We start from the raw sequence: 144179 nt of genomic DNA, 5'->3' as shown, positions 1-144179 counted from the left end.
AGCCTGGCGCTAAGGAGACACGAGGGGACGACTAGGGCATGCGCGTGTGCTCCACTCTGAGGAAGGAGTTGGGGCAGAAGGCAGGCCTGTTCTGTGATTCTGGGCCCAAGGGGCAGCAGCTCCTTGGCCACCTGTCCATAGGGCAGTAGTGGGCTTGCCACCAGACGCCCGGTCCTGAACTCGCAGAAACAGCTCCTGGAGGAACGGGCAGTCAGATGCCGCCTTCCTCCCGGATGTGGCAGCATTGGCGGAGGCAGCGGGTGTCCCGGGGAAGGAGGGACAGTTACCAATTACTCCCCATCCCAGGGCGCGGGCGGTGTTCAGGGATCCTGTCCCGTCTCCCCTCAGCTGGAGAAGGCACTGGCCTAGTCCCCTGTCCACCTGAACGCCAGAGCAAAAGGGCAGGCCTTGCCTACGCCGGGAGATGGCATTGTGAGCAGAGTGCCATCCTAGGCCACGCACGCTGCTGCAGAGTCAAGGCTGTGTCTGTTTATTTCGAATAGACGGGTTGAACCCCGGACGCGAACATGGGGCCCGGGAAAGCAAGGCCCAAGAGGCACCAGCTCTCCCGCAGCACTTCTCCCTGACGCGACTTAAGCTTTGCTGAGGAAGCAGCGGCGAAGTGCGGCTCTCTCCGAGCCCAAATCCGCTAGGAAAGTAGAGCATTCGCTGAGAAATAAGAGTCGGATCTGTGGGCTGCTGCTGCTGCTTTCCTGAGCCCAGTCTCACATTGGGAGATACCCGCATACATCGAAAGCCTCTTTTCCCCAGGCATCTCCTCTGGGAAAGCACAGAATTCGTTGGGAAATCAGAGTCATGTTTGTGGGATGCTGCTGCTGCTTACTTGAGCTAGTTTCCACAGCACGGTGGAAGAAACCTGCATGGTGTGAAATTCTCCTTGCCCTAGCATCCCCCGGCATTAGAGAGAAGCGTGGTTGCACATCTGGAAAGGGCCTTAACGAAAGGGACACGTCTGTCACTGTGCTCCCCAGGAGCAAGTCTGGGGAAGGCTCAGCACGACGCCCCGGAAGAAGAGAAGGAGCTCTTGGCGATGTTGTTGGGAAACAGTCGCGAAGCAGGAGAGCCTGCCCTGGCAGGAACAGGGGGCTGGTGGCAAGACAAGTGTCACCCGCTCCCTGTGCGGAGAGAATGAAGCCTGGCTGCTAAGGAGACACGAGGGGACAACTAGGGCAGGCGCGCGTGCTCCACTCTGAGGAAGAAGTCTGGTCAGAAGGCAGGCCTGTCCTGTGCCTCTGGGCCCAAGGGGACAAGAGCTCATGGGCCACTTGTCCATAGGGCAGACGTGGGCTTGCCACCAGGCACCCTGCCCTGAACTCGCAGAAACAGCTCCTGGAGGCACGGGCTGTCAGATGCCGTCTTCCTCCAGGATGTGGCCGCGTTGGTGGAAGCATGGGGTGTCCCGGGGAAGGAGGGACGGTTACCCATTATCCCCATCCCAGGGCGCGGGAGGTGTGCACTGATCCAGTCGCGTCTCCTCTCGGCTGCGGAAGGCACTGGCCTAGTCCCTTGTCCACCTGAACGCCAGAGCAAAAGGGCAGGCCTTGCCTACGCCGGGAGATGGCATTGTAAGCAGAGTGCCTTCCTAGGCCACGCACGCTGCAGCAGGGTCGAGGCTGTGTCTGCTTATTTCGGCATGGCAGGGTGAACCCAGGACATGAACATGGAGCCCCGGAAAGCAAGGCCCAAGAGGTCCCAGCTCTTCCGCAGATCTTCTTCCCTGACGCGACTGAAGCCATGTTGAGGAAGAAGTGGTGTGTGCGGTTCACTCCAAACCCAAAGCCTCTGTGAAAGCACAGCATTTTCTGAGAAATCAGAGTCGGTTCTGTGGGCTACTGCTGCTGCTTGCGTGAGCCGAGGCTCACGGTGGGAGAAACCCGCATACAGCGAAAGCCTCTTTGCCCGGGCATCCCCTCTGGGAAAGCACAACATTCTTTGGGAAATCAGAGTCCAGTACTTGGGATGCTGCTGCTGCTTGCCTGAGCTAGTCTCCATATCACGGAGTAATAAACCCGCATAGAGCGAAATCCGCTGTAATCCGGGCATCCTCTCTGGGAAAGCACAGCGTTCTTTGGAAAATCAGTGTCGGGTCTGTGGGATGCTGCTGCTGCTTGCCTGAGCTAGTCTTCCCAGCACGGCGTAATAAACCCACGTGGAGCGAAATCCTCTTTGCCAGGGATCGCCTCTGCCTGAGAGAGATGCTTGGTTGTGTCTGTGGAAACAGCCTTAAGGAAAGGGACACGTCTGTCCCTGCCCTCCCCAGGAGCATGTCTGGGGAAGGTGCAGCACGCTCCCAGGGAGAAGAGAAGGAGCATTTAGCCTTGTTGTCGTGAAACGGTCGCAAAGCAGGAGAAGCGGCCCTGTCAGGAACAGCCGGCCGGTGTCAAGACAAGTGTCACCCACTCCCTGTGCTGAGAGACAGAAGCCTGGCTGCTAAGGAGACAGAAGGGGACCACTAGGGCAGGCGCGCATGCTCCACTCTGAGGAAGGAGTCTGGGCTGAAGGCAGGCCTGTCTTGGGCCCCTGGCCCAAGGGGACAGCAGCTCCTTGGCCACCTGTCCCTGGTGCAGACATGTACTTGCCACCAGGCGCCTAAATTGAGCTCGCAGATGTAGGTCCCTGAGAGAACAGGCAGTCAGATGTTGTCTTCCTCCAGGATGTGGAAGCGTTTGAGGAGGCACGGGGTGTCCGGGGAAGGAGTGGGGACAGTCACTCTCCATCCCAGTGCATGGGCGGTATGCAGGGATCCGGTCCCCTCTACTCTCCTGTGGGGAAGGCACTGCCTAGTCTCCGAGTCCGCTGAGCACCACAGCAAAAGGCCAAGCGTTGCCTACACCGGGAGATGGTAGTGTGCATAGAGTGCAAACCTAGGCCACGCACTCTGCTGCAGGCTTGTGGCTGTGTCTGCTTAGTTGGCCTGGCAGGATGAACTCAGGGTGCGAACATGGAACCCCGGAAAGCAAGGCCCAAGAGGCACCAGCTCTCCCGCAGCTCTTCTTCCCTGATGCTACAGAGCGAACACCCAAAGCCTTGCTGAGGAAGCAGCGGCGAAGTGCGGTTCGCGCCAAGCTGAAAACCTCTGCGAAAGCATAGCAGTTGCTGGGAAATCAGAGTCGGTTCTGTGGGCTGCTCTTGCTGCTTGCCTTAGCCTAGTATTCGCAGCACGGTGGGAGAAACCCGCATAGAGCGAAAGCCTCTTTGCCCGGGCATCCCCTCTGGGAAAGCACACCATTCTTTGGGAAATCAGAGTCGGGTCTGTGGGATGCTGCTGCTGGTTGCCTGAGCTAGTATCCCAGGATGGAGTAATAAACCCGCATGGAGTGAAATCCTCCGCCATCCCTCTGGGAAGGCACAGCATTTTTGGAATGTGGGATGTGGGTCTGTGGGATGTTGCTGCTGCTTGCCTGAGCTGGTCTCCACAGCATGGTGTAATAAACCAGCATGGAGCAAAATCCTCTTCGCCCGGGCATCCCCTCTGCCTTAGAGAGAATCGTGGTTGCGCCTGTGGAAATAGCCTTTAGGAAAGGGACACGTCTGTCACTGTGCTCCCCAGGAGCATGTCTGGGGAAGGTGCAGCATGTTGTCCTGGGAGAAGAGAAGGAGCCCTTAGCCTTGTTGTCGTGAAACGGTCGCGAAGCAGGAGAGGCAGCCCTGTCAGCAACCGCGGGCCAGTGGCAGGACAAGTGTCACCCGCTCCCTGTGCTGAGAGATGGACGCCTGGCTGCTAAGGAGACACGAGGGGACGACTAGGGCAGGGGCGCATTCTCCACTCTGAGGAAGGAGTCTTGGCAGAAGGCATGCCTGTCCTGGGCCCCTGAGCCCAGGGAGACAGCAGCTCCATGGCCACATGTCCCTGGTGCAGACATGTGCTTGCCACCAGACGCCTACCCTGAACTCGCAGAAGTAGCTCCCTGAAAGAACGGGCAATCAGATGCCGTCTTCCTCCAGGATGTGGAAGCGTTCACAGAGGCACAGGGTGTCCGGGGAAGGAGTGGGGACAGTCCCCCACAGCTCCCCATCCCAGTGCATGGGCGGTGTGCAGGGATCCTGTCGCCTCTCCTCTCCTGTGGGGAAGGCACTGGCCTAGTCTCCGAGTCCGCTGAGCGCCACAGCAAAAGGCCAAGCGTTGCCTACACCGAGAGATGGTAGTGTGCATAGAGAGCAAACCTAGGCCACGCACGCTGCTGCAGGGTTGTGGCTGTGTCTGCTTAGTTGGCCTGGCAGGATGATCTCAGGGCGCGAACATGGAACCCGGGAAAGCAAGGCCCAAGAGGCACCAGCTCTCCCGCAGCTCTTCTTCCCTGACGCGACTGAAGCCATGTTGAAGAAGCAGTGGCGTGTGCGGTTCACTCCAAGCCCAAAGCCTCTGCAAAAGCACAGCATTTGCTGAGAAATCAGAGTCGGTTCTGTGGGCTACTGCTGTTGCTTGCCTGAGCCCAGGCTCACGGTGGGAGAAACCCGCATACAGCGAAAGCCTCTTTGCCCGGGCATCCCCTCTGGGAAAGCACAACATTCTTTGGGAAATCAGAGTCCAGTACTTGGGATGCTGCTGCTGCTTGCCTGAGCTAGTCTCCATATCACGGAGTAATAAACCCGCATAGAGCGAAATCCGCTGTAATCCGGGCATCCTCTCTGGGAAAGCACAGCGTTCTTTGGAAAATCAGTGTCGGGTCTGTGGGATGCTGCTGCTGCTTTTCTGAGCTAGTCTCCACAGCACAGTGTAATAAACCAGCATGGAGCGAAATCCTCTTTGCCGGGCATTGTCTCTGCCTGAGAGAGATGCTTAGTTGTGCCTGTGGAAACAGCCTTAAGGAAAGGGACACGTCTGTCCCTGCGCTCCCCAGGAGCATGTCTGGGGAAGGTGCAGCACGCTGCCCCGGTAGAAGAGAAGGAGCATTTAGCCTTGTTGTCGTGAAACGGTCGCGAAGCAGGAGAGGCAGCCCTGTCAGCAGCAGCGGGCCAGTGGCAAGACAAGTGTCACCCGCTCCCTGTGCGAAGAGATGGAAGCCTGGCTCCTAAGGAGACAGGAGGGGACCACTAGGGCAGGTGCGCATGCTCCACTCTGAGGAAGGAGTCTGGGCTGAAGGCAGGCCTGTCTTGGGCCCCTGGGCCCAAGGGGACAGCAGCTCCTTGGCCACCTGTCCCTGGTGCAGACATGTGCTTGCCACCAGGCGCCTAACTTGAGCTCGCAGATGTAGGTCCCTGAAAGAACAGGCAGTCAGATGTTGTCTTCCTCCAGGATGTGGAAGTGTTCGCGGAGGCACAGGGTGTCCGGGGAAGGAGTGGGGACAGTCCCCCAAAGTTCCCCATCCCAGTGCATGGGTGGTGTGCCGGGATCCTGTCGCCTCTCCTCTCCTGTGGGGAAGGCACTGGCCTAGTCCCTGAGTCCCCCTGAGCCCCAGAGCAAAAGGTCAAGCATTGCCTCTGCGGGGAGATGGTAGTGTGCATAGAGTGCCATCTTAGGCCACGCACGCAGCTGCAGGGTTGTGACTTTATCTGCTTAGTTCGGCCTGGCAGGTTGAACCCTGGGCACGAACATGGAGTCCTGGAAAGCAAGGCCCAAGAGGCACCAGCTTTCCCGCAGCTCTTCTTCCCTGACACTACTGAAGCGTTGCTGAGGAAGCAGCGGCGAAGTGCGGTTCACTCCAAGCCTAAAACCTCTGCGAAAGCACAGCATTTGCTGAGAAATCAGAGTCGTTCTGCGGGATGCGGTTGCTGCTTGCCTGAGCCCAGTCTCACGGTGAGAGAAACTCGCATACAGCGAGAGCCTCTTTGCCCGGGCATCTCCTCTGGGAAAGCACAGCATTCTTTGGGAAATCAGAGTCGGGTTTGTGGGATGCTGCTGCTGCTTGCCTGAGCTAGTCTCCCAGCACGGAGGAAGAAACCCGCATGGAGCGAAATTCTCTTTGCCCCAGCATCCCGTCTGCCTGAGCGAGAAGCGTGGTTGCACATATGCAAAGGGCCTTAAGGAAAGGGACACGTCTGTCACCGTGCTCCCCACGAGCAAGTCTGGGGAGGGCGCAGCACGCCGCCACGGGAGGAGAGAAGGAGCCCTTGGTCTTGTTGTCGGGAAACAGTCGCGAAGCAGGAGAGACTGCCCTGGTAGGAACAGCAGGCAGGTGGCAAGAAAAGTGTCACCCGCTCCCTGTGAGGAGAGACAGAAGCCTGGCGCTAAGGAGACACGAGGGGACGACTAGGGCATGCGCGTGTGCTCCACTCTGAGGAAGGAGTTGGGGCAGAAGGCAGGCCTGTTCTGTGATTCTGGGCCCAAGGGGCAGCAGCTCCTTGGCCACCTGTCCATAGGGCAGTAGTGGGCTTGCCACCAGACGCCCGGTCCTGAACTCGCAGAAACAGCTCCTGGAGGAACGGGCAGTCAGATGCCGCCTTCCTCCCGGATGTGGCAGCATTGGCGGAGGCAGCGGGTGTCCCGGGGAAGGAGGGACAGTTACCAATTACTCCCCATCCCAGGGCGCGGGCGGTGTTCAGGGATCCTGTCCCGTCTCCCCTCAGCTGGAGAAGGCACTGGCCTAGTCCCCTGTCCACCTGAACGCCAGAGCAAAAGGGCAGGCCTTGCCTACGCCGGGAGATGGCATTGTGAGCAGAGTGCCATCCTAGGCCACGCACGCTGCTGCAGAGTCAAGGCTGTGTCTGTTTATTTCGAATAGACGGGTTGAACCCCGGACGCGAACATGGGGCCCGGGAAAGCAAGGCCCAAGAGGCACCAGCTCTCCCGCAGCACTTCTCCCTGACGCGACTTAAGCTTTGCTGAGGAAGCAGCGGCGAAGTGCGGCTCTCTCCGAGCCCAAATCCGCTAGGAAAGTAGAGCATTCGCTGAGAAATAAGAGTCGGATCTGTGGGCTGCTGCTGCTGCTTTCCTGAGCCCAGTCTCACATTGGGAGATACCCGCATACATCGAAAGCCTCTTTTCCCCAGGCATCTCCTCTGGGAAAGCACAGAATTCGTTGGGAAATCAGAGTCATGTTTGTGGGATGCTGCTGCTGCTTACTTGAGCTAGTTTCCACAGCACGGTGGAAGAAACCTGCATGGTGTGAAATTCTCCTTGCCCTAGCATCCCCCGGCATTAGAGAGAAGCGTGGTTGCACATCTGGAAAGGGCCTTAACGAAAGGGACACGTCTGTCACTGTGCTCCCCAGGAGCAAGTCTGGGGAAGGCTCAGCACGACGCCCCGGAAGAAGAGAAGGAGCTCTTGGCGATGTTGTTGGGAAACAGTCGCGAAGCAGGAGAGCCTGCCCTGGCAGGAACAGGGGGCTGGTGGCAAGACAAGTGTCACCCGCTCCCTGTGCGGAGAGAATGAAGCCTGGCTGCTAAGGAGACACGAGGGGACAACTAGGGCAGGCGCGCGTGCTCCACTCTGAGGAAGAAGTCTGGTCAGAAGGCAGGCCTGTCCTGTGCCTCTGGGCCCAAGGGGACAAGAGCTCATGGGCCACTTGTCCATAGGGCAGACGTGGGCTTGCCACCAGGCACCCTGCCCTGAACTCGCAGAAACAGCTCCTGGAGGCACGGGCTGTCAGATGCCGTCTTCCTCCAGGATGTGGCCGCGTTGGTGGAAGCATGGGGTGTCCCGGGGAAGGAGGGACGGTTACCCATTATCCCCATCCCAGGGCGCGGGAGGTGTGCACTGATCCAGTCGCGTCTCCTCTCGGCTGCGGAAGGCACTGGCCTAGTCCCTTGTCCACCTGAACGCCAGAGCAAAAGGGCAGGCCTTGCCTACGCCCGGAGATGGCATTGTGGACAGAGTGCCATCCTAGGTCACGCACGCTGCTGCATTGTCGAGGCTGTTTCTGCTTATTTCAGCTTGGCAGGGTGAACCCAGGATGCGAACTTGGATCCCGGGAAAGCAAGGCCCAAGAGGCATCAGCTCTCCCGCAGCTCTTCTTCCCTGACGCGACTGAAGCCTTGCGAAGTGCGGTTCGCTCCAAGCCCAAAGCCTCTGCGAAAGCACAGCATTTGCTGAGAAATCAGAGTCAGTTCTGCTGCCTGCTGCTGCTGCATGCCTGAGCCCAGTCTCACAGTTGGAGAAACCCGCATACAGCGAAAGCCTCTTTGCCCAGACATCTCCTCTGGGAAAGCACAGCATTTGTTGGGAAATCAGAATCATGTTTGTGGGATGTTGCTGCTGCTTGCCTGAGCTAGTCTCCACAGCATGGTGGATAAAACCCGCATGGAGCAAAATTCTCCTTGCCCTAGCATCCCCTCTGCCTGAGAGAGAAGCGTGGTTGCACATCTGGAAAGGGCCGAAGGAAAGGGACATGCCTGTCACCGTGCTCCCCAGGAGCAAGTCTGGGGAAGGCAAAGCATGCCGCCCCGGGAGAAGAGAAGGAGCCGGTGGCCTTATTGTCGGGAAACCTTATTGTCTCTCAAAGCAGGAGAGCCTGTCCTGGTAGGAACAGCGGGGTGGTGGCAATAAAAGTGTCACCGACTCCCTATGGCTGCTAAGGAGACACAAGGGGACGACTAGGGCAGGCACGCATGCTTCACTTGGAGGAAGGAGTCTGGGCAGAAGGCAGACCTGTACTGTGCCTCTGGTCCCAAGGGGACAGCATCTCCTTGACCACCTGCCCCAGGTTCAGACATGTGCTTGCCACCAGACGCCTACCCTGAACTCGCAGAAGTAGCTCCCTGAAAGAACGGGCAGTCACATGTCGTCTTCCTCCAGGATGTGGAAGCATTCGCAGAGGCACGGGGTGTCCGGGGAAGGAGTGGGGACAGTCCCCCACAGCTCCCCATCCCAGTGCACGGGCGGTGTGCAGGGATCCGGTCCCCTCTACTCTCCTGTGGGGAAGGCACTGCCTAGTCTCCGAGTCCGCTGAGCACCACAGCAAAAGGCCAAGTGTTGCCTGCACCGGGAGATGGTAGTGTGCATAGAGTGCAAACCTAGGCCATGCACGCTGCTGCAGGGTTGTGGCTGTGTCTGCTTAGTTGGCCTGGCAGGATGAACTCAGGGTGCGAACATGGAACCCCGGAAAGCAAGGCCCAAGAGGCACCAGCTCTCCCGCAGCTCTTCTACCCTGATGCGACAGAACGAACATCCAAAGCCATGCTGAGGAAGCAGCAGTGAAGTGCGGTTCGCGCCAAGCTGAAAACCTCTGCGAAAGCATAGCAGTTGCTGGGAAATCAGAGTCGGTTCTGTGGGCTGCCGTTGCTGCTTGCCTGAGCTAGTCGCCACCGCTGGGTGTCATAGACCCGCATGGAGCAAAATCCTTTTTGCCCGGGCATCCCCTTTGCCTGAGAGAGATGCTTGGTTGTGCCTGTGGAGAGAGCCCTAAGGAAACGGACACATCTGTCACTGCGCTCCCCTGGAGCCTGTCTGGGGAAGATGCAGCCCGCTGCTCTGGAGAAGAGAAGGAGCCCTTGGCCTTATTGTCGGGAAACGGTCGCGAAGTAGGAGAGCTGGCACTGTCAGTAAGAGCTGGCCAGTGGCAAGACAAGTGTTCCCTGCTCGCTGTGCAGAGAGATGGAAGCCTGGCTGCTAAGGAGACACGAAGGGACGACTACAGCAAAGGCGCGTGCTCCACTCTGAGGAAGGAGTCTGGGCAGAAGGCAGGCCTGTCCTGAGCCTCTGGGCCCAAGGGGACAGCTGCTCTTTGACCCCCTGTCCATAGGGCAGACGTGGGCTTGCCACCAGGCTCCCGGCCCTAAACTCACAGAAACAGCTCCTAGAGGAATGGGCAGTCATATGCCCTCTTCCTCCAGAATGTGGCAGCATTGGCGGAGGCAGGGAGTGCCCCGGGGAAGGAGGAACAGCTACCCCTTACTCCCCATCCCAGGGTGCGGGCAGTGAGCAATGATCCTGTTGCATCTCCTCTCGGCTGGGGAAGGCACTAGCCTACTCCCCAGTCCACCTGAACGCCAGAGCAAAAGGGCAGGCCTTGCCTACGCCGGGAGATGGCATTGTAAGCAGAGTGCCTTCCTAGGCCACGCACGCTGCAGCAGGGTCGAGGCTGTGTCTGCTTATTTCGGCATGGCAGGGTGAACCCAGGACATGAACATGGAGCCCCGGAAAGCAAGGCCCAAGAGGTCCCAGCTCTTCCGCAGATCTTCTTCCCTGACGCGACTGAAGCCATGTTGAGGAAGAAGTGGTGTGTGCGGTTCACTCCAAACCCAAAGCCTCTGTGAAAGCACAGCATTTTCTGAGAAATCAGAGTCGGTTCTGTGGGCTACTGCTGCTGCTTGCGTGAGCCGAGGCTCACGGTGGGAGAAACCCGCATACAGCGAAAGCCTCTTTGCCCGGGCATCCCCTCTGGGAAAGCACAACATTCTTTGGGAAATCAGAGTCCAGTACTTGGGATGCTGCTGCTGCTTGCCTGAGCTAGTCTCCATATCACGGAGTAATAAACCCGCATAGAGCGAAATCCGCTGTAATCCGGGCATCCTCTCTGGGAAAGCACAGCGTTCTTTGGAAAATCAGTGTCGGGTCTGTGGGATGCTGCTGCTGCTTGCCTGAGCTAGTCTTCCCAGCACGGCGTAATAAACCCACGTGGAGCGAAATCCTCTTTGCCAGGGATCGCCTCTGCCTGAGAGAGATGCTTGGTTGTGTCTGTGGAAACAGCCTTAAGGAAAGGGACACGTCTGTCCCTGCCCTCCCCAGGAGCATGTCTGGGGAAGGTGCAGCACGCTCCCAGGGAGAAGAGAAGGAGCATTTAGCCTTGTTGTCGTGAAACGGTCGCAAAGCAGGAGAAGCGGCCCTGTCAGGAACAGCCGGCCGGTGTCAAGACAAGTGTCACCCACTCCCTGTGCTGAGAGACAGAAGCCTGGCTGCTAAGGAGACAGAAGGGGACCACTAGGGCAGGCGCGCATGCTCCACTCTGAGGAAGGAGTCTGGGCTGAAGGCAGGCCTGTCTTGGGCCCCTGGCCCAAGGGGACAGCAGCTCCTTGGCCACCTGTCCCTGGTGCAGACATGTACTTGCCACCAGGCGCCTAAATTGAGCTCGCAGATGTAGGTCCCTGAGAGAACAGGCAGTCAGATGTTGTCTTCCTCCAGGATGTGGAAGCGTTTGAGGAGGCACGGGGTGTCCGGGGAAGGAGTGGGGACAGTCACTCTCCATCCCAGTGCATGGGCGGTATGCAGGGATCCGGTCCCCTCTACTCTCCTGTGGGGAAGGCACTGCCTAGTCTCCGAGTCCGCTGAGCACCACAGCAAAAGGCCAAGCGTTGCCTACACCGGGAGATGGTAGTGTGCATAGAGTGCAAACCTAGGCCACGCACTCTGCTGCAGGCTTGTGGCTGTGTCTGCTTAGTTGGCCTGGCAGGATGAACTCAGGGTGCGAACATGGAACCCCGGAAAGCAAGGCCCAAGAGGCACCAGCTCTCCCGCAGCTCTTCTTCCCTGATGCTACAGAGCGAACACCCAAAGCCTTGCTGAGGAAGCAGCGGCGAAGTGCGGTTCGCGCCAAGCTGAAAACCTCTGCGAAAGCATAGCAGTTGCTGGGAAATCAGAGTCGGTTCTGTGGGCTGCTCTTGCTGCTTGCCTTAGCCTAGTATTCGCAGCACGGTGGGAGAAACCCGCATAGAGCGAAAGCCTCTTTGCCCGGGCATCCCCTCTGGGAAAGCACACCATTCTTTGGGAAATCAGAGTCGGGTCTGTGGGATGCTGCTGCTGGTTGCCTGAGCTAGTATCCCAGGATGGAGTAATAAACCCGCATGGAGTGAAATCCTCCGCCATCCCTCTGGGAAGGCACAGCATTTTTGGAATGTGGGATGTGGGTCTGTGGGATGTTGCTGCTGCTTGCCTGAGCTGGTCTCCACAGCATGGTGTAATAAACCAGCATGGAGCAAAATCCTCTTCGCCCGGGCATCCCCTCTGCCTTAGAGAGAATCGTGGTTGCGCCTGTGGAAATAGCCTTTAGGAAAGGGACACGTCTGTCACTGTGCTCCCCAGGAGCATGTCTGGGGAAGGTGCAGCATGTTGTCCTGGGAGAAGAGAAGGAGCCCTTAGCCTTGTTGTCGTGAAACGGTCGCGAAGCAGGAGAGGCAGCCCTGTCAGCAACCGCGGGCCAGTGGCAGGACAAGTGTCACCCGCTCCCTGTGCTGAGAGATGGACGCCTGGCTGCTAAGGAGACACGAGGGGACGACTAGGGCAGGGGCGCATTCTCCACTCTGAGGAAGGAGTCTTGGCAGAAGGCATGCCTGTCCTGGGCCCCTGAGCCCAGGGAGACAGCAGCTCCATGGCCACATGTCCCTGGTGCAGACATGTGCTTGCCACCAGACGCCTACCCTGAACTCGCAGAAGTAGCTCCCTGAAAGAACGGGCAATCAGATGCCGTCTTCCTCCAGGATGTGGAAGCGTTCACAGAGGCACAGGGTGTCCGGGGAAGGAGTGGGGACAGTCCCCCACAGCTCCCCATCCCAGTGCATGGGCGGTGTGCAGGGATCCTGTCGCCTCTCCTCTCCTGTGGGGAAGGCACTGGCCTAGTCTCCGAGTCCGCTGAGCGCCACAGCAAAAGGCCAAGCGTTGCCTACACCGAGAGATGGTAGTGTGCATAGAGAGCAAACCTAGGCCACGCACGCTGCTGCAGGGTTGTGGCTGTGTCTGCTTAGTTGGCCTGGCAGGATGATCTCAGGGCGCGAACATGGAACCCGGGAAAGCAAGGCCCAAGAGGCACCAGCTCTCCCGCAGCTCTTCTTCCCTGACGCGACTGAAGCCATGTTGAAGAAGCAGTGGCGTGTGCGGTTCACTCCAAGCCCAAAGCCTCTGCAAAAGCACAGCATTTGCTGAGAAATCAGAGTCGGTTCTGTGGGCTACTGCTGTTGCTTGCCTGAGCCCAGGCTCACGGTGGGAGAAACCCGCATACAGCGAAAGCCTCTTTGCCCGGGCATCCCCTCTGGGAAAGCACAACATTCTTTGGGAAATCAGAGTCCAGTACTTGGGATGCTGCTGCTGCTTGCCTGAGCTAGTCTCCATATCACGGAGTAATAAACCCGCATAGAGCGAAATCCGCTGTAATCCGGGCATCCTCTCTGGGAAAGCACAGCGTTCTTTGGAAAATCAGTGTCGGGTCTGTGGGATGCTGCTGCTGCTTTTCTGAGCTAGTCTCCACAGCACAGTGTAATAAACCAGCATGGAGCGAAATCCTCTTTGCCGGGCATTGTCTCTGCCTGAGAGAGATGCTTAGTTGTGCCTGTGGAAACAGCCTTAAGGAAAGGGACACGTCTGTCCCTGCGCTCCCCAGGAGCATGTCTGGGGAAGGTGCAGCACGCTGCCCCGGTAGAAGAGAAGGAGCATTTAGCCTTGTTGTCGTGAAACGGTCGCGAAGCAGGAGAGGCAGCCCTGTCAGCAGCAGCGGGCCAGTGGCAAGACAAGTGTCACCCGCTCCCTGTGCGAAGAGATGGAAGCCTGGCTCCTAAGGAGACAGGAGGGGACCACTAGGGCAGGTGCGCATGCTCCACTCTGAGGAAGGAGTCTGGGCTGAAGGCAGGCCTGTCTTGGGCCCCTGGGCCCAAGGGGACAGCAGCTCCTTGGCCACCTGTCCCTGGTGCAGACATGTGCTTGCCACCAGGCGCCTAACTTGAGCTCGCAGATGTAGGTCCCTGAAAGAACAGGCAGTCAGATGTTGTCTTCCTCCAGGATGTGGAAGTGTTCGCGGAGGCACAGGGTGTCCGGGGAAGGAGTGGGGACAGTCCCCCAAAGTTCCCCATCCCAGTGCATGGGTGGTGTGCCGGGATCCTGTCGCCTCTCCTCTCCTGTGGGGAAGGCACTGGCCTAGTCCCTGAGTCCCCCTGAGCCCCAGAGCAAAAGGTCAAGCATTGCCTCTGCGGGGAGATGGTAGTGTGCATAGAGTGCCATCTTAGGCCACGCACGCAGCTGCAGGGTTGTGACTTTATCTGCTTAGTTCGGCCTGGCAGGTTGAACCCTGGGCACGAACATGGAGTCCTGGAAAGCAAGGCCCAAGAGGCACCAGCTTTCCCGCAGCTCTTCTTCCCTGACACTACTGAAGCGTTGCTGAGGAAGCAGCGGCGAAGTGCGGTTCACTCCAAGCCTAAAACCTCTGCGAAAGCACAGCATTTGCTGAGAAATCAGAGTCGTTCTGCGGGATGCGGTTGCTGCTTGCCTGAGCCCAGTCTCACGGTGAGAGAAACTCGCATACAGCGAGAGCCTCTTTGCCCGGGCATCTCCTCTGGGAAAGCACAGCATTCTTTGGGAAATCAGAGTCGGGTTTGTGGGATGCTGCTGCTGCTTGCCTGAGCTAGTCTCCCAGCACGGAGGAAGAAACCCGCATGGAGCGAAATTCTCTTTGCCCCAGCATCCCGTCTGCCTGAGCGAGAAGCGTGGTTGCACATATGCAAAGGGCCTTAAGGAAAGGGACACGTCTGTCACCGTGCTCCCCACGAGCAAGTCTGGGGAGGGCGCAGCACGCCGCCACGGGAGGAGAGAAGGAGCCCTTGGTCTTGTTGTCGGGAAACAGTCGCGAAGCAGGAGAGACTGCCCTGGTAGGAACAGCAGGCAGGTGGCAAGAAAAGTGTCACCCGCTCCCTGTGAGGAGAGACAGAAGCCTGGCGCTAAGGAGACACGAGGGGACGACTAGGGCATGCGCGTGTGCTCCACTCTGAGGAAGGAGTCTGGGCAGAAGGCAGGCCTGTCCTGTACCTCTGGTCCCAAGGGGACAGCATCTCCTTGGCCACCTGTCCTAGGTCTGACTTGGGCTTGCCACCAGGCGCCATACCCAGAACTCGCAGAAACAGCTCCCTAGAAGAACGGGCAGTCAGATGCCGTCTTCCTCCAAGATGTGGCAGCATTGTCAATGGCAGGCTGTGTGCCAGGAAAGGAGTAGGGACAGTCCCCCACAGCTCCCCATCCCAGTGCACGGGCGGTGTGCAGGGATCCTGTCACTTCTCCACTCCTGTGGGGAATCACTGGCCTAGACCCCGAGTCTGCCTGGGCGCCAGAGCAAAAAGCCAAGCCTTGCCTATGCCAGGAGATGGTAGTGGGCATAGAGTGCCTTCCTAGGACACGCACGCTGCTGCAGCGTTCTGACTGTGATTGCTTAGTTCGGCTTGGCAGTGTGAACCCAGGGTGCAAACATGGAGTCCGGGAAAGCAAGGCCCAAGAGGCACCAGCTCTCCCACAGCTCTTCTTCCCTGAAGCGACAGAGTAAACACCCAAAGCCATGGTGAGGAAGCAGCAGCAAAGTGTGGTTCGCGCCAAGCTGAAAACCTCTGCGAAAGCATAGCAGTTGCTGGGAAATCAGAGTCGGTTCTGTGGGCTGCTCTTGCTACTTGCCTTAGCCTAGTATTCGCAGCATGGTGGGAGAAACCCACATAGAGCAAAAGCCTCTTTGTACATGCATCCCCTCTGAGAAAGCACAGCATTCGCTGGGAAATCAGTGTCGGTTCTGTGGGATGCTGATGCTGCTTGCCTGAACATAGTCTCCAAAGCAAGGTGGGAGAAACCCGTATGGAGCGAAATCCTCTTAGCCCCAGTATCCCCTCTGCCTGCGAGAGAGGCATGGTTGCGCCTGTGGAAACAGCCTTAAGGAAAGGGACACGTATGTCACTACGCTCCCCAGGAACATGTCTGTGGAAGGCACAGCACGCCGCCCCGGTAGAAGAGAAGGAGCCACTGACCTTGCTGTTGGGAAACGGTCATGAAGCAGGAGAGCCTGCCATGGCAGGAACAGCGGGCGGGTGGCAAGACAAGTGTCACCAGTCTATGATGACACTTTTGAGTCAAGGCTTATCTACTCTACAGATGAGACTACTGTGTAAATTTTTTAAAGGCAACATGTTTAAAGGCAACATCATGAAAGAATGGTGGATTGCTTTGGTTTTCTATTCATGGTATCAGATATGTTTAAGGGAGCATAATCCAATAAAAAATTTTAAATTAATTTTAAAAAATAAGAAAAAAAACTTTTTAATGTCTTTGCCTTTTTGGTTCCTGCAAATGAAACTACAAGAAAGGTCTGAGAACATTTTCTTTTTTCTGTTTGCTTTTAGTCAATTTGGACCTCCTCCTTAGGTCTCCGATCAAAGAATGCTTACACAGACTCTGTAATGTAGAATGGACAAAATATCATATTAAAAAATATTCCATTCCTATCCTTTTGTATACCCAGAACAATAAGATAATATATGTGTTGCCAAAGGAGCACACCAGAGCAATAAGTTAAATAAAGATTGTACTGGGAAGATAAAACAATTATTCCATAAAATGAGTGGGTTTTGAATGGGACATGAAGGGCGGACTTGTGAGTTAGGAAAAAAAATATATATAAAGACTTAATGAAGGCTTAATTAAAGCATAACAACTATGCTGTATTACTGAAATATATTAAAATGCTGATATGGAAAAACCTCGCCTCTTACTTAATATCTCACAGAGTAACATCAAATCACCTATTAATCCTTTCTACTAACAGCTGTTCCTCTTTGTTTCACTTTACATAACATGTGATGGATTGACATTTGTAGAAATAAGGGGGAAACATGGAAGAAAGTGAACAATTAGGATCAAAATACAGTAATAAACCAGGTAAATAACCAGTGAATATTTACTATAATGTAAATATATGCTGTTTCAATGCACGCACATTTATAAACTGAGAATTTTCAGGAGTGACAGCCAATGTAGAAAATCTAGATGGTGTTATAGAAAATTCCATAAAACCCTTTGCATTAGTTTAACAGCCTGGTATAATATTTAGAAACCAGACTGTGTCATTTCTTTGAGCAGTTAAGCATAGAAAAACATGGCTGAAATAATGATAAACACTTAACATTTACTTAAATTTTTGTTTATTTTTTCCTTTAATGCCCATATGGTGTTCATAATGTCCTAAGTATTTGTGGTTGTTAGAGCAAAGTAAATTTGAAAATTTCCATGGGGAGGGGAAATGGTATCTGTTTGTAAAACAAAACAAAACAAAACAAAACAAAAACACAGGGCACCTTTCCTATGGTTGTGAGCTGCCCTTCCCTTACTGCTCAATGCATTTTCATTAACACCCACCTCACAGTCCATAGGCAGCCATCTGTGTTCCCGTCTTTACGAAATTTTATCCTACAAGTCTTTCCTCATGACACTGTTGCCTATTACATAAACCAAACAGACATTCAACATCTTGAAATGGAATCAGAAACCCACAAAGCTGACTGCTATCAGGACTCATAAGGAAGGCAATTAATAAATTTATTATTTAGGAGAGGAGTTGTTTGCTTTCCAAAAATCCATGCAAAATTGGAATGTTATCCAGAGTGTATATCAAACTAACTAAGCTAAAAGTGTCTTTTTATCTCAGGTTCACCCATTTGACAATCATTATATTTTCTCCTTTATCTCTGGTTTGGTCAGCTATGCTAGTGTCAGAACACTTAATTCATTCAGTCAATCAACAAAGACCTATTTAGTACTAATCTTTTGTGGGTGTGATGCCACAATGGAGCATATGATCTAGAATTTAAAATTCATATTTGAATTACTTACATACCACCACATACATGGATTACATACTTACCACCACAAATGTAAACAACACTTATAAAATTGAAAAAGAAATAGATGATAATGATGTTAAGGAGAAGACCTTAATGTTAAAAGCAATAAAATTGATATGTCTATTAGTAGAAATAAAAAATAGTCATATATAAACTAAAGTAAAATTTAGGGGTCCCTGGGTGACTCAATCGGTTAAGCAGCTGCCTTTGGCCCATGTCATGATCCCAGGGTCCTGGGATTAAGACCTGCATCGGGCTCACTGCTGGGTAATAAGCCTGCCTCTCGATCTTTCTCTGCCTGCCACTCTGCCAACTTGAGCGCTCTCTCTCTCTGCCAAAGAAATAAAATCTTAAAAAAAAAGATAAATATAAAGTAACACTTACTGAAGATTTGGGGATGGTGATGTCATCAAGATGGCAACATGGATGCATGGATGGCTCCTTATTTATTGTGAAAGGTAAATGTATAGTCAAAACCAGATTCTCTAATATTGTAATGGTGATATATAAATCATTTACTAGTCTAGTCTAAAAGTTAAAAAAACAAGCTTATTAAAAATAACTATAACTGCAATCATTTGTTATTGAAAGTACAATATAAAAATGATCTAAAATGTAAAAACATCAATAACCTGTTGTTATAGGAGAAGTATAAATTTTCTGTACATTATTGAAGTTCAGTTGTTTTCAACATAAAATGGAATGTTATAACTAATGTATTTTATATAAGCTTAATGGTAAATATAAAAAAAATATGTAGTAGATACACAAAAGATTTTGATAAAGAAGTTAAAACATACTGCCACAAAAAGTCATCAGATTACAAACAAAGAGAACAAGACAGGAAATAAAGAGCAGAGCATCTACAAAAGAGCAAACAATTAACAGAGAAACAAAACAGATAAACACTGGGGAAAGAAAAAAATTTTTTAAAAAAAGGGAGGGGAAGGCAAACCATAATACACTTAACTATGAGTAACAAACTGTTTCTGGAGGGGAGATGAGCAGGGGAATGGGCTAAGTCAGTAATAATTATTAGGAGGTCACTTGTGATGAGCATTGAATGTTATATGTAAATGGCAAATTACTAAATTCTACTCCTGAAACTAATATTACACTATATATTAACTAAAATTTTAAATAAATCATGAAATATAAAAAGAATGAAAGGCAAAAGTTAAGTCCTTACCTATCAATAATTACTTTAACTGTAAGTGAATGGAATCTTCCAGTTGGAATACATAGGCTAGAACAGATTAAAAAAACAAACAAAAAACACAAGATCCAACAATATGTTGCATATAAAAGAATCACTTTAGCTTTAAGGACACACATGGGCAGAGAGTAAAGGGATGGAAAAAGATATTCCAAGCTAATGATAACAAAAGAAAACAAGGGTAGCAATAACTATAACAGACAAAATAGGGTTTATATAAGCTAAAAATCACCACAGGAGTCAAAGAAGGTCATTATACAATAAGAAAAGTGTCATCAATTCATCAATACAGTAATTGTAAATATCATGTACCTAATATTGAGCCACATAAATATATAAAACAAATACTAACAAAACAGAAAGGAGAAATAAATAGCAATACAATAGTATCTGGGGACAATAATACCCCACTCTTACATATGGATAGATCATCCAGACAGAAAATCAATAAGAAAATAGTGAATTTAAACACTATGCCTGGACAACTGGATGGCTCAGTCAGTTAAGCCTTTGCCTTTGGCTCAGGTCGTGATCCCAGGGTCCTGAGATAGAGTCCCACATTCGGCTCCCTGCTCAGGAGGGGGTCTTCTCACTCTGTCTCTGCCCTTACCCCTTGCTCATTCTCTCTGCCCTGCTCTCTCAAACAAACAAACAAACAAACAAGAATTATGTCAAATGAACCTAACATATTTACAGGATATTCCATCCAATAGTATCATAATAAATATTCTTCTCAAACACACGTGGAAAATTTTCTAGGATAGATCACATTTTAAACCACAAAACAAGAGTCCCCCCAAAATCAATAATATAGAAAGCATATCGAGTATATTTCCAGCCAAAATAATATGAAACTAGACATCAATACAGAAGGAAATTTGGAAAATTTACAAATGCACAGACATACACATTTTTAAACAAGAAAAAAATCAAAAAAAGAAGACAAAGTGGGAATAAAAATACATCTTGAGGAAAATAAAAAAATATATAACAAAAAATTATGAGACGCAGCAAAGCAGTTATAAAAGGAAATTTTATAGCTATAAATGTATATATAAAAAAGATTTCAAATGAAGAACTTAATATAACAGCTCAAAAAAACTACAAAAAGAACAAAGTAAACTTAAAAGTAGCAAAAGGAAGGAAAAAAATAAAAATTAGGGCAGAAATAAATGAAATATAGAATTAAAAAACTAGAAAGTTTTTTTAATGGTAAATAAAAATAGACTTGGTAATGGTAAATAAAAAAAGACAGCTAGACCTACTCAGAAAAAAGAGAGAAGACTCAATAAAATCAGAAATGGAAAAGGAGACATTATAACAGATACCACAGAAATATAAAGGATAAAAGACAGTTAAACGCCAGCGAATCAAAAGCCTAGAGGAAATGTACAAATTCCTAGGCACATACAACCTATCAAGACTGAATCATAAGGACATAAAAAATGTGAACAGACCAATAAGGGGTAAGGAGATTGAATCTGTAATATAAACCTTCTAACAAATAAACGTCCAGAATCAGATGATTTCTACAGTGAATTCTACCAAACATTTTAAGAAGAAATAATACAAATACTTTTAAAACCCTTCCCAAAAAGTTGAAGAGGCACATTTTACAAAGCCAGATTTATCTTGATTCAAAACCAGACAGGAGCACTACAAAAACCAAAATAAAACAAAAACAAATCAGCAACAAAAAGAACTACTGGATAATATCCCTGATAAATAAAAATGTAAAAATTCTCTACAAAATGCTACAAAACTGAATTCACCAGCACATATCAGTAAATGCGATGCATTATATTAATAGAATGATCAATAAAAACTCATATGATCAACTCAATATATGCAGAAAAAGCATTTGACAAAATTGAACACCCTTTCATAATAAAAATACTCACCAAACTGGGTACAGAAAGAATACACATCAACATAATCAAAACCACATATTCCATGGAAGGATTCAAGATGGCGGAGAAGTAGCAGGCTGAAACGACATCAGGTAGCAAGAGATCAGCTAGATAGCTTATCTAACCATTGCAAACACCTACAAATCCAATGGGCGATCAAAGAGAAGGAGAGCAACAATTCTAGAAACAGAAAATTGATCACTTTCTGAAAGGTAGAACCGGCAGAAAAGTGAACCCAAAGAATGGGAAGGTAGACCGTGGGGGAGGGGCCAGCTCCCGGCAAGCTGTGGAGCAACGGAGCACAGAATCAGGACTTTTTAAAAGTTTGATCCAATGAGGGATATCACCCCAGAGGCTAAACCAGAGTGAAGCCCAAGTGGGGTCAGCATAGCCCCAGGTCCCTCAGGGTCACAGAAGGACCAGGGGTATCTGAGTGTCACAGAACTCACAGGTATTAGAGTGGGGAAGCTGGCTACAGAGACAAAGCTGAGGAGTGAGCTCTCAACCCAGGGTTACTTTGAACCAGGCATAGGCAGGGTGAGCTTGGAGCATGGCCAAGGGCCAGGGAGACAGGAGTAATTGAGCTCTTTTATCCAAGCACAGCCAGAGGCCAGGGAGATGAGAATGACCAAGGACTTTTCTCCAAGTGCGAGTGACAGAGCACTTTTCTACAAGCATGGCCAGAGGCCGGGAAGATGGGAGTGATTAAGCACGTTTCTCTGAGGGTGCACTGAGGAGCTCTGGTAAGGGCAGGACAAATCTATCTCGGGCAAAGACACTTGAGAATCAATACAACAGGCCCCTTCCCCAGAAGACCAACAAGAAACCCAGCCAAGATGAACTTCACTTACTAAGGAGAACAGTGGAATTCCGGAGGAGAAGAAACCAAAACAAGGAATTCATGGCTTTCTCCCAATGATTCTTTAGTCTTGCAGTTATATTTTTTTCTTTTTTCTTCTAATTTTTTTTAACTTTTACCCTTTCCTCTTTTAATGATTTTTTTAAACTAGTTTATTTTTAAAATACCTATAAAAAATAATATTCCATTTTGAACCTTCATTATTATAGTCATATTTTATCCTCCATTGTATCTAACTATATATTTTTTTACACATAGGGTTTTTTCTTCTAAAAAATTTGGGGTATAACTTCTACTAATAAATCAAAATATACCCTAAATCTAGCTCCAAGATTGTTCTAGTGTCCAGCCTGAGCAAATTCTCTCCAGTTTATCTTTCTTTATTGTCCCAACTAACTTCCTCTATCAACTTATTTTTTAGAAATTAAATTTTTCTTCCTCATTTTTATAGGTTTATTCCATCCCTTCATTGTGCCTACCCTTATATGTTTTTCATCCTTTAAAATCTTGGTAAGTAGTTTCTTCTATGAGACCAAAATACTCCCAAAATTAAGTGAGTGACCCTGTTCTAGTCACAAGTCTAGTATATATATATATTTTTTTTTCTTTTTTAATATTTTTTCCTTGTTTTCTTTTTTTAAACCTTTTTTTCCCCCTTGAACTTCTTTTTTATCACCTTTCGTTCTCCCAGAACTTGGGGGTCTCTTCTGATTTGGTTAAAGCACATTTTCCTGGGGTCTTTACCACCTTTTTAGCATTTTATTTGCTCCTTTATATATTCTTATCTGCTAAAAATGACAAGGTGGAAAAACTCACGACAAGAGAAAGAACGAGAGGCAGTACCAAAGGCTAGGGACCTAATGAAAACAGACATTGGTAATATGACAGAACTAGAGTTCAGAATGACAACTCTCAAGGTTCTAGCTTGGCTCGAAAAAGGCATGGAAGATATTAGAGAAACCCTCTCCAGAGAGATAAAAGCCCTTTCTGGAGAAATAAAAGAACTAAAATCTAACCAAGTTGAAATCAAAAGAGCTATTAATGAGGTGCAATAAAAAATGGAAGTTCTTACTGCTAGGATAAATGAGGCAAAAGAATTAGTGATATAGAAGACCAAATGATGGAGAATAAAGAAGCTGAGCAAAAGAGAGACAAACAAATACTGGACCATGAGGAGAGAATTTGAGAGATAAGTGAAACCATAGATGACACAACATTAGAATAATTGGGATCCCAGAAGAAGAAGAAAGAGAGAGGGGAGCAGAGGTATATTGGAGAGAATTTTTGTAGAGAATTTCCCTAATATGGCAAAGGGAACAGACATCAAAATCCAGGAGATGCAAAGAATGACCCTCAAAACCAATAAAAATAGGTCCACACCCCGTAACCTGATAGTAAAATTTACAACTGTTAACGACAAAGAGAAAATCCTGAAAGTAGCCTGGGAAAAGAAGTCTGTATTGTACAACAGTAAACCATTTGATTGGCAGCAGAGACCTGGCAGGCCAGAAAGAACTGGCATGATATATTCAGAGTGTTAAATGAGAAAAACATGAAGCCAAGAATACTATATCCAGCTAGGCTATCATTGAAAATAGGAGAGATTAAAAAGCTACCAGGACAAACAAAAGCTGAAAGAATTGGAAAACACTAAACCAACTCCCCAGGAAATATTGAAAGGGGTCCTCTAAGCAAAGAGAGAGCCTAAAAGTACTAGATCAGAAAGGAACAGAAACAATATACAGTAACAGTTACATTATAGGCAATACAATGCCACTAATATCATATCTCTCAATAGTTACCCTGAATGCAAATGGCCTAAATGCACCAATCAAAAGACAATGGGTATCAGAATGGATAAAAAGCAAAACCCATCAATATGCTGCCCAAGAAACTCATCATAGACCCTAAGACACCCCCAGATTTAAAGAGAGGGGGTGGAAAACAAATTACCATGCTAATGGACATCAGAAGAAAGCTGGGGTGGCAATCCTTATATCAGATCAATTAGATTTTAAGCCAAAGACTATAATAAGAGATGAGGAAGGACACTATATCATACTCAAAGGGTCTGTCCAACAAGAAGACCCCAAAATTTTAAATATCTATGTCTTTAACCTGGGAGCAGCCAACTATATAAACCAATTAATAACAAAATCAAAGAAACACATCGACAATAATAAAATAATAGTAGGGGAATGTAACACTCCCCTCATTGAAATGGACAGATCATCCAAGCAACAGATCCACAAGGGAAAAGGCCTTAAATGACACACTGGACAAGATGGACATCACAGGTTATTCAACACATTCCATCCCAAAATAACAGAATACACATTCTTCTCTAGTGCACATGGAACATTCTCCAGAATAGACCACATCCTGGGTCATAAATCTGATCTCAAGCATTATCAAAAGATTGGGATCATCCCCTGCATATTCTCAGACCACAATGCTCTGAAACTAGAACTCAACCACAAGAGGAAATTTGGAAAGAACACAAATACATGGAGAGTAAACAGCATCCTTCTAAAAAATGAATTGGTCAACCAGGAAATTAAAGAAGAATTGAAAAAATTCATGGATACAAATGATAATGAAAACAAAAGTGTTCAAAATCTGTGGGATACAGCAAAGTCAGTCCTGAGAGGAAAATATAAAGCTGTACAAGCTTTTCTCAAGAAACAAGAAAGATCTCAAATACACAACATAGCCCTACACCTAAAGGAGTTGGAAAAAGAACAACAAAGAAAGCCTATACCCAGCAGGAGATGAGGAATAATAAAGATCAGAGCAGTAATCAATGAAATAGAAACCAAAAAAAAAAAAAAATCCAACAACAACAACAAAAAAACAATAGAACAAATCAATGAAACTAGGAGCTGGTTCTTTGAAAGAATTAATAAGATTCATAAACCCCTTTCTAGACTTATCAAAAAGGAAAGAGAAAGGACCCAAATAAATAAAATCAAGAATGAAAGAGGAGAGATCACAACCAACACCAAAGAAATACAAACAATTATAAGAACATACTATGAGCAACTCTATGCCAACAAATTCAACAATCTGGAAGAAATGGATACATTCCTAGAGACATATAAACTACCACAACTGAACCAGGAAGAAATAGAAAACCTGAACAGACCCATAACCAGTAAGGAGATTGAAACAGTCATCAAAAATCTCCAAACAAAAGCCCCGGGCCAGATGGCTTCCCAGGTGAATTCTACCAAACATTTAAAGAAGAATTAATTCCTATTCTCCTGAAACTGTTCCCAAAAAATAGAAATGGAAGGAAAAATTCCAAACTCTTTTTTTCTGAGGCCAACATCACCTTGATCCCCAAACCAGACAAGGATCCCATCAAAAAAGAGAACTACAGACCAATATCCTTGATGAACACAGATTTGAAAATTCTCACCAAAATACTAGCCAATAGGATTCAACAGTACATTCAAAGGATTATTCACCACGACCAAGTGGGATTTATTCCAAGGCTACAAAGTTAGTTCAACATCTGCAAATCAGTCAATGTGATACAACACATTAATAAAAGAAAGAACAAGAACCATATGATACTCTCCATAGATGCTGAAAAAGCATTTGACAAAGTGCAGTATCCCTTCCTGATTAAAACTCTTCAAAGTGTAGGAATAGAGGGCACATATTACCAATATTATGAAAGCCATCTATGAAAAACCCACTGCAAATACCATTCTTAATGGACAAAAACTGAATACTTTTCCGCTGAGGTCAGAAACACGGCAGGGATGTCCGTTATCACCACTGCTATTCAACATCGTACTAGAAGTCCTAGCCTCAGCAATCAGACAACAAAAAGAAATTAAAGGCATCCAAATTTTGCCAAATTGGCAAAAGAGAAGTCAAACTATCACTGTTTTCAGATGATATGATACTGTATGTGGAAAACTTAAAGGACTCCACTCCAAATCTGCTCTAACTTGTATAGGAATTCTGTAAAGTGTCAGGATATAAAATCAATGCACAGAAATTGGTTGCATTTTTTTATACCAACAAGACAGAAGAAATAGAAATTAAGGAGTGAATCCCATTTACAATTGCACCCCAAACCCTAAGATACCTAGAAATAAACCTAACCAAAGAGACAAAGAATGTATACTCAGAAAATTCTAAAGTACTCATGAAAGAAATTGAAGAAGACACAAAGAAATGGAAAAATGTTCCATGCTCCTGTATTGGAAGAACAAATATTGTGAAAATGTCTATGCTACCTAAAGCAATCTAAACATTTAATGCAATCCCTATCAAAATCACATCCATTTTTTTCAAAGAAATGGGACAGATAATCCTAAAATTTATATGGAACCAGAAAATACCTCGAATAGCCAGAGGAATATTGAAAAAGAAAGCCAAAGTTGTTGGCACCACAATTCCAGACTTCAAGCTCTATTACAAAGTTGTCATCATCAAGATAGTAGAGAACTGTCCCCAAAACAGACATAGATCAATGGAACAGAATAGAGAGCCCAGAAATACACCCTCAACTCTATGGTCAACTAATCTTCAACAAAGCATGAAAGAATGTCCAATGGAAAAAAGGCAGCCTCTTCAACAAATGGTGTTGGGAAAATTGGACAGCCACATGCAGAAAAATGAAATTGGACCATTTCCTCACACCATACATGAAAATAGACTGGAAATGGATGAAGAAGCATAATGTGAGAAAGGAATCCATCAAAATCCTTGAGGAGAGAACAGGTAGCAACCTCTTTGACCTCAGCAGCAGCAACTTCTTCCTAGGAACATCGCCAAAGGCAAGGGAAGCAAGAGCAAAAATCAACTATTGGGATTTCATCAGATCAAAAAGCTTTTGCACAGCAAAGGAAACAGTTAACAAAGCCAAAAGATAACTGTCAGAATGGGAGAAGATATTTGCAAATGACATACCAGATAAAGGGCCAGTATCCAAAATCTATAAAGACCTTATCAAACTCAACACCCTAAGAACAAATAATCCAATGAAGAAATGGGCAGAGGACATGAACAGACATTTCTGCAAAGAACACATCCAAATGGCCAACAGACACATTAAAAAATGCTCCACATCACTCGGCATCAGGGAAATACAAATCAAAACCAGAATGAGATACCACCTCACACCTTTCAGAATGGCTAAAATGAATAAGTCAATCAATGACAGATGCTGGCGAGGATGTGGAGAAAGGGCAACCCTCCTACATTGTTGGTGGGAATGCAAGCTGGGGCAACCACTCTGGAAAACAGCGTGGAGGTTCCTCAAAAAGCTGAAAATAGAACTACCCTATGACCCAGTGATTGTATTACTGGGTATATACCCTAAAGATACAAATGTGGCATTCTGAAGGGGCACCTGCACCCAAATGTTTATAGCAGCAATGTCCACCACAGTTAAACTATGGAAAGAACCTAAATGTTCTTCAACAGATGAATCAAAAAATAAGATGTGGTATATATGTACAATGGAATATTAAGCAGCCATCAAAAGAAATGAAATCCTGCTATTTGTGATGACGTGGATGGAACTAGAGGGTATTATGCTTGGCAAAATAAATCAATCTGAAAAAGACAACTATCATATGATCTCCCTGATATGATGAAGTGGAGATGCAACATAGGCGGTTTGGGGGGTACGAAAAGAAAAATAAAAGAAGATGGGATTGGGAGGGAGACAAACCATAAAAGACTGAATCTCACAAAACAGACTGAGGGTTGTGGGGAGGTGTGTTGGGAGAGGATGGTGGGGGTATGGACATTGGCGAGGGTATGTGCTATGGTGATTGCTGTGAAATGTGTAAACCTGGTGATTCACAGACCTATACCCCTAGGGATAGAAACACATTATATGTTTATAAAATAATTTTTAAAAATAATTTAAAAATGCATTAAAAAAAAACACATATTGCAAGCCCAGAGCTAATCTCATATTCAATCAAAAAAGTTTGAAAGTTTTCCCCTTAAAGATCCGAAACAAGACAAGTGTGTCCACTTTCACTACTCTCATTTGACATAGTACTGGATGTCCTAGCCAGAGCAACAAGGAGCACAAAGAAATAAGACTCAAAAAAAAAAAAAAAAAAAAAAAAAAGAAAGAAAAAGAAAGGGAAGAAGTAAAATTTTCTTTTTTTGGATAATATGAACTTACATGTAAAAAAAATCCTAAATCTTCACACAAAAAATTTTGAATAAACAAATTTAGTAAAGCTGCCAAATACAAGATCAATATATAAGAGACAACAATTTTGTTTTGTTTCTTTTTTTTTAATACCCATTTTTTTAGGTATTTTTTTTATTTTTTTATTTTTATAAACATATTTTTATCCCCAGGGGTACAGGTCTGTGAATCACCAGGTTTACACACTTCACAGCACTCACCAAAGCACATACCCTCCCCAATGTTCATAATCCCACCCCCTTCTCCCAAACCCCCTCCCCCCAGCAACCCTCAGTTTGTTTTGTGAGATTAAGAGTCACTTATGGTTTGTCTCCCTCCCAATCCCATCTTGTTTCATTTATTCTTCTCCTACCCACTTAAGCCCCCATGTTGCATCACCACTGCCTCATATCAGGGTGATCATATGATAGTTGTCTTTCTCTGCTTGACTTATTTCGCTAAGCATGATACGCTCTAGTTCCATCCATGTTGTCACAAATGGCAAGATTTCATTTCTTTTGATGGCTGCATAGTATTCCATTGTGTATATATACCACTTCTTCGTGATCCATTCATCTGTTGATGGACATCTAGGTTCTTTCCATAGTTTGGCTATTGTGGACATTGCTGCTATAAACATTCGGGTGCACGTGCCCCTTTGGATCACTACGTTTGTATCTTTAGGGTAAATACCCAATAGTGCAATTGCTGGGTCATAGGGCAGTTCTATTTTCAACATTTTGAGGAACCTCCATGCTGTTTTCCAGAGTGGCTGCACCAGCTTGCATTCCCACCAACAGTGTAGGAGGGTTCCCCTTTCTCCGCATCCTCGCCAGCATCTGTCATTTCCTGACTTGTTTATCAGGAAATGACAGATGCGGGCCAGGATTCGTTTTTTTTAATATGGAATGCTTCCCAGTTTTTCATGTCATCCTTGTTCAGTAATCACGCTGATCTTCTATGCATCATTCCAATTTTAGTATATGTGCTGCCAAAGTAAGCACAAGACAGGAGCATTTTAACACTCTAATGATAAACTATCTGAAAAAATAAAGAAAACAATCTAATTCAAAATAGCATCCAAAATAATAAAATATTTAGGAAAAGATTTAACTAAGATTTAACTAAGATTTAACTCTCTCAGGCAGAGGGGATGCCCGGGCAAAGAGGATTTAGCTCCATGCGGGTTTATTACAACGTGCTGTGGAGACCAGCTCAGGCAAGCAGCAGCAATGTTATGTGTGTACAGTGTGATGATTTCATATATATTGTGAAATGATTACTATAAGATTAGTTAACACATCCATCACTCCCTGCACTTGTGATTGTGTGTGTGTGTGAATGTGTGCGTGTGTGTTAAGAACTTTGAAGATTTGCTCTCCTGGCAACTTTCTAATGTATGATACAATATGGTTACCTAGACTTATTGTATAATACATTAGATCCCCAGACCTTTCCAAAATCTTATAAATTGAAATGTATAGCCTCCACCCCTGGCAATCAGCAATCAACATACTGTTCTCTTTTCTATAATATCTGTTGTTTCACATTCCACGTATAAGTGAAATTATATAGGATTTGCTTTTTCTCTCTGACTTAGGTCACTTCATATAATGCCCTCAAGGTTTATGCATGTTGCTGTAAGTGGTAGAATGTTTTTCTTTTTGGTGGCTGAATATTCCATCCCATATATTTTTTAATATAGTTTACTAACTAGTTAATGACTTTACTGATTGTATCAGGCCTGATTCTCTGGTCGGGCTTACTGGTTAGGAGGGACTAGAAGCAGGGCTGCAGATCTGCTTTCCTGCCCTGCTGCAGCCGGTTAGATTAGCCGGCTGGGGATCCAAGCTGGACTGTCAGCTGAACTTCCTGCCAGATAGGGCCACATCTGCAGAGCCACTCGCTGGGATCTCTGCTCACGCACGCTGCCAGGAAGAAGGCAATCCACCCAGACCTAAGTGCTGGGGCTCTCAGGAAGAAGACAATCCACTCAGACCTGGCTGTGGTGAGTCCCGCCTCCTTCTCCCTATCTCCCATCTGAGTGTCTCCAGGAGGCAAGATCTAAGGGGACCACTTGGGAAGCATCCCCTAATGCCAGGGGAGCTTGTTGTTCACCTAGATTCTCTCCCACTGGAGAAACTGTAGGCCCAGGGGGATCTTGATGTGGCTCAGTGTTGGCCTGGGGGAGGGAAAACACCATCGGAGTGTAGCAGCTCCCCTTCCACACCTAATGCTCTCTTCTTAGTCTCTGTTGTCAGCCTTCCCCTTGGATTTGAGGATTTTCTCAATGGGGTTATGTCCATGAAGTGTCTAGGGTCTTCTTGTGAGGGGGACTGAAGTTAGGAACAACAGATGATGCCATCTTGATGGTGTCATCATCTTTATTTATTTATTTATTTATTTATTTTTGAGATTTGTTCATTTATTTTAGAGTTAGTGAAAGGGGCAGAGGGAGAGGGAGAGAGTCCCAAGCAGACCCTGCTCTGAGCACAGAGCCCCACTCAGGGCTCATCCCACAACCCCAATATCATGACCCTAGCCAAAACCAAGAGTCAGAATCTCAACTGACTATGCCACTCAGGTGCCCCTTCACTCCCTTGCTATAATCTATTGGTCTGTGACTTGCCTTAATGCCCAGCTAGATCTGATCCTCTCTGTGTACAAAATTATCAAAAATAAATAAAAGTGAGATGATTCTTCCCTCCTCTCAGACAGAGAAGGCAAGCTGGGCTCTAGCACCACAAAAGGACAAAATCACACCTTCTCTAAACACTTGGACTCAAGGCAAGGTACAGCCTCAGGCCCCACCCCAGAGCCTATGAGAAGGCAGGCATTTGGAAAGGCCAAAAGTCAGGCAAGCCAGGAAGGAAAGCAGGATTAAGACCACTTTCAGGGGAATAGAAAGTTGGTAATGAGACACACCTTAGAGCATTTTTCTTTTACTACAGACACATACCTCGCCTTCTGACATCAGCCACATGACTTCATTCCTCTTAACACTTCTGAACATACCACACATATAGAGTGCAGCTAGGGGAACAGAACATAGTTCTTATGAGTCTATGCTATTTTGAATAATCAGCAAGTTACCTTATATTTATTTTTAAAGATTTTATTTATTTATTTGAGAGAGAAAGAGAGAGCACTAGAGAGAGAGAGAACAAGCACGAGTGGGGGTCAGAGGGAGAGAGAGAAGCTGAATCTCCACTGAGCAGGAAGCTTGATGAAGGGCTTGATCCTGGGACCCCAGGATCATGACCTGAGCTGAAGGCAGACGTTTGACTGACTGAGTCACCCAGGTGTCCCTATATTTATTACTTTTAAAGTGAATTTAGCATTGAAATTCTGGACAGATTAAGAAAAACAGCTTTGATCGTTTCATGGTTTTGGATATTAACTTGAATTATTTGAATACATAATAGGTATTCAATAAGTTTATTACTTCCTTAGTTTAAATACAACAGGTAAAATCATATATCTAGATATCTATTAACAGTAAATAACCAATATAAAATGGTTTATAAAGTAGGAGGTTTTCTAATCTCTCAAAGCAAACATTATGTCTATTGCATTAAATGATCTCCATTATTTTTATCAGAAGAAATTAAAAAATATATTTGTAAGATAGATGCTTTCTACATTTGGTTTTATTAGAAAATCTGGCTCATAGAGCTCGGTGTCATAGACCACCATCCAGCTCAGTTAAATGTTTAAGAAATAAAGCCTCAGTCTAGTCACTCTGAACCTGGCAGCGCTCAGATTCTTCACGGAACAATTTTATTGTTTCTCATTAACATCATGGAACAATTTTACTACCTGGTACATAATGTGTTTTTCCTCAAAATTCTAAACATGTGTATAATCATGTTGGTCTTTGCCCTATAAGATTTCTGACATGAATCTAGCCAAAATTTTATGGCTAACACATATTGCTAAGCCAGCATCTAATTAGTATTATGTAAGCTATGGCACAACCAAACTCAAACTAGAGTATTTTAAACTAAAATACGTATCTTCCTAAAGTCTTATCTGTTAGGAAAACCAATGTGTACTTTCAGTTGAATCATTCTTCACACCAGATGTATATTTATTTCAAAGTCCATGTATTTTTATTTGTTATAAGATGTTATTGTTTTATTTGTTAGGATGTTATTGAAATGATACTCCATTACTAACTTTGTGGGCACAAGAGGATTCCAGAAGAAAATAGAATCTTTCAAAATTAAAGGTATTTAGAATTGACCATGATCAGCACTTTACAAAAATTTAATTACACACACTACACAAGAAAAACAATTACCCACACTTCCCATTTTCTCCCCTAATAAAATAGATAAACAATGAATCTATTCATCACTAAGCAAATGGGAAGAGACAAAATAGCTCCTTATGCTTCTCAGGAAAGCCATAGATTATGTAACATTGTCATTCTCTCTCTCTCTCTCTCTCTCTCTCTCTCTCTGTTAAGGAGATGGATTTTTTTTTAAGATTTTATTTATTTGGGAGTGAGCATGATAGAAAGCATGAGTGGGGGTGGGGGTGGGGTAGGCAGAAGAGAGGGGGAAGCAGGCCTCCTGCTGAGCAGGAAGCCCAATGCTGGGATGGATCCCAGGATCTTGGGATCATGACCTTAGCCAAAGGCAGACACGTAACAGACTGAGCCACCCAGGCAACACTCTCTTTCCCTCTTTTTAACCACAAGTTCTTATCATTTGAGTAGTTCTCCAAAGGCTAGAAAAGTGGAAAAGATGAGGCATTTTTATAGTTTATATTTTTATTTCTTAAGACAGTAGGTATATTTGTCCCACTGTGGAGCAACTAAAGTAAAACCAAGAGAAATAATGATGCCTGGCAGTTACTGAGGATCTATTATATGCCAGACACTATCCTAGACTCTATACATCTGCTTCATTTGACTCTACCCACAACCTCACAAGATAAATGGCAGCTTCTATTTTTATGGAAAATCAAACTGAGTGTCTGAAGTTAAGGAAATGTTGGAGGTGGACTGTTAACTGGGGCCACCTGTCTGACTTCAAAGACCATACTTCCTCTTTACTTTGTAATCTTGACTGTAATCTCTGCACTTCCCTTTAAAATATGAAACACTAGGAATAGCTTTGTAGCATACCACAATTTTGGGTCCAGTATATTTTCATATCCTCTTAAGACACTGAAACAACAAAAACCAAGAGAATTCCTATCCTGTTCCTGTTTTCAGAGTATTCCAAGCTTCTGTTCTTCACAGTCCCAAGCCTCACCCCCTCATTAATACAGGACTAGCATTATCACATTCTCTTGAATTCAAGATTCCTGACAATCATTCTCATACCTGGTACTCACTCCTGAGAACATTTTCCTTGATCCTTCATTTCTGGGGTAGACATCTACACATTTTTGCTACTTTTTATTATTTTTTTTATTTTTATTTTTTTACTATCTTCTTAGTTAAGGATCTCCTTACCTGTGTCCCCGCCATTACAAGATGGTGCTTGGCTCACTGCCAGCAAAATACACTGCAAGTAAACAACAAACGTTCTGGCGAAGCCCGCCTAGAGGAAGACATAGTCATTGGCTGTTTCAAATTTAATCAGCAGAGTAACAGGACTCTCATTGGCTCTTCCCATTGCTTGGTCCCTTATTGGTCACCCTGCTGCATATAAGCTAAGGAAGTTGACAAAATAAACGAATGAAGCATTAACACCATACCAGGCTCATTGTCCTTCTTGCGGGCTGAGGGCAACAAATGGTGCCGAGACCCAGGAATCGTTAACGAGTAGTAAACCTTGCAAGGAGAAAAACCGCAGGTAAGCGGTGAAGGGACCACAATCAAAGTGGTGGGAATCTTTTACAAGACCGCAACAAGAAGCGGGGCGGCCATAGAGCCGGGATTTTCTTATCGCTTGTGAAATTAGCCTAAGCGGCCAGATGGGTTCTGAATTATCAAAATCTAGATTGGAGGGTTCTTTAAAGGACCTTCTCAAAGCCAACGGTGCACCTCTGAAATCAAAAACCGCCAGAGCATTTCTAACTACGGTGGAAACCGTTGCACCTTGGTTTTTGGACAAGGGTTTGTTAAATATTCTGCAATGGGACCATTTAGGAGAGGATCTTAAGAAAAGAAATAAAAGCAAACCATTGCCGCCCGGAATATTAGCTATATGGACTCTGGTCAGAGGATGCCTTGGGGGACATAAGCCGAGATGTGAGTCAGTTATTCAGGAGGGAGCTGAGGCCCTTGAGAGTTACACATAGCACCAGAAAAAATCCAAAAAACATTTATCAAGGACTATCTGGGCACTAGACTTGATGATACTAAAGTTAAACCTTTAAAGGTAACCCTACAAACAGATAATTTAAAAACATTAAATGACTTCCAAAAGCTAGTGGAGACATTAATTGGATTAGGCCTTATTTAAAGCTTACAAACCAAGAATTACATCCTTTATTTGAAACGCTCAAAGGAAATGCTGATCTCAATTCACCCCATCATATGTCCAGACAAGCCCAAGCAGCTATCGAGTTAATTCAGAAAAGACTGGAAGCTGCTCAGGTTGACAGAATTGATTATTCAAAAACACTATATTATTGTATTCTCGCTGTGGAACGAGCCCCCACTGCAGTCTTCTGGCAGGAAGGACCCATATCATGGGTCAACCTAGCCTACTCCCCAGGAAAAATTCTGCCATGGTATCCAAACACCATTGCAAAAATTATACTGAAGGGTGTAAAACTCAGTGTCACGGCATTTGGCAGACAACCTGACATCATCGTCACTCCCTATACACAAGACCAATTAACCTGCTTAGCAGCATGTGATGACGATTGGGCTATAACCATGACCATTAGCAAAGTTCGACAATCATTATCCTACAAGCCCATGGCTCCAATTTAGCTTAACCCATCCACTCATTTACCCTACGACAACTCGCCACAAACCACTCAGTGGTGCTAAATTGTTTTTCACTGATGGATCCAAACATGGGGTGGGTGCTATAGTCACAAAGGAAAAAAAAAATTGGACCTTCTGTTTCAGAGCTCTTCCCCACAGGTCACAGAGCTACTTACCGTTACAAAAGCATTTCAAATGTTTCATCAAGAACCCTTCAACCTTTTATAAGATAGTAGATATGTGGTGCAAGCTGTCTCTATCATTGAAAATGTGGGTTCTATTAATGCCAGGTCTACTATGTCTAAGGCATTACAAGAAATCCAAACATTAGTTTGGGACAGGAAGGCTCCATTTTATATTGGCCACATATGGGCTCATACAACCTTACCAGGCCCCCTGACAAAAGGTAATCGGTTAGCAGACTCCTTAACAGAGGAGAATTTGTCTTTGCCATTGAGGACCCTGGTGCAACAGGCGAGACATTATCATAAGCTGTTCCATGTGAATGCTTTAACTCTTTGCCTCAAATTTAACATAACAAAAGCACAGGCACGGGACATAGTAGTCTCCTGCAGAAATTGCGTGACCTTACTACCTGCACCATCCTTGGGGGTTAATCCTAAGGGTTTGTTACCTAATCATATATGGCAAATGGATGCCACACATGTTTCAGAATTTGGAAAGTTAAGATATGTTCATGTCTCTGTAGATACCTGCTCTGGAATAATTTTCGCCTCAGTGCATACGGGGGAAAAATCCAGAGATGTTATCGCCCATTGCCTACAGGCTTTCGCAGCATGGGGAAAGCCACGCCGGTTAAAGACAGACAATGGTCCAGTCTACACCTCACAACCCTTTAAAGCCTTCCTACAACAACTTGACATTCACTTGATACATGGAATACCCTATAACCCACAAGGACAGAGTGTTGTGGAGCGCACGCATCTTACAATAAAAAACGCACTTTATAAACAAAAAAGGGGAATAGGGGACACCTTCAGGTCCCTAAAGATAAGCTCAACACCATTCTCTTTATTTTGAATTTTTTAACGTTAGACAAAATGGGTAAATCAGCTTCAGACAGACATGCAAGTGATGCTGCTGCTCCCCCCAAGCCTTTAATCCTTTGGAAGGATATTCTTACAGGACAGTGGAAGGGTCCAGACCCTGTACTAATCTGGAGCAGAGGTTCTGTTTGTGTTTTTCCACAGGACAAGGAAGTACCTATTTGGATTCCTGAGCGGTTAACCCGACAAGCCCCAGATCCTGAAGACGGCGCTAAAGAAGATGCCACTGATACTACTGATATGGGGAGCATTAACACTCCACCTCCAGCCGATAGCGACCTGTGAATTGTGAGCACTCCTTAAAGCCTGGCCCTACCCTTTGCCAGTCACTAACTCCTCATTAATATTCCCTCTATTTTTCACAACTAATCAAACATTAGAACTGCCTGCTGTACACAATTCGCCCGACATCGCGTCTTTACAGAATCATACCTTCTATCTGCCAGGAACTTTACTATTACTTTAGACATGAACCAAACATCACCCCCACGTATCCAATTGAGTATAATCACACTGTCGTTAAAGGTAATGTTGCCGTCTTATAGGGTCTTACCCCAAGCCCTTTGTGTTACCCCTGTAAAATTCTCTCAATTTAATAAGGCCAGAAATTCCTCCCAACAGCTCTCCCAGTATTTGCAGGGTGCTTGGTCTGATGATTTTCAAAATTTCACACGAATCCTTCTGGCTGAGATAACTCGAGTAAATAGTACGCGTGTGCAACCAGCTTCCCTCCCAGAGCTATTTCAAACATTCAGCAATATGTTCCAGCTCACCAAACAATGGGCTGGCACAATTGGTCTTCTTGTCCTCCTTCTTTATTGGCATTCTGCTTCTATTCAGAAAAGTTCACCAATGGATAACACAGCAGCGAGAGCAGAGCCGAGCTATAGTACAAGCCCTTATGTCAATAGAGGCTGGGACATCTCCCCAGATATGGCTAAGCATGCTAGATCAGTAGTCAAAGACGGGTAAGATCAGTAGAGAAGCATACCAATCTAAGACAGGACAGAGATCATCGATATCTTGTGTCTGATGACGGGTAAGGATGTTTTCTGCTACTGACGACCTAAGACAGGCACAATCTCTGCCATAAAACAAAAAAGGGGGAGATGTTGGGGACTGCCTCTGGCCAGGAAAGTCCCCACCATTACAAGATGGCGCTTGGCTCACTGCCAGCAAAATACGCTGCAAGTAAACAACGAACGTTCTGGTGAAGCCCGCCTAAAGGAGGACATAGTCATTGGCTGTTTCAAATTTAATCAGCATAGTAACAGGACTCTCATTGGCTCTCCCCATTGCTTGGCCCCTTATTGGTCACTCTGCCACATATAAGCTAAGGAAGTTGATGAAATAAATGAATGAAGCATTAACACCATACCAGGCCGATTGTCGTTCTTGCAGGCCGAGGGCGACAACCTTACACCAGATAGAATGGCCAAAATTAACAAGACAGGAAACAACATGTGTTGGAGGGGATGTGGAGAAAGGGGAACCCTCTTCCACTGTTGGTGGGAATGCAAGTTGGTGCAGCCTCTTTGGAGAACAGTGTGGAGATTCCTCAAGAAATTAAAAATAAAGCTTTCCTATGACTCTGCCATTGCGTTACTGGGTATTTACCCCCAAAGATACAGATGTTGTGAAAAGAAGGGCCATCTGTACCCCAATGTTTCTAGCAGCAATGGCCACGGTCTCCAAACTGTAGAAAGAACCAAGATGCCCTTTAACGGATGAATGGATAAGAAATATGTGGTCCACATACACTCTGGAGTATTATGCCTCCATCAGAAAGGATGAATACCCAACTTTTGTAGCAACATGGATGGGACTGGAAGAGATTATGCTGAGTGAAATAAGTCAAGCAGGGAGAGTCAAGTATCATATGGTTTCACTTATTTGTGGAACATAACAAATAGCATAGAGGACATGGGGAGTTAGAGAGGAGAAGAGATTTGGGGGAGATTGGAAGGTGAGGTGAACCATGAGAGACTATGGTCTCTGAAAAACAATCTGAGGGGTTTGAAGTGGCGGGGGCGTGGGACGTTGGGGGAACCAGGTTGTGGGTGTTGGAGAGGGCACAGATTGCATGGAGCACTAAGTGTGGTGCAAAAATAATGAATACCGTTATGCTGAAAATAAATAAAAATAAGATTTTAAAAAATAAAATAAAATAAAAATATGTGGAAAATTTAAAAAAAAAAAAGAATTTATTCTCCTTGTAACAGGACACCATTAGAAACATGGGCTATTTTACCAAGGCTTTGACTGGAATGTCATATTTGAGAAAGACTCAGATATGATCAGACAGCTTAAAGAAACTAAGGTTGACTTTATAAAACCTGGAGCTGTAAAGTCCTTTGGAACTATTGGCCTGATACCTTGCTTACAGAATTTCCAGCAACCTCACCAGGTGAGTAAAGAATGTCACTTCATGGCAGGATACTTTGTGAACCTCAAGAAGAAAAATTTGCCCAAATCGACAGGTATTGCAGACATGCCTGATGGCAAGCAAGTGGCTTGACTTCTGGCCCGGAGAGACTACTAAAAGTTCAACCTAGAGATTCCTTATAAAAAGTTCCAGCAAAGCAGATTTGAAAAGATCTGTATGATCACACTTACTATTCTTGCTGAACTTATGTAAATAATTAGACAACGTTTGTTAAAACTGGACATATAGGAATTTATAAAGAATCTCCATACACAGAGGCTTCGTATCAAGGATATTACCCTACAAAGTCAGTACAAAGAGCTGAGTTAAAAGCTGTTCAATTAGCCCTGCAGATGTATTCTGAACCATGCAATCTATACACAGACAGCCATTATATGGCTCGAGCAGTCCTTTCTCTGCCACAGGCTTATGTGCTTACCAATGATAAAGTATTATATCATTTGTTTTCTAGCATTCAGCAACTTCTGAGGTCGAGACAAGCTCTGATCTTTATTTCCCATATACGACCCCATACTAAATTACCAGGTCCTTTATCCAGAGGCAATGATATTACAGATATGATCACTCATGCATATGTAATTGATGTCACTAATAAACAAATGGCTATACGAAGTCACACTAAATTTCATCAGAATGCGTCGGCCCTACGCCAACACTTTCATATAACCAGAGAAGAGGCTCGTCAAATAGTCAAAAGCTGTCCTGCCTGTCCAATTCATTATTCATTACCTACATATTCGGTAAAGCCTAGAGGATTGATATCTAATCACTTATGGCAAATGGATGTAACACTGTTCCCTGCCTTTGGCTGTTTAAAATATATACATGTCTCTATTGACAACTTTTCAGGATTTGTACATGCTACTGCACACTCAGGAGAAGCTTTTGTACCTGTACAAAATCACCTCTTTTCTGCCTTCTCCCAAATGGGAACTCCTAAAGCCATTAAAACAGACAATGGCTCAGCATACAGTTCAAAAGTCTTCCAAGAATTTTGTCTAACCTTTCAAATTAAACATTCAGTGGGCATCCCCTATAATTCTCAAGGACAAGCCATTGTCGAAAGGGCTAATGGAATCCTTAAATCATACATCAAAAAATTAAAAGAGGGGCAGATACTACAGGGAACAGTGAAATACTCTCCTCATATGTATTTAACTTTAACTCTTTATGTTTTAAATTTTTTGAATGTCGATGATATAGGTCGCACAATCTATACACAGACATATGCTTTTGGCATCCAGACTTTTCTCCTTTTCCTTATGTTAGGTGGAAAGAGCCCCCTGACGAGCACTTGGAAGGGTCCTGATTCTGTCCTCCACAGAGGATGCGATTTTATTTGTGTTTTTCCTCAGGATGAGGATATCCTGCACTGGCTTCCAGAAAGGTGGTGCCAAATCCTCGCGTCTCCAACAGAGGATGGCTCACCTCATGTTAAATGGCCAAAACAGATAGAGAGGAAGAAGACATCTCCCCCCTGACAGCTGGAGGGATGTTTCATGCAGAACTCTGGAAACTGGTTGTTGCCCTGGGACCAATCGGAGTGAAAATAGCCAGGAGTGGTTACACTGCCACAAAAGACTTCAATCTGACTTTGCGGGCCTGGGATCCTGGATCTTTTTTGCTGGTAGTGGGCTCAGGATCAATAATTCTCACCTCTTTTCAACAAGAACATCTATTGTATAATATCCATTGTGATCATTGTATGTTAACAAATTGTCTACCTGTGTCCCTGCCTTCATCAGGCACAGGTCCCATAATAGTGTTTATAACTATGCAACCTCTATGTTATTACCTGTGGAAGTAGAAGGACCTTTGTATGCTAATTATGGTTATCAGTTTGCTCTTGAAATGCAGTTCCAACTCAAACAATTCAAATGTTTTCTGGGTCCATTGATAGCAGGAATAGCAGCACTACTGACACTCATAGTCACAGCCACCGTGTCTTCAGTGGCATTGTCTCAAAGTATTCACACTGCTAAGCATGTGAATAATCTTGCTAAGAATGTCTCACATGCCTTAGCTACACAGGAACCTACTGACTAAAAGATTCTCAGTTGTCTTGATGGCCTAGAGGAGACTGTAAAATATTTAGGTAACCAACTGTCCATTCTTAAAACCCAGATATCTTTGGCTTGCCACGGAGGGTTTCAGCATATCTGTGTAACCCTGTTGGAAGCAGATAATGTTACCTGAGACCAAGTAAAAAGACACTTACAAGGAGTATGGTATCATACTAATGTCAGCCTTGATTTAATGGATCTGCAAAAGGATATATCAAGTATCAGTCAGTCTCGACTGGACATGGTTAACCCTGCTGAAGTGGTGGCACACATCCTAGATAGTCTTCATGGATTTAACCCTGGTAATTTGTTAAGACACTCATTCTGGTTGTTTACTGGACTCATTATATTACTTGCTCTTGTTTTAATATGGTGCATTGTACAGATTCATGCAGGGCAGCACAGATTCCATATGAGGGCCCAAATGTATTTTCTCGATCTAAATACAAAAAAGGGGGAAATGTAGGCAGCTGCGGACTGGGCTAGAGTCAAGAGACCAAACCAGGCCCTGGCTAACACCTCCTGGAAGCCCAAGGGTTAATAACCCCGTGAGTGGAAAGTTGAGCAGTGCTTGAGAAAGGGCCTGAGCTATGGATCCTAAGACTCGCCAATGTGGTTGCCTTCATGTACTTATCTGGAATGGGCAAAACAGGCCTGCTCATTGAATCATTGTGGGATTGTGCTGTCCTTGCATGGGCTATAAACTACACCATTGTAAGATTGTGCAGTGCTTACATAAACTATGTCTTGAGTAGCATTGAAGTTAGTACATCTGGCGCCAGGGGGTCTGCTATTGGTGCTTGGGAAATAGATAATGGGAAAGCTTGAAGGGTTTTCTGTGCATGTTGCAAACTCTTTCATAATCAGTTAAAAATAGATACTTTTTTTGTAGTTGTTTCTGTTAGCTAATACACAATATATACTTAAGCGAATACCAGAGAGGACATTAAAGTAAGTAGATTGAAAGATACCAGTGTTTGGAAAACTAATTGATCATCAGATGTCAGTAACATTTGACAGATAGCTAGTAGAAAGCCATACACCAGTCACTCTATTTAGACAGTATTCTGTATCAAAACAGTTATTCCAAGGAAAAAAACAAAGTTAAAGGAAATAGATATGTTGTTATATGCAAGAGATTTAATGGGTGGACTTTTACATAGATATAATTAATTTCAATGTGCTTTTTTGTTACATTGACCCTATTTGAGATTTGTGACTAATAATAATGTACCTAATTCTCAAATCACTTCAGAAAATTTATTTATTCCTACTGTGTGTGTGTGAAACCATATGGCTGATTGTAGGTATATCAAAGATATTTGATGCCCTTCTGCATTAGATGGGACTCATGCATCCCTAATTTTCCATGGAAGATGAAGGACAGGATAATATGCAACAAATGAAGAAAATCTAAAAGGAGATGTTGTTTAGGGTTATAATATTGATATAAGTTACCATGAGATAGGTGTTCAGATCATGATTGTTATCCATTTATTAAAACTAAAGAACTTCTTCGAACTATAAATACAAGGTTTTACTAATTTTTCTTTACAGAAAAAGTGGTGGCCGTCCAGGTCAGTACTAATGTATCTTCATAATAGTGATCTTTAGAGAGTAGGAGTTGATGTGGTTGAAATGCAGAAATCCTCACAGATAACAAAAATAGCATAGCTCACTCTTCCCTACAATGCCATATCATTGGACACACACATTTGTTAACGATTCTCAGGCCTGAAATATATGGTAATCACTACTCCCACATCATGATACCAGCATTTAAGGGGTTTTAAATACTTGCATCTTGTATTTTGAACAGGGATAATAGAGTAGATTTGAAATGCATAACATAGTCTGTGTACTTAATATATTATGTACACAGTGATGCCTTGCTGCCTTGAATAAAATTGGCACTGCTTGGACATCATCCACTGTGTCCCTCCTGTCCCCATCTCTTTACATCTTGTCTTTGTCTCACCATCTCTTACCCTCTTCACCCTGGTCGTGTTGTCATGCTGGCTGCGACAGACAAACCAAGAAACAGACTCTTAACTATAGAGAACAAAGTGGTGGTAGCCAGAGGGAAGGGGGGCCACAGAATGGGTGAAGGTGATGGGGGTTAAGAAGTGCACTTGTGCGAATGAGTATTGGACAATGTATGGAAATATTCAATCACCACATTATACCCCTGAAACTTATGTTAACACTGTAAGATAACTATACTTAAATTCAAGTTTCAAAGAAGTAAAACAGTTTTTAAAAGATGGAGCACTTCTTGATAGGTTCCTTTGACTTGATCTCATGCCATTCATCTGAGGTTGTATTCCTCTAACCAAACACTGGAAGCTCAAGGTCATGGCTCAGTGATGGATGATACCCACTGTGGATGTGTGCAGTGGTGTTAAATGACATAGAATCTGAGGCTGAGAAGAGAGAAACAGGCAGGCAGGGGAAAGTGATGCCCTGAATCATGACCTCACTTTCTCAACACAGATCTGATAAGCCAAAGACTTAAGAGGTTCCTGTAGCACCAACAAAGGACTTGTCAAATTTGGCATTTCTGGGTTCTGCTCCTGGGCTCCCCAAAGAAGCAATGCTTTCACATTTACCAAAAGTCAAAAGGAGTCCATGGAAACTCAAAGAAGGGGCTCTCTCTCTCTGCACTGAGCTCACAATGTACATTTGCTTGATAGAAGAATATAACCCAAAAGGAGCATTTGGGAAAAGAGGATAAAAAGGAAGATATTTCCCTGGTTCCCATGACATTAAAGTCATATAGCCCTGCATATAGTAGAAGCCTAACATCAGGAACTGCAACATCAGGATGGCTTCATATAGTAGAAGGCTAACATCAGAAACACTTCTGACAAAGTGTTCCTTTGTCAGAACACTCTCTTCTTTGTAAACTGCCTATCCCACACAGCTGTCCTAATCTGGGCTCAAGTAAAACTATGCTTTTTTTTCCCCCAAAAAATTCTAAAGGGTTTTTCATTGTTCATCGATGGCATTAATCTCTTGAATTTAGTGGTTAGACTTGCTCGAGTTGATGGTGCATGGGTTTGGCCAGGTGGCACTGAGCATTCAAAGTAAAGGAAAGAGGACTGGAGCAACCACTTCTGAAAGCTTATCTTCACCTCCACCCCATGCCAGTCTCCAAGCACACTGCATAATGATATTACTCTGTGAGATTCAGCAAGGACTTTTTTTTTATTTCAAGTTTTTACTTAAATTCCAGTTAGTTAAAATAGAGTATAATGTTTGCTTCAGGAATAGAATTTAGTGATTCATCACTTCCATATATCACCTAGTGCTCATCCCAGCAAGGGCCCTCCTTGATGCCCATCATCCATTTAATCCACCCCCTTGCCTACCTCCTGTCCAGTAACCATGGGTTTATTCTCTAGAGCTAAGAGTCTGGTATATGGCTGGCTTTTCTCTTTTCTTCCTCCCCATGTTCATCTGTTTTGTTTCTTTAATTCCTTAGGTGAGTGAAATCCTATGGTATTTGTCTTTCTCTGAATGACTTATTTCTCTCAGCATCATACACTCTAGCTCCACCCACATCATTGCTACAACAGATACATGAATTTAGTAATGTCACAGAATGTAAAGTCAATGTACATAAATTGGCTGCATTTCTATACACCAATAATGAAGCACCAGAAAGAGAAATGGAGGAATGGATCCCATTTACAATTGTACCAAAGGCCATAAGACACGTAGAATATAATTAATCAAAGAAGTAAAACATCTCTACTCTGAAGACTACAGACCACTTATGAAAGAAACTGAGCAGGACAAAAAGAAATGGAAAAACATCCCATGCTCATGGACTGGAAAGACAACTACCATGAAAATGTCTATAAGACCCAAAACAATCTACACATTTAATGCAATTGCTATTAAAATACCACCAGTATTATTCACAGACCTATAACAAACAATCTTTATTTTTCTTTTCAGTGTTCCAGAATTCATTGTTTATGCACCACACCCAGTGCTCCATAGAAAAAACAATCCTAACATTTTGATGGAACCATAAAAAACCCTGAAGAGCCAAAGCAATCCTGAAGAAGAAATGCAAATCTGGAGGCTTCAGATTCCACACTTAAAGCTACAATACAAAGTTTCAGTCATCAAGTCATCAAGTACGGTACAGACACAAAAACAAACACATACATCAATGGAACAGAATAGAGACCCCAGAAATGGACCTACAACTACCTGGCCAGCTAATCTTTGGCAAAGCAGGAAAGACTATCCAATGGAAAAAAAGAGTCTCTTCAATAAATGCTGTTGGGAAAACTGGACAGGTACATGCAAAAGAATGAAACCGGAACACTTCTTAACACCATATACAAAAATAAATTCAAAATGGATGAAAAACCTAAATGTTAGACAGGAAGCCATCAAGATCCTAGAGGAGAACACCTTGGCCATAGCTTCTTCTTACTAGATGAGTCTCTGGAGGCCAGGAAGAAATAACTTTAAATAAGCCTATTTTCTCATGTTGGTAGTATCTGACTTTCTCTGGAAGGAAAATCTGTTAAATCTCTTCCCCTGAAAAGTGATGAAAATGAAAGCTCACAGAAGTTACATAACGTATGAAGTCACACAGGCATGAGTGTTTTGCAGCACTAATAAAAGTTCCTATAAGAGGGGCACCCACATAGCTTAGTAAGTAGAGCATCCAACTCTTGAATTTGGCTCAAGTCAGGATCTCAGGGTCTCAAGCCTCAAGATCTCAAGTCTCATGATACTTTGCAGCTGTGTGCTAGGCGTGGATCCTGCTTTAGGTTTTATCTCTCCCTTTTGATCAGTCCCTTCACTATTCTCCCCCCACTCCCAGCTGTATGCTCACTCTTGCCCTCCCTCAAAAGAAAAAAAAATTATCATAACAATAATAGTTCACTGAAGGATATTGTGCTAAGCATTTTGCTAATCATTGTATATATGTTATGGCATTTTATTTCATCAAAATCATGTGAGGCCATATTATTGTCTATAATTAAAGAATAGGAATCCTGAGAAGAAATATTAAAATCATTTATTCAGCCATATTAAAAATTGACAAGATGAGATGAAACAGTAGAAGTGCAAGTAAGTTATTCCTTACTCTTTGGGAATAGTAAGAGAAACATGTTTTGTCTTTATCAGGCATTCATCGCATTTAAACCACCTCTATGTGACTTGCTTTGCTGGCAGAGCCTGTCTTCATTCTACTAAACCATTTCTAGTGATGGCTGGGCTCCTCCAAAGGCTTCCTGAAAAGGTTTTTGGTGTCAGGACGTGAGATGGTCTGGAGGGAAGAATGAACCATCTTTCCCTCGGAACTGGTAGCTTCTTTCCCACCTCACTGAAGTTGGCATGACATCAAATGCCAAGAAGGGATAATTTCTCATTAATTGGGGTGTCTAATGTCTCACAACTGTGATCTACTGGGCTGAACTAACCTGAACATTCTGGCTTCTTCTATTTTTTTTTTTCATTGAATACCAAAAAGTTCTTTCTTTTTTTCAATTTATTTTATTTTTTATTAATTTATATTCAGCATAACATTATTCATTGTTTTGCACCACACCCAGTGCTCCATGCAATCCGTGCAATCCGTGCCCTCTATAATACCCATCACCCACCCGACCTCCCACCCCCCCACCACTTCAAAACCCTCAGGTTGTTTTTCAGAGTCCATAGTCTCTCATGGTTCACCTCCCCTTCCAATTTCCCCCAAATCCCTTCTCCTCTCTGACTCCCCATGTCCTCCATGCTATTTGTTATGCTCCACAAATAAGTGAAACCATATGATACTTGACTCTCTCTGCTTGACCTATTTCACTCCAGTCCACTCCATGTTGCTACAAAAATTGGATATTCATCCTTCTGATGGATGCATAATACTCCATAGTGGATATGGACCACATTTTCCTTATCCATTCATCCTTTGAAGGGCATCTTGGCTCGATTCATAGTTTGGCAACAGTGGGAATTGCTGCTATAGACATTGGGGTACAGATGGCCCTTCCTTTCACTCCATCTGTATCTTTGGGGTAAATACTCAGGAGTGCAATTGCAGGGTCATAGGGAAGTTCTATTTTTAATTTCTTGAGGAATCTCCACACTGTTCTCCAAAGAGAACTGTGGAGGCTGCACCAACCTGCATTCCCACCAAAGGTGGAAGAGGGTTCCCCTTTCTCCACATCCCCTCCAACACATGCTGTTTCCTGTCTTGTTAATTTTGGCCATTCTAACTGGTGTAAGGTGATATCTCAATGTGGTTTTAATTCGAATCTCCCTGAGGGCTAGTGATGATGAACATTTTTTCATGTGTCTGATAGCCATTTGTATATCTTCCTTGGAGAAGTGTCTGTTCATATCTTCTGCCCATTTTTTTATATGTTTGCCTGTTTTGTGTGTGTTGAGTTTGAGGAGTTCATCATAGATCCTGGATATCAACATTTTGTCTATACTGTCATTTGCAAATATATCCTCCCATTCCGTGGGTTGCCTCTTTGTTTTCTTGACTGTTTCCTGGGCTGTGCAGAAGCTTTTGATTTTGATGAAGTCCCAAAAGTTTATTTTCACTTTTGTTTCCTTTGCCTTTGGAGACATATCTTGAAAGAAGTTGCTGTGGCTGATATCGAAGAGATTACTGCCTATGTTCTCCTCTAGGATTCTGATGGATTCCTGTCTCACGTTGAGGTATTTTATCCATTTTGAGTTTATCTTTGTGTATGGTGTAAGAGAATGGTGGAGTTTCATTCTTCTACATATAGCTGTCCAGTTTTCCCAGCACCACTTATTGAAGAGACTGTCTTTTTTCCACTGTATATTTTTTCCTGTTTTGTCGAAGATTATTTGCCCATAGAATTGAGGGTCCATATCTGGGCTCTCTACTCTGCTCCACTGGTCTATGTGTTTATTTTTATGCCAGTACCATGCTGTCATGGTGATCACAGCTTTGTAGTAAAGTTTGAAATCAGGTAACGTGATGACCTCCGTTTTATTTTTGTTATTCAACATTTCCTTAGTGATTCGGGGTCTCTTCTGATACCATACAAATTTTTGGATTATTTGCTCCAGCTCTTTGAAGAATGCCAGTGGAATTTTGATCGGAATAGCATTAAAAGTATAGATTATTCTAGGCAGTATAGACATTTTAACAATGTTTATTCTTCTGATCCAAAAGCATGAAATGGTCTTCCATCTTTTTGTGTCTTCTTCAATTTCCTTCATGAGTGTTCTGTAGTTCCTCAAGTTCAGATACTTTACCTCTTTGGTTAGGTTTATTCCCAGGTATCTTATGGTTCTTGGTGCTATAGTAAATGGAATTGATTCTCTAACTTCCCTTTCTGTATTTTCATTGTTACTGTATAAGAAAGCCATTGATTACTATACATTGACTTTGTATCCTGGCATGTTGCTGAATTGCTGTATGAGTTCTAGTAGTTTGGGAATGGAGTCTTTTGGGTTTTCCATATAAAGAATCATGTCATCTGCAAAGAGAGAGAGTTTGACTTCTTCATTACCAATTTGGATACCTTTTATTTCCCTTTGTTGTCTGATTGCTGTTGCTAGGACTTCTAATACTATGTTGAACAAGAGTGGTGAGAGTGGGTATCCTTGTCATGTTCCTGATCTCAATGGGAAGGACACAAGTTTTTTCCCATTGAGGATGATATTTGCTGTGGGTCTTTCATAGATAGATTTGATGAAGTTGACGAATGTTCCCTCTATCCATATACTTTGAAGTGTTTTAATCAGGAATGGATGCTGGATTTTGTCAAAAGCTTTTTCTGCATCGATTGAGAGGACCATGTGGTTCTTCTTTCTTCTCTTAGTAATTTGTTGTATCACATTGATTGAATTGCGAATGTTGAACCATCCTTGTAGCCCCGGGATGAATCCCACCTGGTCATGGTGGATCATCTTTTTAATGTGCTGTTGGATCCTGTTTGCTAGGATCTTGTTGAGAATCTTAGCATCCATATTCATCAGTGATATTGGTCTGAAATTCTTCTTTTTGGTAGGGTCTTTGCCTGGCTTGGGGATCAGGGCAATGCTGGCTTCATAGAAAGAGTCTGGAAGTTTTCTTTCTGCTTCAATTTTTTGAAACAGCTCCAGGAGAATAGGTGTTATTTCTTCTGTGAAAGTTTGGTAGAATTCCCCAGGGAATCCATCAGGTCCTCTGCTCTTGTTTTTTGGGAGGTTTTTGAAAACTCCTTCAATCTCGTTACTAGATATCGGTCTATTCAGGTTGTCAGTTTCTTCCTGGTTCAATTTTGGGAGTTTATAGTTTTCCAGGAATGCATCCATTTCATCTAGGTTGCTAAGCTTATTGGCATATAACTGTTGATAATAACTTCTGATGATTGTTTCTACTTCCTTGGTGTTCATTGCGATCTCTCCCTTTTCATTCATAATTTTATGAATTAGGGCTTTCTCTCTTTTCTTTTGGATTAGTGTGGCCAATGGTTTATCATTCTTATTGATTCTTTCAAAAAACCAGCTTCTAGTTTCATTGATACATTTTACTGTATCTCTGGTTTCTACCTCATGGATCTCAGCTCTAATCTTGATTTCACTTCTTATGTGTCGAGTTGGTTTGATTTGTTGTTGATTCTCCAGTTCTTTAAGGTGTAGAGACAGCTGCTGTGTTCTGAATTTTTCAGTTTTTTTGAGGGAGGCTTGGATGGCTATGTATTTCCCCCTTAGGATCGCCTTTGCTGTATCCCATAGGTTTTGGACAGAAGTGTCTTCATTCTCATTGGTTTCCATGAATTGTTTCAGTTCTTCTTTGATCTCCTGGTTGATCCAAGCATTCTTCAGCAAGGTGGTCTTTAGCTTCCAGGTGTTTGAGTTCCTTCGGAACTTTTCCTTGTGATTGAGCTCCAGTTTCAAAGCATTGTGATCTGAGAATGTGCAGGGAATAATCTCAGTCTTTTGGTATTGGTTGAGTCCTGATTTGTGACCCAGTATGTGGTCTATTCTTGAGAAGGTTCCATGTGCACATGAGAAGAATGAGTATTCTGTTGTTTTAGGGTGGAATGTTCTGTATATATCTATGAGGTCCATCTGGTCCAATGCGTTATTCAATGTTCTTGTTTCCTTATTGATTTTCTGCTTCGATAATCTGTCTATTTCTGAGAGAGGTGTGTTAAGACCTCCAACAATTAGTGTATTCATATCAATGACTCTTTATCTTGATTCAGTTTTTTTTTTTTAAGATTTTTATTTATTTATTTATTTGACAGAGAGAGATCACAAGTAGACAGAGAGGCAGGCAGAGAGAGAGGGAGGGAAGCAGGCTCCCTGCTGAGCAGAGAGCCCGATGCGGGCCTCGATCCCAGGACCCTGAGATCATGACCTGAGCCGAAGGCAGAGGCTTAACCCACTGAGCCACCCAGGCGCCCATGATTCAGTTTTTTTTTATCTAATTGGCTGCTCCCATATTCGGGGCAGAGATATTTAGAATTGTTAGATCATCTTGGTGGATAGTCCCTTTAAGAATGATGTAGTGTCCTTCTGTATCTCTGACTACAGTCTTTAGTTTAAAATCTAATTTGTCTGATATGAGAATCGCTACTCCAGCCTTCTCTTGAGGCCCATTGGCATGAAAGATGCTTCTCCATCCCTTCACTTTCAGTCTGGGTGTATCTTTAGGTTCCAAATGGGTCTCTTGTAGACAACATATGGATGGGTCCTGTCGTTTTATCCAATCTGCAACCCTGTGCCATTTTATGGGCACATTAGGCCATTCACATTGAGAGTGATTATTGATAGATACGTTTTTATTGACATCGTTTTACCTTTGAAGTCTTTCTTTCTGTAGACTGTCTCTATATTTCTGTTCAATGCTATTCTTGGGCTTTTTCCTCCTTTAAAGAAGCCCCTTTAATATTTCCTGCAGTATCGCCTTGGTGGTTGCATAGTCTTTTAAACCTTGCAGGTCCTGGAAACTCTTTATTTCTCCATCCATTTTGAATGTCAGTCTTGCTGAATAAAGTATTCTTGGCTGCATATTCTTCTCATTTAATGCCCTGAATATATCTTGCCAGCCCTTTCTGGTTTGCCAGGTCTCTGTGGACAGCTCTGATGTTATTCTGATGGGCTTTCCTCTGTACATAAGGATCTTCTTTGTCCTAGCTGCTTTCAAGAGGTTCTGCCTACAATTATAATTCTTCATTCTTACTATTAGGTGTCTCGAGGACTTTCGAGAATGTGTAATCTTGGGGGGAAACCTTTCGGCCTCTAGTACATGAACACTGGTTCCATTCATAAGATTTGGAAAATTTTCATGACGAACGTGTTCCACTATATCTTCTAGACTTCTTTCTTTCTCCTCCCCTTCAGGGATTCCAATAATTCTGACGTTGGAATGCTTCATGGCATCATTTATTTCCCTGATTCTGTTTTTCGTGGCTTCTAAGATGTTTGTTCCAGGAATTCTCCTGATCCTTTCTCTCTATCTCTTTGTCCTCCAAATCACTAATTCTATCTTCTGTCTAAGCTACTCTACCGTTGAGAGAATTTAGATTAGATTGGAACTCATTGAGAGCATTGTGAAGCTCATCCCTGGTAGCTTTCAGCTCTTCCCTAATATTGAAAACATGATCTCTGGTTGTTTTCAGTTCGGCCCTAATCAATTCCGTTTGGTCATCCATGGCTTTCTCCAACCTAGCTATTGCTTAGATAATTGTTAGCCTGAATTCTCTTTCCAACATATTGTCTATGTTTATAGCCATTAGCTCTGTTGAAGAAGGTCCATCCTCTGTATTTTTTTTCTGCTGGGCATTCCTCCTCCTAGTCCTTTTGGTAAGAGATGGCTGAACGGGTGTAGCTGGGTGTATCAACTGGTGGTGCAGTCAAGGTATACCCTGGAATGCTTCTGAGCAATCAGGGTTCCCCACCCAAATGAGAGGAAAAAGAAAAGGAAAAGAAAAAAAGAGAGAGGGAGAGAGACAGGAAAGAAAGGTGAGATAAAAGAGAAGGTTCAGCCCAAATGGGCCCCAAGGTAAGATTTATGAAGTATACAAACAGACACAGACAAACAAAAAGACTTATAAAAGTATATGGCAAGAGAAAAAAATTATATATATATGCAAATAAAGGAAGAACCTCGTCAAAAAGAACCCCGAGTGTAAGATTTATATACTATCAGGACAAACACAAAAATATTGGTGGAAGAAAAAGATGGGAGAGTGGTTGTAAATTTTCCGTGTGGGTGAGGAAGGTTGTTTTGATGCTTCCTGGATGTATCTTGATATCTTTGTTAAAGGACTCAACTTACCTAAGATAAGCGGGGATTAGGAATTTGTTTACCTATAGGGGTGGCATTGATTGGGGAAAGGGGATTACCTTGAAGTTTAACTCTATATGAATATTAGAAAATAAAAGTTAAAAAAGGAATAAACTAGACTAAACTAAACAAAAATTTAAAAAAATAGAAATTTAAAAAATAGAAATGCAAAAGGAAAACACAGGTGTATGTATCAAAAAGTTCAGGTTAGAAGGTTATTATGGAATTTGATGTACTGGACATCTCACTGTGACAGTAAATAGGTTAAAAAATTATCTATATAATAATAAAAAATTAGCTATATAAAAAAATGAGCCAGAATAGTCGGATCGAATTTATAATAAAAATTGTCCTATTGGAAGGGGAGGTGAATCATGAGAGACTATGGACTCTGAAAAACAATCGGAGGGGTTTAAAGTGGCGGAGGGGTGCGAGGTAGGGGTACCAGGTGGTGGGTGTTATAGAGGGCATGGATTGCATGGAGCACTGCGTGTGGTGAAAAAATAATAAATACTGTTATGCTGAAAATAAATAAATTTAATTTTAAAAAAATTGTCCTATGAAGTAGTGGTGGTTGTTCTCTTGTCTTTTTTTTTCTTCCTTTCCTGGTTGGTTTTCTGGGGGAGGGGCCTGCCACGTGGGTGGGTTTTCAGTCAGTGATGATCTCTCAGTTAAGTCCTCTCGCCCCCCTCAAGGGGGTGGGCTCTGAGGAAACTATTTTTTTCAGGCTTTCGTTCTCTGGGTTTTCTTTTTTTTTATTTGTTTACTTTTTTTTATCTCTTACCTTGGCCGCTTTTGATGGGTTTTGTAGGTTTAGAGGGAAGCAAACTACACCCTCACCTCCGTCTCAGAGAGAAGCCTCAGTCTGGCTGCAGAGCCCAAATAAATCCCCCCTTGGCCGCTGGCAGAACAGGTTCCCAGTCGCGGTCCCTGGGGACTCAGGATATTTTTTTAAATTTATTTATTTTCAGAAAAACAGTATTCATTATTTTTTCACCACACCCAGTGCTCCATGCAATCCATGCCCTCTATAATACCCACCACCTGGGACCCCAACCTCCCACCCCCCGGCCACTTCAAACCCCTCAGATACTTTTTCAGAGTCCATAGTCTCTCATGACTCACCTCCCCTTCCAATTTATCCTAACTCCCTTCTCCTCTCTAACACCCCCTGTCCTCCATGATATTTGTTATGCTCCACAAATAAGTGAAACCATATGATACTTGAGTCTCTCTGCTTGACCTATTTCACTCAGCATAATCTCTTCCAGTCCCATCCATGTTGCTACAAAAGTTGGGTATTCATCCTTTCTTTTTTTTTTTTTTTTAAAGATTTTATTTATTTATCAGAGAGAGAGAGGGGGGGGGAAGAGCAAGCACAGCAGACAGAATGGCAGGCAGAGGCAGAGGGAGAAGCAGGCTCCCTGCTGAGCAAGGAGCCTGATGTGGGACTCCATCCCAGGACGCTGGGATCATGACCCGAGCCGAAGGCAGCTGCTTAACCAACTGAGCCACCCAGGCGTCCCTATTCATCCTTTCTGATGGAGGCATAATACTCCATAGTGTATATGGACGACATCTTCCTTATCCATTCGTCCGTTGAAGGGCATCTTGGTTCTTTCCATAGTTTGGTGACTGTGGCCATTGCTGCTATAAACATTGGGGTACAGATGGCCCTTCTTTTCATGACATCTGTATCTTTGGGGTAAATACTCAGGAGTGCAATTGAGGGTCATATGGAAGTTCTATTTTTAATTTCTTGAGGAATCTCCACACTGTTCTCCAAAGAGGCTGCACCAACTTGCATTCCCACCGCACTGTAAGAGAGTTCCCCTTTCTCCACATCCTCTCCAACACATATTGTTTCCTGTTTTGTTAATTTTAGCCATTCTAACTGGTGTAAGGTGATATCTCAATGTGGTTTTAATTCGAATCTCCCAGAGGGCTAGGGATGATGAACATTTTTTCATGTGTCTGATAGCCATTTGTATATCTTCCTTGGAGAAGTGTCTGTTCATATCTTCTGCCCATTTTTTTATATGTTTGCCTGTTTCGTGTGTGATGAGCTTGAGGAGTTCATTATAGATCCTGGATATCAACCTTTTGTCTGTACTGGCATTTGAAAATATCTTCTCCCATTCCGTGGGTTGCCTCTTTGTTTTCTTGACTGTTTCCTGGGCTGTGCAGAAGCTTTTGATTTTGATGAAGTCCCAAAACTTTATTTTCGCTTTTGTTTCCTTTGCCTTTGGAGACATATCTTGAAAGAAGTTGCTGTGGCTGATATCGAAGAGATTACTGCCTATGTTCTCCTCTAGGATTCTGATAGATTTCTGTCTCATGATGAGGTATTTTATCCATTTTGAGTTTATCTTTGTGTACGGTGTAAGAGAATAGTCGAGTTTCATTCTTCTACATATAGCTGTCCAGTTTTCCCAGCACCACTTATTGAAGAGATTGTCTTTTTTACACCGTATAATTTTTCCTGTTTTGTCGAAGATTATTTGCCCATAGAATTGAGGGTCCATATCTGGGCTCTCTACTCTGTTCCACTGGTCTATGTGTCTGTTTTTATGCCAGTACCATGTTGTCTTGGTGATCACAGCTTTGTAGTAAAGCTTGAAATCAGGTAACGTGATGCCCCCAGCTTTATTTTTGTTTTTCAACATTTCCTTAGTGATTCGGCGTCTCTTCTGATTCCATACAAATTTTTGGATTATTTGCTTCAGCTCTTTGAAGAATACCGGTGGAATTTTGATCGGAATGCCATTAAAAGTATAGATTGCTCTAGGCAGTATAGACCTTTTAACAATGTTTATTCTTCCAATCCAAGAGCATGGAATGGTCTTCCATCTTTTTGTGTCTTCTCAATTTCTTTCATGAGTGTTCTGTAGTTCCTCGAGTACAGATCCTTTACCTCTTTGGTGAGGTTTATTCCCAGGTATCTTATGGTTCTTGGTGCTATAGTAAATGGAATTGATTCTCTAATTTCCCTTTCTGTATTTTCATTTTTAGTGTATAAGAAAGCCACTGATTTCTGCACATTGACTTTGTATCTTGGCACGTTGCTGAATTGCTGTATGAGTTCTAGTAGTTTGAGGGTGGAGTCTTTTGGGTTTTCCATATAAAGAATCATGTCATCTGTGAAGAGAGAGAGTTTGACTTCTTCATTGCCAATTTGGATACCTTTTATTTCCCTTTGTTGTCTGATTGCTGTTGCTAGGATTTCTAACACTATGTTGAACAAGAGTGGTGAAAGTGGGCATCCTTGTCTTGTTCCTGATCTCAACGGGAAGGCTGAAAGCTTTTACCCATTGAGGATGATATTTGCTGTGGGTCTTTCATAGATAGATTTGATGAGGTTCAGGAACGGTCCCTCTATCCCTGTAATTTGAAGCGTTTTAATCAGGAATGGATGCTGGATTTTGTCAAAAGCTTTTTCTGCATCAGTTGAGAGGACCATGTGGTTCTTCTCTCTTCTCATATTAATTTGTTGTATCACATTGATTGATTTGCGAATGTTGAACCATCCTTGTAGCCCCGGGATGAATCCCACCTGATCATGGTGGATAATCTTTTAATGTGCTGTTGGATCCAGTTGGCTAGGATCTTGTTGAGAATCTTAGCATCCATATTCATCAATGATATTGGTCTAAAACTCTCCTTTTTTGTAAGGTGTTTGCCTGGTTTGGGGATCAGGATAATGATGGCTTCATAGAGAGTCTGGAAGTTTTCCTTCTGCTTCAATTTTTTGAAACAGCTCCAGGAGAATAGGTGTTATTTCTTCTGTGAAAGTTTGGTAGAATTCCCCAGGGAATCCATCAGGTCCTCTGCTCTTGTTTTTTGGGAGGTTTTTGAAAACTCCTTCAATCTCGTTACTAGATATCGGTCTATTCAGGTTGTCAGTTTCTTCCTGGTTCAATTTTGGGAGTTTATAGTTTTCCAGGAATGCATCCATTTCATCTAGGTTGCTAAGCTTATTGGCATATAACTGTTGATAATAACTTCTGATGATTGTTTCTACTTCCTTGGTGTTCATTGCGATCTCTCCCTTTTCATTCATAATTTTATGAATTAGGGCTTTCTCTCTTTTCTTTTGGATTAGTGTGGCCAATGGTTTATCATTCTTATTGATTCTTTCAAAAAACCAGCTTCTAGTTTCATTGATACATTTTACTGTATCTCTGGTTTCTACCTCATGGATCTCAGCTCTAATCTTGATTTCACTTCTTATGTGTCGAGTTGGTTTGATTTGTTGTTGATTCTCCAGTTCTTTAAGGTGTAGAGACAGCTGCTGTGTTCTGAATTTTTCAGTTTTTTTGAGGGAGGCTTGGATGGCTATGTATTTCCCCCTTAGGATCGCCTTTGCTGTATCCCATAGGTTTTGGACAGAAGTGTCTTCATTCTCATTGGTTTCCATGAATTGTTTCAGTTCTTCTTTGATCTCCTGGTTGATCCAAGCATTCTTCAGCAAGGTGGTCTTTAGCTTCCAGGTGTTTGAGTTCCTTCGGAACTTTTCCTTGTGATTGAGCTCCAGTTTCAAAGCATTGTGATCTGAGAATGTGCAGGGAATAATCTCAGTCTTTTGGTATTGGTTGAGTCCTGATTTGTGACCCAGTATGTGGTCTATTCTTGAGAAGGTTCCATGTGCACATGAGAAGAATGAGTATTCTGTTGTTTTAGGGTGGAATGTTCTGTATATATCTATGAGGTCCATCTGGTCCAATGCGTTATTCAATGTTCTTGTTTCCTTATTGATTTTCTGCTTCGATAATCTGTCTATTTCTGAGAGAGGTGTGTTAAGACCTCCAACAATTAGTGTATTCATATCAATGACTCTTTATCTTGATTCAGTTTTTTTTATCTAATTGGCTGCTCCCATATTCAGGGCAGAGATATTTAGAATTGTTAGATCATCTTGGTGGATAGTCCCTTTAAGAATGATGTAGTGTCCTTCTGTATCTCTGACTACAGTCTTTAGTTTAAAATCTAATTTGTCTGATATGAGAATCGCTACTCCAGCCTTCTCTTGAGGCCCATTGGCATGAAAGATGCTTCTCCATCCCTTCACTTTCAGTCTGGGTGTATCTTTAGGTTCCAAATGGGTCTCTTGTAGACAACATATGGATGGGTCCTGTCGTTTTATCCAATCTGCAACCCTGTGCCATTTTATGGGCACATTAGGCCATTCACATTGAGAGTGATTATTGATAGATACGTTTTTATTGACATCGTTTTACCTTTGAAGTCTTTCTTTCTGTAGACTGTCTCTATATTTCTGTTCAATGCTATTCTTGGGAGTTTTCCTCTTTTATAGAACCCCCCTCAATATTTCCTGCAGTGTCGGCTTGGTGGTTGCATAGTCTTTTAAGCCTTGCCGGTCTTGGAAACTCTTTATCTCTCCATCCATTTTGAATGTCAGTCTTGCTGGATAAAGTATTCTTGGCTGCATGTTCTTCTCATTTAGTGCCCTGAATATATCTTGCCAGCCTCTTCAGTTTTGCCAGGTCTCTGTGGACAGTTCTGACGTTATTCTGATGGGCTTCCCTCTGTAAGTAAGGAGCCTCTTTGCCCTGGCGGCTTTCAAGAGATTATACCTACAATTATAATTCCTCAATTTGGCTATCAGATGTCTTGATGTTTTTTTGGAATGTATAATCTTGGGCGGAGACCGTTCAGCCTCTAGTACATGAACGCTGGTTCCATTCACGAGATTGGGATAATTTTCATGACGGACTTGTTCCACTATATCTTCTATACTTCTTTCTTTCTCCTCCCCTTCAGGGATTCCAATAATTCTGAAGTTGGAACGCTTCCTGGCATCATTTATTTCCCTGATTCTGTTTTCGTGGTTTATAAGCTGTTTGTTCCAGGCTTCCTCCTGATCCTTTCTCTCTATCTGTTTGTCCTCCAGATCACTAATTCTATCTTCTGTCTCATTTACCCTAGCTTTGAGAGAGTTTAGATTAGATTGGAACTCATTGAGAGCATTGTGAACCTCTTCCCTGGTAGGTTTAAGCTCCGCCCTAACATTGTGAACATCCTGTCTGGTCGCTTTCAGTTCGGTCTAATCAATTCTGTTTGGTCATCCATGGCTTTCTCCAACCTAGCTATTGCCTGGATAATTATTAGCCTGAATTCTCTTTCTGACATATTGTCTATGTTGATAGCCATTAGCTCTGTTGCAGAAGGTCCATCCTCTGTATTTTTCTTCTGTTGGGCATTCCTCCTCCTAGTCATTTTGGTGGGAGATGATGTAGCTGGATGTATCAACTGTGGTGCAGTCAAGGTGCACCCTGGAACACTTCTGAGCAATCAGGATTCCCCACCCAAACGAGACAAAAGAAAAGAAAAAGAAAAAGAAAAAAAAGAAAAAAAGAAGAAAAAAAAGAGAGAGAGAGAGAAAGAGACAGGAAAGAAAGGGAAGAAGAAAGAGAAGTTTCAGCACAGATGGGCCCCAAGGTAAGATTTGTGAAGTAGACAAACAAAAAGAGATAAAAAGACTGATACAAGTATATGACAAGAGGAAAAAAAAATATATATATATATATAATATATATATGTATATATATATATATATATATATGCAAATAAAGAAAGAACCTCGTCACAAAGAACCCCAAGTGTAAAATTTATATGCTATCAGGACAAACACAAAAACACAGAAACACTGGTGGAAGAAGATGAAAGAGTTCTTATAAATTCTCAGTGTGTGTGAGGAAGGTTGTTTTGATTCTTCCTGGATGTTTTTGATATCTTTGTTAAAGGACTCAACTTTCCTAAGATAAAGGGGATTAAAAATTGGTTTACCTATAGGGGTAGTATTGATTGGGGAAAGGGGATTACTTTGAAGTTTAACTCTATATGAATATTAGAGGATAAAAATAAAAAGGAATAAACTAGTCTAAACTAAACTGAAGTTAAAAAAAGGAATTCAAAAAATAAAAATGCAAAAGAGAAACATAGGTGTATGTACTAAAAAGTTCAGGTTAGAAAGGTATTATGGAATTTGATGTACTGTAGGCTCGCTGTGATGGTAAATAGGTGAAAAAAATTATGTGTAAAAAAAAAAAAAAATATGAACCGGAATAGTGGGAACAAGTGAACAATACAAGTTTTCCTATGAAGTAGTGGTTGTTCTCTTGTAGTCCTTTTTTTTTTCTCTCTCTTTTTTTTTTTTCTTTCTTGGTTTGTTTTCTGGGGGAGGGGCCTGCCACGTGGGTTGTCAGTCAATGATGTTTCCTGAGTTAAGTCCTCCTGCCCCCCTCAAGGGGTGGGCTCTGAGGAAACTGTTTTTTTTCAGGCTTTTGTTCTCTGGCGGTTTTTATGTTTGTTCACTTTTTCTTTCTCCCACCTTGACCGCCTTTGATGGTTTTTGTAGTTTTAGAGGAAAACAAACTGCACCCTGATTTCCCTCTCAGAGAGAAGCCTCAGTCTGGGTGCAGAGCCTAAATAAGTTCCCCCTTGGCCGCTGGCAGAGCAGGTTCCAAGTTGCAGACCCTGGGGGTGCAGGATCTTTTGCTCGTACCCAAAGCCAAGTCAGTGGCAGCTGTCTGGGAGCTCCCAACTGCCAGAGAGGTTCCAAGCAGAGATCGCACACTGAGATTTTGCCCCTGGCCTGGGGTTGGGAGTGCCTGGTCTTGCTGGGTCTAAGAGTGCCCGGCTTGCGTGCACCTCTTTCAGAGGTGGCTATGGGTCAGGCGCGCATCTCGGGTACTGAGAACGGGGTGCTGGTCCGTAAGCACCAGGCTGGGCTTTTGCGCACCTCTGTCAGGGAAGAGTTTGGGACACGCGGCTTAGGCTTTGAAACAATGGCGCGGGTCAAAGAGCGCCGGCTGGGCCTTTGTAACTCAGGGGAGCCTGAGGGACTGGCGTGCGTATCTCAAGCTTTGTGGTAGGGCTCACACGTTCTGCCGACCGGCGTGGCTCCCATCCCTTCACAGGAACTAGAGCCCACGCATTCTTGGGTGCGCTGGCGGCTTAGGGACCAAGACCTGGTTTCTCCACTGCAGTCTCTCTGCCTCAGCGCTGGGGAGGCTGTCCTAGGACCGGGGACTTAAGCCCCTGTCCCTAGCCGCCCCAATTCCCACAATTTCCCCCCACAATCCTTTGCTCTTTTGGAGTGCTTTCAACCAGTCTCCAAGTTAACGCTGGTCCCCAGACGCAGGGCACTCTCGCTAGTATTGGGGTATTACTTTCCAACTGGTCGCCTCTGGTGGCTCCCTCCCCCTTTTGTTTATCTTCCGATATCAGTCTGCGTTCCCACTCCGCTTTACCTGCCCACTGGCTTCTTCTCCCCCTGTAGAGATCCAGACGTGTATAATTCTGATCTCAGGCTGATTTCGTGGGTGATTGGAGTTCTTTGGAAGGTAATCAGCTCACTTTAGGGTACAGGTTGAAAGGCGCCTCCTCCTACTTCCCCACCATCTTGTCTCCCCCAGGGTAGCTCTATTTTCAACTTTTTGTGGAACCTCCATGCTGTTTTTCAGTGTGGCTGCACCAGTTTGCATTCCTTCCAACAGTGGAGGAGGGTTCCCCTTTCTCCCTCGCCAGCATCTGTCATTTCCTGACTTGTTAATTTAGCCATTCTGACTGGCATGAGGTGGTATCTCATTCCAGTTTTGATTTTTATTTCTCTGATGCCGAAGGATGTGGAGCACTTTTTCATGTGTCTGTTGGCCATCTTGGTGTCCTCTTTGCAGAAATGTCTGTTTATGTCCTCTGACAATTTCTGATGGGATTATTTGTTCTTTGGGTGTTGAGTTTGACAACTTCTTTATATATTTTGGATACTAGCTCTTTATCTGATATGTCATTTACAAATATATTCTCCCAGATACTCTGCTAGAACACATTTGTTTCCCTAGCCAGCCCCAATGAAGGTAAATCATAACACCTAAAAGGAACACAGTTTCTTCTCTCTTTCCCAAATTCTCTAGGGGGAGTTTTAAGGCACAGCTTATAAATCAGCAGGAATTCAAGTTCATTTCCTGACAAAGGGTACACTGGTTTCTCCCAGCATTGCTCTTTTGTCAGTGCCAGATTTCTGACAGAGAGCTATGCATATTGTTAGAAGAAATAAGATGATCATCTCTGGACCCCACCCACTTATGAACATGCTTTGTTTTTGTTGGCTTCCCATACCCCCATTTCCCTTTATTGCCTATTTAACCAACATCCTTCCATTAGTGATGCACCCAGCTCAGAGGGATGCTTAACCTGCAGGTGGGGCTAAGGACAAGTATACACATGCCTAGAAAGGGGCTGCATTCAGAGTCAGCCATGATGTGGCTACGTGCAGTCATAAGCCAGCCTAGAGCACCATTAGGAAATAGTATCATAAAATTTAGTGGTGTGGAAATGGAATACTATGCAGCCATCCAAATGAAATCTTGCCTTTTGAAACAAAGTGGATGGAACTAGAGGGTATCATGCTTAGTGAAATAAGTCAACAGGAAAAAGACAACTATCACATGAGCTCCCTGATATGAGAAAATGGAGATGCAACATGGGGGGTTTAGGGGGTAGGAGAAGAATAAATGAAACAAGATGGGATCAGGAGGGAGACAAACCATAAGTGACTCTTAATCTCACAAAACAAACCGAGGGTTGGTGGGGGGAGAAGGGTCAGGAGAGGGGAGGTGGGATTATGGACATTGGGGAGGGTATGTGCTATGGTGAGTGCTGTGAAGTGTGTAAACCTGGTGATTCACAGACCTGTACCCCTGGGGATAAAAATACATTATATGTTTATAAAAAATAAAAATAATAAATAAATAAATTTTTAAAAATTAGTGGTCTAAGTTTTTTACACTTTTTTTTTAAATATAAACTTTTTTTTTACAAATATGTTTATATTCAGGCCACACTTTTTTTCATATAAACTTGTTTTTACAAATATGTTTAGATTCAGTCCTGGCATCAGACAAAATGAAAGAAAAACCCTGTGAAGTGGGAAAGGTATTACGTTATTAAATTATACTGAGTTGTGGGGGCGCCTGAGTAGCTCAGTGGGTTAAAGCCTCTACCTTTGGCTCAGATCATGATCCCAGGGTCCAGGGATCAAGCCCCACATTGTGCTCTCTGCTCAGCGGGGAGCCTGCTTCCTCCTCTCTCTCTGCCTGCCTCTCTGCCTACTTGCAATTTCCGAGTGTCAAATAAATAAATAAAATCTTTAAAACATTTTTTTTAAATTACACTGAGTTCTGTAATTGTAGTCTCCATTAACCCCTCCTGCCCATGGGCACAGCCCAGAAAACTTTTCAGTAGAGTTTCCACATGCCCTCAAAGAGAGTCTAAGAATATAATAACTTGAACTCTTCCCCCACTGTTCTACTTTTTGTCCTAACCAGTACTGAATGCAAGATCTTTCAATTTCCCATTTCCATTTTCAGAGAGACTGCAGTGAGGGCAGAGAGTAATGTGGTCATCTAGGGAATATTCTGTTTCTTGGTCTACTTCTATACTCAAGTGCTAACTTTTGTCTGCCAGTGGACCTCTGACCATATGTGGGAAACCCAACAAATACTAAAAGTAAATCTCTGGGTTAATCTTGGGAAGTGTCAGCCAACATTTAGAATACTCTCACGCCTAGAATGACTCTTGATCTTCAAGGACCAAGATAATTCCCCTCTCGTTTCCTGAGAGAAGGAACTCCAGATTCCTGATACAGCACCTTACGATTTCCAAGGCAACATACACACACAGACACCCTCCACTATTTTATTGTTGGCAAAAGTGTTTGCAAATATGTGACATGCAGCTGATTTAGATTCAAGCAAGCATAGGAGAAATATCTAGAGTACAACACTTGGAACAATACTGAGCTCCCCACCCAGAAGGGTTCCTCTGCATTAGCCTGGGATACTGGTGGCAGGGAGAGGCATGCTCATGGAATGCTGAAAAGGAGCAAGAGGATGGGGGTGGGTGGGAGGTTGGCAACATGGAGTGTAGGGGGAAAGAGAGAAGGAAGTTGGGAATATGAGAGGAGATATTGTCTCTGGCCTCTTGCTGGGGCCACTCCAGAGCCCTGAGCACTCATTGCCACGGCTTCTGGGGACTCTGTTGTCCTTTCAGTTAGAGCAGGTGTGCAAAGAACAAGGGCTCTTACTATTCTTTCTATCCCTATGGATGCTGATCCAAGACTTTGGGGCTGAGGTGACTTCCCATTTGTCACTCCTCCTCTCTCCTGGCAAAATGCAGGGGTGGCCTGAGGCAGAAGGGTAGAATTCTATGCCCAGCCAGAATATCTTTCAAAATGGAAAGTGAGAAAATAGAAGTGTGGGAAGGAAGAAAGAAAACTACAGTCGATCTTATACACCACAGATTGGAATACCAGTGTACACTTACAGGTGCATTTTTTACAAACAAAGCATATTACTCTAAATATATGTACTCTTCGTTATGACATGTTTTCCCTCTAGCTTACTTTATTTTATGAATACAGTGTAGAATCCATTAACGTGCAAATTAGCAGTTAATCATTTCCTTATATTTTCTTAAGGGTTCCAGTCAACAGGTGACTATTAGTAGTTCAGTCTTGGGGGAGTCAAAAGTTATACACAGATTTTTAACCTTGAGAGTCAGCACCTTTAACCCTGTATTCTTCACAAAAATATTAGAGTCCATAAACCCATTCCATAAGGTTGCAGGGTACTATATGTACAAACATCACTTGAGTTTCTATTCACTACCACTGAATAACATGAGAAGGAAATTAAGAAGCAATTCCATTTACAATATCACTGAAAACAGTAAAATGTTTAGGCATAAATACATTGTAGGAGAAGTGAGACTTGTTCAGTGAAATGTATAAAACACTGCTGTAGGAGATTAACGACCTAATGGAAAAAACCACTATGTGCATGTATGGATGACTGACTATATTCCTACAACAATACTACACAGGGTTCTTCAGAGTCAATACGGTTCTATCAATATTTTTACTGTGCACTTTCTAATGCTGTCAGTCTTTTGGTGTACACTACCTTTCGGACATTGTCGTTCTCATCTCTTAAAGATAGGGTCTTGTTCATATTTTCCATTTATCTATTTTTCATTTTCAAGTGATGGAAAACTATTATAATAAGTGTTTTCTTGTCCTTTTCTGGTGGTTCTCCCATCTGCATCAGCTTTGGGTTCTGTTCAGATGACTGATCTGTCTCCTGATTAGGGGTCATTTCTTTTGCAAGAGCTCCAGTCCCTGTCCCCTCTACTGCTTTCAAATAATTGCCCTGAGTTGCAGACCCTGCCTATGGAAATTGTATAAAACAAGATTCTGAGTTATGATAGATGAGGTTTGGGATTTAGTAAGAGCTGGAGGTGCCTGTGTGGCTAAGTCAGTTAAGCATCTGCCCTTAGCTGGGGTCATGATCCCTGGGTCCTGGGATTGAGCCCCATGTTGTGCTCCATGCTTGGTGGAGAGCCTGCTTCAACCTCTTCATTGCTGCTCCCCCTCCTTGTATTCTCTCTCTGTGTCTCTGTCAATTACATAAATAAAATCTTTAAAAAAAACAGGTTGAGAGCTGTCGTGATCCTGAACTTCCAGGGAATTGATGACAAGGACCACAAAGAAGCAGGCCAATATGCCTTTGGGCTTTTTGAGTTGCAAATGGGCATGTGCAAAGGCATGATACATGGTTTTGGAAGATAACTCAGCAACAAACTTAGCCATTATGGCCACAAAATCCATGACCCACCAGTCACTCTGTACACAGATTATCCTGCTTTAACTTTGGCCAATGGCAAGTATTTCAGAAAACATCAGAGACTTGCATAAGACCACATCCAACCAATATGGGGATGACATAAAGGTTTGTATTGCCAAATCATCCCCCCCAAATCATAAATCGTACCCCGTGTCGTTTTATTCACATTTTCAAGGGTCAAATTTTGAGGTACCAGCAAAGCACCTGAGACCCCAGCAACACTAACTGCAGGAACCTGCTTCCCACAGGATGACATGCGCTGAGCCAGATGAAAGATGTTATCTCTAAGTTTTCTTTTTTTATATTTTTAAAATTTGTTATTTATTTATTTGACAGAGAGTGAGACACACAAGGAGAGAGAGAACACAAGCAGGAGGCATGAGACAGGGAGAAGCAGGCATCCCGCTGAGCAGGGAGCTTGGTGTGCAGCTCGATCCCAGGGCCCTGAGATCATAACCAGAGAAGACACATAAATGGTTCATAAGCACAGACAAAGGTCATCAATGTTACTAGTCCGCAGAGCAGTGCATGTAAAACCAGGGACCAGTTTACACTAACAAGTGCGATTCTGATAAAAAAAAAAAAAAAAAAAATGAGGGACGCCTGGGTGGCTCAGTTGGTTGAGCAGCTGCCTTCGGCTCAGGTCATGATCCCAGCGTTCTGGGATCGAGTCCCACATCAGGCTCCTTGCGCGGCAGGGAGCCTGCTTCTCCCTCTGCCTTTGCCTGCCATTCCGTCTGCCTGTACTTGCTCTCTCCCCCTCTCTCTCTGATAAATAAATAAAATCTTTAAAAATAAAAAAAAAATTTTAAATGGGCAGAAGATATGGACAGACACTTCTCCAATGAAGACATACAAATGGCTATCAGACACATGAAAAATGTTCATCATCACTAGCCATCAGGGAGATTCAAATTAAAACTAAATTGAGATATCACCTTACACCAAGTAGAATGGCCAAAATTAGCAAGACAGGAAACAACATGTGTTGGAGGGGATGTGGAGAAAAGGGAACACTCTTCCACTGTTGGTGGGAATGCAAGTTGGTGCAGCCTCTTTGGAGAACAGTGTGGAGATTCCTCAAGAAATTAAAAATAGAGCTTCCCTATGACCCTGCCATTGCACTACTGGGTATTTACCCCAAAGATACAGATGTTGTGAAAAGAAGGGCCATCTGTACCCCAATGTTTCTAGCAGCAATGGCCACGGTTGCCAAACTGTGGAAAGAACTAAGATGCCCTTCAACGGACGAATGGATAAGGAAGATGTGGTCCATATACACTATGGAGTATTATGCCTCCATCAGAAAGGACGAATACCCAACTTTTGTAGCAACATGGACGGAACTGGAAGAGATTATGCTGAGTGAAATAAGTCAAGCAGAGAGAGTCAATTATCATATGGTTTCACTTATTTGTGGAGCATAATAAATAGCATGGAGGACATGGGGAGTTAGAGAGGAGAAGGGAGTTGGGGGAAATTGGAAGGGGAGGTGAACCATGAGAGACTATGGACTCTGAAAAACAATCTGAGGGTTTTGAAGGGGCGGGGGGTGGGAGGTCAGGGTACCAGGTGGTGGGTATTATAGAGGGCACGGATTGCATGGAGCACTGGGTGTGGTGCAAAAATAATGAATACTGTTATGCTGAAAATAAAAAATAAACTAAAAAATAAAATAAAATACACAGTTTTATATATATGCCAAATGTGAATGAAAGCTACTTTATCTCCATCCACTGAAATATGCATATGTGTGCATTGACACCAATAAAAAAAAAAAAAAGACAATACCAAGTGTTGCTGAGATCATGGGGAAAGTGGACCCTCCTAGATTGCTAGGGAGAACAAAAATGAAAGAGACACATTGGAAGCCACTTGGAGAGTTCTTAAGAGTTCAGCACAAGCTTCCCATAGACCCAGCAATTCCACAACCAGACTTCTATCTGAGACAACTAAGAACATTTGTTCACTCAAGCCTGATTCAGAAACCTTTGGGTCAGCATGAAAATAGGGAAAAGCTGACAGCAACACAATAGGAAAAAGCTGACAGCAACACAAAGGGCCACTGACTGGTGAATGAACAAAAGGTGGCCCATATGTTCCATGGAATTCTACTCAGCAACAATAGGAGAGAAATCTGATTGAAGCTACAACATGAAGGACCCTGAAAAGCATGCCAAGTGAAAGAAGCCAGTCGCCAAGGACTACATACTGTCTCATTCGATTTATGTACAATGTCCAGAAAGGAGCCATGTATAGAGACAGAAAGCATATCAGCATTGCTTGGGGATGGATAAGGGAGTGAAAATTGTCTGCAGAGGGGCTGGAGGAGGTGTGGGGAGGAGAAGGAAGCCTCTGAAACAAACTAGGGTCCTAGCTGAACAACACTGTCATTGTAGGGACACCCTACAATGTATGTAAATTTCACCTAAAAAAAAAAAAGAAAGGTGACAGTCCCAGCTCAGTGTGTCCTGGGGTCCCCAGGCAAACACTGGCTGGTGAGTTGCCACATCCTGGGTCGAGCAGTTGGTGGTTTAGAGCCTGGTGTCCAAGGTCACAGCCAGAGTCAGGGATTCAGGGCCTGTATCTTCAGCTTCTGGCCCCCTCAGTTCCCCTGGACTCCACAAGGGGGCAGATGACTTAAGGGGGAAGACTTCCAGGTGACACAAGTAGATCAAGGGGCAGGAGGCAAAGAAGGGGGGAAGCTGCTCCCTGGAGATTTGGGGAGGATGTGAGGGCTGTAGTGCACATGAAAGCAGCTGGAAAGATCTGGAAAGATTTTTTTTAAGATTTATTTATACATTTATTTATATATTCATTTATTTGACAGTGAGAGAGAAAGAGAGAGAACAAGCAGGGGATGCTGCAGAAGGAGAGGGAGAAGCAGGTTTGGGGAGACTCATGGGGGATCCATCCCAGGACTCTGGGATCATGACCTGAGCTGAAGGCAGACGTTTAACCTACTGAGTCTCCCAGATGCCCCTGGATAGATAGAAGTATGTTTGGTCTGTTGTTTAAGCTCTACCTATCAACTTTTAGGGTAACAGACAAGGACATAATGACATAATTGATGCTCTTCCTACACTGGCACTGAGGCTCCCCTCCCCCCATCAGAATAGGGAAAAGAGCCCGTGCTGCTATTAGAATTCTTCTAAGTCTAAATGGAACAGTTTGGGCTGGTTTATGGGAATCTGCCCATTTCTGGCCATCTATATATGGCTAGCTTCTGGGTGCTGAGCCATCTCTGCAGGGACTTAGAAGGGGCACCCTTGTCCTTCAAATTGGAGCTGGGATTGTGAAGAAGGTTTCCTGCTAATATGTATTTCCCTGACCTGGGCTGAGAATCCTCATCCAAGATCAGGTGCTGCAGTGACCTAAAGTGGGGAACCTACTGTGTGTCACTGCTTCTCTCTGGCAGAGTCAAAGGAGGCCCATGGTAGTGGTGGAGGGAGAGGCAGGGATAGAATTCTACACTCTGTCAAAACGTCATCCACAGTGAAGATTTAAAAAAATATTAAGAGGATAGATGTCAGATTATATACTTGGTGATACAGTAACAGCTCTGCGTGGTGACAGAAGTAGCTTACACATGTAATGAATATAACATAATTTATAGAATTGTCCAATCACTATCTTGTCATGTGAAACCGATGGTCACATGGTGTATCCACTATAAATCAAGTTTTAAAACAACCTGAAGGTGAGGGGAAACATTTGAAAATGAAGCAACAAAACTACAGTTGACTGGGGAACAACAAGGTTTTGAATTGTACTGAACAATGTAGGGGTGATTTCTTTTCTTACAAATATAGTATGGTACTGTCAATACATTTTCTCTTCCTCATGATTTTCTCAATGACATTTTCTTTACACTAACTCACTGCATTGAAAGAATAAGGTATGTAATACAAACAACATAAAATATGTGTTAATCAAGTGTTTTTGTTATCTGTAAGGCTGTTACACTAAGTACACCCACAAACACCTCAGCTACTAGAGTCTATAACTTAAATCGGCAGAGTTGTAGGATATAAAACAGACAAAATCAAGTGTTTCTAAACCCTAGCAATGAACAAACGGAAAAGGAAATTAAGAAACAATTCCATTTATAACAGCACCCACCAGAATAGTATCTAGGAATAATTGATACAAGGAGTCACAAAACCTGTACACTGAAAACTACAAAACATTGCTGCAAGAGATTAAAGAAAACCTAAACCAGTGGAAAGACATCCCATATTCACCGATTGGAAGGACTGAAGTGACTAAGAAGGCAACACCCTGTGGCTAAGAAGGCAACACCATGATCTGCAGATTCTGTGGGATTCCTATCAAACTTTTTTCTTCTGCCTTCTCTATAGCACTTTGCATTCATTTCCTCTCAGATATTGTGATTTCTTTTTATATATATATATATATTTATTTATTTATTTATTTGACAGACAGAAATCACAAGTAGGAAGAGAGGCAGGGGGAGAAAGCAGGCTCTCTGCTGAGCAGAGAGCCCAATGTGGGGCTCAATCCCAGGATGCTGGACAATGGAATCATGACTTGAGCCGAAGGCAGAGGATTTAACCCACTGAGCCACCCAGGCACCCTAGACGTTGTGGTCTTCATCTCTTAATGTGAGATTGGGGGTTTGTTTTGTTTTGTTTTGTTTTGTTTTACATTTTCCATGTATCTGCTGAGTGTTTTGAACTGATGGGATGTAGTTATAACAAACGCTTTTTGTCCTTTGGTGATTCTCACCTTAGTGAGAATCATTTCATTTTCAGATGAGTGACCCATCTCTTCATGAAGGTTCATTTCCCCTGCTTGTCTGCAGACCTCAAACCATCAGATGGGATGCCACACAATGTGAATGCTATCATGTTGGTTGCTGCATTTTTTTTTGTTTGTTTTCTGTAATATAAAGTGTTTAGTGATGCATTTAAATTACTTGGAAACATTTCGAGTGTATCTTTAATGATTTATTAAATGGTCCAGAAGAGTAAACCACTTCCTGTAAGACCCTATTGGTGTGCCCCCCCAAGTAAAAATCAAAGTTTGAAAGCATAAATGTAGATTCTGAATAAAGGCTTTTACACGGGAAAAAGCCTCAGCTCCAGTGAAAGCACAAACACAGAAACCCTTTCAAGCTTGAATTTAAAAAGCAACACAGCTGTGAGGACAGTTTTCCCTTGAGCCTGAGAGCAAGCAGAAGGCCCACCGTTCCTTGCCCAAGAGCTAACCTGCTGTCTGGGAAATGTCTATAGTGCCAACTGAATGGGTCCTTTGCAAGTAGGCAGATATGCCTCTTTAGAAGCCTATCAAGGGTCGTTGGGCTGGCTCAGTCCAGAGAACACCAGAGTCTGGATCTAGGAGTCCTGAGCTCGGGATCCCCTCACCTCCGCTGGGTATAGAGATTGCTTAAATAAACTTAAATAAATGAACAAAAGCATGTCAAGTTCCAAGGCCTATATTCTCTGAAGGGCCCTCTGGAGGAAGGCTGCCAAGGGTAAGAAGTGGCCTGATTAAGGATAGGGAGTCTGGGGACTGTGTGAGGCTTTGTAGGGTGCTGGTGGCAAAAGGGAGCCAGAGGACAGCGGAAGTGGACAGACTCTGGCTTGTGTTCCCTGGGGAGTGAAAGAAAGCCCCTTCTTCAAAGATACAGATGTAGTGAAAAGAAGGGCCATCTGTACCCCAATGTTTATAGCAGCAATTGGCCACGGTCGCCAAACTATGGAAAGAACCAAGATGCCCTTCAACGGATGAATGGATAAGGAAATGTGGTCCATATACACTATGGAGTATTATGCCTCCATCAGAAAGTATGAATACCCAACTTTTGTAGCAACATGGATGGGACTGGAAGAGATTATGCTGAGTGAAATAAGTCAAGCAGAGAGAGTCAATTATCATATGGTTTCACCTATTTGTGAAGCATAACAAATATCATGGAGGACAAGGGGTGTTAGAGAGGAGAAGGGAGTTGGGATAAATTGGAAGGGGAGGTGAATCATGAGAGACTATGGACTCTGAAAAACAATCTGAGGGGTTTGAAGTGGCGGGGGGGGGTGGGAGGTTGGGGTACAAGGTCGTGGGTATTATAGAGGATATGGATTGCATGGACCACTGGGTGTGGTGAATAAAAATAATGAATACTGTTTTTCTGAAAATAAATAAATTAATTTAAAACAAAACAAACAAACAAACAAACAAAAAAAGAAAGCCCCTTCTTCGCCTAGATCCTGGGACTGCAAGACACCAAAACGTAAGCAGAATCACACAAAATATTAAAGAACACCAGGCACGCTGCTCAAGAAAAACAAGAGGCCCAATCTTTTCCTGAAAACTGTGCATAGAGGACTCTTGCATGTCTCCGGTGAGAAAGACCATCAACCAGCAATGTAGTTAAGTGGGTTATAAATCACGCATTTACTGAGTAAGTGGTACTGCTAAAACAGCAACACCTATAAACGTTCTCTTAAAAGATAAAGCTGTAAGAAAAAATTAAAAATCAGAACATTCTGTTATTGAACACCTATTACCCAGGGAAAGGGCAAACGCAGTTCCCCCACTACCATAAATTATGGAGTCGAGTTTCCCACATTTGGGGAAATCGCAGGGATCAGCACATCTGCAGTGCAATTGACAAGCCTCATCCTGACAAAACAACCTGCTTGATCATGTTATCTCCCCTGCTGGGTAAGTATGACCTTCTCCGCCTCTGCCTCCACCCCACACTAGCCTCACCCGCTGTCCACCCTGCACACACGCTCACTTGCCAACCAACACCCCAAAACCCTCAGCAGCCATTCCTGCCCCAAGCATCCTCACCCTCCACAGGAGTCTCCCTAATACAGTGGAAGCTACAGCACTGCTACATCCTCTGCCCCAGGAATTCTCTGGCCCAGAACTGTGGCCTAATGGTAACTGATTTACATCAGACATGCCCCATCCATGACATCAGAGGTCTCCTCGCCACCAATTCAAACCTCTCAGATTGCAGGTTTTCTGTCTTAGGTCCACAGGACAAGAGCTAGTTTTATTCGTGCTTTTGTCTTACTTTTAGGTACCTGCTGATATGATGTGGGCCAGGAGCAAATGGTCAAGAAATAATTTTTGAGGCGTCTTCAGGGCAAAAAACATGTTTTTATTAAAGTTCAGGGACAGGACTCCTGGACAGGAAGAGGTGCCCTGGGATTTTGAGGAGTGATTGATCATATACTGTATGTTGGGGGTGGAGGGTGGAGATACAGACTTTTCCAAAGGGATTTTTAGGTGTTATAAGAGACTGTAAGGAAATTTACTATTACTTACATTTCACTGGCATTTGCTCTCCTCATCACCTGCCATCTTTTTTCTTTCCATTCTTTTCTGTGGGATTCACAGTCTGCTCCCTGCATGGGCTCAGCCAGGTTCTTATGGGAATTATGCCAAGTGAAATGGCCACATTGGTGGCCACACAGAAAGACATTTCAAGAGTGGGCTCTGTTACTCTCACAGGAAGGGTTAGGACATAACTTACAAAGAGGTGAATATTGGACAATGTTCCCATCAGAGGTACATTTTTGTTGTAACGAGTTCTCTTAAGGCATGAAGCTACTTTTCAGCCTTTCACAAAGGGTGAAAAGCAACTGATCTATGACTGGATCCTGAGTGGAGTGAGGTTAATATGATATCATACGCTGTTGCTTTCCTAAATGTTATGTACTTAAAATGAATTTTATAGAAGCAGTATCTGAGTTCTTCACTGATTACTGACTATCCCATCAGAGTGCAGCAGCCCTGGTGGCACAGGGATGGAAGAGGAATCGCTGGGATACTGGAATATCCACAGGGCGACATGGTCTCACACTTGGTTTCTTTGCCTTAATAGCTTACCAACATTCAGCCGATTGGGCCAGTGAGTTCCTCTGTATTGACAGCTAAAGGCCTCCATGGAAATACTTGAACAACAGAGTGGGAGAGCTGATGTGGAGTCACTCCATTGACTAATAAAATAGGGGGCATCCTTACCTCAAGTGGGAGTCTTTTCTTGGGTCTTTCTGTTACTGGTCACTGTGGTGGTGATGGTTGTGAGATACTATTTGAGGGTTTTGTTTGTTGTTGTCCAGAATAATTGTGGAGTGATAGCTTTATAGTAATTCTTGGAAAGTAAAAGAACATAACTAAGGACTCTTCCCAAGGAATATTTTCAGATCTCTGTGCCAACATTTATGGAGGACTTATACACTTTTCAGAGAAAGGTTATCAATCGAAGTGAAACAACTCTATATTTTTGGGTCAATGTTGGAGAAGAACAGTTTTAAACTGTGGTCTGCTTCAGAATCACCTGGGGTAAGATACAGATGGTGAAAAGAAGGGCCATCTGTACCCCAATGTTCATAGCAGCAATGGCCACAGTCGCCAAACTGGAAAGAACCAAGATGCCCTTCAACGGATGAATGGATAAGAAAGACATGGTCCATATACTCCATGGAGTATAATGTCTCCATCAGGAAGGATGACTTAGGATGGGACTGGAGGAGATTATGCTGAGTGAAATAAGTCAAGCAGAGTCAATTATATGGTTTCACTTATTTGTGAAGCATAAGGAATAACATGAAGGGCATGGGGAGCTGGAGAGGAGATGGGAGTTGGGGGAAATTGGAGAGGGAGATGAACCATAAGAGCCTGTCACTTTGAGAAACAGTCTGAGGGTTTTGGAGGGGAGGGGGGTGGAATGCAGTGTTAGCCTGGTGGTGGCTATTATGGAGGGCATGCATTGCATGGACCACTGGGTGTGGTGCATAAACAATGAATTTGGAACACTGTAAAGAATTTTTTTTAAAAGGCTAAAAAAAAAAACAAACCCAAACACACACACACACACACACACACACACAAAAACCCTCTGAAACCAAAAAGGAAAAAAAAAAGAAAAAGAAAAGAATCACCTGGGGGTATTTGTGTAAGAAATGCAGATTCTTGGGCCACCCACCAATGAAATACTTGGGATTGGAGTCCAGGAAATGGCTCCTATGATCTCCACTGCTGATTCTAAGGCTCTCCAAACCTAAGAACCACTCTCTAATATTTTTAGATTGGGGATTCTTAAAAAGTGATGGAGAAGGCAAAACTCCTTTTAAACTTAGACTTCAACAGTAGTCTATGACCTTCTTAGGGACAATGTGTCTTTCCTACTCTTACATGCTCAGCCTAGAGACTGCTGCCAAAATCAGAAACAGAGCAGGTGAAGAAAAACCTTTTACTTCTTTGGACACATTTTACTTTCATAGCCGCCAAAAGGACTGCATTTCATTTCCTCTAACAGACTCTATCCGCCACGTATGTTGCCCTCGACAATTACTATAGCAACACATATAAATATCTGTCGTACATTTATACACACGTACACACCTTCTAGAACACTGTCAGGACACAGACTAGGCTCTCCCACAACTGGGGCTTCTTGGTTGCCACTTAAAAATGATAACTGGTTTGTTGTACAGGACTTTCAATGGGCTTGAGCTGGCCCTGAGCCCGAGTTCCCCAGAGAGGAGTTAGGGTGATGAAAGGGAACGGCATATTCAGACTGAGGTGGCTACACTTTGGAGATCATAAAAGAAGGGAACTAGGAGGTGCTAGGCTAAGCAGGAGATGGCACATGGGAAGCCACTGCTTTCACCAGGAACATCTGAAGCACTCAGGAGCCGTGGTGTAGAAGGATGCCCAGCCAAAAGTTGGCTGGGCTAAGCCAGACCCAGGGAAGCATGGATCTGGGAGTTGTGCTGGCTGAGGCCTACTGGACCTCAGGGCACTGCTGTCACTCATGGGCTTTGGAACGGGCTGAGGAGCTCCTGTGTGGGGATCAGAGGTTCCATCTGTAGGAAGCAGGGTCCTGTGTTCCCTGAGCTGACCGTCTTCGGGCAGGCATTGGAGCAAGGACTGGCTGCGGCCAGTTCCCAGGCCAGTGAGGTGTGCAGAAGCATTGTCAGGAGCTCCTCTACAGACCAATGCTTGGGTGAGCAGCCCCGGGTGGGTGGTGTTCCTCAGCCACAGGAGAGGCTGGCTACCCTTCATCCTCCTCCACCGGGAAGAGGATGGGACCCTCTGGCAGGTGTGGAGGACTGGGCTCCAAGTCTCCTCAGCAGATTGAGAATCTGCACCAAAGTGGGGAAGGCCCAGTCTTCCTGCTGTTTGAAGGACCTCCAGTGGTTCCTTTTCTTCAGGGGCTCCTGGAAGGCAAGGATCACAAGACCAGGGTGCATGGCAGTGCCCTTAGGGACTTCACCTGGAGACAGAAATATGATAAGGTGAGAACCTAGTATCAGGTTCTGCTGGTGGCTCCCTGAACTGCAGTGATCACTAGGAGGGGGTGCTGAGCCAGGAGCTCAGCAAGAGCCTGTCAGAAGGATAAGCCCAGGGGAGGGGGTGTGGACTTGAGGAGCCCCTCATGGCACCAGGTGAAAGGGAAGTTTCCCATCACCTTGGGCAGGAGACAACCGTGCTCAGAGCCACTGCACATGAGGTGCTCAGATCGCACACTCCCTCTTCACTGGCCAGTCCACTCCCTAGTTCACTTGGAACAAAAAGATGGCTTCTGTGACCTCCCAGGAACCGAAGCACTTAGTATGAAACACGCCCATGAAGAAACAGCCTGTTGTAGGAAGGAGAGGATGTAATGCAGGGAAGCCCCCTGTTCAGTTCATGTCCCATGTACTTAATGAGGAGAGGGAGGGGCCCCATCAGCAGGGAGCTCCAACTGCCACCTCTTACAGATGGATGGGCCAAGGCCACAGAGCCAGTTAGTGACAAGCCTGGGATTAGAATACAGGCCTCACGACCTTTCCATTGGTCTCTGCAAAGTGCAGAGGAAACTTCCAAACATGAGGAAGCCAGTGGGTGTGTGGGGCTGTTGGGTTACCTTTGCTGGGACAGGAATAAGACTTTACAAAGGCCATCTTGTATGTGTTCTTCTAGAGTCTCAGGAAAGAAAGGAATCATTAGAGTAGGAAAAAAGGGAATTAGAAAAAGAAAAAAGTTTGGAGGGGAGGGTGAAGTCATGGCCCAAACCATTTTCACACCATGGGATTAATATTCTCTCAGGCTACATAAGGGACATTCCGAGGAAAAGGTCCAATTACTTATGGCAGAACTTTAACGTCCAGTGAAGTGTTTAGCTTCTTTCCCTATTCCTTTTTAAGGAATCTCCATGGCTAGCGTGGAGCCCAACACAGGGCTTGAAGCCTCAACCCTGAGATCAAGACCTGAGCCAAGATCAAGTCAGATGCTCAACTGCCTGAGCCACCCAGGTTCCCCTAAAGGTTTAGTTTCTGATTTACAAGCCATTTGGTACACTTCAGCTTACTTGCTAGGGATCAGGTTAGTATTTCAAGTAAATGTACAAAATACCTGCCATATACATAAAATGTTTCCCTTCAAGTTTCATTTTTATTAATTATCAAATTCTCTTTTAGGTCAAGAAGACCCAATGGTTTTCTTTGGAAAAAGAAAGATCAAGATTGAATGGCTATTCTCTGCCAATAGAGTGTGGAACAGAATCAACCGATTTGATCACATCTCCAGTTTATTTTTTTATGAAGTGAAAAGGGCTACAGGAAACACTAGAGCTGGCCCCAGAGCCCCTTTCCTAGAAGCTAATTCAGAGGCATACTCCCCATGTCCTCTTGTCTTGGGAATCAACTCACTTGTTTTCCTCGGACTCCTGACTTGGCCTAAAGGAGGGAAGAAGTGCGGTGAGGAGAGAAGAGGGTTACGATGTCACAGGGAGATGAGATGGCAGGGAAGTGACTGGGGTGGGAGAGGTGATGGGGAGCGAAGCTAGAAGGACATTTAGTGCAGACCTGAGTCCTAGGTATGTACTGGAAATCTCCTGTAAGATCAGAGTGAGTCGGGGATCATCTGCAGACTCTGGAGACAGGTGGGAATGGATTTGGGCTGGGTTCTGTGGCTCTGGCAGGTGCAGTGGTGTCCTTACCTCCAAACTAGTCCTTGCCTTCTTCAAAACATCATGTGTCCTGGTTACTAAAACAACAAAACAGCCCAATAGGTAGAAGTGACCATCTGTGGCCATACTTGCCTAGTGTGTTCCAAAGGGTGTCTTTCTGGCAGCTCACATCAGGGTCTCTTGCTGCCCCCATGCACCCCTCCCTCTGCATCCCGTTACTCATGGCACAGGAGTTTTGGGGACATCACACTGGTCTGCAGCCCTCCTCCCCACCCCACCCAGTCTGTCTGGTTAGGGTCCATCAGCAGCACAAGTGGGGAGCCTGGAAGTCCTCTCACCCCTACTTTCCTCCTCATCCCCTGCCTCAGGGGCACCCACACTGATTAAAGATGAACTGCTGCATGCTCTCCTTCTGTTGGTTGGTGGGCTTCAGACGCTCTGTGTTCTGCAGGACACTCTCCTGTTTGGACAGTCTGGTTCTCAGTTCCAGAAGTTCCCTTTGCAGGGAATGTCCCTGGGGAAGAGAAACAGTCTCTCTGTCACAGGTCAGAAGGCCTCAAGCACCCGATGCTTTGTGGCTCTTGAAAATCAAAAGCAGGATTCTACAATCCTCTCAATGATTTCTGGACTGGAGTCCCTCCAAGAGAGACACTAGAAGGCTCCAGCTGAGGCCAGCTTAGACCAAGGCCATTAGGTCAGCATACTGAGGCCCCGGGAGCCCCCACGCACATGGACACGGGCCTCCACTCCTGTGGCTGTAGAGGCCCTGATCCCTGGGCAGTGCCAGGACTCCCAGCGGTGGACCAAGAGCACACATTCAGTGCTGACATTGGTTCTAGTACCGGGGACTCATGGATAAGTCTCACTAGCTGGGTGTGTTTTGCCTGGGGAGACTGTGTGATTCTGTAAATCTTTGGAACAACTTCAAGATGGCAGAACACCCTCTGCCTCAGAACCAGCATAGTTGGGCCCATAAGGTGTTAGTGCTTTAATCTGCCCTCATGCTCCTAGGCAGGGCTGGAGGGGGGATATGGAGATAATTTCCTGTCCACACTCCCCCCAACCAGAGTCCAGGCCTCATATCTGAGAGCACCTGGTTGTGGGGAGGCTGACTCTTCCAGGCCTGGCCCAGAGATGTGGAGGAAGGCTGTGTGTGGGATGCAGTGGGTGGCTCCAGGAAGCTGCTCATCTCATGGTGACATTCTGTGGGGATGGCACAGGAAAAGGAGGTGTCGACATTTTCACAGGTCCCTACATTTTGCAGCTCAGCTATGTTCAGAAAGTGAAAGAACCCAAACACGGTGGGAGAAGAAGGGATGTCGTAGGACCTGCCTTGCCAACCGCCACCACGGATAACAGGTCTTCCCCCGGGGATGCTCCCCTAAGGTCCCCTGTCCCAACTCAACTGTCCAGCTCCTGACCTTTAGGACTTGGGAACTGAGGGGGCAGAATGGCATTTGGGGCATAAGCAATGAAGGAGGCTGCCACTTACTGTGCTGTCAGAAAGGGCAGGGCTGGGGGAGCTGGGCAGGGCCACTCATCAGAACATGGCGAGGAGGGAGGCCGACTCGTCCAGCATGTGCTGCAGGGCCTGGGCAGTGCTCCCAAGTTCATGGATGCCTTTGCTGCCAGGCACCTGGGAGAAGGGGGAGATTGCCCTGGGCACCAGACTGAGAGATCATTCTCTTCCCCCTGCTCCAGCTCTCCCAGCACAGGGCTCAGTTTTCCCTCATGAGTGAGGCACAGGCATGGGCCTGTTTGAACACGTGAAACCGTTTTTAAACCTGGAAGCCCTGGATCTCCACTTCAACAGTGACCTCCAATTTGTAAGAATCACTAGATTCTGACTTCTCTCATACTCTCTGTAAGCTCTTAGTCCTGCTCCATGATCTCAGGTCTAAGGCCCCTGATTTTTGCTTTGGCACCCCCATGCGTATCTCTAAATCATACCTTCTGCTTCAACTGGGCTGAACCATTTGTAGCTCCAAGGACTATGATGCCATTCCCTTCACCTGGGATGCTATCCTCCACCACCCAGAGAAGCTGTGTATCTCACCAGTGGTTCCTCCAGGAGGCTGTGACTTTCCTTGCCTGGCCCAAGAACCCCTTCTGTGTTTGCATCCTCCCAACTCAGAGGATGGCTTGACACTGAGCCCAGACCCCCTGTTGTCCTTATTTACTTGGATATGTGGCCTTCTCTCTGGGGTGGAGGCTCTTGAAGACAGGGCTGTCCCTGCACATCCATGCACCTCCAGTGCCTCAAACAGCACAGCAGCTGGTACCTGGTCTCTGAACAGGGTAGCGCTCTGAGAAGGTGCACTGCCAGCTTCCCTGCCCTGCTCAGTCTGCCCAGAGAGATCCCATGGCTGCCAGGCTTCGCCCCTTCCACGACATGTGGCCCATGCAGATGCAAATCCTGAATTTCCAGCCACCTGATTAAGTGCTTTTACTCTGCCGATGGATGATCATGTGCCAGGGTGACTGGACCAGATAATAAGTGAGCAAAGGGTGCTCAGTAGAGCACGACACATAAGCCAATACTCAGCAAATCCCCTACAGATGAGGATGACAATTCTCTTCTGACTCTTCTGTGTTTCTTAGAGGAAACGTCAGTCAGGGCAGAGTGTATAGTGAAAACAGGAGATGGAGAAGAAAAGCCCAGCTGAGTGTTAAGCAGAAGACGTAGACTCAGTTATGGGAGATAAGTAGCGGGAGAAGGAGCTAAGATCAGAAAGAGAAAGTACACAAGGAAAAGGAGCACTTAAGACCTACAGTGTGATTACCTCTGTGCCCTGAGTTTCAAGGCCAGGGAAGGTGCAGGCTGATCTCACAAGATCTGCTATCTTTTTGACCAGCAGTTTGCCCTCCCCTATCTGATGTCTTAAGGTGCTGTAGTCATCAATGTGGCCAATGACATGGTGGCCATGCTTATTGGCAAAGGAGCCATCAGTAACTTCGCCCTCCAGCTTGGGAAGATTCTTCATCACTGGAGAAGTATCCAAATCCAGCTCTGAAAAACAAGACCAGAACAACATAGAATCCACAGTGATGAGCATATCCTCAGTCCACTTCATTCTAAAATAGACATCAAGGAGTAAAGAGGCCAGGAATAGGAAAGGCACTCTGGGAAAAGTACAAGCCAGGTGTGAAGTCCATAGATTTCTGGGTTCTATGGGTTTTTTTGTTTGTTTGTTTGTTTGTTTGTTTTTAATTTTTTATTTCTTTTAAGCATAACAGTATTCATTGTTTTTAACCCACACCCAGTGCTCCATGCCATCCGTGCCCTCTATAATACCCACCACCTGGTTCCCCCAACCTCCCATCCCCTGTCACTTCAAAACCCTCAGATTGTTTTTCAGAGTCCATAGTCTCTCATGGTTCACATCCCCTTCCAATTTCCCTCAACTCCCTTCTCCTCTCCATCTCCCCTTGTCCTCCATGCTATTTGTCATGTTCCACAAATAAATGAAACCATATGATAATTGACTCTCTCTGCTTGACTTATCTCACTCAGCATAATCTCTTCCAGTCCAGATTCTATGGTTTTATGATCTTTCTTACATCATCTCTTAATGATCAAATTGCCAGGAGGCAAAATTTTATCCTTACTGACAAATGAAATATCCAGGACAAATATTATTTTAATAAAAAATTTTAAATTTCCAGTTAAGAAGACACAGACAAAATAAGGGTTCTGGAAGGGAGGGAGGTGAGGGGTTGGGAGAGCCTAGTGGTGGGTATTAAGGAAAGCACATATTTCATGGAGCACTGGGTGTGGTGCATAAACAATGAATCTTGGAGCACTGAAAAAATAAAATAATAAAATAAAATAAATAAAAAATAAACCCATTTTTAAAAAGAAGACACAGACAAAGAAATTAAGCTGGACACAGCGAGCACTTTCAAGGACAGAGAGATCACCATGCAGTGAAGCACAACAGAGCAATAGGAAAACCACAGAGGAGGAAGAATAATGGCAAAACAGGGGGCCACAGAAGGTGCAATGAGTAGGGCTAAAGACTTTGGGACCCAAGAAGAAAAATCTCTACATTCAGGTAATGTGCCCATTAGTAACCAAAGGCTACTTGTATTGGTAATTCTCCATCATCAATCCCTGAATCCTTCCGTTGCCATATTTACCATTTGTCCTCTTGAAAATGGTGGTGCTGAGCCAGGAGCAGCAGAAGAAAGGCTAGGGAATGTGAGCACTGGAGAGTTCATGCCAACATCTCGGACTGGAGAGGAAGCAATGGAGTCTAGGATGTAAAGACAACAACAATTTTCAGGAACCCTGGAACCACACTAAGCAAACCCACGCACAGCCTAGTCATCACCATCAGAGACCTAAGGTAGCATGGATTGTCCTCATTATACCCCAACCACGACAGTAAGGAACAGCAAACAAATCCCTTAGTTTGGAACAAGAACATGTCCCTTTAATGGAAGCGAGCTCCATGAGAAGCAACTTCTGGTTTGAAAGATTATTAGGTGCATTTTTCTAGCCCACATTTTATATAATTATATTTTATATAATATAATTATGTATGCAATTGTGTGTGTGTGTGTGTGTGTGTGTGTGTGTGTGCGCAAGCGCAATTTTTAATACACTGCCTTGTGACTAAACCTATGATGTGGAGAACAAAGGCAAAAGGAAATGTACATAAAGTTAAATTTCCTTATAACCTGTAGTCCATTGACAAACCCTTAAGGCAGTCAGAATAAGACATTACAGGAACCCCAACTGTCTTAAACTTAATGACCTACTAGAGGGAAAAACAGTCTTAGCTTGACAAAAGTCAGGCCTCCAGGATGTCATGAGTCTTCTTTAGCATATTAAATTCCTTTCAGAAACTTCCCTTTGCCTGTAGCTCCCCCAGTTCCAAACTATATAATCAATGGCTCCTCACAACCCCAGTGCCACTCTTTCTGCCCACTGGTCCTGTCCCTGTGCTATCATAAAAAGAGCTTTTTGCACAGAAAATGTCTCAAGAATTCTTTCTTGAGCTCGGAACCCTAATATTTCCACGTCAAATATGTGTAGTATATGTGTCAAAAATACTGAATCAAAGTATGAATGGACTTGTGGGCAATTAAAGTAGCATTTCAATCACCATTCTGATGAGTTAGTGATGGGAAAAATGTAGCAGGATGAGAAGGGTAGAGACAGAAGGCATGGCAGGTTAGAGACACCCTCCTGGAGACCAGGCAGCAATTCTACAGTGGAAGAATTGGAAAATATCAGAGAAGGCAGGAAGTCCTGCTCAGGAGGTGGCCTAGAACCAGCTCTCCAGCTCAGGCCATTGTGGTGGGTAAGGAGCAGTCACAGTGTTGGAGTCACTGGGGCTGAGTCCTGGCTGGGGTTGTGGGGACGCAGTGATGGAGGAAAGCTGGCCACGAGGGCAGAGCAGGGAGTTATAACTGAACACTACAACCATCACGGCTCCCCAGGGAGAGCCAGCCATCCACCCTACTGTGGCTGAGCAGTTACTATGGGACACAGTTCACATGACACTTTCTCATCTAATGGCCACAACACAGGATATTGGGAATGTGACTTCATTTGACAAGTCAGTGCCTAATTAGTGAAAATCCAAAAGGACTGGGGGGAAAAGCTAAGGATTAACATGCCCCAGGAAGAGCAGGCAGGAACATGTCTGAAAGCTCATTTTTAGAGAATCCTGAGCAGAAATGGCTCCTACTGAAATAAAATTGAAAATAGTGTCCTGGGGGTGAGAGGAGATGGCTAATTAAAAAAAGAAAAGAATAAGTTGAAATGAGTGTGTCAAGATGGAGGGCAACAGTACTAACATTCAGACTGAAGCTAGGCGAAGGGGGCTGGATGAAGGACATTGAGAAGAGAGGGAGAGAGCAGGCAAGCCAGTATCTGGAAGGGCAGACGCGGAGGGGAGGGGAGGAGATGACAGCCACTGGCAATAAAGGGAGCTATCATCCCCTTGCTTTCCACAACCAGCATTGCCTTCGGAACAGGAATGGTTTCCACTCAGCTGAGCTCCCCTCAAATCAGGGAATGGGAAACTGGAAGGCAAACGATACCAAGACAGAGGCTGGTGAGGAGGAAGGACGTGAGGAGGAAGGCCAGCAGCTGGAAATAAAAACATCCAGTTCGAATCCTGGGTCGGGTCTTAGCTGGTTAATGTCTCAATCCCAAAGTTTTCCCACGTTGAAATACAAAGGCAAAACCTCCCTTACCTCAGATGAAACAGTTTGGAAAATTGTTTGCAAACTCATGGTAAATTTTAAAGCACTCCACAAATACAAGCTATTAACTGTTGAGCAATGCTTACCATGTCAGGCACTTGTAAATTATTGCACTTAAGGCTTAATTACCATATTACCATATAACATGCATATGATTGTCCATAAGATACATATGATTATTGTCCTCACCTTGAAAATGAGGAAAGTAAGGCTTCAGTACCTGGGGACTTCAAACACCTTGCCCAAGGCAAGCAACCTGTACCTGTAAACTCAGAATCTGGGGCCCGAACCAGCTGGGACCCTAAATCCCACCCTCTCACCCAAGGTTGGAGATTGAAATGCCTCTGATTTCACCTGGACCTTAAGGAGTATGGAAGAGGGAAGATCCCTTCCAACACAGACATCCTGGCCACTGCCCCATTGCTAAGTGGGCAGGCTTCCTGGTCCCCCTGCTTCCTACCTTGGAAGAGTGGTTGCTTGTTTCCAGGGTCCTCCTGGTGGGAGAGGAGAGGCTGAAGCCAGTTTTGCTCCCACTGCCATCCAACTGGTGCTCCAGCTGCAATCTCAGACAGCTGTTCACCTGGATGCTTTGCTCCAGCTGCCCTCACAAAGCTCAGATCTCTGCCACCAGGTGGCTGAGCTCACTGCTCAAAGGGACCTGGAGACAGGCATCCCAGGTGGCAGCTGAAAGAATAGAGAGAGAAGGGGTCTGGTGGCTCAGATCCAAGCTTTTCCAGGCATTTGTCAGAACACTCCTCCAGGGCATTCCTTTCTGCTCTGGACCCCACTGTCCTCTCAGGGCCCCAGGCAACGCATTTGGGATGCAGCTGCCTCTGTTGGGGCTGATTCCACATTAAAACCTGTTAAACCCGTAGGGCCTGCCTGGGCCTACTTAGCCATAGTGATTCCATGTTGCCTAGGTAGCCATTTTGTTGTTTAATAAATGCCTCAGCAGTTACTGATACCAGTTCCGGGTAACCGTTGCTAAAGCACATACCTTAAAACAAGGCCATTTTGTTGTTTAATAAATGCCTCAGCAGTTACTAGTATTGGTTCCAGGTAACCATTACTAAAACACACAGGTAGGAGACATCCAATCAGCCAAAGCCACATACTTAGAGGTCTGCAGTTGTGCCCTATAAAAACTAGCCTGTAAGACCAAGGGGAGTTTCTCTCTTTGGAGGCGGCCATGGCCAGTCAGTCTGACATCTAATGCTTGGCATAGAATAAAGCTTTACATAACTTTCACTTTGCCTGAGCCTTGTTCCCCTGGCTGGTTAGTCTAACTTCTAATACTTGGCATAGAATAAGGCTTTGCATAACTTTCACTTTTTTAAAAAATTATTTTTATTTATTTTCAGTGTAACAGTATTCATTGTTTTTGCACCACACCCAGTGCTCCATGCAATCTGTGCCCTCTCCAATACCCACCACCTGGTTCCCCCAACCTCCCACCCCCTGCCCCTTCAGACCCCTCAGATTGTTTCTCAGAGTCCATAGTCTCTCATGGTTCACCTCCCCTTCCAATTTCCCTCAAATCCCTTCTCCTCTCCATCTCCCCTTGACCTCCATGCTATTTGTTATGTTCTACAAATAATTGACTCTCTCTGCTTGACTTATTTCACTCAGCATAATATTTTCCAGTCCTGGAAGAGATTTTTGTTGCTACAAAAGTTGGGTATTCATCCTTTCTGATGGAGGCATAATACTCCATAGTGTATATGTTCCACATCTTCCTTATCTCTTTGTCCATTGAAAAGCATCTTGGTTCTTTCCACAGTTTGGCGACCGTGGCCATTGCTGCTATAAACATTGGGGTACAGATGGCCCTTCTTTTCACAACATCTGTATCTTTGGGGTAAATACCAAGTAGTGCAATAGCAGGGTCATAGGGAAGTTCTATTTTTAATTTCTTGAGGAATCTCCACACTGTTCTCCAAAGAGGCTGCACCAACTTGCATTCCCACCAGCAGTGTAAGAGGGTTCCCCTTTCTCCACATCCCCTCCAACACATGTTGTTTCCTGGCTTGTTAATTTTGGCCATTCTAACTGGTGTTAAGGTGATATCTCAATGTGGTTTTAATTTGAATCTCCCTGAGAGCTAGTGATGAAGAACATTTTTTCATGTGTCTGATAGCCATTTATATGTCTTCATGGAAGAAGTGTCTGTCCATATCTTCTGCCCATTTTTTGATATGATTGTCTGTTTTGTGTGTGTTGAGTTTGAGGAGTTCTTTATAGATCTTGGATATCAACCTTTTGTCTGTACTGTCATTTGCAAATATCTTCTCCCATTCCATGGGTTGCCTCTTTGTTTTCTTGACTGTTTCCTTTGCTGTGCAGAAGCTTTTGATTTTGATGAAGTCCCAAAACTTTATTTTCGCTTTTGTTTGCTTAGCCTTTGGAGACATATCTTGAAAGAAGTTGCTGTGGCTGATATCAAAGAGATTACTGCCTATATTCTCCTCTAGGATTCTGATGGATTCCTGTCTCACATTGAGGTCTTTTATTCATTTTGAGTTTATCTTTGTGTACAGCGTAAGAGAATGGTCGAGTTTCATTCTTCTACATATAGCTGTCCAGTTTTCCCAGCACCATTTATTGAAGAGACTGTTTTTTGTTTTGTTTTGTTTTGTTTTGTTTTGTTTTTAAATCTCTATTTGCTACCATAGTCTGTTTCTTTGTACTAGGTATGAAAACAGCTAATAAATATTCTACAAAACCACATATCTTATCTGAAAGCTTGAAGTCAAATACATTTCAAAAAGTAGAATTTGTTTTGGTGTTTAGGAAGGCCATAGGATCTGTATGCCATCTCTCATGTAGCCCATACACCAGGTTGCCTCTGGGCCACAGGCCTTTAGGCAAATACATTCAAATTTCTGTGACAAGCTGAGTGAACATTACCACTGAGTGGGGTTAAGTCAAGTCTGTGAATACCATTTTGGTCAGTTCAGACAGGTTTTGTGACCAAATGAGTATATGAAAGAGCTATCACAAGAATTCATGGTTCTCATGAGGTTACAGAATTAAGGATAAGAAAGTATGGGGCTTCAGAGGTAGGAGCTTTGAAATGACTCCTAAAACAACTATAAGAAAGGAGAGGTATGACGTAGGATGAAGTCAGGATGAATGGATTTTTTTTCCTCTGTCATATAAAAACAAAATTGAAAGGAAAAAAAAAAAAACATACTGAATTTACAAACGAAAAAAATGCTCCCAAGAAGTTAGTAGAGAAAGGCTTCTCTAAGTCGTTACTACAAGTTATAAAGGATTAGAGTTTACTATGAGAAATTTTCTGGAAACATCCCATATTTTCCATTTTTACTCATTTGCATTATGTTTTTATAAGCACCATAGTATCCAAATACTGCTATAGCATCTTATAAGGAGGCCGGAGGTCATGAGGTAGGAGGCAACTCCCCCTGAGAAGTCCTCACGGGGCACCTGCAGTCTATGGTTAGTATCTACCAACCCCAAAGCTCCATGAAGCTCCTTCCTGTCTTTCTTCCCCTATATCTAAATTATCACAAAGATTTACTTCTTTCTAAAAATTTTTTCTTCTATCCATTCCTCTTTATCTTCCCAATGGCACCTTAGATCAGACTCTCCTCATGTAAATACCCTATAACTACACCTATTCAGTGGGTTTCCCTGATTTGAGTGTCTTCTGACACCAGTGTGTCCCACTAGTCTGAGAGTTCTGTTGCCATCAAGTATATGTTTTGTTTGGAAAAACGTACTCATTTTCCATGGCCCACTCTGTAGAATGTAAACTTCCATGGTACTTCATAGCTCCTCTGTATAACAGCAGCCTTCTCAACTGACCAGACTTCTCACACTCCCTGATACAAAGCTCTCCCACGGGGAAGTCTGGACCTGATGCTACCAGGAGTGCACAGAAGTTATTCTCTCAGCCTGCGGTGCCCCTGATACTTCTTCAAGTTCTGGTTTACCTTCTCATCAGCAAGTTAGGAGATCCAATCAGGTTTTATGAAAATTCAAATTTGGCTGAATATTGAAAATTCTGTATTGCTTAAGGAATTTTAAAACAGATAATAAAAAAAAAATAGAATTGAAAGGCTTAGACATCCCATCCAAAGCAAGAGCTATTTCTATGGGATTCTTGACAAGTCATCCCCTTCTATTTAAAGGGGCTTGGATGGGAGGCTTATTCCTTCACAAACCAGCAATTCCATCACTCAAAATCTCTAGTGGTCAGGAAGGCATAAGAATGATCTAAGTCCAAATTCTACTGCCCTTTACCCTTTGATGACCCTTGATCAGACCTCTAAAGGGATGCCAAACACAACAGCTCTTTTTCACCTGATAGTTCTTCAAATATTTAAAACCAGTTCTCATCTCCTTGTGATCTTGTCCAGGCCGAAAATTGTTTAGTTTCTCCAACAGTTCAAGATTTCTGGCCACCCGGCATGGTGGCTCCTGTCTTCCCTTTGCTCCCTGGTTTGCCAAAGTCCCTTTTACAAGATGGTGTCCCACAATCTAATAATATTTCTGACAAGATCTCTCACCCTACTGTGGTCTCAGGTTGAATTGGTTTTTGTAGCAACCTTTGCCTACAAGTTCCTTGTCTCAGCCGGTTTCTAAGTAACTCCCTATTCTTAAGTCCATGAACAGCTAGAGAGCCAGGCCTCCTGATTCTGTACCTCTATCACTGATATCTTTAATCAAGGTCAGGGTTTCTTTTTTATATTTTCTAAATTTCTTTTATTTTTTAAATATTTTATTGATTTATTTGACAGAGATCACAAGCAGGTAGAGAGGCAGTCAGAGAGAGAGGCGGGAGCAGGCTCTCTGCCGAGCAGAGAACCTGATGTGGGCTTGATGCCAGGACCCTGATATCATGACTTAAGATGAAGGCAGAGGCTTCACCCCCTGAGCCACCCAGGCACCCCAATCTTTTCTAAATTTCATCATATTGACATCAGTACTCTGTTTCAGCCTGATTTGAGTTATTAACTTGATGTTTACAATACCCTCCCCCATTTGAAGGACAATGGGGAAATAGAAGAAGATTCTCCAACATTAGATCAGTATTTTAGCAGGTGGCAAAAAGTCCTCATAAAACAGTTTAAAATTTAAATCCAGGCTTGGAATTTAGATCCTAACAGAGGTATTTCTGTAAATGTGTATCTTTTAACTTTCTCCCTGGGGAATGAGTCAGGGTAGAAGCAGGGTGCCCACTGTACTGGCTGCATGGGGGCAATATGTATTAGTCACAATATTCAAGAGCTTCTCACATTATGGTGCCATCAGGACAGTTCTTTGAAATTTTTTAATCGCTGTATAACCTATACTTTGCTCAACTTTTCTCTGGCCACCTAGGCAGGCAGAGTTGGACTCTTGTCCGACTACTTTTAAGGATGTCTCAGCTGGATCTTGCACATGTCACCAACCTCTGGGCTTTGGACATGAGAGAAACACTTTGTTCTTACTGGGAGCCCCAGACCTGGCTGAGGCAGAACTCTGTAGTTTTCCAGAGCTGTACAACTCCCAAGGTAAGGGCACCAGAATCCTAAGCAAGAGCAAGGAGCTCACCAGGGAGGGGAGAGTGAGAACACATACCTTTCAGCTCTTTCTTGAAATTGCCATAAAGTGCCTCGTCAATCTGTAGCTCTGACTGGAGGGACTGGAAGAGCTGCTGTTTCTCCTCACACTGCTGCTGCAGGAGGGCAAGCGTGTGCTGCAGCCTGCATGGGGGAGGCAAGGGCCTGCTGAGTGTCTGGTGCCCCTCGGCCCCTCCAGGTTACCTGCTGTCAGCCAACCTTCACATCACGGGGCTTTAGCCTTAGATGTCAACCAGTAAAAGACCATTACTTTTACTTTACAGATGTGGAAACAGAGGCTATGAGACATGAAGTAACTTTGCTTGATGTCATGCCATTAGCTACGTTAGTTGGGAGCAGGAATGCAAGCTCCGTATTCTTCCTGCCCCAATGGTGCTCTATTCCTGGTGATAGGCAGTCATAGGGCTTGTGTCGGGGATGTGCATGAGGGCTGGTGGGGATGCCTCCTACATTTCAGTGAGACCAACATCCTTAAATTAATGGGGAGGATGAAAACATTTTTTTTTCTCCAGGATCTGATATGCTGACCGCCCCTTTTATTTTTAAAAAGATTGATCTGAGAGAGACAGAGATCACTTGCCTGCAAACGGTAGGAAGAGCAGAAGAGGAGGGAAAGAACCCTAAGCAGACTCCAAGTTGAGCGCCAGACCCAGCACAGGGTTCATTCTCATGACCCCGAGATCATGACCTGAGCCAAAATCAACAGCCAGACACTTAACTGACTGAGCCACGCAGGCGCCCCTGATATGCTGAACCTTCCAAAATAGGGTTTTACTCTCCCAACTTTGGAGTGAAAAGACATTCTCAGAGAAGTCCTTCCTTCTGCTCGAATTCATCCATAAATCAGGAATAGCAGAGGGGAAACTGAGGGCCCCCAAAGGCTCCAATACCTGTCTTGTCAATACCCCCATTAAATCTAAAAACAGGGCCTCCTTCCTTCTTATTGGGCTCCCCCTTACCTGGAGTCTTTTTCCTAGAGGGATAGGCGTTCCTCCTGGAAATGCAAGATCTCCTGTTGCTTCTCCAAGTCTTCCAGAAGCTGCTGCCATTCCCCCTTTTGGCACTCCAGCTCCATCTCCAGCTCTTGAAGTCAGGATCGCGAGGACAGCAGGGCCTCCCTCAGGCATTCCATGTCTCCTGGAAGCACTCTGAGGAGCAGAATACAGGACAGCTTACACTGTGGGGGCAGAGGCTGGCTGGACAAGGAGCCCAACCAAAGCTCCTCCATCCTGATGTGCAGAACTAAGGCAACGGGAAAGCAAGCTGATGCCGCAGCTGCTCAGAAAAGCAGAGGGTGTCAGCTCACTACATCCACATGCCCTGGGGAATGTGGAGCCTCCATCTTTGCAATGCCCTTGATCATCTGCTTTCATAAGGTCTACCCTTTTATTAGAGAAAACACTGTGGTTTCTTTTTTTCCTTCTTTCCTTCCTTCCTTCCTCCCTTTTCTTAGAGAATTTATTTATTTATGTGAGAGAGAGAGAGAGACAGAGCAGGAGCAGAAGGGAGGAAGCAGAGGGAGAGAGAGAAACAGACTCCTTTCCCTGCTGAGCAGGGGATCCAATCCCAGGACCCAGGCATCATGATCTGAGCAAAAGGCAGGTGTTTAACCAACTGAGCCACCCAGGTGCCCCAAAAGCTGTGCTTCCTTCCTTCCTTCCTTTCTTTCTTTCTTTCTTTCTTTCTTTCTTTCTTTCTTTCTTTCTTTCTCTTTCTTTCTTTTCTTTTCTTTTTCCCAAAGATTCTATTTATTTATTTGACAGACAGAGATCACAAGGAGGCAGAGAGGCAGGCAAAGAATAAGGGGGAAGTAGACTCCCCGCTGAGCAGAGAGCAGGGAATCATGACCTAAGCCTAAGGCAGAGGTCTTAGCCCACCGAGCCACCAGGTGCCCCAAACACTGTGGTTTCTAATGGTCACTATTTTCTAAGTTCACACACCCTCTGTGTGATAATCCCTTCTTTAATTTTGCCAAAGAGCAACATCAAGACTTCTTGCCTACAGTTTTTAGAATGTATTTATATTCATCAATTTGAAAATGGGGACATCTGTCCTTTTCTGGGCTTGTGGAATTACCTGCATGATTTCCCAGAGACTAAGGACAGGGGCTCTGAGAACCAGGCTGCAAGTGCTGTCAGTGTACCAGGGGGAGGTCCCTGGGCATGGCCCACCATGCTTGTCCACATCTTAGTGACTTCTCCCCACTGAGGTCTGTGCTAGCCTGTCCCGGCATGCAATGGTGGTTTAGCAGTTGTGTCTTCTCTCTTCTCTGTGATGTCTCGTAACTTCCCCATCAGTGACCTTTCCCCTCACATCTTCCTGCTCCAAAGAGGCAGATTAAGAAACATCACTTGTCTCTTCCCGTTCCACAACATTCTTTCATTCTGGGCTTAATCCTTTAGGAAAGTATTAGTCTTTCATGGCTATTCAATAAATATTTGCAGATAAATATAATTTTTATTGACCATATACTGATTTGATCAAGTCAATTGACACTAAGGTCAGCTGCCCCCAGGTCACAGAGGAAATGATGTCCTCCCTCCCTTGGATGCCCATTGAATAGTGTTGGAAACGCTCTGGAGGACATCTGGCTGGTGCTTCCAGGCAGAGAGTCCTGAGGATTACTGAGCAGAGAGGATCCCAGTGTGGGTGAGTGAGGGGAAGCAGTGAGGAAACAGGGATGGCAGCTCAGTACCAGGAGAGACACATGAGGCTGCAGTAAAGTCTGGACAGGGAGAACGGACACCTAACTGGTATCCAGTTCATAACTAATGACTGAGTATCTGAGTATCAGATTGGTTGCACAGAGGTGGTGGGTTTGCTACGGCTATCTTTGTCCTTAGAACCTCAGAGCATGAGGGCCCATGGTTGGGACCTCTCAGGAAGTAGCCCCTTCTAGACTGAGAACCGCATGGGACTTTGGATTGGTGGATCTGGTTAGCTGTTATCTCCACCTTCTTCTCTTGGCTTCAAAAGGTGTTTGGTGTGGCCAGGAGGAAAGGGACCAGGAAGGAGTGAAGTGTGTGGCTTTTACCACCCACCTCTAGAAACGTAACTCAGCTGAGTCTGAAGGCTCTGGTTTTCTTCCTTAAGGACTCTGTTCTCGTTGTAGAGCTGAGGTGTGGGTTCCAGGCTGGGGCTGTAGAAAATGGAGGTAGATCCTGTCCCACAATTGTAAGCAGACACATTACACATTAGGGTAACAGATGATTTCCAGAAACTACCCATTCTGTCCCTCCAGAAATACTGTCCTATCCCAGCAGGAGTGCCTGGGTCCCCAAGGCCTGGACCCCAAGCCTGGTGAGCCAAATGTTTGGTTTCTGTGCAGGCCCCACCATGTGCCCTAGCTGCAGCTGTGCCAGAGGCTCTTGTCCCAGGAGTCCCCTTGGTGCTGGGGGCAGGACAAGGGCATGTAGAAGGAATGGCCTCCAAGGGACCCCAGCCCGAGAGGAGATTGTTGGGAGAACAGCCGCCTTGGCGAGTGGCTGCGGGAGAGCACCCACTGAGCAGGCTCCACCACTTGCCAATCCCATGACAAGGCAGAGAGGTCAGCAGGCACATATACGAGCAGACTAGCAATGGGCTGGGAAGTCAGATGTCCTGCAGACACACCTCGTTAGCTCTGCCAGGAGGAAAGTTCTTTCTTAGCTCTAAGTGAGGATAAGAGCACCTGCCCCACCTGCCTTGCTGGACTGTTTGGAAGGAGCAAGTAGAGGAAAGCCCATCACATGCTTTGGAAAGTGTGAAGCCCAGCCTCCAGAGGCTCCCCAGTCGTGATAGCGTGGGCGGCTCTGGGCCTCTCCTACCACTCCCACAGGCTGCACAGCTGAGCTGGTGTTCAAGCGGCTCCCGAAGCCGGTCGTTGATGCATATGGACTCCTCCAGGTGCTGGCTCAGGTTCCGGATCTCTCTGAGATGTTCCTCCAGCAGGTCATCCCCTGCAGCCATCCCATGAGGATGGGGGAGAGGTGGAAGATGAGGAATCCTGGTCACCAGGGGGGGGGCCAGTTGGAAGTGGGGCATGGCCAGTGGCTCCTCAGCAGGATCCCTAAACATCCCCATCCTTCTACCAACTGCATTCCTCACATGGGCACTCAGGAACACAGCGACTTTGCTTAGAGAGGAAACGGGCTGTCAAACCCAGGACAGACTGCATGAAGCATGCCCCAGGGGCTACCTCCTACACACAGTTACATGTGAGGGAGTTTCAAGACCATTTATTTATTTGACACACACACACACAAGGACACACACACACACACACACACAGTGCATGAGCAGGTGGGGCGGGGGTACAGGGAGAGGGAGAAGCAGACTTTCCACTGAGCAGGGAAGCCCTCAATGAGGGACTTGATCCCAGGACCCTGAGATCATGACCTGAGCTGAAGGCAGACACTTAACCAGCTGAGCCACCCAGGCACCCCAAAGTTTGAGGGAGTTTTAAATGTAAGTGTATGGTGACCAGTGTAACCGGTGAGAGTGAGGGAGTTCCACATGGTTTAGAAAAATAACTGAAGTATCGGGAAACGAGTGGTGAGCTGAGTGTGACTTTCTCCTAAGTGTGTTAGGGAATACTTCAGTCTAGCCTGATATCATTATTCTTATGGATACTTGATGGAATATTCTTTAACGAGGCATCAAGCCCTTCCTCCAGCCTCAGAGAGGAGGTATAAGGTAGAAGTTCATGGATATAAACTTCTCCTGTGTGGTTAATGACATGAGCATGAGAGCAGAAAGTGTGTCTCTGACTTTCCCAATTCCCCAAACAGCACTGAGGCCCTGGGGAGGGAGGCTGAAGTGGGGCACTTAGAAAGTGCCTTAGAAAGGTCCAGCACAGATAGAACCATGTCATATTACACCCACTCTATAAGCCAGGGATTAGAGAAATGAAAAATGCTTCTGCCCAGCTAGGAGACTCTAAATGAGATTTCATTTCGCAGACCGACTTATGTGGCTTTATGTTTTACCTGTGGGTTTGGAGTTAAGCTGACACACAGAGGATCCTGAGGACAGGTCGCCTGATACACTCCTTTTCTGAGGCCTCATCACATCCCACTGGCTGCCTCTGTCCAGGTAGCCAGATTCCAGGTTTCTTCCCAGTTCTGGGCTGCCCCTCAGAGGAGAGTGGGGCTGGGCGGAGTTGAGATAGTGAGAAGAACTGGCTTCTAAATGGTTGCTTGGCAGTGAAGCTGGGGAAGCAGGATGGATGGCGCTGACACCTGGGCAGAAAGAAACCAGAGTGAGGAAGAGAGGATTAGAAGGGAAGGACCAGCAAGGAAGCGTGGGGTTGCTAAGAGTGGACACCAAAGGGCACATGTGCGATGTCAGAAATCCCAGTCCATTGCAGAATACCAGTTAGATGAAGACCATAACCTAAAAGCTATAACTTTCACCTCATGTGATTGCTGGCATGAGACACCAAGAGGCGGAGGATGGACAAAGTATCTGGAAGTCACCAGTGTACACAAAGGAAAAGTCCAGAGGCTGCACTCCTGGCTTCTACTAAAATTCCTCACGATACAGTCCAGGAATGCTCTGGAAGGAGAACTCAGTCCCAAAGTTGGAGGATATATCACATTCCTATTCATAGGTGTGCTCAATGCTAGCATCCATGGTGGGATGTAAGAACTTTCATTTAACATAGGCTGATACTCTCATAGATCTTAGGAAATCATGAGACTTCCCTTGAGCCAAATCTTCTCTGCTTCTTTGTGAAAAGAAGTCCAGGCTGTGGAAGAGACAGAGAGAGGTGGGCAGGGCTATAGTTTAGGATATTCCTATTCAGAAGACTGCTTTCCTTCAGGAATTATCAGCATGGGCAGCATAGTAAGCAGATAGCTTGACCTAAGCAAAGAGGAAGAGGTCATCATTCCCTCCAACCAAGCCAAACTCCTCAGAGGGGATAATGCAATTGGCTACTTGTCCATTTTTATCTCCATTTGTAACTGGTTCTCAAACTTATCCACACACTACAGTCACCTTGGAAAATGTAAACAAACACATACTGATGCCTGGACCTCCCAGAGATTTTGCCTTAACTGGGAATATAGCTTCGTCACTGGATTTTTTTTTAAGGTTTTATTTATTTATTTGACAGAGGTGTGGGGGGGAAGCAGGCTCCCTGCTGAGCAGAGAGCCCAATGGGGGCTCAATCCCAGGACCCTGGGATCATGACCTGAGCTGAAGGCAGAGGCTTTAACCCACTGAGCCACCCAGGCACCTCAGGAACAGTCATTTAAACACACACACACACACACACACCAAAAAAAAAACAAAAAATAAGCAAAAAAGCAAAAAACCAAAACAAACAAACAAAAATCTGTGTAATAGATATGCTATCTACCCAATCTCCATCCCTACATAGAACAAATTTGTTCAACACTGGATGTTTTTAAACCATCCCTGGAGATTCTCATTGGAAGCAAAGTTTGAGAAGTACCCATCATGGGTCTCTCCTTCCTCAATATGCAAAATAAGAGATGTTCATTAGGATCACTGGGGGATGAAAAATGTCATCATCTGAATCTCTTTTTTTTTTTTAAATAGGCTCCATGCTCAGCACAGAGGCCAATGTGGGACTTGAACTCATCACCCTGAGATCAAGACCTGAGCTGAGATCTAGAGTCAGATGCCTAACTCATTGAGAGTCACTGAGCTACCCACGTGACCCAACATCTAGATTTTAGTTAGGATTTGTAAAGATGTGATTTCCCACTTCTTTCATACCCCCTTCCTCCCCAGCCCAACCCAAGACAAAGGGGGAAATCAGGAGTTCTTGACAGCTTACATTTTAACCAATGCTGTAGAAGGTTCCGTTCCAAGTCTATCAGTAACAGCGATCAGCATTCTCACATTCCTGGTTGCCCAGGCCACACAATAGAAAGCACATGCCCTAAACCATGCAAAGATGCCAGACAGACTCTAACACAAGGAGATCGTTGCTGGACGCTGCTCCAAGAAGCTGACATGCACACTGTCCATGGAAACTTGTTTCAAAGCAAACAAGGAACACTGGTAAGCTGCCATCCCTCAGAGAGGCCTGTGCTTGAGGACAGAAAAGACAGGGCTGTAATCTTGCTCACCAAAGCTGGGACCATCCAAACTCTGGTCAATGGCTCAGACTAAGTATGACTTGATCCCATATCAATAGACCCTTTTTTCATGCACAGATGTCTCCTATCACTCCTTTTGGACAAAGACAAACTGACAAATGTGGAAAGGTAAAGGAAAAGAAAAGTCAGCTAGAGATCATTCTTGCCATTTTGATATGGGACAAATTTTGTTATTCGTCAAATATCAAATTCTAGATCAGAGGTTCTGATGAACTTTCTACTGATCTCTAATGAGACAGAGAAAAGATTGTTTCAAGGGGCTTCCAGAATTTGTTGAGCTTAGCTCTGAGCAGGATGGTAACAAAACCATCCTAGACAGAAAAGGTATCATGGAAACACAGGACTGGGAGCAGAAGACCTGGACTCAAGCCCATCTCTCCCACTGACTAATAACCTTAAACAAGTAGCTCTACTCCTCTGAGCCTTAGTTCCCTGCCCGGGTTCTACCTATCACACAAGGGGTGTGAGACTCAGGAAGACCAGGTTTGTGTTGCTGGGTTAGCCTAGATTGCTACACCTGGGTAAAGCTGTGATAAGTAGGAGGCAGTCTTCTAGACATTTCTGCCTACAAAAAGGGGAGCTGTACAAACTCTCCTAAAAAGGGTCTTATCTAATTGGTTCTGGGAATCAAACTGGGACAGAGTAGACTAGAGAGTGTATTCACTTTCAGGATTGACATAAGAAACAAGCTGGGCTAAATGATGATGGGGGCTTCAGGTATATGAATTCTCAGCTGTGGTCCTAGGTCACTGGACGCTGTGCCTGGTTTCCCTTACCATCAATCTCTGGCTCATCTGAGCCTCTATTTTATTTTATTTTTTTTATTTTTTAAGGCACAGAATGTGGTTTTAAGGTAATATTAAACTTATTTCTAAGTGGGTTTTTTAAAAAGCATTATTAGAGAGATTCCTCATTTGAGGGTTTTTCTTCTTTTTTTCTAAGCTATAAAAAACCCCACACCAACAATTTTGACAATGAGTCATCCAGCCCAGACATATATCAAAGCCTTTCCAAAAAGATGGCCATACATCATAACGGTTATGATCAATACGATCAATGATCTCTGGGAGTCAGAGGACAGAATTTACAATCAAGGTATCACAGCCTGTGCTTCCGGTCCAAGCCACCAATCTGTAACCTGTCCCAGGGTAGAAATGAACCATGTGCCCTAGGAAAGGGGGCTTGTCACCTCTTCTGAATCCCTCTACTGCTACTACCCTTCATACCCTCAACCTAATGATGTCAGGAGCCGAAATTGATGAAGAGCATTTTTCACAGCAGGAGATTGCCGTAGGCATGGAAGGGACTCCCTAGAAATGGCCACTTTGTCTCGCATAGGCAAGGCACAAAAGCTCTCACCCATGTCCTGCCTGAAGGTACGTCACCAGTGTGTCAGGCTTTCAGCAGACTTGGTGTACCCCACACTGGCAGCCTCAAGAAAGGAGCAGGTCTAGGGCCTGACGAAATGATGACACACACACACACATACACCAGAAAGACAACAGTAAAGTCATTTCCCAAAAAAAGCAAGCAGGGCCACTCGCCAGTCCCCTGCTGGTGACCTGCACACCCTAGGTCATTTTTCAAAACTCCGCCACCAAGCCAAAGCCATGCAGGGCCACATGGGGCAGGGCAGCCTGGCCCAAGCACATGAAGGCCACAGGAAGTGCTCATTTTCTCCCAGTTGTTTCTGCAGCATCTGCAGCTCCTCCTGAGTCTCTGCCAAGGAGACCACAGGGGTCTCACAGCAGCCAAGGAGGGGAGGGCCAGTGGGGCTGAAAGGCAGGAAGCTGGTGCTGCTGAGGGCAGTGGTGCCTTGGGAAGGCTAATCAGTGTGGGTATGGAGAGAAAGTGAAGATCTAGAAACACAGAGTTGGGAAGAAAGGAGACACATCACTAGAAAAAAAGGAATGGGGAAAAGATGAAGAAGATTAAACTATTTCTTGTCTTAATGTCTCCTTGAGGGGAGGCTATCATTCATCATGGTGTGGGCTGACAAGGTGAAGGTCCAGGATTGCCATCCAAAAGCCAGGCTTAGAGGACCCCTCCTCCTTCTCCCTTGCCGGGGACATCTGGCATGACATCTATACTCATCTTGGAAACAACAAGCTAAAGTAGGCAACATAGCATAGCTATATCCCAAGCAGCTATGAGAGCCTCTCCCAGCTGTCCCAGGCACAGAGGGGTCAGGACGTCTGCATGTTAATGCTCCCAATCACCCCTGGGCGTGAGTCAGTCCTTGCCCCTGTGACAAGATTCCCTACACCTAGAACTCCTCTGAGACTATGAGGGCTCACCTGAGGAGGGCAGAAGTGGGCTAGGACTGTGGGGAATGTGCATTCCTCATGCGTGTCATTCGAGTCTCATGGAGACAAACCTGAGAATCTCAAATCAATGCACTCATTCACCAGAAGAAAAATCAAGGTCTTGGTAAAGTGACTCAGACACAATAGCTTGCATGCCAGTCCAGGCATTCAAATCACTTAGGAAAAATTCTTAATGCATGCAGTTACTTCAGGTTCTGCTCTACTAAGTCAAAAACTTTGGGAGGAGGGCTTGCAAATTTGCATTTAAAATAGATCCCCACAGATGACCATGATGTAGCCCATCTATGGACAAGTCTTTAGGGACCCTGGGACATTCTGATGTCTGAATCGATCTCCTCTTTCCTGAAAACAGTTATATGGCAGGAAACCCACAGAGGGAGCAGAAACCAAGACTGATCTGTGGAGAATGCCTCCATGGAAAACAATGAGTACACTCTAATCACATCCCTCCCCCTAGGATGCTGATACACTGTCAGAGAAACACTGTGAGGATACCCTCATTGCCCAGTGACACAGGTTAGGCATCCTTCAGGCAGGCGTTCCGATTTTAAAATCCCTGGCCTTCTGCTCCATTTGACCCCAGAGCATTTGCACAGATGTCTACAGCACTAGGCAAACAGCTTTTCCCCATGACTTCCTGGGCCAGCTTCTGCCTACTCTGGCCCAGAAACTTCGAGCCCCAGCTCAGAAAGTGTCAGACACATTCCCTTCTTAAGATTTTGGCTGATGGGTTCTCAGGAGAAATGGGAGCTACAGAAGGACAACATGTGCTTTCTGCGGGCACCTTATGACAAACCACACCGAGGGCGGCCAGCTGGTTGTGGCAAGAGGTAGGAGGCAGGGACAAGGCTTGCCTTCTTGCCATCACTGGTCTGGGGCTCTACCTGAACAGCACACTCTGGCAATTAAGTTGGGGCAGCTAAATGAAATATACCCCTCCAACTGGCTGCAGGACAGGCACGATGTACATATCAAGGGCTGCCCAGCTGTTCGTAAATCCATGAATGAATGACCATGTAATGTGAACAGAATCTTGCAGGATCCTGAAGCATCCCAAGTTGTTACAGAGGCTCGTCCTGAAGAGAAAATGGGTAATGCTTCCAGGCTAGCCATGAAGTGACTTTCTTTTTGTTCTGTGGTGACTATAATCATAGGAGAGACATTTTGCCTCTTGGCTCCCCAGAGTGAAGTGAAAGAAATGAAAATGTTTACTTAAAAGCGATTTGCTGACTACTGGTAAAAATTGGTATTCTGATCAAAGTCTACTGCAGATCTCTGATTTGCCTAAAATATTTAGAACCAAGAAAATGCAGACACAATTGGTGGACAAGGAAGGCCTCTTGATTTCATCTAGGATTTGATACCTAGAAGCCTCTGACAGTGGAAACATTCATCCCTGAAGAAAAGTCAAACAGGCTGCTGAGAGAAAGGAGACAGAGCTCCTGCTGTTTTGGCTGTCGCATACCTGGATGGGCCTGGCTGGCCTTCTCGGGGGTGGGGGGTGGCTCTGGGGAGCTGGCAAGCTGATGGGGTTGCTGCTGGGTTTGGCTTTAACCCCCCGAGGCTCACTGGTTGCTGATGGCTTAGAAGACAGTACAGTGGAATGACTTGAATGATGGTGGAATCTACAAAACCCATGAATGTAAGAAAATGTTCAGTGGTCGACAAAGAACTGGCCTTCTATTGAGAGAGGGGTACCAGGGCAGGGCCTGGCTTTCTGGGAAAGCACCAAGAACAAACACTGTGAGTCATGTTCATTTCCTTATTTGCAGTTAGCTTCTTGAGGGAGGCAAAGCACCTGAGAGGTGAGAGTGGGGCCCAGACCCAAAAACTGTAAAAATGGCATTTCCAAAAGTACCAGATGGGAGCAACAGCATCCATGATTCCTGACAGATACCCAGGGGACACTAGCTCAGGACATGCAGTGAGCAAGACCTCTGCAGGAGGGAGATAATGTCCCATTTGAAGAAGGAAGTCAGACAGACAGTCTATGCTCATGAGACAATGGGGAAGAGCCTGTATGGATGTTCTCGCCCTTCCCACTGTGCTTCCCCTTGGGTCTACCAGCTTGCAAATCCAGTGGAGACCCCACAACACCCCCTGGAGTCAGGGGCAGTACAAATATCCTGAGGCATTGGAGCCCTGTACTTGGTGCTTGGTCCAGGGCCACGTTCAGCCTGACACAAACCAGGGAGGATCTACAAGGCCAGGCTAGAGAAACAGGTTACCTGAATGACCAGGCAGTGCCTTCTTCTCTATGTAGTGTGTGTACATCCTGGCTACATCCATGTCAGAGCAGGCTTCCAGCTCATCAGACAGGAAGGAGGAGCTGCTGGGAGCACGCTGGGAGTCCGACAAGGTGTGGCTGCTGGAGGGAGTAATGGACCGGGCATTCAGCTTGGCCTGCAGGACCTCGATCACTTTCTCCTTCTCTGGCAGTTCTCTGCTGAGCCTAGTGGGATGGAAGGAGACAATAGGTGAAGCCAAGGACACCGGCCCAACTTGTCCTGACCAAGGCACATAGGAAAAAACACCTAAGTCAAGGGAACCATTCCTGTGAAGAACCACCAAAATACATTGACTTTCTATCCTGCCACGTTGCTCAATTGCTGTATGAGTTCTAGTAGTTTGAGGGTGGAGTCTTTGGGGTTTTCCATATAAAGAATCATGTCATCTGTGAAGAGAGAAAGTTTGACTTCTTCATTGCCAATTTGGATACCTTTTATTTCTCTTTGTTGTCTGATTGCTGTTGCTAGGACTTTTAATACTATGTTGAACAAGAGTGATGAGAGTGGGCATCCTTGTTGTGTTCCTGATCTCAACGGGAAGGCTGCAAGCTTTTTCCCATTGAGGATGATATTTGCTATGGGTCTTTCATAGATAGATTTGATGAAGTTGACGAATGTTCCCTCTATCCCTATACTTTGAAGCGTTTTAATCAGAAACGGATGCCGGATTTTGTCAAATGCTTTATCTGCATCAATTGAGAGGACCATGTGGTTCTTCTCTCTTCTCTTATTAATTTCTTCTATCACATTGATTGATTTGTGAATGTTGAACCATCCTTGTAGCCCAGAGATGAATCCCACCTGGTCATGGTGGATAATCTTTTTAATGTGCTGTTGGATCTTGCTAGCTAGGATCTTGTTGAGAATCTTAGCATCCATATTCATCAGTGATATTGGTCTGAAATTCTTCTTTTTGGTAGGGTCTTTGCCTGGTTTGGGGATCAGGGTAATGCTGGATTCATAGAAAGAGTCTGGAAGTTTTGTTTCTGCTTCAATTTTTTGAAACAGCTTCAGGAGAATAGGTGTTATTTCTTCTTTGAAAGTTTGGTAGAATTCCCCAGGGAATCCTTCAGGTCCTGGGCTCTTGTTTTTTGGGAGGTTGTTGATCAGAGCTTCAATCTCGTTACTAGATACCGATCTATTCTGGTTGTCAGTTTCTTCCTGGTTCAGTTGTGGGAGTTTATAGTTTTTCAAGAATGCATCCATTTCATCTAGGTTGCTTAGCTTATTGGCATATAACTGTTGATAATAGCTTCTGATGATTGTTTCTACTTCCTTGGTGTTAGTTGTGATCTCTCCCTTTTCATTCATAATTTTATGAATTTGGGATTTCTCTCTTTTCTTTTGGATTAGTGTGGACAATGATTTATTGATCTTATTGATTCTTTAAAAAAATGGCTTCTAGCAATCAGAGCTTCTAGACGTGCCTCTCTCCAGGTTTCCTGGAGTTTCCTCGTAGCATGGCCCCCAAACGCCAGTCTTCGCTCCCACCTCAAATGAAGAAACCGAGACAGCCCCCTGCCCCCAAGCCAGGGCAGACGTCAACATCCCAGCACTTGCATAGAGGAGAAAAAGAACAGCAAGAAGCAATTGAACATATTGATGAAGTACAAAATGAAATAGACAGACTTAATGAACAAGCCAGTGAGGAGATTTTGAAAGTAGAACAGAAATATAACAAACTCCACCAACCATTTTTTCAGAAGAGGTCGGAATTGATCGCCAAAATCCCCAATTTTGGGGTAACAACATTTGTCAACCATCCAGAAGTGTCTGCACTGCTTGGGGAGGAGGATGAAGAGGCACTGCATTATTTGACAAGAGTTGAAGTGACAGAATTTGAAGATATTAAATCAGGTTACAGAATAGATTTTTATTTTGATGAAAACCCTTACTTCGAAAATAAAGTTCTCTCCAAAGAATTTCATCTGAATGAGAGTGGTGATCCATCTTCAAAGTCCACTGAAATCAAATGGAAATCTGGAAAGGATTTGATGAAACGTTCAAGTCAAACACAGAATAAAGCCAGCAGAAAGAGACAGCATGAGGAACCAGAGAGCTTCTTCACCTGGTTTACTGACCATTCTGATGCAGGTGCAGATGAGGTAGGAGAAGTCATCAAAGATGATATTTGGCCAAATCCATTACAGTACTACTTGGTTCCTGATATGGATGATGAAGAAGGGGAAGGAGAAGAGGATGATGATGATGATGAAGAAGGATTGGAAGATATTGATGAAGAAGGAGATGAGGATGAAGGTGAAGAAGATGAAGATGATGATGAGGGGGAGGAAGGAGAGGAGGATGAAGGGGAAGATGACTAATGGAATACTGATGGATTCCAACCTTCCTTTTTTAATTTTCTTCAGTCCCTGGGAGCAAGTTGCCGTCTTTTTTTTTTTTTTCCTTTTTCTTTTTCTTTTCGCCTCTTGTGCTCATTCGCCCTGTTTTTTGAAGTCTCCTTTTTCTCTCCCTTTATACCATGGTTCTCAGCTTATTTTGGGGAGAAATACCTTGAGCAGAATACAGTGGGAAAAGAATATCTACCCCTTTTTGTTCCAAATTCATTTTTGTCCCTTCCTGTCTCAACAAAAACAAAAACTTTATGGAATCAACACCACCGTGCTCTGTGGGAAAAAAGAAAAACCTTCTGCTCCCTTAGCTCTGCTGGAAGCTGGAGGGTGCTAGGCCCCTGTGTAGTAGTGCATAGAATTCTAGCTTTTTTCCTCCTTTCTCTGTATATTGGGCTCAGAGATTACACTGTGTCTCTATGTGAATATGGACAGTTAGCATTTACCAACATGTACCTGTCTACTTTCTCTTGTTTAAAAAAAAGAAAAAAAAAACTTAAAAAAATGGGGTTATAGAAGGTCAGCAAAGGGTGGGTTTGAGATGTTTGGGTGGGTTAAGTGGGCATTTTGACCACATGGCTTCTCCTTTGGCATGTTTAATTGTGATGTTTAATGGACATCCTTGCAGTTTAAGATGACACTTTTAAAATAAAACTCTCTCCTAATGATGACTTGAGCCCTGCCACTCGATGGGAGAATCAGCAGAACTTGTAGGATCTTATTTGGAATTGACATTCTCTATTGTAATTTTGTTCCTGTTTATTTTTAAAATTTTCTTTTTGTTTCACTGGAAAGGAAAGATGATGCTCAGTTTTAAACGTTAAAAGTGTACAAGTTGCTTTGTTACAATAAAACTAAATGTGTACACAAAAAAAAATGGCTTCTAGTTTCATTGATACGTTCTACAGAGTCAATGTACAGAAACCAGTGGCTTTCTTATACACTAACAATGAAAATACAGAAAAGGAAATTAGAGAATTGATTCCATTTACTATAGCACCAAGAACCATAAAATACCTGGGAACAAACCTAACCAAAGAGGTAAAGGATCTGTATTCGATGAACTACAGAACACTCATGAAAGAAATTGAAGAAGACACAAAAAGATGGAAGACCATTCCATGCTCGTGGATCAGAAGAATAAACATTGTTAAAATGTCTATAATGCCTAGAGCAATATATACTTTTAATGCCATTCTGATCAAAATTCCACTGGTATTCTTCAAAGAGCTGGAGCAAATAATCCAAAAATTTGTATGGAACCAGAAGAGACCCCGAATCACTAAGGAAATGTTGAAAAACAAAAATAAAACTGGGGGCATCATGCTACCTGATTTCAAGCTTTACTAAAAGCTGTGATCACCGAGACAGCATGGTGCTGGCATAAAAACAAACACACAGACCAGTGGAACAGAGTAGAGAGCCCAGATATGGACCCTCAAGTCTATGGGCAAATAATCTTCAACATAGCAGGAAAAAATATACAGTGGAAAAAAGACAGTCTCTTCAATAAATAGTGCTGGGAAATATGTAGAATGAAACTTTACCATTCTTTTACACCGTACCTAAAGATAAACTCAAAATGGATAAAAGACCTCAACGTGAGACAGGAATCCATCAGAATCCTAGAGGAGAACATAGGCAGTAATCTCTTCAATATCAGCCACAGCAACTTCTTTAAAGATATGTCTCCAAAGGCAAAGGAAACAAAAGTGAAAATAAACTTTTGGGACTTCATCAAAATCAAAAGCTTCTGCACAGCAAAGGAAACAGTCAAGAAAACAAAGAGGCAACCCATGGAATGGGAGAAGATATTTTCAAATGCCAGTACAGACAAAAGGTTGATATCCAGGATCTATAATGAACTCCTCAAACTCAACACACACAAAACAATCATATCAAAAAATGGGCAGAAGATATGAACAGACACTTCTCCAATAAAGACATACAAATGGCTATCAGACACATGAAAAAATGTTCATTACCACTAGCCATCAGGGAGATTCAAATCAAAACCACATTGAGATATCACCTTACACCAGTTAGAGTGGCCAAAATTAACAAGACAGGAAACAACATGTGTTGGAGGGGATGTGGAGAAAGGGGAACCCTCTTACACTGCTGGTGGGAATGCAAGTTGGTGCAGCCTCTTTGGAGAACAGTGTGGAGATTCCTCAAGAAATTAAAAATAGAACTTCCCTATGACTGGGCCATTGCACTTCTGGGTATTTACCCCAAAGATACAGATGTAGTGAAAACAAGGGCTATTTGTACCCCAATGTTTATAGCAGCAATGGCCACGATCACCAAACTGTGGAAAGAACCAAGATGCCCTTCAACAGAAGAATGGATAAGGAAGATGTGGAACATATACACTATGGAGTATTATGCCTCTATCAGAAAGGATGAATACCCAACTTTTGTAGCAACATGGATGAGACTGGAAGAGATTATGCTGAGTGAAATAAGTCAAGCAGAGAGAGTCAATCATCCTATGATTCACTTATTTGTGAAGCATAACAAATAGCATGGAGGACATGGGGAGTTAGAGAGGAGTAGGGAGTTGGGGAAAATTGGAAAGGTAGGAGAACCATGAAAGACTATGGACTCTGAAAAACAATCTGAGGGTTTTGAAGGGGCGTGGGGTGGGAGGTTGGGGTACCAGGTGGTGGGTATTATAGAGGGCATGGATTGCATGGAGCACTGGGGTGTGCTGCAAAAATAATGAATACTGTTATGCTGAAAATAAATAAAAAGTAAATTAAAAAAAAAAAAAAACGAACCACCAGAATAACCTATCACTGCTTAGGGGTGGAGAGTAGGTTGGTGCAGTGGCAAGAAGAGGGCCAATCACCACCCAGAGCACTGGCCACAGAAGACACCAGAAACTAGCACAGACTCAGCCAGCCCTGTAAGGCACAGCTGCTCCAAGTTTGGCCCCAAGAACTGCTGGTTACCAGTCTCCAAGTAACTGAAGGTAAGTGGTGACAAACACATAGCAGTCTGGCATTGCCCTTGACAACCGAGAGCAGGATGCATGGAAACATGTGGATGATTGAGGTACAGCCCAGGTATGTGTTCAGGCTACAGCTACAGATTTTGAGCCCATATTTTACTGTACATGGTAAGATTATCTGCAGTGACTCATTGAAAACTGTTTCCTAAGAGATCTTAGCCTTTCAGGAGATTGAAACACCCAGGCCTTTCCCCCACCACTCTGAAAAAACTACATTATTATTCTCTAATTCTTTTTCCCCCCAGAGGAACTGGACTACTACCAAATGAGTTGCCAATATGGCAACTTTATTAACTAATATTGCCAATATTAGCCTAAGTCAACTCAGCAGCACAGCCTCATGTTTAAATGCCCAGGAAGAAAGCAGAGGAGAGCCGTGGGGGTACCAAGGACCCCTGGAACCTGGTTACTTTACTGTTGGGTCAGACTGAGTTATGCTCCAAGCCAGGAGCATAATTACACAATAGAAATCAACAGAATTATAGCAAAAGAGAGGCTAAAGTGTCTCATGAATAAATGAATATGTTATAATCAGCATTTCCCTGCCCCAATTTGTAAAGTTACAGTCATCTGGACCCCTTGGACCTTGTTCCTGATTCCTTTACCAGATCCTATTTCAAATTACCTGAGGGCCAGCGGTTCAAGTCCAGCTTGATCTTTCTCACTTTTATGATCCTCTGTAAGCTAAATTTAGAAAAACATGGTAAGAAATTAAATAGGTCCCACTTCCTAAATTATAAATGCAAGAGCATCTTTGGGTACAGAATGGTGATTCCTCTGTGTGTGTCCAAGACATGTAGGAGAATTACTTGGGAAGGGTGCAGATTGTAGCCTCAGAGGGGCTGTGGGCTCTCTTGAACTCACCAGGCAGACCTCCCCTGACTTCATGATCAATCTCAGGACATCCTCTACCATAAATCAATGCAAAGAAGTTTTAAGCACACTTGCTCAACTTCTCTCTGGAATATTCCACCTTCTAAGCCTGCAACAGACTCACTCTCAGATGCATGCTCTGTGTCCCATCATAGCATTCGTGGAGAGCCCACTCTCGCTCTCTCCTGTCCCACCTCTGCACCTGCCACCAGTGTGTGGGATGGTTGGTCCCCAAGACTGATCCTGCTATCTCTTGGTACTCTCAGGAAATGTCTTCTAAGTAAAGAACTCCAATAATAACCCGTATTCTTAGCTCTTGTACTATGACATTCAGTGCCCAAACCACATCCAAAGGGCAGCGTGCCTTAACTATACTGGAATTATATTTATGTGATAAACAAAGAGACATTGAAAGGCTAAACCATTGCCCAAAGCAAATTAATGGCAGCATACAGGCCACCAATGGGGTCTTGCAATTCTCAAGTCAGGCTCTTTTCACTATGATGACATCCTCCAATCTCTTCTCCCTTTCTCCACCTTAGCACTGGATAGACACAGCCTGCTTCCCTAAAGGTCACTTGCCATGAATGCTCCAGTTTCTGCCATTGCAATCATGAACTCCGAATCCTGTGTTTCTCCTCAGTGTTCCCCACAAGCCAGTCTTGATACTGTAATGGTCCCAGGAAATGAAATGGAATATGACCTGGGTATAGGGAGTTAGAGAGAAGAAGGGAGTTGGGGGAAATTGGAAGGGGAGGTGAACCATGAGAGACTATGGACTCTGAAAAACAATCTGAGGGTTTTGAAGGGGCGGGGGGTGGGAGGTTGGGGTACCAGTGGTGGGTATTAGAGAGGGCATGGATTGCATGGAGCACTGGGTGTGGTGCAAAAATAATGAATACTATTGTGCTGAAAATAAAGAAAAAATAAATTTAAAAAAAGACTGTGGTGGAGGTATGGTGGCCACCTGGGCCTGGGGCTATGGGAGTGACCGAGTGTGTGCCAAAGCCCTGTGATAAACTTACTAGGGCTGAGTTTGCTGGCAAGCCTCTCTGTCAGCTGGCTTCCTTGGGCAAGTTGCTCTCAAAAGTTCTGCCCCAGGTAGTAGTCAATGTCATTGCTCATAATAAGGTCCTCAAAAGATTTTACTGTCTCTTTCGCATGCTGGGTAAGAAGGTAACACCTGTCTCTCCCTTCTTGTATCTTCTGGCATAAGTATGACAGCTCTCAGGCCTGATCCTGAATCAGGGAATCATATTTCCTAATACAGGAGAGAAGAGGAGAAAGTAAGAATGAAAAGGAGTGAATGTGAAATTATGGGCCTTCAGTAGAGATTTCTGTGAGAACATTTCAAAGGAGCTCCCCAGGCTGAATTCTGGCACAAAAACCGAAGTATATAAGAGTAAATCCCGCTCTGATACATGATGTCAGTTTAGCAATTTAGTGGTTCTTACAATGTTTTGTGCATGTTAGCCTTATGTCCAGGAGAATTTTAGGTCCTGTGGAGGTAAATATGTTGCCCAATTTTACATTTCCCATGAAACTAGTAGAGTGTAGATTCATAGCTGATACTCAAGAAACACTAAACATATTTGCTGAGTAGATATTCAAAAGACACAATAAATAAAATTAAGTTCAGTGACTAGAATCACTTAATCCTGGGATACCTGGCTGGCTGGCTCAGTAAGAAGAGCTCACGACTCTTGATGATGGGGTTCAAGCCCCAAGTTGAGTGGAGACATTATGTAAAATAAATATATAAATATATAAACTTGGGTGGGAAAGGAATCACTTAATTCTAAGCCTAGATAAGATCTTTCATGCCTTCATGATGATCATGGAAGATCATCTCTATTACAGCAGACTGTTTTGCCAAGATAGCCATTACATTCCTTTTCCACATGTTGTTTTGCCAATGTGCCTTTGCTCCTTCTCTCACTGGCAGGTAGAGGCTGTTCTCCACCTCCTTAAATCTGGGCAAGCTCTGTGAGTACTGTGACTGAGGTAATAAAGGAAGCGACACTGTGCTAAGTCCAGGAGTAGCTCTGAAATGTCCCGGCAACTTCTACTTTTGCTCTGTTGGAAGCCAGCCACCATGCAGAAATAGAACAACCTAAGACCACTTGAGAGGCCCACCCCAAGAAGAAAGGCCCTGGAAAACAAGGAGACAAGGGGGGGAGAGAGAAGGCAAGAAGCATCATATCACCAGACACTTGAAGCCATTGGATGGCTGCCCCAGGAGAGACACCCAAGCAACAGCCACCTTGCTGAGCCCTGTAAATCCACATAAATTACTGTTTGAGGCCACTAAGCTTTTGCATGGTTTGATACTCAGTGCAGATAACAAGGACAGATACCCAGTGTCTTCCAACACAAAGTATTGTATTCCAACACAAAGTCATACTGAGAGCTTAATATATGTTAGGCAATTTTGATCACTTGTACTAATTCATTTAAACCCAGTAACCACCTGTTGAGATAGGTTCTCTTACTTTCTTCATTTAATAGGTAAGGAAAGAGCCCAGAAAGTCTAAGTAAGTTGAACAGCTAGAAAGTGCCAGAGCTAGGATTCAGACCCAGGCAATCTAACTCTAGCCTTCCTACTACACCACATATCCAGTTGCTTTACTAATAGATTCCTGAGAGGAAATCCCAGAGACCTGGTGTCTCCCAAGCAGGGCCTATGGACCTTTCTTTGGATCTAGGCCTAGCATGGAAGTAGGCACTCTTCAGATCACCTTATTGGGTTCTCTCTTCTACCTGTCTGGGCTACTCCACCTCCAACACAAACTTAGACATTTTCAATCCTATCAGGATCCAAAGATTGTCCCCCTTACCCAGGCCAGGAGGTTGATCTCAGTTCCTCTGCCAGCTTCCCTTCTACTCCAGTTTTTGGGAGCTGGACCTCTAGCTGGGACACTCTCTGGATCAGACTCTCCAGATCCTTTTTAGCCTGAAGCCCAGAGGGGTAGAAAGCCCTAGTGTCATCAGATAGCTACCTCTCATCTTCATCAGTGACACTGTGAGGTGAAGATCCCTCAAGGGTGTCAATGGCCTTCAGCCTTCGTGGTCTCTCCAAACTAGATGAATAATCACTTGTAACTGAGAGAGACTGGACCTGGCTCTTGAGGTTCTGGATGATCTTGTTGGCATTCTGCAGCTGGGCCTTCAGGTCTCTGATGTCCTTCTGCAGGAGAGAGATGTTTTCCAACTTTCCATATGCATGGAACTCCTCCTGCTTCCCTTGAGAGCTCTCCAAGGGCTTCTTCCCTGGGGAGCTAGCCACTGAGAAGCCCAGGCTCCCCTCCATCAGGGCTGTTTCCCCCCAAAGCTGTCGTGTTCCTCACTCTCTGAGAAAAGACAAAGACATTTTCCTGCATAAAGCTACACATACTGCTGAGGCTTGGAGGCAGCTCTGGTGCCGGGGATAGGAATCACTAGAGTGAAGGTTGAGGCGGTACTTTATTCAGCCCCATGCTTTACCAGCATTCAGACATGGTATTACCACCCACTCAACAGCCCTGCAGGTCAGGAACTAGGCACAGTCACCTTCCACTGCCCTGAGTGTTTTTTCTATTCTCAATTTCAGTTTTGTGGGTGTACCTACAGTCAAAGTCCTTCTAGGATGGAAAAACAGATTTTTTTAGCTTAGGGTTTACATATCTCCACAAGCTCATCTGGTCTCTTCATTAAAAATTAAGCCTTAGATGATCACCAGTTGAACAGAACTTTCCTTCTTTTAATCAACAGCAATATGTTGGAAACTAATTAGAGACATTCCCACTCACACTCAGCCTCATGTTGGACAAGAGTTCTCTGCCAAACTTCCTTTGCCTCACTGGTTCTGGGTACCCTTCCATCTACCATATCCCTGGGCCCTACTCCTCATTAGGTGTGGGACTGGCCAGTAGCTTCCGGATGGGAAGGCCGACTCCAGGGAGGTCAGGTGAGACTTGCCCTTGTGTTCCTACCATGACTGGTGCTCTCCTCCCACTGAGATTCATTCTCACTTCGGCCGCAGGTCTCATAGCCCAGATCCTGGAGGTCCACCTGCACCTGCTTGCTGTCCTGCTTCACCAAGGATTCACCTGCCCAGGAAGAGACAGAGGGTGTCACAGAGTTCTCTTGGAATGTCCCACATACCCCTCAAGCTCAGGGGCATGTGCCCTAGCTCTCAGGGGACAGGGAGTTAACAGCCAAAGTGGAATGGGTGCTTCTTTGAACCCAAGTGGGAGAAGAGACCACTCACTCCAGGCAGGACTTCCTTCCACCAGAATGAGCTCTGTGTGCCACTGGTGATCTCACCTACAACACCTGAGGCTTTGTGGGGACCAGATATCTTTATATTAGGTATTATATATATTAACATCCCTAGAAACCCCCATGAAACTAGCAAGTGCTTTATTCACAGAGGCTCAGTAAATATGTGAATGGGGCTGAACTAATTTAGAGTCCTAAAACATCGAGATCCATACAGTTCTATAAGATAGCTACTAGCCCACAGCAAATATCATCCTCCATGGGGCTCACAGCCTTACCATTGAGATCAGGAACATGACAAGGATGCCCACTCTCACCATTCTTGTTCAACATAGTATTAGAAGTCCTCGCAACAGCAATCAGACAACAAAGAGAAATAAAAGGTATTCAAATTGGCAAGGAAGAAGTAAAACTCTCTCTCCTCACAGATGACAGGATACTTTATATGTAAAACCCAAAAGACTCCATCCCTAAACTACTAGAACTAATATAGCAGTCATGTCGTAGAATACAAAGTCAATGTACAGAAATCAGTTGCTTTCTTATATGCTAACAATGAAAATACAGAAAGGGAAATTAGAGAATTGATTCCATCTACTATAGCACCAAGAGCCATATCTGGGAATAAACCTAACCAAAGAGGTAAAGGGTGTGTACTCAAGGAACTACAGAACTCACATGAAAGAAATCAAAGAAAACACAAAAAGATGGAAGACTATACCATGCTCATGGATCAGAAAAATAAACATTGCAAAAATGTCTATACTGCCTAGAGCAATCTATAATTTCAATGCCATTCCAATTAAAATTCCACCAGCATTTTTCAAAGAGCTGGAGCAAATAATCCTAAAATTTGTATGGAATCAGAAAAGATGCCAAATTTGCTAAGGAAATGTTGAAAAAGAAAAACAAAACCGGGGCATCACATTGCCTAATTTCAAGTTTTACTACAAAGTTGTGATCACCAGGACAGCATGGCACTGGCATAAAAACAGACACATAGACCAGTAGAACAGAGTAGAGAGCTCAGATATGGACCCTCAACTCTACGAGCAAATAATCTTCGACAAAGCAGGAAAAAATATCCAGTGGAAAAAAGACAGACTCTTCAATAAATGGTGCTGGGAAAATTGGACAGCTATATGTAGAAGAATGAAATTCGACCATTCTCTTACACTGTACACAAAGGTAAACTCAAGATGGACAAAAGACCTCAATGTGTGCAGGAATCCATCAGAATCCTAGAGGAGAACATAGGAAGTAGCCTCTTTTATATCAGCCACAGCAACATCTTTCAAGATATGTCTCCAAAGGCAAAGGAAATAAAAGTGAAAATGAATTTTGGGGACTTAATCAGCATCAAAATCTTCTGCACAGCAAAGGAAACAGTCAACAAAACAATGAGGCAACCCACGGAATGGGAGAAGATATTCGCAAATGACAGTACAGACAAAAGGTTGATATCCAGGATCTATAATGAACTCCTCAAACTCAACACACACAAAACAGATAATCATATCAAAAAATGGGCAGAAGACATGAACAGACACTTCTCCAATGAAGACATGCAAATGGCTAAGAGACACATGGAAAAATGTTCATCATCACTAGCCATCAGGGAGATTCAAATCAAAATCACATTGAGATACCACCTTACACCAGTCAGAATGGCCAAAATTAACAAAACAGTAAATAATGTGTGTTGGAGAGGGTGTGGAAAAAGGGGAACCCTCTTACACTGTTGGTGGGAATGCAAGTTGGTGCAGCCACGTTGGAAAACAGTGTGTAGATTCCTTAAGAAATTAAAAATAGAGCTTCCCTATGACCCTGCAGTTGCACTACTGGGTATTTACCCCAAAGATACAGATGTAGTGAAAACAAGAGCCATCTGTACCCCAATGTTCATAGCAGCAATGGCCACGGTCACCAAACTGTGGAAAGATGCCCTTCAACAGATGAATGGATAAGGAAGATGTGGTACATATACACTATGGAGTATTATGCCTCCATCAGAAAGGATGAATACCCAACTTTTGTATCAACATGGACGGAACTGGAAGAGATTATGCTGAGTGAAATAAGTCAAGCAGAGAGAGTCAATTATCATATGATTTCACTTATTTGTGGAGCATAACAAATAGCATGGAGGACATGGGGTGATGGAGAGGAGAAGGGAGTTGAGGGAAATTGGAAAGGGAGGTGAACCGTGAGAGACTATGGACCCTGAAAAACAACCTGAGGGTTTTGAAGGGGTGGGGGTGGGAGGTTGGGGAACCAGGTGGTGGGTATAGGGAAGGGCACAGATTGCATGGAGCACTGGGTGTGGTGAAAAAAAACAATGAATACTGTTACACTGAAAACAAGTTAAAAAATTAATTAAAAGTAAACAAAATTCTGAAGCTGAATTAGACACATCTCATGTGCTCCATAAGCATTTCAATCACCATAGGAGGTTCTAGGAGAAAGCATGGATTCTAAACCAACATTGATGGTATATTTTTGAAGAATGTGATTTGGTACCAAGAGGAGGAGAGAAACTATCAGTATATGTTGAGGGATGTAAAGCACTTTACTGACTATAGCAAAAATCAGCAAACCTAGATGTTAGCCTATTTCTTTCCTATATGCTTACTGCAAACTTGCTTTGTTTTTTTATTCTTCTCTTCCAGGTGCTAAAACTGAAGTTAAATAACCATTTCCACAATTCTAGGACCCTGGTCAGGATTAAATTTGTTTTGAGGTTGGGGAAGAAAAGGGAAGTCTACAAGAAGCACGTAGACAGATGTCTTAGTGATGGTGAACCTAAGACTTACTAAGCATGACTCTGTATTTCTCCAGCTGGTTGGCCTGGGCAAAGACTGTGGCTTCTGATATCAGCAGTTTCTCCTGGAAGTCCTGGTAGCATTGTCTGCACTGGGCCAGCTGGGAGTGCAGGTGCTTGGTGGATCCAGGAAGGCTAAATTCTGATGGAATCCCATGGTCTCGGGCCTGGGGCCAGTTATTCACCTGTGAAAAGAGCCAGCATAGGGACAAGGCAGTAACAGTCCTGGGCAGTCCTGGCCCCGTCCCTTTCTGACCCCCTGTGGACTATATTCATGGGTTTATCCCAGCATTCCTCAATCCCTTTGGTAGTGGCTTGCTTTCCAGCTCCAAGCTCCTGCAGAGCTAGGATAATGTTTTATTCATCTCTGTATTTTCAGCACAAAGTACAGTGCCACTAGAGTCCACTGAGGGGCTCTAAGTAAAGGTTGGAGCGGTTAAAGAGAGGAGAGGTAGAAACCTCTCATCTATCCTCATGCTCCTGTCGCAGCCTTGTCCTCCACTCCCCCCAGCCCAAATCCTCTCTAGTCTCCATTTAATCAATAGTCAGCAAAGGATCCCAACAGCCCAATCCTGTGGCCCATGAACAGACACCTAGGATGGGCTGTGATGAAAATGGCCGTGATACAGAGATGTCATTACACACCACTTGTTAGGGCTTTTTTAAGTCCCAAGCATCCCTATATGGCATCCTATTGAAATGACCTGTTTTATGCCATCTTTCCCCACCACACTGCCGACTTAAGGGCAGGTCTTTCTGCCTGCTGCCCAATGCCTAGTGTGCCATATGGAAAATGAAACACTATTTATGAAAAATTAATTACCCAAGTAATGTTTGTGAGACAATGTTATAAAAGCTTTTCCAAGGGCTGAATGTGTGAGGAATACTATTTCCGTTGCTTTTGCAGCAAAGAAGCCCTTCCCTCAGTCCTTCTGACCCATAGAGCAGAACTGTTTTAGGAAAAAACTGTTACCTCCAGGCCTTCTCCACAGGTCTCTATTTTCATCCAAACCCACACTTACTTGATGGCCATCCACGGCAAGGCAACCCCAAGGTCAAGACTCTGGGGTCTGGGGCAGGGCCTTATGGTCACGGGCTCCTCTCCGGCATTGGGGTTTCTCAGGAGAACAGACCAGCTCTGTGTTCACTCTGTCGATCTCCCGGGCCAGGTGTGCAAGGAGCTCTGGGCTAAGCTTACTGTTCCCGTCCTTGCTGTTTAGCATGAGCTGTTCTTTGAGGAGGCTGATGATGTTGTGGGCATTCTTCAGTTTTCCCCGCAGCTTTCTGAATTCAGCCTGAAGGCTATTCTCATTCAGACTCCCTCTGGCTACCACAGTTTCCATTGCCACCTGGCCCTTCTCCTTGACTTCCTCAATCTCCCATCCATCAGACATTGCTTCTCCCATCTGCTCTTTCAGCTCTGCATTCTTAAGGCAAAGGCTAAGCATGGTGTTCCTGCAGGAAACACAATACACACCATGAGGGAGTGGCTCCTCTCTCGGCCTCATTTCCTGTAGTCCCCATCTCAGCCCATCAGAGACTCAGAGACACCCCAAAGCAGGAAGCCACCTCAGAGACAGACAAGGGCTCCCTTATTGGATAGACTCAGGAGGAGAGACTCCCACATTATCACAGCTACTTGGTGGCAACACAGTCCCTAAAATTCTTGGATTCAACACACATGGTCTAGTTGTCTTTACCCTGGTCATCAAGCCTCATGTTCATTTTTTTTTTTAAGATTTTATTTATTTGAGATAGAGAGAGAATGAGAGCATAAGTAGTAAGTATTGGCAGAGGCAGAAGGAGAGGAAGAGGGAGAAACAGGCACCCATTGAGCAGGGAGCTGGATGCAGGACTTGATCCCAGAACCTGGGATCATGGCCCAAGTCAAAAGCAGATGCTGAGCTGACTGAGCTACCCAGGTGCCCACTCAGCCTCATGTTCTACTTTTCACTGGTCTCTGGAATAAACAAAGGTACTTACAGTGTTAAGAAAAACAAAAAAAGAATAAGAAAGACCTTTCCTGGGACAGATTTATTATGGGTTCTACAATTCTATTAATTATCATTGGTCGATTTTCAACCACTGTATGAGAAATTGAGACCTAGGAAAACAAGAAATAAATAATACCAATCAGAACTACCATCAAATATACTTCTGTAGTTATTTGCTCTTTTGACAGATCATCTTCATGAGGTCAGGGACCCTTCCTATTCTGTTCACCCTGTATCCCCAGAGCCTCCACAGTGCCTGCCACATAAAACATGCTTACTTGTAGAAGACATAAAATGGATAAACAACTAATTTTCACCAAGACATTCTAGACTCTATCCTTTCTTCACACCTATCCCTTTGCCAGGGTTGGATGGAAGTTTTAAAAAACAACAACAACAACAACATTGCTTTAACAAGGCAATTCATTTAAATAGGTAGTTTGCTTAACCTCTTCAAGCCTCAGTCGCCTTTTATATGAAATAAGGGTAACTCATACCTAGTAGAGCCACTGGTTGCTTAAATGGAATTGCATATATTGTCTAGTCAGTTCAGGGTCTCCACAGCTGCCAGGCTTTTCCCCAAGGCCACACTGATGAGCTGAAATATAATCATAATTTAAAGAAGTTAGGTCATGAGAGACAATCCAAGAGGAACATCAGATTGCAAAGGCAGCCATTAATGGGAACAAAAAAGCCCTAAAATGAGCTCACCCTAAGGACTTCCTTAGCCATAAGGGCCCTCGAGACTGGTCTGGATGGGGAGGACACGAGAGAGCCAGTGTTCAGAACTGCCGCCATGGGCAGGAAGAGCCGCATCCAGATGTGGGTGAGAAAAAAAAAAAAACACAAGCCCATCATAAATAAAAACCCAATGCAAACAATTGAGGTTTACACAGGACCAGAGTGTGGATGCTGATTTCTTCTCTCCCTGGAGAAACGAGTCTCCTGAGAGGCTTCTTACAAGACAGGAAACTTCCTTGACGCCATAATATCCAAGTCCTCGACTATAAAAATCTCAGCTTGAGACACCAGCTCTCGAGCCTAAGGCCAAGCCTGCACCTCATACCCTAAAAAGGAAGAATGAGACAGGAGGCACTCAGCCACAGGTAAAACAACAGCTTAATTTCACTGGCAGCAGGAGAATCACACCCCATAACTACGGAGAAGTTAAAGTGAGGTCACCTGCCCACTTGTTGCTTATCACTCTTGCGCTGATGCTGACAGGCAAACTCTGTCTACAAATTGAAGTACCTGAGGAGAAAACAAGATGGAAACAACCTCCCAACACCTTTTTATGTTCCGTGGATACTCCTAAAGTTACTCTTCAGTGTGTCAACTCAAAATCATGTAGCTTTTCCTGTAATGAGAATTTTTTAAAGACTTTCTTGTTGTTCATTTTGGGTTCCTCTCCAGTTTCCCCCACACTCTTAAAAGTATAGAAACCAAAACCTGAGTATGAAAACCCACTCTGTGTGTGACTAAGTATTTTTGTGCAAGGGTTTCTTGTCCATCCATCCAATATTAATCTTAATATATCCCAATGCTATGTTGCTTTTTTCTCCTCTCGGTGACTGCACTTTGGGGTTCTACTTAGCTTCGGGTCTATGTTGACCTCCCAATTTCCCACCTCTGTCCCACAGCTATTTTGGGCTCATGCTGTATCTTTTATCTGTATTAACAGTGTGGCTTGTACTTGTCACTGGTAAATTCGTTCTGGCTATCCAGAATAATTTCTCAATGATCAAAGTCTTCAAAATATTTTATTTGCATCTTCATAAATCAAGTAGTAGCCACTCGATTGGGCACGATTTGTAGAATTAATTACATGCTTTATACCCTCATTCAGGTCACAAATATATAGAACAGAACAGGGCCTGGAGCTGCTTAAATAGAACAATGACTGACAGAGCTGCTTGGCCTGGCACAAAGCCACAGACTTCTGCTTGTAGTGGAGCTCAGTAAGACCTAGGCTGCATGGGTGGAGTTGATTCACAGCATTAATTTGCCAGTAGCACAGCCACTGAGGTTGCAAAAAAAAGAATGAAGAAAGATGCGTAGACAAAGCTGCTCATTTCCCAGGACTTCCTTGAGTTCTGAACCTGACTTTTGCTTCTTTTGTTCTCCTACCAGTCTCAGTTTGGTTGGTCTATCTCCACATGTGCCATCAAGCACTTGAGACAAAATAAAGGGGGACTGGATAAAACCACTTTTTAAAATTTAGGACCTCAACCCCTCATTTAAACTATGAGATGTTACATTTCTATATAAACCCTTTTCAATGAACTTAACTAAAATAAACATTGGCAGGGCACCTCGGTGGCTGTCAGTTAAGCATTTGCCTTCAGCCTCAGATCTTAATCTCAGTGTCCTGGGACTGAGTCCCACATTGGGCTTCCTGCTCAGTGGGGAATCTGCTTCCCTCCTGCCCCTGTCCCTGTTTGTGCTCTCTCTCTCAAATAAATAAAACCTCTAAAAAATAAATAAATAAACATTACCATCAGCTTTGAATATGGGCACTTTATTCTTCACTAAAACCTAAGTGTTGTTTCTCTTTAAAAATAACAACTCACTTTGGGGCTTCTGGGTGGTTCAGTCAATCAAGTGTCTGCCTTTGGTTCAGTTCATGATCCCAGAGTCCTGGGATGGAGCTCCTCATTGGGCTTCCTGCTCAGCAGGGAGTCTGATTGTCCCTCTCCCTCTACCCCTGTTCATGCTCTCTCTCTCTCAAATAAATCTTTAAAAATAATTTCATCTTAATGATATATTTTTTTTAAGTGGGCTCCATACCCAGGGAGGAGCACAATATGGGGCCTGAACTCATGACCTGGAGAACAAGACCTCAGCTGAGATCAAGACCTGGATGCCCAAGTAACTGACTGAGTCACCCAGGTGCCCCATCTATATGTATATATTTTTAAACTGCCTTCTCAGTGCTTGTTACTTTCACTGATTTAAATACACCTACTTTCTTTAAAAATAAAAAATAAAGAACCACAGAATGTCAATACCAGAAAGGACCTGAAGGTACACCTAGTCTAATTTCCCACTTTAAAATTAAGAAATAGAGCTATGATTTGCTTCCCAGCTAATTTGGGTTCTGTGTCAGAGGAAGCTTGCTTTAGGCTAACTTATCTTTAAAATTGAAATGTAAATGCATGAAAAATGACTCAGAATCTAGCTTCTTAATCAGTTTTTCTTGCTCATCTATGGAAAGTTGACATTTCTATATGTTTTCCCAAATAAAACCCCAGGGCTTTCAGTATGTGTGGTGTTAGTATGAATCCTTTAGGCCTATTGTTAATTATATCTCATACAGGATCCTCCCCACTGGCCAGTTCCTAATTCATTTGTTCTATTGCTTCCATGGTATAATTAAGCCTCTTTTTGTGTGCTGCATTTCCTTTTACCCTACCGAAATTCATATGCAAGTCTGATCTCCTGTTTGAATTGCATTGTTTTGTTTTTAGCCTATGACATATTTTTCACAATGTAAAGCAGTTCTCACACATGTGAAAAGCATTAATGATTTTTTTAAGTCCTTCACATGACATCTACTGACTTTTTTCTCCTTCATTGCATTTGATACTTGATAACTTTTTTTCTGTTGCACACATTCAAATGAAGAAAGTCAATGCTTGATTCATTTCACAAGCATTTCCTAGTTATTTATTAAAGACCTTACGTTTGCTTGAGAATGGATTTTGTGGGAGATACCTGGGGGAAATTACCAACATAGCCAGATCTGAGACTTCCAGATGTGAACGAGACTAAAAATAAGGATGAAGCAACTTGTTTTGGCCAAAAGATAGCTCTTACCTTGGAAGGAACACAATGTGAGATGTGTTTGTTAGGGTAAATATGTGTATACCTGAGGTAGGAAGGTAGCTTGGTGTTGAATAAAGTTTACCTTTCAAGGATGTGGTAAAGAGGAACCCAGAGATTAACTGTAAGAGACTATTTCACCAGAAACCAGCAAACACAGTTTTGAGAATCTGGACACAACAGTTATGGCAAAACAAGCCTTATTTATTTGGCAGCCAGACAGTCACGCCCTCAAAGTCCAGGAAAGCTGAAGTGAATTTACAATGATTTCATAAACCAAGGTTCCTCCTACCCAAAACTAGACATTGATTTTTTTCTAGTTTATCATTATTTTAATAGAGAACATTAAAATATAACATAGTGATACAAAAATATATTTAACATGTTGACATGACCCTATGGCCAAGATGGAGCCATTCCTGTCTGAGGGTGTCACATAAGCAGACTGAAACTTAGATAACTTTCTGTCCCTGGAAATGCTTTACTTTTTCTTTTTTTTTTTAATTATTTTTTTTACTTTTTCAGCATAACAGTATTCATTATTTTTGCACCACACCCAGTGCTCCATGCAATCCGTGCCCTCTCCTATATCCACCGCCTGGATCCCCCAACCTCCCACCCCCCACCCCTTCATAACCCTCAGATTGTTTTTCAGAGTCCATAGTCTCTCATGGTTCACCTCCCCTTCCAATTTCCCTCAACTCCCTTCTCCTCTCCATCTCCCCTTGTCCTCCATGCTATTTGTTATGCTCCACAAATAAGTGAAACCATATGATAATTGACTTTCTCTGCTTGGCTTATTTTCAAGGAAAGGTGATGGAAAGAAAATTACACTTACCAAAGATAGTCCATATACACTATGGAGTATTATACCTCCATCAGAAAGGATGAATATCTAACTTTTGTAGCAACATGGACGGGACTGGAAAAGATGATGCTGAGTGAAATAAGTCAAGCAGAGAGAGTCGATTATCATATGGTTTCACTTATTTGTGGAGCATAGTAAATAGCATGGAGGACATGGAGAGTTAGAGAGGAGAAGGGAGTTGGGGAAAATTGGAAGGGGAGATGAACCATGAGAGACTATGGACTCTAAAAAACAATCTGAGGGGTTTGAAGTGGTGGTGGGGGGGTGGGAGGTTGGGGTACCAGGTGGTGGGTATTATAGAGGGCACGGATTGCATGGAGCACTGGGTGTGGTGAAAAAATAATTAATACTGTTATGCTGAAAATAAATAAAAAATAAATTTAAAAAAAATTAAAAGGAAAAAAAAGATATTCTCTATCCAGCATGTATATAAATTTGTCTATCATGAGCCCTATCCAAAGACTAACAAATAATTTATTAAGTATCTCTGCCAAGTAATAGGACAGCCATTGCAAGGGAAATACACTTGCCCTAATGCAAAAGGTTTAGTTTAGTCCAGGGTTGAACTGACCTTTTCAAAATGTGATCTGGTCATTTGCCCCATACTAGGCTATAGGAGGGAAGGTTTAGGAAGGAATAACTTTACAAACCAGTTTGCCTACAACTGAGAACTAGAGTGAAGGACTCACATGACTACTCATCGTTAAGATCGTGTCACTCAGAATCTGGTTGTCTTCACATCTGTGTCCCTGGTTCACTTTTTCTGGAGCTAATCCTGTCCACAGCAGCAATAACCACATGACCAGCTGATACCCCAATCTAAATCTTAGAATGGACATTTGCTTATCTTGCAGATCCCTCTCTTCTCCCCAGAGCCCCTCAGTGACTTTAAGGAGTGAGAGGCAGAGGGATCTGACCGGAGAGGCAATATTGTACATAATTAAAGTCACAAGCATTGGTTAGGAGAACTTAGGAGAAGCTTTTCAAGGAAAAGGAGAAGTGGAATTCATGCAAGAATTTAAGGGAGAAGTATGGGTCAGGTACAGCTAGAGCAATAAATAAAAAGGGGATCTTGGGAGAAGGAGAAGAAATGGTGTTAAGGATGTGAGGTATCCCAGATAGCCAACTACTCATGTCCTCAAGAGCCAAAGAGATGTCCAATGAGATTTGAGGAATGCTCATGTATGTTCTTTTTGTTGGTCTCCTCTTTTTCTTATGCAGGAGGTATAGAGGCAGATCCAGAACACCTCATTTTCCCAGCAGTTTCTCTAATAGCTCCAAGGAAGCTAAAACTGGAAAAGCCCTGCTACTCATGCAGAAGGACAGATACCAAATGATCTGTTTTCTCCTTAATAACTCTGAGACTCACAGGCACAGTCTATGTAGGAGGTGTAATTACTAAGTGTCACTGGGCAAGGTGGAGACACACAGGAGTGCCAGCGAGTGCACTGGGATCACTGTCAGTGACTTAATCTCTGAGGTCCAAGGCTTTCAACTTTGGAGCTTGCAAACTGCTGGTTGTACCTTCAGTGATGGCTGGTATGAACAGTATTTCAGCCCTGGGTACCAAGTACTGAGGTTTGATAGAAGCTTGCTCTTAAAGTGTCACCTGCTGGTCACTGATGTGTCCCAACCTGGGTGGTCTGTCAGGTTGTCCAACAGACTTCTCTTTTGTGTAACGAGATTTCACCAAGACAGAGATCCCTGCTTTGGAAGCATTTCCGATTCCCTTGGAGGTTCTCAGCACTTTCCTGAAGTGGATTTTAGGCCTGCCACCTCCCCCAGCAGCCCTCCAAAGACTTCCTGTCTTCTGTGGTGTGTTTTGGATACAAAAACCCAAGAGGGGAACTGTCCATGGTCTTGTTGTACGTAAACATTCTTCTGGGCAAGGTGGAGACACACAGGAGTGCCAGCGAGTGCACTGGGATCACTGTCAGTGACTTAATCTCTGAGGTGGGAAGGAGGAGCAAGCGATAGAAAGGCGGGGGAGAAAAGGTGGATTGGAAAGTAAAGTAGAGTGAGGATAGGGGTTGGCTGGCAACGTGGCTGGGAAGCTCAAGGAGGGCAGAAAGAAGACTGGGAAGTGGTTTTATAAAAAGATAGCTTCTTACTCTAAGCTTACAAGGGCTGCAGGAGACTACCAGACCCCAAAGGGCTATGAGCCTGCCACCCTGGAAACCCAGAACCTGACTTGGACTTACTTGCTGGCTACTGTGTGCAGCTTCCTCCTCGATGCTATCTGTGAACTTGGTGCTAGCGTCTTCAGTATTGCCCCCTGAAGCTGCACCTGGAAGTGAGTCAAGAAGAGAAAGGTGATTTCCTTCACAGGTGGCTTTCAGACAGCAGCTAAAATTACACTTTTTGCCATCTGCCTCTGATTTCTTCCTTTCCCATATGTATGGCCCTGTAGCCAGCAGGACTGAAGGTGGAACCACTGTGCCAAATCTGCAGAAAAGACTTATATCACTGATGCTTTCTAATATTTAAGCTTAAGCCTTAAAACATTCACTGAGTTTGACTGCACAGACCTGTACCTAAGGAGCTGGCTGTTAGATAGAGTGGTTATCCCCTCACCTATTTCCAGAAAGCCTGAACTATTTCCTGTCCTGCCAGCCTGGCTATGTAACAACTTTGTCTTTTGAAACATGGGCCCAACATGACTAACCTTTTCTCCACCATTGAGTACTGAGTGGGTCCCTGATTAAAGGATACCTGCTTTTCTCATCCTTTTCCATCTCTGAGGTCATGGGGTGGCCATATCTTTGAGGCATACCCCTCTAGGGGCTGTATATTCTACAGAAGCTCAGGACTAGTCAAAACTCAAGGCACAGAATGGTTTTGGTGTTTCCTAATTCCTTCTTTTATCCTCCCCTTCTCTCTCAAACTCTTGTTCAATGCCCGCAGCATCTTTTGCCTGAATGGTTTCTTATAGTTCTTATACTTCCAAGTGAGTTTTTATTCATTGTTTTGTTTCTTAAAGATGGACACAGTCATCTGAGGACAAAAACATCTGCGTCTTGCACTAAGGGAGGAACAATAGCTGCAGTTTGTAGTCTGGGCAAAGATCTGAGACACTGTTGACTGATAGAACTTTTTGTAATTCTATGCATGTGCTGCCCAATGCAGTAGACACATGTGGTTACTGAGCACTCAAAATGGGCTAAGGTGATTGAGGAACTATTTTTTTTAATTCAAATTTAAATTCAGCTAGGCACACAGGGCTCATGGCCACCATATTGGACAGAACAAAGCTGGGGCATTTCTTCCTCTTAATATCGTTATAATAAAAGACTGTCCACCCAATTTTAGATTAAAACCTGTGGCCCACATTACTGATTTCTTCTGAAGTTGGGGGAATTTATGATGGTTAATTCATTTTAACACCAAAGAAAATCTACCATGACAATCCCCGTGTCTACAGAACAGGTCTTAAAGAAACTGCCTAAGTTAGAGAAAGCTGAGATTTCATTCAAATTCTGGCCTTAGCAACCAACCTATTAAAACTCCTCTTCTAGGCACTGAGTAACCTGTGTCTGAAAGAGATTAAATGGTTTGTCCACAGTTACACAGATAGTACTGACAAGAGCTCTGCCAAGAAATCAGGTCTCTGGACTTTCAGACAGAGGCAACTCCCTGCTCCTTCTGGTGACAAATCAGATCTTTATCTTTGCTTCTTCCTCCACGACCAAAGAACCTACTCCTGAGCTCAGATATCCATGGATAAATAATGAGCATCCACTATCCTCTCTTCAGATAAGGTGAACAGGTCCATCTCACATCTTCATTCCATCTCCTGTCATCTGCAAGTTCATGCCAGAGCATTTGTAATGACCCAGGCCAATCTTATTAAAGTACTGAAAGGTAGTAAGTATGTTGCCCTAACAATCAAATCTTATGACTCATCCCATGATTGTTGTATTAATGTTGGACCAAGTTCCTGTGCCCTGTTCAATAATGTCCTACCTATAAGAGGTAACTCCACCACTCAGATCATTAGGGAGTTCTTGGAAGACATTGCACAAGAGGGATTTCCAATACTTACTCTTTCAAACCAGCCCCAGAATCATCTCATTCACAAAGGTAATTGCAGAGAGATGGATGAACAGACTCCCTAAGCTTTGGCAACTCACTGAAATCCAGGATGCTAATTCACTTGTGGACATCCATATCTTACTATGCTTATTTAGGAAAATCATTCCCTGTACAACAGTAGAGATCAGAATCTTTTATTTTTTCCTTGTAAAGGAAATGAATGTCTCACTCAATGACAGATTGAGAAAGCATGGTTCTCACATTGCTTCTCCTCTGAGCTTCAGACTAGAGAATGTGCCTGTGGTTGAAGAAAACTCAGCTGGATGAGTTGAACTCATCTCCATTATTAATCTTGAGGGCTTGTGTGGCCACACTGCCCTACATCCCAGGGGGATTCCTGGGCTAGGTTCCAGGAGTAAGGTTAAGGGACGATTGGAAAAAGTGACTGTCACTGGTCTTAAAGGCTTTCATCTCACATGTTCTGCCCTCTACTTACCTTTTGGCCTTTCTGATGCCATGCATACATTTTTAGAAAATGTTCTCTCTGCAGTTGACTCAGGGCCCCAAACCATGGTTTTGACTTCATCTGGAGTTAAATGGAGACAAAGTAAGCATGCCCATTTCATCCCAACGTTCTACTACATAGGAGTTTTGCTTTCTTCATTTGTTTTTAGCTAGTTTAGTCTGGTATAGTTCCTTTAGGGAAATTTCAACAGTTGCTCATCCTTTTACCAATTTGAATTAGAATGCTGAAGGCTGTAAGGGGAGGGAGCTAGAATAAAGTTGAAAAAGTTTTATAGAAAAAATTGAAATGAGTAAACTATTCCACATAAAGCCCTGTAGGTTTGCACTAGACACCTTTGTTACCATTTTTTTTTTAATCAATGACAGTAATTTCTCTTTTTTGAGGGAATACCCTTTTCTAAGCTTTTACAAAGCAACAAAATGCTATCTTCCAAACTAACTGGTGATGTTCTAAATTTCTGATTTAAATCTACTATACATTATATTGGTGCACCTACTGCTTATTATTTTAGATACTCTGAAAAGTAAGAGTCTATCACTTCAAATTTAACTTTTTTTTTAGCCTTTGATGGTTGTTCCCAAATTGTGGTTTTTGAAAATTTCTACATTCAGATCCAAACTCCCTTTTAGATTTAGAAAATTATCCTTCACGACCTTACTTGATAAAGTACACAGAAATAAAATACTGTAGATCCTTCTGTGAAAATTTAAGTGTCATGCACATGTATTCTTTTAATCATTGAAACAGAAATGGATAGTTTTGTGGAGATTTTAAAATTGAGGAATGCATTAATTATTAAGAATATGGACCCTGGAGCCCAACTGTCTGGGTTTTGTATCTGCTTCTTGATTGCACTTATCTGCACTTCCTTACTTATGAATTTCCATTTTCCCCAACGGGAGGCTTGAAGTAACACTTTCTGGTCTCTCTGCTTCACAGAACAGTTGAAAAAATAGAGTTGTCAGTAAAGTAAGATGAATTCTTTTGGATGGGTGTTTTACAAATAGGATTCATCATTAGTACATTATAACTGTCTTAAAACTCCATCATGCGTAAATAAGCCTTAGAGGAAAAATCATAGACTGTTAATTCTTCAGTAATGAGCCCTAACTGGGTTTTGACAAGACCATTTTCTCTAAATTCTACTCTACGGTCATTATTGTTTCCCCTTTAAGCTATTTTTATTCAACCAACAGGAAAGAAGTGGTATTTCCCACATAGTTACTCAGAATGTAGCAGAAATCCTATTTGACTAATTTTGAAAGGGGATTCAAAGAACAGAAATTGTACAGCATGAGTAAGCTTGTGGTGCAAAACCCCTGGCTGGTCTTCCCCTGAGAACTAAGCTCTCATACCAGATGCTCTGGGCCATCTCACCTTCACTCTTAGGCACCTGCCCTGTGCTCATTATTTTTGAGGAAATTGGAAGGGTAGGTGAACCATGAGAGACTATGGACTCTGAAAAACAATCTGAGGGTTTTGAAGGGGTGGGGGGGTGGGAGGTTGGGGGAACCAGGTGGTAGGTATTAGAGAGGGCACAGATTGTATGGACCACTGGGTGTGGTGCAAAAACAATGAATACTGCTATGCTGAAAAGAAATTAAAGAAAAAAATGAGAATTATTGCATGTTCATGTAATGGACCAACTAATTGTCTCTGACTTAAGTATGATGATATTGTATGATAGAATCCAACAGAAAAGGTTTCCTGTGAAACTCAGCATCCATTCTCTTCAGGACCAAAAAAGAGCTTTAAGGTTTCATATAGTCCTCCATAAGCTTCTGCTGAGCTTCCACTAGACAGATTCTACTCTTGCAACAGAAGTAGCTAGGAAAGAAAACTGGTGTCTGCAGCCCAGCCCCTGCTGTCTGCTGAACCCCTTTGTGGTGTAGCTTGGCCTATAGATGGCAACACATCTCAAGCAGCTTTCTAGCTTGTACTTTATTCAGAAATCAATTTTCCAAGGGACTTATAATTCTGTAATGTCAAGTAGTTCTTCCTGCTCATGGCCTCTTCCCCCCCCCCTCAAAGAATACAAGCAGCAGGCCGTTCCAAGAACATTTAGGGGAAAGCATGACCCACCATAAAACGTTGACTCCTCACACCTCCATCCTGCTTACTACTGCTCTCCTTCAGCAAGGAGAACAACAAAGAGTTTTTAAGGTAAGGGAGTTTATTTCACATTTTGGGGGGAAGAGTAATGCTGTTTCTTTAGTCTCACTTCCTTGAGAGAAGAACAATCCAGGTTTCTTCCTTTTCCCTCCTCTAGTTAAATAAATCACAAAAGCATCCACTCATTCCAGAGTCTTAAATTTGACTTGGATTTTTAGTACTGATTCTCCTATAAGGAAACAAACAAAAAAGACATGAGTTTTCTCTACTTCTCTTCTCATCCATCTTTTCAAGAATGAAACCAAATGGTTACTGTTTGGCCTTTGATACTTTTGTCAGATCAGTAACAATTTTCTGTGTCTCAACTGAAGTAGCTGAAATTCTAACACTTATGTGTTAAAAAGAACACTCTCCACTTCAGCACAGATGTGAACACAGTTTAACATTGAGAGAAATTAATTTCCAGAGAAAAATATACAGCTTATCTGGGTGGGAAAATAGTCCTATAAGTAATCTAATACCAAATTATTGGAGATTTAACATGTCACTTCCTTCTTCATTTAAATTGTTATGAAATCACTTTACTTTTTCTCTATAGCCCTATGATCAAAATTTTAAGTGATGGAAGTAAAACTGCTTTTATTATCAAATTGAATACTTCGTGGAAACAGAAATTCATGACTTTTAGGACATCCTTGTACACACACATGCCTCTAGAGTTTACAGACTGAGAGGCTGGTATTTTAGAGTAACGATTTCGATAATTGCAAATGGAAGCACTACAGACTTATGTTATATACAAAAAGCAAAGCTACATGCATGCACTAGACAATTATGAGTTTTTAAAGGGAATAAAGAAGCTGATTTAGCTCATCTACTTAACACCCCTGTTCTTCGTAAAATTTTCTATCTAAGATTTTCTTGCCAAACTTCCAGTTATACCCATGAGCTTTTGCAAAAAGAAACAGTATATGCGGAGTCAAGATGTCAGAGAAGTAGCAGGCTGAGACTACTTCAGCTAGCCGGAGATCAGCTAGATAGCTTATCTAAAGATTGCAAACACCTGAAAATCAATCAGCAGATCGAAGAGAAGAACAGCAATTCTGGAAACAGAAAAACAACCACTTTCTGAAAGGTAGGACTGGTGGAGAAGTGAATCCAAAGCGACGGGAAAATAGACCCTGGGGGGAGGGCCTGGCTCCCGGAAAGCGGCGGAGCAACAGCGCACAAAATCAGGACTTTTAAAAGTCTGTTCCGCTGAGGGACATCGCTCCAGAGGCTAAACGCGGGCGAAGCCCACGCGGGGTCAGCGTGGCCTCAGGTCCCACAAGGTCACAGAAGGATCGGGGGTGTCTGAGTGTCACAGAGCTTGCGGGTATAGGAACGGGAAAGCCGGCTACAGAGACAGAGCCGACAGTAAGCTCGCAGCTCGGTGTTACCTTGAACCGGTCGCAGGCTCGGTGAGCTCGGAGCGCGGCCGGAGGTCAGGCAGACGGGAGTAACTGGGCGCTGTTCTCTGAGGGCGCACTGAGGAGTGGGGCCCTGGGCTCTCGGCTCCTCCGGGCCGGAAACCAGGAGGCCGCCATTTGTATTCCCGTCCTCCAGAACTCTACGGAAAGCGCTCAGGGAACAAAAGCTCCTGAAAGCAAACCCGAGCGGATTACTCACCCCGGCCCCTGATAAGGGCTGTAAAATTCCGCCTGGGGCAAAGACACTTGAGAATCACTACACCAGGCCCCTCCCCCAGAAGATCAACAAGAAATCCAGCCGAGACCAAGTTCACCTACCAAGGAGTGCGGTTTCAATACCAAGGAGAGCAGCAGAATTCTAGAGGACGAGAAAGCAAAGCACGGAACTCATGGCTTTTTCCCTGTGATTTTGTTTAGGCTTGCAGTTAATTTAATTTTTTTCTTTTTCATTTTTTGGTTTTTTTTCTCGCCTTCTGGTAAAAATTTTTTTTAACTTTTACCTTTCTCTTTTTTAACGTTTTTTAACTAGTTTATCTAATATATATATATTTTGTTTTTTATATTTTTCTTTATTTGTTTTCTTTTTTTGGTAAATTCTTTTCTTTTCTTTTTTATTCTTTCTTCCTTTTTGAACCTCTCTTTATCCCCTTTCTCGCCCCTCACGATTGGGGATCTCTTCGAATATGGTTAAAGCATATTTTCCTGGGGTTGTTGCCACCCTTTTAGTATTTTACTTGCTCCTTCATATACTCTTATCTGGAAAAAATGACAAGACAGAAAAATTCAACGCAAAAAAATGAACAAGAGGCCGTACCGAAGGCTAGGAACCTAATCAATACAGACATTGGTAATATGTCAGATCTAGAGTTCATAATGACAATTCTCAAGGTTCTAGCCGGGCTCGAAAAAGGCATGGCAGATATTAGAGAAACCCTCTCGAGAGATATAAAAGCCCTTTCTGGAGAAATAAAAGAACTAAAATCTAACCAAGTTGAAATCAAAAAAGCTATTAATGAGGTGCAATCAAAAATGGAGGCTCTAACTGCTAGGATAAATGAGGCAGAAGAAAGAATTCGTGATATAGAAGACCAAATGACAGAGAATAAAGAAGCTGAGCAAAAGAGGGACAAACAGCTACTGGACCATGAGGGGAGAATTCGAGAGATAAGTAATACCATAAGATGAAACAACATTAGAATAATTGGGATTCCAGAAGAAGAAGAAAGAGAGAGGGGAGCAGAAGGTATACTGGAGAGAATTATTGGGGAGAATTTCCCCAATATGGCAAAGGGAATGAGCATCAAAATTCAGGAGGTTCAGAGAATGCCCCTCAAAATCAATAAGAATAGGCCCACACCCTGTCACCTAATAGTAAAATTTACAAGTCTCAGTGACAAAGAGAAAATCCTGAAAGCAGCCCGGGAAAAGAAGTCTGTAACATACAATGGTAAAAATATTAGATTGGCAGCTGACTTATCCACAGACACCTGCAGGCCAGAAAGAGCTGGCATGATATTTTCAGAGCACTAAACGAGAAAAACATGCAGCCAAGAATACTATATCCAGCTAGGCTATCATTGAAAATAGAAGGAGAGATTAAAAGCTTCCAGGACAAACAAAAACTGAAATAATTTGCAAACACCAAACCAGCTCTACAGGAAATATTGAAAGGGGTCCTCTAAGCAAAGATAGAGCCTACAAGTGGTAAATCAGAAAGGAACAGAGACCATATACAGTAACAGTCAACTTACAGGCAATACAATGGCCCTAAATTCATATCTCTCAATAGTTACCCTGAATGTTAAGGGGCTAAATGCCCCTGTCAAAAGACACAGGGTATCAGAATGGATAAAAAAACAAAACCCATCTATATGTTGCCTCCAAGAAACTCATTTTAAGCCCGAAGACACCTCCAGATTTAAAGTGAGGGGGTGGAAAAGAATTTACCATGCTAAAGGACATTACAAGAAAGCAGGAGTGGCAATCCTTATATCAGATCAATTAGATTTTAAGCCAAAGACTATAATAAGAGATGAGGAAGGACACTATATCATACTCAAAGGGTCTGTCCAACAAGAAGATTTAATAATTTTAAATAACTATGCCCCCAACGTGGGAGCAGCCAACTATATAAACCAATTAATAACAAAATCAAAGAAACACATCAACAATAATACAATAATAGTAGGGGACTTTAACACTCCCCTCACTGAAATGGACAGATCATCCAAGCAAAAGATCAGCAAGGAAATAAAGGCCTTAAATGACACACTGACCAGATGGACATCACAGATATATTCAGAACATTTCATCCCAAAGCAACAGAATACACATTCTTCTCTAGTGCACATGGAACATTCTCCAGAATAGATCACATCCTCGTCCTAAATCAGGACTCAACTGGTATCAAAAGATTGGGATCATTCCCTGCATATTTTCAGACCACAATGCTCTAAAGCTAGAACTCAACCACAAAAGGAAGTTTGGAAAGAACCCAATTACATGGAGATTAAACAGCATCCTTCTAAAGAATGAGTGGGTCAACCGGGAAATTACAAAAGAATTGAAAAAAATCATGGAAACAAATGACAATGAAAATACAATGGTTCAAAATCTGTGGGACGCAACAAAGGCAGTCCTGAGAGGAAATATATAGCGGTACAAGCCTTTCTTAAGAAACAAGAAAGGTCTCAGGTACACAACCTAACCCTACACCTAAAGGAGCTGGAGAAGGAACAAGAAAGAAACCCAAAGCCAAGCAGGAGAAGAGAAATCATAAAGATCAGAGCAGAAATCAATGAAATAGAAACCAAAAAAACAATAGAACAAATCAACGAAAGTAGGAGCTGGTTCTTTGAAAGAATTAATAAAATTGATAAACTCCTGGCCCGACTTATCAAAAAGAAAAGAGAAAGGACCCAAATAAATAAAATCATGAATGAAAGAGGAGAGATCACAACTAACACCAAAGAAATTCAAACAGTTATAAGAAGATACTATGAGCAACTCTATGGCAATAAATTTGACAATCTGAAAGAAATGGATGCATTCCTAGAAACATAAAAACTACCACAACTGAACCAGAAAGCCTGAACAGACCCATAACCAGTAAGGAGATTGAAACAGTCATTAAAAATATCCAAACAAACAAAAGCCCAGGACCAGACGGCTTCCCGGGGGAATTCTACCAAACATTTAAAGAAGAACTAATTCTTATTCTTCTGAAACTGTTCCAAAAAGTAGAAATGGAAGGAAAACTTCCAAACTCATTTTATGAGGCCAGCATCACCTTGATCCCAAAACCAGACAAGGATCCCATCAAAAAAGAGAGCTATAGACCAATATCCTTGATGAACACAGATGCGAAAATACTCAACAAAATACTAGCCAATAGGATTCAACAGTACATTAAAAGGATTATTCACCACGACCAAGTGGGATTTATTCCAGGGCTGCAAGGTTGGTTCAACATCCGCAAATCAGTCATTGTGATACAACACATCAATAAAAGAAAGAACAAGAACCATATGATACTCTCAATAGATGCTGAGAAAGCATTTGACAAAGAACAGCATCCCTTCCTGATCAAAACTCTTCAAAGTGTAGGGATAGAGGGCACATACCTCAATATCATCAAAGCCATCTATGAAAAACCCACCGCAAATATCATTCTCAATGGAGAAATACTGAAAGCTTTTCCGCTAAGGTCAGGAACACGGCAGGGATGTCCATTATCACCACTGCTATTCAACATAGTACTAGAGGTCCTAGCCTCAGCAATCAGACAACAAAAGGAAATTAAAGGCATCCAAATCGGCAAAGAAGAAGTCAAATTATCACTCTTCGCAGATGATATGATACTATATGTGGAAAACCCAAAAGACTCCACTCCAAAACTGCTAGAACTTGTACAGGAATTCAGTAAAGTGTCAGAATATAAAATCAATGCACAGAAATCAGTTGCATTTCTCTACACCAACAGCAAGTCAAAAGAAAGAGAAATTAAGGAGTCCATCCCATTTACAATTGCACCCAAAACCATAAAATACCTAGGAATAAACCTAACCAAAGAGGCACAGAATCTATACTCAGAAAACTATAAAGTACTCATGAAAGAAATTGAGGAAGACACAAAGAAATGGAAAAATGTTCCATGCTCCTGGATTGGAAGAATAAATATTGTGAAAATATCTATGCTACCTAAAGCAATCTACACATTTAATGCAATTCCTATCAAAGTACCATCCATCTTTTTCAAAGAAATGGAACAAATAATGCTAAAATTTATATGGAACCAGAAAAGACCTCGAATAGCCAAAGGGATATTGAAAAAGAAAGCCAACGTTGGTGGCATCACAATTCCGGACTTCAAGCTCTATTACAAAGCTGTCATCATCAAGACACTTTGGTACTAACACAAAAACAGACACATAGATCAATGGAACAGAATAGAGAGCCCAGAAATAGACCCTCAAATCTATGGTCAACTCATCTTCGACAAAGCAGGAAAGAATGTCCAATGGAAAAAAGACAGCCTCTTCAATAAATGGTGCTGGGAAAATTGGACAGCCACATGCAGAAAAATGAAATTGGACCATTTCCTTACACCACACACAAAAATAGACTCAAAATGGATGAAGGACCTCAATGTGCGAAAGGAATCCATCAAAATCCTTCAGGAGAACACAGGCAGCAACCTCTTCGACCTCTGCCGCAGCAACATCTTCCTAGGAACAACGCAAAAGGCAAGGGAAGCAAGGGAAAAAATGAACTATTGGGATTTCATCAAGATCAAAAGCTTTTGCACAGCAAAGGAAACAGTTAACAAAATCAAAAGACAACTGACAGAATGGGAGAAGATATTTGCAAACGACATATCAGATAAAGGACTAGTGTCCAGAATCTATAAAGAACTTAGCAAACTCAACACCCAAAGAACAAATAATCCAATCAAGAAATGGGCAGAGGACATGAACAGACATTTCTGCAAAGAAGACATCCAGATGGCCAACAGACACATGAAAAAGTGCTCCATATCACTCGGCATCAGGGAAATACAAATCAAAACCACAATGCGATATCACCTCACACCAGTCAGAATGGCTAAAATCAACAAGTCAGGAAATGACAGATGCTGGCGAGGATGTGGAGAAAGGGGAACCCTCCTACACTGTTGGTGGGAATGCAAGCTGGTGCAGCCACTCTGGAAAACAGCATGGAGGTTCCTCAGAATGTTGAAAATAGAACTGCCCTATGACCCAGCAATTGCACTATTGGGTATTTACCATAAAGATACAAATGTAGTGATCCAAAGGGGCACATGCACCCGAATGTTTATAGCAGCAATGTCCACAATAGCCAAACTATGGAAAGAACCTAGATGTCCATCCACAGATGAATGGATCAAGAAGATGTGGTATATATACACAATGGAATACTATGCAGCCATCAAAAGAAATGAAATCTTGCCATTTGCGACAACATGGATGGAACTAGAGCGTATCATGCTTAGCGAAATAAGTCAAGCAGAGAAAGACAACTATCATATGATCTCCCTGATATGAGGAAGTGGTGATGCAACATGGAGGCTTAAGTGGGTAGGAGAAGAATAAATGAAACAAGATGGGATTGGGAGGGAGACAAACCATAAGTGACTCTTAATCTCACAAAACAAACTGAGGGTTGCTGGGGGGAGGGGGTTTGGGAGAAGGGGGTGGGATTATGGACATTGGGGAGGGTATGTGCTTTGGTGAGTGCTGTGAAGTGTGTAAACCTGGTGATTCACAGACCTGTACCCCTGGGGATAAAAATATATGTTTATAAAAAAAAAAAAAAAAAAAAAAAAAAAAAAAAGAAAGGACAAATACCCAACTTTTGTAGCAACATGGACGGGACTGGAAGAGATTATTATGCTGAGTGAAATAAGTCAAGCAGAGAGAGTCAATTATCATATGGTTTCACTTATTAGTGGAGCATAACAAATAGCATGGAGGACATGGGGAGTTAGAGAGGAGAAGGGAGTTGGGGGAAATTGGAAGGGGAGGTGAACCATGAGAGATTATGGACTCTGAAAAACAATCTGAGGGTTTTGAAGGGGTGGGGGGTGGGAGGTTGGTGTACTAGGTGGTGGGTATTATAAAGGGCACGAATTGCATGGAGCACTGGGTGTGGTGAAAAATAATGAATACTGTTATGCTGAAAATAAAAAATAAATTAAAAAAAATAAATAAATAAAAATAAAAAAAAAATAAAAAAAATAAAAGTGAGGCAAAGCATATTTTTACATTAAACAAAAAAAAAAAAAAAAGAAATAGACCCTCAACTCTACAGTCAACTAATCTTCGACAAAGCAGGAAAGAATGTCCAATAGAAAAAAAGCCTCTTCAATAAATGGTGCTGGGAAAATTGGACAGCCACATGCAGAAAAATGAAATTGGACCATTTCCTTACACCACACACAAAAATAGACTCAAAATGGATGAAGGACCTCAATGTGTGAAAGGAATCCATCAAAATCCTTCAGGAGAACACAGACAGCAACCTCTTCGACCTCAGCTGCAGCAACATCTTCCTAGGAACATCGCCAAAGGCAAGGGAAGCAAGGGCAAAAATGAACTATTGGGATTTCATCAAGACCAAAAGTTTTTGCACAGCAAAGGAAACAGTTAACAAAATCAAAAGACAACTGACAGAATGGGAGAAGATATTTGCAAACGACATATCAGATAAAGGACTAGTGTCCAGAATCTATAAAGAACTTAGCAAACTCAACACCCAAAGAACAAATAATCCAATCAAGAAATGGGCAGAGGACATGAACAGACATTTCTGCAAAGAAGACATCCAGATGGCCAACAGACACATGAAAAAGTGCTCCATATCATTCGGCATCAGGGAAATACTAATCAAAACCACAATGAGATATCACCTCACACCAGTCAGAATGGCTAAAATCAACAAGTCAGGAAATGACAGATGCTGGCGATGATGCAGAGAAAGGGGAACCCTCCTACACTGTTGGTGGGAATGCAAGCTGGTGCAGCCACTCTGGAAAACAGCATGGAGGTTCCTCAAAATGTTGAAAATAGAACTGCCCTATGACCCAGCAATTGCACTATTGGGTATTTACCCTAAAGATACAAACGTAGTGATCCAAAGGGGCACGTGTACCCGGATGTTTATAGCAGCAATGTCCACAATAGCCAAACTATGGAAAGAACCTAGATGTCCATCAACAGATGAATGGATCAAGAAGATGTGGTATATATACACAATGGAATACTATGCAGCCATCAAAAGAAATGAAATCTTGCCATTTGTGACAACATGGATGGAACTAGAGCGTATCATGCTTAGCGAAATATGTCAAGCAGAGAAAGACAACTATCATATGATCTCCCTGATATGAGGCAGTGGTGATGCAACATGGGGGCTTAAGTGTGTAGGAGAAGAATAAATGAAACAAGATGGGATTGGGAGGGAGACAAACCATAAGTGACTCTTAATCTCACAAAACAAACTCAGGGTTGCTGGGGGGAGGGCATTTGGGAGAAGGGGGTGGGATTATGGACATTGGGGAGGGTATGCGCTTTGGTGAGTGCTGTGAAGTGTGTAAACCTGGTGAATCACAGACCTGTACCCCTGGGGATAAAAATATATGTTTATAAAAAATTAAAAATTAAAAAGAAAGAAACAGTATATGCTCCACAAATAAGTGTGGAGGATATGGGGAGTTAGAGAGTAGAAGGAAGTTGGGGGAAATTGGAAGGGGAGATGAACCATGAGAGACTATGGACTCTAAAAAACAATCTGAGGGGATTGAAGTGGCGGGAGGGGTGGGAGGTTGGGGTACCAGGTGGTGGGTAATATAGAGGGCACGGATTGCATGGAGCACTGGGTGTGGTGAAAAAATAATGAATACTGTTATGCTAAAAATAAATAAAAAATAAATTTTAAAAAAAGTAAATAGTGTACTAAATAAAAAATGTTTATTTCTGTAATTTGGCATTAAACAACATAAAGGGAAATAATGCAAAAAGAATCAGTACATCATTTTTTAAGTTTAATCATTCTTTTTTGAAATCTGGTAAAATTTATATTGTCAGCTTTACATGTTGTTTCCCTTCCACTTCTCATCCTCACTTACAGTGCAATTTTTTTTATTTGGGAAACTTGGCCTGGCTCATGGGATTACATATAAGGAAGTTGAGGACTTACCTTTTGTCAATACTCAAACTACTTAAAAGCAATACACCTGTCTTCTGATTATAATAAAGTTGTTTAATATCGAATGAGAAGATGTCTTAAATCCATATTCCAAAATGTTAAGACATAAAAATAATTAACCTACAAAAATCACTCTGATATATTGTCCCTTTCACTCATTCCTTCTAGTTTTATTACCAGGTTGGTTCATATAAGCTCTGTATTCCTAGCTACTTTTCTCATAGTACCAATGGTTCTTCATGACCAAAGGGAGAAGAAAAGCTCTCTAAATTTTAACCTTAAAAGACAGAAAATAGGGGCGCCTGGGTGGCTCAGTGGGTTAAGCCGCTGCCTTCGGCTCAGGTCATGATCTCAGGGTCCTGGGATCGAGTCCCACATCGGGCTCTCTGCTCAGCAGGGAGCCTGCTTCCTCCTCTCTCTCTGCCTGCCTCTCTGCCTACTTGTGATCTCTGTCTGTCAAATAAATAAATAAAATCTTAAAAAAAAAAGACAGAAAATATTCTATATGCTCAGGTCTCACATGATGTTAGTTTCTGAAAAAGAAAGCCAATTTTGTTTAATCTACTTCTAGTACCATTTCTACAAGCAAGATGGAAAGGGGACTGTCAGGGTATGGTTCCTACCATTTCTTCTTAGCTTCATGGGACCAATTGCCACATTTCGCTGCAGGGCATTGGCTGAAGACCTGTAGAATTATTACTGAGGACCTAGTTGAGAGGCCACTTGAGTTTTTCAGGGACATCAAATTTATATTTTTCATATTAAAAGACCATGAGGGGCGCCTGGACAGCTCAGTCAGTTGGGTGTCTGCCTTCAGCTCAGGTCATGATCCCAGAGGCCTGAAATCAAGCCCCAAGTCGAGTCAGGCTCCCTGATCAGTGGGGAATCTGCTTCTCCCTCCCCCACCCCCCTGATACGTTCTCTCTCTCAAATAAATAAAAATAAAAATCTTTAAAGAATAAAAAAAAGACCATGAAACCAGAAAACAACAACCTTATCTTAACAAACAGGAACTAGAGTTTGCTAATACCAGCTGCCCAAGGAAAGCAAAGGAACTGAAGTATTGTCCCTTTAAGGTTTATAGTCTCAAGAGAGGTGACCATAGGTAAGTCAACTTTAATTTCTCAATGAAAAGAGCAATTTTTGGTATAGTCTAATCTGTTTCTCCTTCCCCTGATCAGAGAACCCTAGATCAAACTGGAACAGAGACAGAACTAGCATCAATTTTCTTGAACTGTTTTGAATGTGTGAACCAAACTTCCCAGACCCACACACCAAATTAGCATAAATAAGCATCAAAGTGAAAGATCTTTTAGGTATATCTGTCCCAGAGGTCACTTAGGTATAAACTGTGCAAGGAGAATATAGATATAAACTGTGCAAGGAGAATATACTAAAGAGCCCTCCAGGAAACTTTTTGTGGCTAGGATCTAATATCCTGTATAGGTCACAATTTTCTTAATCTTTATAGCTCTCTTACTGTATATAAAATGATACTGACAATTTTTTTTAACATATGAAAAAGGAAAAATATGTTGCTATCCACAGTGAATGGAGAAGCAGGTGTGGGTGAGATTCAGGATAAGAGCCCACCTACCAAAGCAAAAGGCTGACAATATTAAAATAGCCCAGTAGTTCCTTTCCAAAATAACTTGGCTAAGTAGCTTACAAAAAAAAACAACAGAAAAACATTGACTTTTACTAATTGTCAGACCTCTGCAACAGAAAAGCATTTAAGGGAAATGTTGATCAAAAAGACTTCCATCTCACTCTTTAAATAAATCCTCCTGAAGGTCCTTTTCAACTTTACAGCTCTAAGAACTATAGACTTCATCTCTCCTGACTCTTACAATCATTGCTTTGGATATTTGCCATGATTCAAAAAGGAAATATAAGTGGGATGCCTGGGTGGCTCAGTTGGTTGGACGACTGCCTTCGGCTCAGGTCATGATCCCGGAGTCCTGGGATCGAGTCCTGCATTGGGCTCCCAGCTGCATGGGGAGTCTGCTTCTCTCTCTGACCTTCTCCTTGCTCATGCTCTCTCTCACTGTCTCTCTCTCTCTCTCAAATAAATAAATAAAATCTTTTTTAAAAAAAAGGAAATATAAGTAAAAACAAATCTATCAATATGGATTTTTCTCAATTTAAGTTCTGTGTTTCTAATTAATCACGACCTGGGTTTAATTCATTCATTTCAAGATGATTTTCTTTTTTTAATTCAAAGCACAAGGTTCTACAAGCTCATGATGCTTTATCTAAAATTACTGTAGGCTGAAAAATGCCTAATGAAGGTAGAATAATCCAGTAAGAGAAAGGGTCTGTGCTCCTGGAGAGAGAACAGAATCATAGTGTATCATGCTAAGAAGGACTCCATGAATGATGAAATTCCTACTCTTGGATGATGATAGAAGCAGGAGTAGTACAAGCAGAACTAGCTGTGGGGGACGTGGGGCCATGTCCAAACTGACAGGGCACATTGTGGAGGATGTGGGCCATGTCCACACTGATAGCAGTCTAGCCTCCTCATGACTGGCTGCTGGAGGAGAAGGTGAAAAGAAGCCACCTGAGCGGGGACTGCCGAGGGGGTGCGTGGTGTCAGGACCCCACAGAGGAAGGGCACGCTCTGTAGACACTTGGCTTCTGTGGTTTAGTATGTCATGATGTGGCCTCTCACCATGCTGTGTGTGGGGCTGTAGGGTCTCCCTTTCTAGGCTCGGATTCTCCCCAGCTTCCGCAGCTGTGTTAGTACACACGTGGATTCAGTTTCTGGGGCTTCTCAGATGGTCTGCATCAGGGAACGGCCACCCCGCTTGGGACTCATGCTCCCCCCACCGCAGTCCTGCAGTGTCCTTCCTGCATCCACACTGGCTACAGGTCTGGTCCTGAGTTTGGAAGTTCGGGAGCGACAGCATGGAATCCATAGAAGGCTTTGGGGAGAGCAGGTGTTTTCCTCCCTGAGCACAGAGTTTCTCCCCGCATCCATATATCTCCCTCCCTCTCTGTCCTCAGTGTTGCATGACTGTCAGAGGACAGGTCTGTCCCATTCTGGGTTCAGGAGACTCCTAGGTATCTTGTTCTTTTGAACGCAGTAGTAAATGATATTGTTCTCTGTGGACTTTTTCCGATGGTTCCTTCTGAGCACGTAGAAATGCAATTGATTTGTGTATATCGATTTTGTTCCTTGCGAATTTCTTAAGTATATTAGTTCCCTTCACCTTAAACTCTAATGGTCAGTTATTTGACCAGAAACATGGGTTTTACTTGGGAAGAGCAGAGAATGGCGATCTGGACTGAGCAAGCTCCAGTCCCATCACAGGCAAGGGCAAGAAACAAAGGAGAGGAACAGTATTTCATGGAGAGCAAGGAAGCAGTTGGGAGGGCTGCTTGGAAGGAAAGTCCTCTGGAGAAAGGCAGGGGTTTGGGGAGGGGGATGTGTGTGAAGAGGGTTCTCACTGGTTCAGCTGCAGGGATGCTGATTTCCTGTAGAAGATGAACCCTCCAGTTTCCCCTGTCAGCCTGGAAGAGAGGAGCCTATCCTGTGGGGGCTACTACTGTGGGGTCTGTAATGGGCTCCATTGTAATGCAGCGCCAGGCACCCCCTTCCAGCCTCCCCTTCTGGTGTCCCCAGTCCACTTTACTGAGGCTTCCTTCCTGCATTTTCACAGTTCTAAGCAGGTTGTGGGGGAGCGTTATGGAGAATCGGAATTTCAAACCTCACTGTTTCTACTGCACCCGAGACACAGCAGCACCTGAGTCAATGCCCCCATGAGTCTCTTGCAAACATGTGGCCTCCTGCAAGGGCGAGTGGCCTCTCCACTGTGGGTGACCTGTATCTGGGGGGAGGCTTGGCCTCCACCCCAAAGTCTGAGGTCCTCTCTGCTTCTGTGATGTGGTGCTGATGTGGGTATTCAGAAGAGTCATTTCCTCTGCAGTGATGTACATCTGCAGTTAGGTGTCACAGCAGCATAGATGAGCTTTATCTCCACACTCAGACTCCCCAGCTGTTGTTTCTCTACCATGTCTGCCACTTCACACAGACTACTTCAGTGCATTTTAACACAAACAGGGACACTGTCCTGCAGATCCACCACATAACCCCAAATGAGGAAACCATGATGGTTCCCACATTTGAACCCAGACAACAGGCCCACTCCAGCTGTCACCACATGACCAACAGTCTGAAATATCCTCTCCATTCGGATCCAGTTTTCTTCTTCTGGAACTTCTTCAGGACTTTCCCTTATTTGGGTAACCTTGACGGACGTAAGGAACACAGACAGCTCCCAAGTGAGTGGGATTTCTATATGGCTTATGTCACTGGGGCTCTTTTCAGTGTCCATCCACGTTGTGACATGCATCAATCCTTCGTTCACTTTTTCACAGTGACTAAACATAAGAACATCAACCCCTTAAAACATTTCAAGTACACAGTTCTCTGACCTTAGCTGAGTTCCTGCAGTTGGACATCATTCTCCAGAACTTTCACATTCTCCCGAGGTAATCTGTGTGCATGAAACACCAACTCCCCATTGTCCTTTCCCTTCAGTTCCCTTCAGTTCCCTGCAACCACATCCAGCTTTGTGTCCCAGACACCTCATCCGAGTGGAATCATACAGTATCTCTCCTTCCATACCTGGCTGATTTCACTCAGCATAATGACTTCCATGGTCAATGTGTTATAGCCTGTGTCAGAACTCCCTTAATTTTTAAGGCTGAGTCATGTTTCATGGTGTATAAACCACATTTTTCTTATCCATTCATATGATAGTGGACACTTGGGTGGCTTCCGCCTTTTGGCTGTTGTGAGAAATGCTGTTCTAGATAAGGGTGCTTCTGCTTTCAGTTTTGAGGGGCATATAGGCTGCAGTGGAATTGTGTGTTTAATATTTTAAGGAACCACCATATGTTTTTCCACACAGATGAGCCATTTTACTTCATTTCTTCCTAGGGCAGAACAAAATATACATTTATAGGTTGACCTAATTTTTTTGATCCTTTCCCCATGGGTGGATATTTGCACAGTGTCTAGCTTTTGCCTTTTGTGAGCACTGCTCCTATCAATATTTCTGCACATTTTTGTTTGTTTCTTTGAACCAGTGTTTTCAATTTGGGGGATATATATCTAGGAATGCAATTGTTGAACCATATGTTAATTCTGCTTTGATCTATTTGAGTAAATATCAAACTATTTTATACATAAACTGCACTATTTTTTACAAGCAAGGTATAAGAGTTTCAGTTTCTCAATATCCTTTTGTTATTTTTAGTTTTCTCAATCATAGTGATTCTACTTGTGTAAAAGGACATCTAAACTGGTTTAAATCTTCATTTCCATAAAGACTAATAATGTTTAACATCTATTCATGTGCTCTTTGCTATTTGTATGATTTCTCTGGGGCTGTCTTTTTGTTGAGCTGCAGAAGCTCTTTACATATTCTGGGCAACAGACTCTTATTAGATAAATAATGTACAACTATTTCCTTCCATTCTGGAGGCTGTCTTTTCACTTTCTGGATAGTATCTTCTTATGTACAAATATTTTAATTTTTTTTACATGCTTTTAAAAAGTGAGTGCGTGAGAGTGTACAAATGGACAGGGGCAGAGGGAGAAGGAAAGAGAATCTTAAGCAGGCCCCACATTCACTGTGGAACATGACATGGGGCTCTATCATGAGTCTTAGATCATGATGTAAGCCAATATTAAAAGTCAGATGGTTAACTAACTGAGCCACACAGGTGCCTGGGACAGATTTTTAATTTTAAGGATATTATTTTATGTATTATTTTCTTTCCCTTCTTATGTTTTGGTGTCAGATCTAAAAACATTGCTAAATCCAAAGTTATGAAGATTTATCCCCATTTTTTCTTCTAAAGCTTATAATTTTCCATCTTACATTTAATCCTTTAACTTATTTTGAGTTACTATTTATATGTGGTGTGAGGTAAGGGTCCAACTCCATTCCTCTGTACATGGATAACCGATTATCTAGCACCCTTTGTTGAAAAGACGAATCTGTCCCCCTAGTGTAATGTTGTCTACCCTTATCAAAATTCAGTGGACCATACATGAAGGGGTTTATTTCTGGGCTCTCAGTTAAATTGCACTGATCTGTATGCATACTTTAAAAAAACTATTTTATTTATTATTTTTTTTATTTAAATTCAACTAATTAATATACAATGTATTATTTGTTTCAGGGTGTATGCATACCTTTACAACGATATCACAATGTTTTACTTACTGTTGCTTTGTATTAAGGTTTGAAATTTGGAAATATGACCTTTCATCATTGATTTTTTTATTTCAAGATGGGTTTGGTTATCTTATGATCCCTTATAATTCCATATGTGCATTTCTTCCCAAAAGCCTTTGTGCAATTTCTTTGGAAGACACTGAATTTTCACATTGTTTGTGTACTGTTGCCATCTTATCAGTAGTATGTCTTTTCATCACCATGGGGTACCCTCAGATTTATTTAGGTTTCCCTTTCTTTCAGCAGTGTTTTGTAATTTTTGGTGTACAAGACATATACCTTGATTACATCTATTCCTAAATATTTTTGTCAATGTTGATATTCCCTAAAATGGAATTATTTTCTTAAATTCCTTTTTGGGCATACATTAACAATCTGTATACAAATAAGAGAGATTTGTGTGTATTGATATTTTGTCCTGTCAGTTTGCAGAATTAGGGAACTGGCTGTAATCATTTTTTATTGATTCTTTTTTGTGTGTGTGTGACAAAAATAAAATTTTATTATTTTGTTGTTCCAGTGTACATTTGTGGAAGCACTGACATGTTCCTTTCTCAAACCCTCATCAACACAAGGGTAAAATAGAGGCAATGTTGAAACGCACTGCTCATTGGAATACCAAGGAGGGCTATTAGTAGTAATAAAAAGATATCAAATATGCTCTTTATATGAGATGATGCCATCTCTGGTCTCTAAATAGATCTAGGTCTACTGTTCCCTTTCACATGTGAATTCCTTATTTCTTGCATCATTGTTCTGGGTAGAACTTTCAGTACAATATTGAGCAAGGAATGAAAGGCAGAATAATGGACTTGTTTGTGATTTCAGAGTACAGCTGTCAGTCCTCAAAATTGGGCATGATGTTTGATTAGATTTAGAGTGGGGTTAGGGTTAGGGCTTAGGGTTAGGCTCTCCCCTTTTCTGCTGTACAGAGCCCATTCTTCTCCAATAACCAGCAGAGTGATCTTTTTGGAACATAACCTGTGATTCAATATTTGGAAAAACCTAAAGACTTTACCAAAAAAGTGAGAACTTATAAACAACTTCAGTAAAATATCAGAGTACAAAATCAATACACAAAAATCTGTTTTGTTTCTCTCCATTATAATCAAACTACCAAAGGAATTAGAAAATAATACCTTTTACAATTGCATCAAAGGAATAAAATATCTAGGACTAAATTTAGCCAAGAAAGTGAAAGATCTGTCTCCTAAAATGTATATACAGTTGATTTAAAAAATTAGAAATATGGAGCACAGGGTGTGGTGCATAAAAAATAAATTCTGGGACACAAAATAAAGTTAAAAATTAAATAAAAATTATAAAAAAGAAATTAGAAATAAATTGAAAGATACTCTGTATTCATAGATTGAAATAATTAAGGTTTTTTAAATGTCTATACAAAGCCATCTATAGATTAGGTGAAATCCCTATGAAATACCAAGTAGCACTTTTAAACCAAAATAGAACAAACAATGTTAAAATTGTTCTGAAACAACAAAGATCCTAAATAGCCAAAGCAATCTTAAGAAGTAACAAAGCTGGAGGCATCATACTGCCTGATTTCAAACTATATTACCAACCTACAGTAATCAAAATAGTACAATGTTCCTAGTTGCGGTCCCTGGGGATGCAGGATTTTAGCAAGACAGGAAACCACATGTGTTGGAGGGGATGTGGAAAAAGGGGAGCCCTCCTCCATTGTTGGTGGGAATGCAAGTTGGTGCAGCCACTTTGGAGAAGAGTGTGGAGATTCCTCAAGAAATTAAAAATACAGATTCCCTATGACCCTGCAATTGCACTACTGGGTATTTACCCCAACGATACAGATGTAGTGAAAACAAGGGTCATCTGTACCCCCAATATTTATAGCAGCAATGGCCACGGTTGCCAAACAGTGGAAAGAACCAAGATGCCCTTCAACGGACAAATGGATAAGGACGATGTGGTCCATATACACGATGGAGTATTATGCCTCCATCAGAAAGG

The 144179-nt window shown here is 43.6% G+C and overlaps 2 pseudogenes across 2 annotated transcripts; one reads left to right on the top strand and one right to left on the bottom strand.

Moving 5' to 3' along the window:
* Positions 1-73315: 73315 nt before the first annotated feature.
* Positions 73316-139955, bottom strand: LOC309859311 (myomegalin-like; annotated as a pseudogene). Its single transcript, XR_014316658.1, has 25 exons — positions 139877-139955; positions 121773-121858; positions 115941-115948; positions 113910-114342; positions 112880-113072; positions 109778-109894; positions 108644-109156; positions 106832-107067; positions 105559-105610; positions 99507-99730; positions 98744-98903; positions 96602-96810; positions 92807-93058; positions 91646-91777; positions 90881-91000; positions 88799-88985; positions 87838-87962; positions 82712-82935; positions 80173-80288; positions 78816-79042; positions 77525-77668; positions 76411-76546; positions 76063-76109; positions 74989-75040; positions 73316-74355 (listed from the first exon to the last, which is right to left on the bottom strand). The product of XR_014316658.1 is annotated as a myomegalin-like (transcript).
* LOC309858942 (protein SET pseudogene) lies at positions 101027-102794 on the top strand (annotated as a pseudogene). The gene has a single exon. The product of its transcript is annotated as a protein SET pseudogene (transcript).
* Positions 139956-144179: the final 4224 nt, after the last annotated feature.

Source organism: Mustela nivalis (assembly GCF_964662115.1).
Source record: "Mustela nivalis genome assembly, chromosome: 2".
Taxonomy (NCBI): domain Eukaryota; kingdom Metazoa; phylum Chordata; class Mammalia; order Carnivora; family Mustelidae; genus Mustela; species Mustela nivalis.
Note: the sequence above shows the minus strand (reverse complement) of the source record. Positions and strands in the feature narration are given on the sequence as shown.